Consider the following 144,179-nt stretch of genomic DNA (forward strand, 5'->3'; position numbering starts at 1 on the left):
TGCTATACAGTTCTGCAACAATTAGTCTTTTTCTCGAATAAAGCTTCAGCCAGTAATGGACTGCTGTACCAGTTGTCCATGTAAATTTTGTGGCCATTATTCCAATATGGCTCGGTCAGTGTTATAACGTTGTTTCCAAATATACCAAGATTCTCAGAATACCGTGTTATATCTGTATCCGCTCCGGTATATGTTATGAAATCTAATATATAACCGGTTTCACAATCAACGGCAACAAAAAACCTAATTAGAAATCGATACCTTTTTTTGGAAGATATTGGTGAAACAAGATACGTCCTTTGAATAACATAAGGCTTTCATGTATGGAAATATTTTCAAATGGATAGAAGTTTTTCTTGAAAATATTCCTAAAATAGTCACTTATGCTTCTAATTTTTACAAGACGGTCATTTAAGTTACAGTTATTGTTATCCGAAAAGTGGATATTTCTCAATAGCTGAAAATATCTATCTCGATGCATACACTGAGGAAATGTTGGTGTTTCTAGTAAAGCATCTTTTGTCTAATATTCACGCAGTCTCTGCTTTTTTAGTTGTGGCATGAGCAAAGATACGGCAATAAAAACATAAATTTCATCAATATTTGTGTTTTGCCAGTTTTTCATGTGAGAAGAGCCAGACATTCCAAAATTAGCATTATCACCGAATATATTGGTTTGTTCAACGACTTTTTCCATTATCTCTTGTGTTCTTGTGTAAAAAAGGCTTCAAACACTTGTAGGACAGATGGAGCATCCGACAATGCTTTAATACAACATTCAGAGGCATCGTTTGAAAAATTATGTATTGTAGGAGCAATATTTTTTTCTTGCCACTCGAAAGGATCCGATTCTTTTTGTTTTTTTTTTGTCTTTTGGGTTTTGGAATATCAGGAACAACGAGTTCGGTGTCACTTTCTGAACTGTCATGGTTTTTCTCTCGCAAATATTTTCCCACCCGTAGCTCTTCTCTGATTCAGCATCAAAGTCTTCGTCTAAATCACTGTAAAAAGCAAGTTCTAATAACTCTTCTTCAGATAAACCCTTTTTACGAAACTTATTGTGAAAAAACGTGAAAATACAATGCGTATGCCTACAAAGTTATGACTTCACTGACGCTAAATCAACGAGTAACGACCCGTATCAGAGCTAGTAAGAATCGATGCTTGAAATCCCTACTATTGATATTTTGCTGGTGCTCTGTTACGTGAATGATCACAGTCAAGTTATCCATGCGCTGATTAATACGTTTTCCGTCTCGAAGTGCATCCTCTATCCATGCGGACTTATACGTCTCCCGGGTATCGGACTCGTTATGATTTCGCGGATATATCAGTTTCCCGTTAAGAAAGGTTTAAAATTATCGACGCATATAATTGTGGCACCGGATTCCACAATTATTTTGTCATCAGAAAATGTGTGCAAAAGATGCCACAAATATATCCGTAACACATTTTCTGTGTTTCGGGGTTATGGAGTATGTGTATGTACATGGTATTGGTGTATATACAGTGTGTTTGAAAGCCATGTTGCCATATTTGTTATAGGAACAAGTTTGTGCTTTACCTTTTCTGTGATACGGATACTCTGCTGGTTACAGATTTTTGATAAATCGATTTTTTTTGTTCCCCTTCTCCCCCTTCTTCAAGGGGGCGTTTTAGGAAGAAGTCGGGGAACAAAAGTGATAAACTTTTTTAAGGTCCTAAAATTAACATTCTCAGCAAAATTCACTTTGTTTGTATGATCTTCAGAGGTTCTGCGGTATTTTCGACTCTGACGACTGGACTATATTAGTGCAATCGGACGTTTGCTTTTTTAAAAGTCGTTAAGAGACATCCCGTTATAAGGGGGTTAAAGTAGTATTAAGTCACATTTTTGCCTACTTGATTCAATATTTTAGGAATTAAGGTGTGTTTTAATAAATTTTGGTAGTTTTTTTTTCTGATTTCGTATCGTTCAATGACTAGTTAATGGATTCAGAAGGGATTCCATTGCTCGGCTAAGCTTTATTTTTAATTAGAGTGTGGTGTTCTTCACCTTTTGTAGCTTACGAGAAGTATTAGCACTTGCGCACTTATTTTGTCGACTGTGACTTCCTGCTTCACGAGTTGGAGGATTGGCACTGCCTGATTTCTTTAAAAGTCTACACTCTGATTTTTAAAGGCTATATCTCTTATGGTTTCCATATCTTTCTTGCGGCGCTCAATGTCTAACTTATTGAGAAGTTCATCTTTAATTTAAAAATCACCTCTTTCTTCAAATTCTTGGTAAAGCTGTAGGTTAAGATTCCATAGCGATATCTATCCCTTTTTATACTCAAGTGGTGCATTTTTTTGACAGTAACTATAATGTGATTGGTAATTCTGTGGTAATGGGGACTCTTAGAAGGTAGAATCTTAGGTAAAATCTATCTGACAATTTTATTTAGTTCATTAGTAAACTTGATTAAGTGAGCCATTTTAAAGTTCCGTTCTGGTATACTATGAAAACTATGGGGCAGTACTGACTAAGTGGTAAGTTATTTAGAACTCCTCTTAAAATTGGTATAGGACGATTATAGTCATTTTTATTAACAAAGCATAAATCTTGACTGATTTCGGTATTCCAATCTGCCAGCTTAGTCAGAACTAAAAACTCGGAACTCTTATCTTTGGCATCATGCATTAGGAGTTAAGTTATTAACCTTTATTTCCTTTATAACCTTGGGCATATCTTGTTTCTTGTTACGGCATATCTTTTGATTTCTTAATATATCTCATCTTACAATCTTGTTTTAGACCACAACCATACTTAAAAAGATAAAAGCGTTTAAATATTCATAGACCTGGTATGTGAAGAGTACCTTACCAGATAAAACATATATAAATAAAATTTTAAGTTAACAGAGACTGTCATTATTATAGTATCTTTAGTAAATAAGTTAACTCTTATAATGAGAAATATTTTAATAGTGTTGGTGATTGTAGTTGCAGCTACAGCATCTACAGATGTAGAAAAATGGACCAACTTCAAGGTATGCACAAAATTTTATACGTTTAATATATATATATATATATATATATATATATATATATATATATACATGATGTTAACTTGGTCAACTTGCTTTAACAAAATATTCATATTAAGAAAAATACAAGGTGTTTACACCTTCGCTGCATTATAGGACAAATAGACCTCGTATTACATTAGAGGTTAGTTGTGTCGACAATGTGTCAAAAATTATCCACTTTTGCAAAAGCTTTTTCTTATTATAGAATGTCTCGTAAGAGAAAATTAGTCGAACTGGCACAAGCTATGCCTGACTTAAATAATTCCGACAGTTTTGATGAAGATTTAGATAGAAATTTCGTGCCTCTCTTAGAGTCATCAGATCTGACCAATTCGCATATCTTTATAGAAGAAAATATTGATTTTCTACAGAATATAAAATAAAATAGAAAGCAATAAGAATACACACACAAATTCAACATCCTAAAGAATATTATAATATAATGAAAGAATAAAAGAAGTCCCCAAACACAAGCATTAATGGAAGAGAGGAGAAAAATGCATAGTAGTAGAAGAAAAGAACATCATAAACTTAAAAAAATAAATAGAAGAATACAAAAATTATTAAAATAGACAACCAAAAGAAGATAAAGTGAACAAACTCAACAAATGATTGAAAATAACAGGTCTCAAAGTTCTCCAAAAAAATGAAAAATGGTGAAAAAGAAATGAAATTAAAGGATAAAGATGGAAATATCATTACTAACAGAGATGAAATATTAAGGGTAGTAGAAGATTTCTATATAGAATTATACAGCAGTCAACAAAACCGTGTTGAGTAACAGAAAAGTTAGAAAAAAGATTATACAACCAAGGATCGAAATTGATGCCTGATATATCAACAGACAAAATAAGAAACGCACTAGAGAAAACAAAAACAAATAAAGCATCGGGAGAAGACAATATTGTTATAGAAGCCGTAAAGATTTCAGGAGATAGACTTCTAGAGAAAATATAGAAATTCTTCAACTTCTGCACCAAAGTAAAACACCTACAATTTCACAGTGTACTTACTATTTCATTATACAAAAAAGATGATCTAACAGATCTCGAGCATTACCGACCCATAAGCCTTTAAACGACCTCTACAGGTTATTCACAAGAATAATAGCAATAAACTGTAGGGAGAAAAGCCTAGATGTGGCTACCCCTACAGTTAGGTGGCATAACCACATTCACTAAAAACCGAAGGTGTCCTATTACCCAGGGCACCTTAAGTAAATTTCAGATCTTAAGCCTCCTCATGTAAGTCACACGATGAGGAGGGGTGGTGGAAAAGCCTGGGGGTCAGATAGGTACCACTTCGACTAGTGAAGTGTGAAAAAATGCGAAAAAATATTATAAAATTCGAAGAAAGCTTTTATAGCAAACCAACGAAATCCTATCAAGACATGTTTGTACTGAAGCACTGCGTGACAAATAATCCAAAAGACCTGGTACAAAAATTAAAGAAAACATTCTAAATAAACCAAAAATAGTCAGTGTAAAATACACCATCATCACTTCAAGATGATAAATTTCTGTTTTTAAAAAAAATATTCGTAGAGATACTGGGTACTGGAAAAAACCGAGTTGAAAGGATATTAAAGGAGTATCATAAAACAGGAGTTTTGCCAACAGAAAGAAGGAGAGATGCATGAAAAAGCAAACTATAACACATTTCATTGAATCTATTACTTGCTACGAAACTCATTACGCCAGGAATAAAACAGTTGTTAGACAATATTGGTCTTGTGAACTAAATATATCAAAACTGTAGAAGATGTACAATTCTACAATGAAGGAACATCTAAAAGTAAGACAGTGCTTCTTCAGAAATATTTTTGGCAATACAACATTGGTTTTGGATCACCAAAAGTTGACATGTTGAAGTTGTATGTTCACAATGTCTACAATGTTCAGAAAAATTTAAAAAAATCACAAACTCACAATAAAAAATAAAGATAATAACGGAACAGCGCGTACACAAACTGCGTGGTAAAGCGTTTAATGAGTTATTAAGAGAAGTCAATCGAATAGTAGCAATATTTTCCTTTGGTTGCCAAAAGAAGTCCCCACCTAACCTGAATCAGTAAAATTGTTTATACGGACAGAAAATGATCGCCAGAGGAGTTCAAATGAGAATGTTTTCGCTGTTTATTATACATTGACAAACTTTAATTTTGATGAAGGGGTAGAGAAAGTGCGTTTAGTGGCTGATGGCTATGAAGGCCAGAATAAGAATATCACAATGGTTGGAATAGTTCAATACTGGCTACAATTCTGTGCTTTACTTCATATAAAGTGTAGAGAACTCGTATATTCCATAGTCGGTCATTTTCTCCTCCCCCTGATCGAATGTTTTCTCAAATAGAAAGAAAAGTTAAAACATGTGCCACCATAATTGATCCAGAAACGTAAATAAATTTTATTAAAAAATATTCTACAGTGATGAAGATGGGAGAAGATTACACAGTTTTTGACTGGAAAGATAAGGTGTAAAAAGTTCTTAAAATTCCTGGATCCTGACATTTTCGTTTTCAACTGTCTAAACGATTATTATTTAAAAAAAAAACAAGAAAAGGTTTGTTTATGTCACAGGCAAACCGTTTTATAAAAATGTGCTTTCTAAGCCCAAGAGCATTTACAAAAAAGAAAAGAATGTTATTCAAATCCAGTTACAACCATTAAGTGTACGGAGACTTTTAAAACCAAATGAAATAAAAAGTATATCAATTTTGTTATCGAAACAATATGGGATGAATTGGGCGGATAATGAACGTCTTCATTTCTTCACAAAAGCTTTTAACTACATGAAGTAATATCCTGAAAGTGCAGAAGACGAAAGTATGATTTAATACATCTGACACTGAAGATTTAGTGAATGATTTAGTAATGAAGTTAATAATTTAGTTTTATATTTGGTTTATATATTCATTAAAGGCAATATTTTATCAAATTTATGTTTTTTTTAAGTTTTATTTTATTACGACCCTTTTTTGTTAGTATCACACACGAGGCTATCAATGTTATCTTCTTCTTAAAGTGCCTATCCGTTCCGGATGTTGGCGATCATCACGGCTATCTTTACTTTGTTTATTGCAGCGCGGAACAGTTCAGTGGTAGTCGTGTTATACCACTTTCGTAAATTTTGAAGCCAGGAAATGCGTCTTCTTCCCGGTCCTCTCCATCAATGTTCATCAATGTTCATCAATGTTATAAGAAATACAAAATCAGTTAGTAACTCCTTGTACCCATGGAATTCTCAACATTTGTCTGTATATGTACATCTCAAAGGCATCTATTCTTTTTTCTATTTCAGAGTTCATTGTTTAACTTTCACAGCCATACAGTAAGACAGAAAAAATGTAACATCTGATTATTCGGATTCTAATCTGTAGACTAAGGTCTGATCTTGTAAAAAATGTTTTTATGCTCATAAACGTTTTCCTTGCTTGTTTGATTCTTGATAGGATTTATTTTTTGGATTACACTGACTATTAATATTTGCTCTTAAATATTTTTTTGGAATTTACCTGTTCTATTATTTGACCCTTGGCATACACCTGTACGTTTATTGGTGTCTTTGAAAATACTAAAGTTTTAGTTTTGGAAACCTTTAGATGTAAACCGAACATTTCGCTGTGGTGAACTACCGCATTTATTAAATTTTGTAGTTCTTGTGCATTGCTTGCTATTAAGACAGTATCATCAGCATATCTGATGTTGCCTATGCTGATTCCGTTAATCTTAATTCGGTCTTGGACCTCGTCTAATGCTTCTCTGAATATCGACTCCGAATAAAAATTCAACAGTAGCAGTGATTAGATGCATCTCTGTCTCACTCCTCGTCGGTTTTGTATGTCTGCGGATGTTGTGTGCTCTATTTCAATTATTGCAATTTGGTGCCAGTATAGTTCTGAGATATTTCGCAAGTCTTGTTCGTCAACTCCAGTTGTTCTCAGAATTTCGATCATCTTTTGATGGTTAACGCAGTCAAATGCTTTTCGATAGTCAATAAAACATGCATATACATCTACATTCATGTCTCTGCATCGTTGCGTTAACATATTTAAAGCAAAAAGAACCTCTCGTGTTCCCAATCCGTTTCGAAATCCGAATTGAGTGTCACTCATTTGGAACTCGCACTTCTTGTAAATTCGTGTATGGATAATTCTGAGAGAAGTTTTAAGGACATGAGACATGAAGCTTAATATTCGATAATCATCGCATTGTGAGGAATTCGATTTTTTTGGTAATGCTACGAATGTTGATTTTAGCTATTATTATTAACGAATTTACTGTTATTATCTTACCTGTGTCATATATCTCACTGAATAGTGCTGTTATTAAATCAAGGCTTTTACTTTCATTATCCGCAATTAGTTTAAGTATTTCGACATTGATATTGTCTGTACCGGTGACTTTTCCATCTTTCTGAGATTTTACTGCGTGAATTACTTCTTCTTTGGTTATTTCTGAGCCTTTTTCATTTATTTGGTTATCTGTGGATGGTGGAGAACAAGGTCTATCATCGTCTATAGTGTCGCTATATCTGATTATCTAATTAATAATGTAGCCCCATTGAATATCTGCGCTATATTATATCTGATAAAAATATTTTTACAGATCAATCGATTTTTATAAAATGTATTTTTTTAGATTAACAATAACAAAGTATATAAAAACATTGAAGAGCATAATCATCGATTTGAAATATTTAAGAAAAACCTAATCCGCATTAAAGAACAAAACGAAAAATACGAAAAAGGAGAATCAACTTTTAAGTTCGGAATTACTCAATTTGCAGACCTTACCGAAGAAGAGTTCCTAAGTCGTTTTAAATCCGATGGTAATTCTAAGTTAACCGAAATAAAAAGAATTCTGTCTTCTTCTAAAAGCAAAAGTAAAATTTCTGATGGAGCAGATGATTTTCCAGAACAATATAACTGGGTCCAAACCGGAGCAGTGACACCGATAAGAGATGTTTTATATTGTGGTGATTGCGTAGCTGAAAGCGTGGTAAGTAGTATAATAGATCTTTAGAATATGCATTTTTCGTAAAGAATTATCCCTTATATTTTTTGAAAATATAGAATATAGAAAATATAACTTTTCTCTCATGACTACAAAGTGTGTCATTGGTTATTTTGTATTGGGATTTAAAAAAGGTTTCTTTTCAAAATTGGACAGTAAACTTATTATTTAAAAAAATTAAAAAAATTTTTCCCAAATCCCTAGGACTTAAGAATTGGATGCATTTGATAAAAATAAAAAAAAATTAGTTGTTATATTCACAAAAGTACATGCAAAAAGATGTAAAAAATATATTGAAAAACAGGATATAGCACGAGATGGGGAAGCATAGCTCTCTTATCGTCTAAGCAAGAAGCGATGGTTTAAATTTTAATACATTTTATTATATTTTTTTTTATTTCTATTCTGTTCGATTCGAGTCGATAATTGATTCGATTCGATTCGATAATTGATTCGATTTAATAATCGATCCGATTCGATAATCGATTTAATAATCGATTCTATAATTGATTTGATTTAATTCGATAATATGTTCGATAATCGCTTCAATTCAATATTTGATTCCATTCGATAATCGAGTCACAGAGCTATTTAGTGATCCCTTCAAACCACGATATCTTTTGCGCATACTCTTTTATGTCTTTTATAGTATGTGTTGAGTAAAGATGTTGCTACTATTCAAAATAAGCTTCATTGTCTATATAAAGAGACGCACGTAATTGGAAGGACTGCGCGCATCTTTTATCAAACATTAATGCAATGGGCATGATCATCTTTATTTTACAGAAAGATACAGTCTAGTTTAAAATTTTTATACGCTAATATCCAAACTCTTGCAAAAGGGCACTGGAAACAGAAGTGTAAAGGGATGGAGCTGTCTATTGGGGATGAAACGTTATACACGTTGCACTATGCAGATGACCAGGTAGGTATTACCCAAGACAAGGGAGACCCAGATTACATGGCTAAAAAACTAATACAAGAGTACAAAAAATGGGGCCTCGAAGTAAATTTACAAAAAACGCAATATCTTTGCATAGAAGGAGAAAATGCTGCCGATGACCCCGACTTAGAATACAAGAAAATTAAGAAATGCAATCAATGTATATATTTGGGGCTAAAACTAACAAAGACAGGAAGAACTGATAAAGTCATAAAAGACAGAATAATTAAAGAGAAACAAGTTATAGGTGCATTTAATTTTTAAAGGTTACACAAGAAGACTCGACAATATAAAATTATGACCCTCTATGCTGACTGATACATGCAGTAAAAATCATTACAAAGATTATTTCGTGGATATATTGTTCTTTGTATAGATAATATATTTTATTGTAGGTAGCAGCTGTAGAAGGTGCTGAGTTTATAAAAACTGGAAATCTAATACAGCGAAGTTCTCAACAAGTGGAAGACTGCGCTCCTTTTGACTCAGATGATACTTTAATAGGTTTGGAAGTGGTCCTCAATTACACCAGGGATGTCGGTCTTATGACAGAAAAGGATTATCCTTGGCAATTTGATAGTCAGGATTGTCAAATAGACAATATTACCCCCACCACGCCACTTATACAAATAACTGACTGGATAGCTGTTTCAGAGGGAAATGAGGTAGAGTTAGAACGTACAGTTTACCTTGAAGGCCCTGTAGTGGTTGCCATAGATACAAGCGTTAATTTTATGCTGTATGTAGATGGTGAGTAATTAAAAAATTCATTGGACAAGCAAATTACATTAAAATTTTATTTTCTCGTATTCAAAACGTTAAAATTAAATGTTTCGTCATTTTTTTTCTGGTTAAAATAAAACGAGTAATATTTGTATTATTACAGGTGTACTGGATGATCCACTATGTGAAAATACAAAGAATGATTTGGATACCACTCTTCTGCTTGTCGGTTATGGTGAGTCTAAAGAACAAGGTCAATACTGGATCCTTAAAAACTATTATGGCACGTTATGGGGAAATGATGGATACCTCTGGTTAAGAAGAAATAAGAATAATCAATGTGGTATTGCTACCTCAGCTGTTCTCCCAGTTCTCGGTTTTTTATAATAAATATAATATATAAGATTTATATTAAACAATATTTAAATTTAAAAAATAAAATTTTACAATTTTGAGTTTTTCATGTGTTCTTATTTGTGAATTATATTAAAGTATTTATTTTAGTTTCTTTGGTCATGATTTAAAATGAATAATTAAAAAATCATAACATAGCTACTTAAAACAAGAGAGACATGCTGTTGCTGGTGCAAAGATACAATATGTAGCATGAAATTTAAAAGCAGATTTTAATTTTTTTTAAGGAAATAATGTTACTGTTGGATAATTCCAGATGACAGGGTTTTTAATAATATGGGTACTATAACTTACTATTACTAAGGTTATTAGATTACTAAGGTTTATTAGTCCTTGGAACTTGTTTTTCAAAGTTATTATATGAAGTATAATCATATTAGTTTGGATGAATTGTCATCTGTATGACATGTAGTTATAGGAACTCTATTCGGACTGCCCATAATTTCATTGTATGAAACTTACTGGTTATATATTTTAATCTGGACTTTACTTTGGAGTAAACTTTAAGGACATAAAAGTTACTCATCGAAAGATAATTTTGATTTCTTGATTATAATGCGTACTGGACAAGTATACATTATACCTGCATTTGATATCCTGTTGTGTGCAGAGTCAAAAGACTTTTCTCCGTACTGAAATTTACCTATAAATTTACCTGTTGCTTCTTTTAATCTATATTCTTAAATCTTAATCTAGTTACTTTTAGTTTTATATTTTCCTAAGGTTTTACAAATCTGGAGAAATAATACCTAAAATTGACAAAGCTTTGCAAAAACTAATCATGACAAATGCTGTTGAAGGAACGAAAATTACACTAATTATTTAATTATTTTTCTAATTCAATTAATTACATAAGTAACAATAACACGCTTATCTTAAATAATATTACTACACGCCATACAATAACTTTAAAAGACAAATTATAAGGATAAATAAAACCTACTTACTCACTAAAGTAAAAACCGTGTCATCTTGAATTATCCAACAATGTCAATATCTTCCGCTAAAACAAACACTATCTTTCTGCTTTTTAAATTTTATGTTATAATTTTTGTTTTTTAAACTTTACGTTATCTGTTTCTTTAGTTGTATATTACAGAGGGATCTTACTCGGTGACACAAAGAGCTGAACATAATTTTTTTTTCCTACACTGGTGGGAACAAAACAAAAAGACCTGGCTGAGAAATAAATGGCTGTTTCAATTTTACAAATAATTATATGAATGGAATCAGCAAATATGAGACACCCATTTCTACTTTAAATTGGCATCATTGAGCTCAATAAGCATCTTATAGACGAATTTAATTTTAATAAAGTTCTCATTAAACGCCCTGGATATACCAGATAGTAACAGAAGGGGTCTATAAACAATAATCATTTTTACGAAAAGCTGATAAAAAATAAATAAAATTAATATGTTTTCCACTTAAGATACTATCAAATAAATTTTACAGAAATACTTGACATCAATGCTACATTAGTTTTTATGAAAACAGTTGATATTAATACGAGAACTTTGCATGTCATTTTTATAAAGATAAGTGAACTCAAGTATTTTTAAACTAAAAATACATGTTTGTTTAAACTTACGTTTTTGTGCACAAGCTATGATCATTTTAGAATTATTTTTTTGACTAAGTTCAAATAAACTAAAATGGACGCCTTTTTAAACATATGCTCCGTTTTGAGCATTAAGCGTTTTTTACAAAAAAGATTACCGGAACAAAGACCTAAAAAATATAAAAAAGTCTATGCTTTAACTGCCAATTTTTTTCCTGGTATTAGCCATTAGTTATATTTGTATTTATATTTGTATTGTAACTAGTTACCTTTAAGTCTTTTTTAAAATCAGCGTAATATTTCTTCCTGTATTAAGACCGTATTTGATTACTTTGGTGGTAGCAAACCATCCGATCGTGTGAACTACCAGACATAAAAAATCGAAGCTAAACAGCACAGTTACCAAAAAAGAGACTTGGTGAAATATTTTCGTAAAATCTTGCACTGTTTTTGCAGACAATAATTCAAAGTTTTTGGCTACCAAAAGAAATTTTTATATACATTTTTATTTATAATTAATAATTTTTCAAAGCTCCACTGGTGAAAATATTAATATATATTGGTTTATACGAAAAAACCGACAACAATCTGCATTGAACAGCAAACTACTATGCAAAACTTCTTCTGTTCGCAAAGATCCATTTTATCTTCTGAAGTAAGTTTGTAGATATTATAATATCAATTACAATAAAGAGGGCATACAAAAACTTTGTTCTTAATGACATAGTTAAGATAAAATTAGGAAAGTGAAACAATCGGAGAAAATTAAAACATAAGCAAATAATAATAAAAATGTCATTAAGATTAGAAAAGGAGGCAAAATATTTTGACCTAGAAATAAAACAGGAAATGTCAAAGTACATAGTACTCGGTAATACGTAGCAAAAAGAAGTGGGGCAGTTTACTTTCATATCCAATGAATCAAGGAAATATAATTTCGAGATAGTCCATTTTACTTAACTGGAGGCTATTATAGAAGAGAAAGATGAGGATTTTCTTTATGTCTTATTATCTCGCTAACTAATTATTGGCATTATCAGAAGAAAACTACAATATACTTTTAAAATAAATAATAAACGATGTTACAAATTATCGACTCACAGATTTAGAGTACTTTATACATTTCCATGTTGTTCAAAACGGTACTGACAATGTAGCTTGGACAGAATAGAACTAGTTAGTTTTATATGCATTTAAAATATACAGGATGGTTAAAATTTTATTGTTTACACAAAATAGTGAAATATTAAGAATACTGTAGTATATATTGCTTAATTGTCCCGTATCTGCTTTGTAATTTATTTCCAATTTTTCTTTATTAATGAGACATAATATTTTATAAACAATATATTTTTATTTCTTTCTTGCTTCAAAACTCCAACATTTAAGTAGTCAAAATACTGCCCAGGTTTGTGTTGTGATATTCTCTCTTGGAGCCATGTGAAGTTTGACCGACGTAACAACGTTGACAATCAGAACTCTGTCTTTTACTTGTGAAAACAGTTGTCTGTTTTCTAATACCTAATATCTAACCATTTTAATATTAGTAAATTGTTTAAATAAACTAGTTACAAAAGACGTTAAATGCTTTATTAAATTGGCTGTACTGGTCAGATATCAGTGTTACCGTCAAAAATGTTTGAGTTAAATATGAATTTCTTGAGAATATCTTTTAAGTAACCATTATTTTCATAAAGAAATAAGATAATTTTCATAAAATTTTTATCTTTTTATAAGATGTTCAATAGTAAAATAGTAAGCTTAAGTTAAAAAGAAAACAATGCTTGCAAACAATGGAATATAATCTTGGGCATATCGTGTTTCTTGTTTTGGCATATGTTTTGAATTCTAGTTATCTAGTTATCTAGTTCTTAGTATATCTAGTCTTATAATCTTGTATTAGACCACATCTATACTTGAAAAGATAAAATCTATCGTTTAAACTATTCATGCATCTGGTGTATGAAGTGTCCGTTATCAGTAAAAACTCTGTCCGTTATCAGTAAAAATATAAATATAATTCTGAGGGTACACAGTGCCATAATTGTAACTTAAGTGAAAAGTTAATATGAGAACTATTTTAGTAGTTTTTGCGCTTGTAGTTGCTGCTACAGCGTCTACAGACGAAGAAAAATGGACCAACTTCAAGGTATTTATAAAATTTTATACAATTAATAGGTTCTATATTAAATATATATAGTAGAGAGTAGTATATAAGTAGAGAACACGGACTTGATCTTAATACAAAGAAAACAAAGTACATGGTAGTCAGTAAGCGCGAAATATTAAATACACAGCTTTTGGTTAACCAACATCCAATTGACAGAGTGGACAGCTACACATACCTTGGTACCAACATTAACAGCCAATGGGATCACTCCAGTGAAATAAAACAACGCATAGGAAAAGCGAGATCGGCGTTTATAATGATAAAGTCTCTTTTCAGAAGTCACGATTTACCACTTGCTACCAAAATCTCTCTCATTAGATGCTATGTATTTTCTACGTTATTATACGGAATAGAGGCCTGGACACTTTCCGAAGCTTCTTTAAGAAAACTCAAGGCACTCGAGATGTGGTGTTACAGACGTATTTTAAGAATTTCATGGGTGGATCGTGTGACTAATTTTGAGGTCCTACATAGAATAGGCAAGGAATGCGAGATTATTAACACCATCAAAGAGCGCAAACTAGAATATCTTGGCCATGTTATGAGGAATTATGATGATTGTTAGAAGAATTATTTTATTTCATCTATTAAAGAGATAATTCTTTCTTGTAATTCAGTTTTTCAAAAGCAATATACAAATACCTGACCGTTCAAGGCGAAATGTTGAATCATTTCATTTTATTACTACTATTATTAGTATTTAAAATTAAAGCTAGAATTTTGATTAAAGTTTTTACTTTTTACAGTAGTTTTGTTGTATTTGTAAATTTGAAAACTAATAGAGGTCACATTAAAAAGCGAACCTTTAATCTTCTTCATTTTTTTATGTAGACATGTCTGTTTTTCAATGTGTCTCCTATAAGTTGTCGTTACATCGTTTTCGTGGTCTTTTCATTGTACCCTTCTATTTCTTACATAGTTCCAGTTCTGTACTTCCAGTTTGTCCCCTAGTGTTTTACGCTCAATTTTTTATCTCAGCTGTTTCTAACACCATTTTTGTGCTCTGTCAGGTCGTGTTTCTGCCGCGTATTATTGATCTAATGCAGTGAAGCACCCAGAATTTGTCTGAGGGGAGGGTTTTGAAATTTTTTTATGCTACCTCCATTTTGAGTCCCCAAAATTTGAGTTTAATTTAAAGTACTAAAGATAGCAATGCCAAAGATTCAGGTATCTGTTATTCTTCCTACTAACTAAAACCACCCTCTTTTACTTGTGCGCAGTTGACACGTACCGTACTAAGAAAGTGGAGTGGCCGCTGTAAGGATGACGACATTTTTGGAACACTCCCTTCTCTTATCTAGATCTTATCTATTGTTCTGAAGCTATTTTTTTGTGGCATTTTAAAGTAATTACTATTTTAATGGGAATAAGCCACAATTAAAGGTTAAGATAAGTTTTTTGACGTTTGACATTAATTTAACTTATAAATACAATACATTTTGGAGACGGCTATCGCCGTATTCGCGTTCTCCTCCCCGGGTCCACGGCATGCTTCTCCTCCAAACCCCTCGATTTTATCGCTCTTCTAATTACTTTAATCCATGAGCGTCAAGGTCTACCTCTTTTTTTTCTTCTAGGGGGCTTTCATTTGTAAAGTTTTTGGAGTCAACGTTCGTCAGGCATTCTCAATAGGAGTCCAAACCATTTTGAACCTGTTCTTTCTATTCTGTCAATGACCGTTTCTGTAGGATCCATGTCATTTCTTATATATTCGTTGGTCTTCCTTTCCTGTTTTGATGTTCTAGCACTTCTTCTCGACTAATCCATTTCAACTGCCAACATTCTTCTCTTCAGGTCTGCATTAATTGTCCGTACTTCAGAGCCATAACAAAGAACTGATTTAACCATGGCTTGTCCTATTCTTTTTATGTTTCTTTTGGAAATGTTGCGATCCCACCATAAGGAGTTCAGATATCCTACAATTTTACGTCCCTGATTAATTCGGTGTTTAATTTCGGTTTCTCCCAAGCCGTTCTTAGCAATGAGTGCACCTAAATGTTTAAACCATTGCCACTTGATTGATTTCCACGTCCTCCTTTATCAACACTTCAAACCATGCATCTGAATTGATAACTAAAAATTCTGTTTTCTTCGTGCTGACTTGTAACCTTCATTTTACATATTCTCTGTATAGACGCTTCATCATAAATTCTAGATTACAAAAATCTTGAGCTAAGACGACTTGGTTATCCGTAAAGTTCAGAGAGATGAGTACGTCATTTCCTATGGCGATTCCCGTTACCTGGCAGTGATTCTACCAAATATGTAGGTCTGCCTTGATAAATAAATTAAACAGTAAGATTGACATACTGCATCCTTGTTTTAGTCCTTTAATTAATTTTATTGGCTCTGATTTCTGGTCTATTTCCGATTTTTAGGTAAGTAGTGTTATTCCTGAATACTGTGATTATTCCTAAAAGGTATGGACTAATGTCGATAATGCCACAATTTTAGTCTTGGAACTATATCATACGCCTTTTCTAGGTCAATGAAGGCTAGATGTACTTCGGTACCAACCGCTATTCTTTTTTCTATTATTAGTTCGAGTATAAACAAGTTACAAGTGAAAGATCAAAGATCAAAGATTCAAACGTCAATAAACTTATTTTAACCTTCAATTGCAACTTATTTCCATTAAAATATTAATTAGATCTTATCTCTGTCGTTGGCCCGGTTGGTGTCTCTCTATTTCATTCTTTTGTACTTCCCGTCATCTTCACGATCATCTCTCTTACAGTCACAGGGTGCATACCTATTTCTTTATACATTCTGTTTCTCTCCACTGTAGATCTATTACACTCCAGCATTGTGTAAGTAATAATGTCGGAATATTTACAGCATAGTCATTTATCTGTATCTGTCTTTCTGAACCTATGAAGATACGCCCTAAAACAGACAATCTACCCAGTCCCTTACTCTCGGGATCAGCATCTTGGTCCACTGGGCAACATCTTCCTTGTTGGTCCACTCTTGCCATCTTTCCATTGATCTTTCCCTTTCATCTTTTTTTACACCTGTTGTCAAATGCTCTCTTATCTCATGGAGATGTCTCTTTCGACAAGAGACATGCGACAAGCCACATGCGACAAGGCCGCTGCAGATACAGTCCCGTAGGCGCATGCTACTCGCAACAGACTCGTTCTGTCTACTTTTGTCATAACCCTAATATTAGGTGTCTATATCTAAATATAATGAAAAATATTATTAATTATTGTGTATTTAGACAATAATTATTGTGTTCTACATATTTAAAATGGTAATTTAAGTATTCAATTAGCGTTTTGGATTTTTTGTATTGTGTGTGAAAGTTACATTTTCCTTCTACTCTTTATATATTTTTTACTTTATATGCCCAAGGAGGGGGGGAGGTTTTAACCCCCAAAACCCCCCCTGAGTGCGCCACAGATCTAATGATTGTCTTGTAAATTCTGCCTTTTATTTTTTTCCCGATATTTTCATTTTTTTATATTGTTTCATTAAGATAACTTGCGGCTTTGTTTGTGGTATTCACTTGACTCACTTCTGTTTCGAGCTTTTCAAAGCTAGATAAGATGATGCCTAGATATTTAAACTCCATTACCTATTTTATTATCTAACCTTCCAGCTTCAATTTACATCTTAGTTAATTTGCTGTTATAACCATGTATTTTGTGTTTTTTGAGGAAATTAACGTGTTAAATTTTCTGGCGGTTATATTAAATTTGTGCAGCATACGTTATAATTCATCTTCACTTTGAGAGAATAGCATTGCGTCGTCTGCATTGCCGAGTATTTTAAGCTGTTTTTTTCGTATTTGGTATCCTTTTTTACTTTTTACTTTTTTTTATTTATTTCACCAATAATAAGCTAAACAATAGAGGAATCAGGAAATCTTCTTGACTTATCCCATTGTTTCAATAGGAACAGTTAGTTTTTCTTCTACTTTTACTTTAATTGTTTTCGTAGATATTTTCGATCATTTAGATTATTCTTTAAAGTACCTCTCTTGCGTACAATAAGTGAATAACGTACTTTAGTTTGTCCCGCCCAAATGCTCTATTAAGGTTCACGAAACACAGATACCTTTGATATACATATGCATTAAAGATCCTTTAATATATCTATTAAATAAATATTGTTTTTAGATTACCCACAACAAAGTATATAAAGATATTGAAGAGCATAATCACAGACTTGGAATCTTTAAGAAAAATCTTATTCGTATTAAAGAACAAAACGAAAAGTACGAAAAAGGGGAATCAACCTTTAACTTTGGAATTACTCAATTTGCAGACCTTACCGAAGAAGAGTTCCTGAGTCGTTTTAAATCCACTGGTAGTTCTAAGTTAACCAAAATCAATAGCATTGTTTCTTCCTCTAAAATTAAAAGTAAAATCTCCGGTGTATCAGATGATTTGCCAGAACAATATGACTGGGTCCGCACTGGAGCAGTGACACCGGTAAGAGATGTTGGAGATTGTGGTGATTGCACAGCTGAAAGCGTGGTAAGTACTATAGAGCTTTAAATATGTGTATTTCGTATTATATATTTTCTACATTTACTCTAATAATATATTGGATTTTATGAAATGAAATTTTACAAAATATTACTTCCAATTTCCATTTTATTGCACGAGGTGCAGATGTAAATATAACCTTGTTACATATGACATCTAGGTATTGACAGAAATCAGAAACATTGTCATCAAAAAAGAAGAAAAATTCTTCTTTTCTACCTTAAACATGAAGATGCGGTTTTTGTTGGGTTTTAGATGTTTTTTGTGTTGTATTTGTAAAAATACAACACAAAAAAATTTTGTGTTATAATGTTTTTATTGAAAATTTTAAATATATTTATTAACAATTTTAACATATTTATGACAGTGTTCTTCACCAATAAGACCAACTGAACATTTTCAATGTAGGTTTTTAAATGTTAACTTCCACCATTTGTACTAAATAAGTTTTCCATTTAGGTGCTAATGACGGTGACAGCCTATCACCGAAAATTTCACATTTAGAATAAAGTTCTACACCAAACTGGCTTATACCATCTCTAGCCGATCCTTGATTCGCGCCAATAAATTTAAGAATGTTTCCAATAATCTGTGATTTTTGGTTTTCGTCTAAACCCATCCATAGCAGAAAACTCAAAAAACAATACATTTCTTCGTTAGTCACTTCGGTCCATTTACTTAGTCTAGAAGACGGCATGGGGGTCTTTTTCGTAATGGCTTTTATTATGGTTTGTTCCGCATACAAATGGGTTTCGGTTACTATAGTATTTATTAGCTTCTCATCAAGAAATAATTTTAAGTAAGCAAATATATCTTCACCTTGCATATCTTGTACTTCTTTGACCAAACCAATGTCCCTATGAAAATCGAAGTCTTTGGGATCTTCAAAAACTACGCCCCAATCCGTCACAACATCTTGCTCAATATTTGAAGAACCATTTGTTTCGGAATCCTCGGACTCTGAAACAAAAAAAAAATGGTTGGGAAAGTTTAGGAAAAGATTAGTTCATATTCCTAGTGTTATTGTTAGTCAGAAAAAAATTGCGGTAATCTTTGACGATTCATTCATACTAAAATCATTATAAGTTTTTTTATATTTTGTGATACTAAATTTTTATTACCTATTGAAAAACAATCCTGAGTTTCGTTTTGGTGTATTAACTTTGGTAAATAATAAAATTCCCTGGGTGATGATTTGAAACACTCGGTAAATAAAATCTTAAATTTTATAAAATATGCAAAAAAAACTACTATACAGCGTTCCACGTTAAGAAAATAACATTAGGCTTATGGAGATCAGTGTTGCCAAAGCTCTCAGGCATGCGGTTTACTAGATTGTCGATATATTTTTCGAATTTCCATTTTCAATTAACATTTAACTGTAAAGTCAGAATTACAACTGAAGAACCACAAAACCTTATTATCATTATGTAGTCTCAGAGAACGACATAAAATCGCTGACATACGTACACCGTATTATCTTAAGTTGCAATTAGTAATTAGATATACGCATTCCAAGCGGTCCGATTATTTGCTTTTAAAGCTTTAATAGCCGGCAAAGTGCATGATTTAACTAAGCAATATTTTCTACTAATTTCTATGATTCATGGTATATGATATTCTTACCGAAAAACAAATAAACTATCGTTACTATAATTAAAATAAGATAAAATAAAATTATCTTTTGTAAATACTATTTATTTAATTAAAATCATTTTCCTTACTTTTCATCTCTTGTTTCGAATGGGCAATTACGTTAAAAAACATTAATTTAATTCATGTCTGTAAAAACGAAAATACAAATTATATAACCCTGAATCGCGCTTGTGTTCATCGTGGCATCGCTGCGCTTTTATCGTCCATAAGAAATACATGGGCCTATCTCCGCAATGTTATTTTCTTAACGTGAAACGCTCTATAGAAGAAAAAAATTAATAACCTTCAAGGTCCAGCTCCTCAATCCTACGTCTTTTTACCCTGGGTTCACTGGAAATCCATACACTACTGCCAGCTCTCGAGCTATCTTGTTTGTACACAGGATCATTATCAGATTCATTGTGATATGGATCCTCGGTATCATCGCTCATATTTTCTTCCCATAAACTCGCGAATATTTCTTTACAACTGACCTTCTCAAGCTTACTGATCATCAATGTTTTTGTCAAGTCTAGACGTGATAACTTCCCTCTTAAATGTATATATAAAAATATACACGTGGCGCACAGATGCATTTTCCATTTTCTGGGCCGCGTGTATATTTTTGGCACATACACCAAACACACATGCGCACTAATATTTTTTACTTTGATAAAATAAAGGCAGATATCGAGCAGTTTTATTAATTAAATTTTCAACGGCATTTCGTTAATTTTGGGCTATCCAACAATTGCAGAATGTCATAAACATAAAATTAAACATAAAGTTAAACCTAACACTACGCTAAACAAGGACAAACAGTTTAAAATTATCTATAAATTCGAAGCTACATTCTGGTCGGCAACAAGAGAGAGAATGCAAAAAATAACCATGACACAGATTTCGTAAACGTATTATTGCTTTTTATAAATAAAATATTTTATTCTAGGTAGCAGCTGTAGAAGGAGCTGAGTTCATAAAAACTGGAAATTTAATACAGCGTAGCCCTGAACAACTGGAAGACTGCATTCCTTTTAACCCAGATGAGTGTTGGATATGTTTGGAAAAGGTCCTAAATTACACCAGAGATGTCGGAATTATGACAGAAAAGGATTATCCTTGGAAATTTGGAACTCAGGATTGTCAAATAGACAACATTACCGTCACCGAGCCACTTATACAGATAATTGACTGGATATATGTTTCAGAGGGAGTGGAGGCAGAGTTAGAACGTACAGTTTATCTTGAAGGACCTGTAGTGGTTGCCATAGATGCAAGCATAAATTTTCAGCTATATGCAGGCGGTGAGTAGTTGAAAAAATCATTCAATTACAATACGATATAAGTTTCTGGCATTTAAACCATTGAGGTCAGATCTAAATGTTCACTTTAAATATATAGTTAATGAAATAAACAATCAAGATATCATTATGTTACCGTATAACGAACCTTTATTTAAGTTACCTTGTTAAATATATCTTTTCTTGCCTTTAATATTAGTTTTTATTTATTTAAGTAATTTAACAATTTAAGTCAAACTTGGAAATACAATTAGTACTATTAAAAACAGGCCCATGACAAAATGTTCCTTTGTAAATTGTTCTGAAATGTTTTGTTTTATGTTATTTGTCAAGGGTCCACTACTATTCGTTAATTAAACAGAAGTCAAAAAATATAAGCAAATTTTTATTTCTTGTTGAGCAAAAACCAGTAATATTTGTTTTATTACAGGTGTACTGGATGATTCACTTTGTGGAAATACACAGGATGATTTGGATACCACCCTTGTGCTTGTTGGCTATGGTGAATCGAAAAAATTAGGTCAATACTGGATTCTTAAAAACTATTTTGGCACGTTTTGGGGAAATAACGGGTACCTCTGGTTAAGAAGAAATAAGAATAATCAATGTGGGATTGCTACGTCAGCTGTTATTCCAGTTCTTGATTTTTAATATTATTTAATGTATAATATTCATATTTGAATATTTGAATTTCTAAAAATAGAATTTTGAAAATGTTTCTTCTCTATGTGTTTTTATTTGTGAAAAAAATCCATAGTTTTGATTTCTGTTCTACTTTGGTGATTTACAATGAAAGCTACTTCAAACTAGGAGTAATCTGATGTTACAAAGATACAAGATGTAATCTGGATTTCACAAATATATACTGTAGTTTTTTTGAGAACTAATGCCACCGTTCGACAATTCTATATGACATGTTTTATTTTGTTTAATGTCGTCCGAACCACTGGGTAGTTACTACATATTAAAACAAAGAAAGTTTAGAATATTAATTGATATGAAGCTCGGCTACGTCGCTCGGTTGAGTTTACTTCTCGTTTCCTGGAAAATTTTACATTTGGTTAAAATATGTTTTACGGTACTTGTAACGGGATATAATTAAGCATCAGATCTATGTAATTTAAATTAAAATTTAAAATCCTTTTAAGAACAACTACACTATTATTTCTAAACGCAATTGTTTATTTATGACATTAAAAATATCGTTGTAACGAGGACGCAAGCTGACCTAGTGAAATTTGCAATGTAATCAAAAGCTTATTAAATAATGTGTACAAATTAAACAAGTTAAAACAATATTATATCAACAAACGCACGTGAGTTAAATAGTTGGAAATTACGGGAGTAAGATTATTATTAAGTATAAAGATTCATGAGAACTGTTTTGAGTTAGTGTTGTTATCCGTCAACTGAGTACTACCTGTTATTGTACTTAGATAACTAATCAACGGAATTATGAGTATCTAGTGTGTTCAAGTAATTAACCACCTGCAAGAGGTAAATTACCCTGGAGTTCCACTATCAGGGACTCTTGATAGAATTAATCCCATAAACATTACAGGAATATATCTACAGTATTATTATATACTGTTGGTTTGACACTGATTGCAGTATGGGTGGTTGGCTCCTGTGATATGGCAGGTGTGACCAAGTCGGAGTCGAGTAAAGATGACTTGTTTTTTTTTAGGTAACAAAAAGGCTTGTTTTTGTAAAGCATTGTCTTTAATTTGACTTAGTTTGTCGGAATAAGGCGAACATTTGTTTTGCCACGCACAAATAACTATGTTTTTTAAGCACAATTTAAGATCTTTTGGCACTATTTTATTTAGTTGAACTTGGCCATCCATTGTCGCCGCTTCGTGAGCTAGGCGGTCCACAACCTCGTTACCGTGTACTCAAATATGAGATGGAAGCCAGATTAATACCACATGTTTGTTTTCCTTGGCAGCATTTTAAAGTTGTTCGTAAATGTCTTGATGAAAAAGGATGCTGGAGTATATGTTTTGAATGTCACAAAGGGCATTTATTGAGTCAGTTATGATTGTGTTATTTCTCTGGTCCGTTTTGGTAATGACTTTTAAAGCTTCAAGGATTGTGTATAGTTTTTCATTGGGGATAGTCCAGTTGTTATGCAACTTAACTTTGGCATTATAAGTATTAGAAAAAATGGCTGCTTCCACTTCGTTTGTTGTTTTTGATCATATTTGTAGATCTGTCGGTAGTCGCTAAATCTATCCATAATATCTTTGAAGTGATTTATAAATATGGCTGATGAGGATTCATGTTTATTAAATTTTGGTAGATCAGTGATCACTGGTGGTTTATTTACAGTCCATGGAGAAGGAGGGTTTTCGGTAGGGTGGTATATTGTCGGGAATAGTATGCTATAATTATGAATTAAACGGTTAATTCGTTCATAGAAAGGAGGACTGCATTAAGGGTGAGATGAGAAGTAGTGGGAGAAACGATTGTTATAAAAGTGATGGTAAACTGGGTTATCTGGAGAGGATAGAACTTTACAAGCAAACGACAAACTTAAAAAATCTCTTCTAAATTCTAGAGTCACTGCATATACTTAGTATGAGGCTTGTTCGAAAGGCACTCAAAGCGACTGACAGTCTCGTATTTGGAGCTACATCTAGTTTTTAAGAGCAGATTTCTTAGCTGAGTTGTATACCACTATGTTGTCGTCAATTTTTGATCGAACTAAGGATGAAAAGATTCGTAGAAGATTTGCCGTATCGCTGCCAGGTGATGTTCGACAGTGTCTTCAAAATATTAATGCTTTGCTGGCAAGTAACTTTTAGATTTTTAAAAGAACCAATCTTTTGTCAAATGTTAGACCAAGGAATTTTATTTCTTTTACAAAGATCAGATTCTTACCATTCAATATTAAAATTGGATTATCCTCTTTTCGCTTTTTTTGAGAAGAGCAAGCATTTTGCTTTTTCATTAGAGAAGCTGTGTCCTGTTTTATCAGACCATTTCTGGAGATTATATAATGTGCTTTGAAGGATTTTTTGGGTGGATTCTAGATTTGTTCCTCTTGGTGGGAGAACCATATCGTCTGCGTACAGTCTTCTTTTAACTGGTTGTTGACATTGTTCCAAGATATCATTAATTGTAACAAGAAATAAAGTTACACTTAATACCGATCTTTGGGGGACTCCATTTTTCTGGATTCGAGTTGACAACAGTGTTTCATTTTCTCTACCTTGAATGCTCAGAGTCGATTGTCCACTAATACTTTGATTTTTTACGTCCTTTTTGATTTTTCCAGATAACATGGCTTTTAGTTTTATGTATAATTTCCCAAATTCGTGTAATTATAAAAACTTTTTTTAAATGCATATCGTTTCGGTGCATGAAACGTATTGGGTACGTATTCTATTCTGGAATTGAGTAATCTTCAAAGACTCATACGATTTGAGATTCTTCCAGATATTCGGCCGAGTAAAATAAAATTAAAGTCTCGCGCACTTAATATCAACTTCAGTTTACAAACAAACCACTTTACTCTGATCTGGAATTTATATTTAACTTTCTTCACTTCTTTCTCTTCCGTAATTAAATTTTTAAAATGTACAACTTTTCATTTTTATTATTTTCCGAGCATTCTACAAATCTTAAACAATAAAGTTATCTAAAATTAACACAACGTTGCAACAAATTATTGAAACAAATTACTAACTCTATTTAAGTAAAGAGTATTAACAGAATTTATCAATAAATCAATATTACCAAAAAAAAATCAATTATTTTTTAATCTAAAATAAGAGATAATAGTACATCGTTATTTATTTGTTTATTTAAATTATCGTGTATGTGACATGAATATGTGACACCTTAGTCTATTAATTTTAATAGACCGGACGATGTTGCATTTTTCATAGCATTGATACAACTCAAAATTGTAGCGCCTGCGACATATCCCGCTTTCTTGTACTCCTCCGTATATGTGCCTAAGTATTCTTCTTTAAAAGTGGCCTAACAGTATGCTTTTGTCACCAGATCTTTTGGTGCCGTTATTTGTGTGCTGTTCGTGACCTTTATGTATTTTGTTTTGGATACTTTGACCTGCAGTCCCATTGTCTTCGTGGCTTTTTTCAATGTTTCAAAAGTCTGTATCAGGTCTCTTTTTGTCCGTGTTACTATGTCAGTGTTATCTGCGTAGGCCAATATCTGTACACTTCTATTCATGATCGTACCTCTGGTTGTTATGCGTGATTTCTCTATGGCCCTTTCTAGCGGCATGTTAAACAATAGGCACGATAGACTGTCTTTCTGGCGTAATCCATTATATGTTTGAAAATACATTGACACTTTGTTTTTGTACTTAACTTTTGAAAGAGTTGCCTTTACCAATGTTATTAGATTCGACGAAATATCTAGTTCTGCCATGGCTTTGTAAAGTGAGCTTCTGTCTACACTGTCATAAGCGCTTTTAAAATTTAGGAAGAGGTGGTGGGTATCGATTCCATATTCATATGTCTTTTCTAAGGTTTGTCTGAGAAGGAAAATCTGATCAATTGTTGACCTTTCTTTTCAGAATCCACATTGTTATTTGCCTATTTTTTTCTCAGTATATACTAGTAAACGATCCAAAAGTATATAAGCCAGTACTTTGTAAGCCTTATTTAAGAGGGTAATGCCTCGATAGTTGTCACATATTAGTGGATCCCCTTTCTTGTGAATAGGTATTGTAATACATTCTAACTGTCTGGGAGTTTTCCTTTTCTCCAAATGGATGCAACAAGATTTATTATGTATTTTTTTACCGCGTTTGCCCCATACTTGAACAGCTCAGGGGGTATACCATCTTCTCCAAAGGATTTGTTGTTATTTAACCTTTTTATCGCCTTGGCAACTTTTTCTTCTATTGGTATATTATTTTTTCCCTCTCATTGTCTACGTCTTCACTGTGGTCATTTACTTCTCGGTTCCCTCTATTTAATTTCTCAGTAAAATTCTCCGCCCATCTCTTCACTATTTGATTCGGCTCATTGCTAATTTCGGCTTCCTTAGTTTTTATTATTGTTATTCTAGGTTTAAATTCTTTTCTGTTGTGGTTCACATTTTCATAACCTATTTGTAGTACCATGAATTTTCCTTGTAGTGAACTGTCAAAATTTTTATTAAACATTATACAACCATTTGCAAATAAAAATAATAAATGTATACAAAATACACAACATTTTTTAAATAAATTATCAAATATTGAATTTAATTCAAATAATATTTTAGTAAGTTTTGACATAAATAATTTATTTACAATTGTGCCATTAGATAAGATTTTTAAAATTGTTAAGACAAAATTAGAAAGTAATAGTTCATTTGCAACTGGAACAAGACTAAAATATATCAGATATAATGGAGTTATTGACATTATGTACTGATATTACATATTTTTAACTAAATAATGAACTCTATAAACAAAAGTTTGGTCTAGCAATGGGTTCTAGTGTATCTTCATTATTGGCCGATATATTTATATTGATAGATTGGAAGATTTTAAAGCAAATATAGTTTCTAAACAACATTTAAATACCACAGTATGGTGGAGATATGTAGATGATGTATTCTCAATATAGCCTCATGAATCAGAGTTTTTGGATATATTGCAAAATGATATAAACGATAAAGAAGAGATAATAACATTTACCATAGAAATGGAATAAATAACACACTGCCTTTCCTGGATGTTTATATCTCTAAGAACGATACTGGATATGATACTCAGGTGTATAGAAAACCAACACACACCAACAGATATTTAAATTACAAATCAAATCACAATTTCGGTAGATAAGCTAGAGCCAAAATTGCTTGTTCTAACAAAAATTCGTTTTTGGAAAAGAAATATTTGTTAACATCTATTTTATTAAAAAATGAATATCCTTTATCGTTTATAAAGGAGTAATTTTCAACAATCAACCAAATAGAACAGAACAACTTAGAACAAGATCCTACAGCATACACAAGGAATTATACGGGGAAAATAACAATACCATACATAAAACGATTATCAGAAAAACTTAAAAAGATAGAACATAAATTTAACATTTGAACAACATCTAAAACAACAAACACATTGATCTACTTTATCTAAAACTAAACCGAACAATGAACAAGAAAGAACAAACAATTGTCTTTATACAATAACTTGTGAATGCGATCAGTTCTATTTAGATAAAACTTCAAGGCCATTAAATGAATAAGTGAACATCAATCACTTATTCTAACATTACATCTAATATTAAAAAAAGAGAATTTAATAGATCTCAAATAAGTAAACACGCATGGGAAAATAAACATAGGGTTCAATGAAATAATTTAGTGTAGTCCTTAAAGAAATAGATTGTAAAAAGAGAAAAATTAAAGAAGCGGCTCTAATTATGCTAAATGAGACATATTGTGTTGCAAATTCCCTGGCATATTGCAGTAGGATCTGGTTACCCATATTAAAAGAGGAAGTTAATAAAAAGAAAATATTATAATAGTAAGTCAATAACATATCGAGGATACATCATATTTTTTAAATAACAAACATATAAAATCAGAGTTTGGTGTTTATTGAGAGTAAACTAAATGTAAGCTTTAATATGAGGTTTTTTCCTGGTTTTTTTTTTCATAATTTACTATAAAATCACTAACGGGAGAATTTTACTGTCATCATGGCATGTGGATGTCTTTTTGAAGACGAATTACGCGCTATGACTTTTTTCTGACGGGTATTCTCAAGTTAAAGTTGATTTCATGTAATCGAATGAACTATCTTACAATGAAGTCGTCCCAGAAACGCAACTTAGCAAAATTGGCAGTATCATTTTAAAGTTGTCTACTTATGCTTAAATTGTTAATATAAATGGGACAGATAAAATTAATTATTAAAAGAATTTTTTAACAAGCAACATAAAACAAAATTGGTTTGCTTTATTAATGTTTTTATTTTAAGAACAATGTGCGAAGTGAAAACTAAAACGTCAATAAACTTATTTTAACATTTTGGTGTGGCTTATTTTCATTAAAATAATATCTATCTTTAAGGCTGTTTTAGCAGTTGAAGCACACTGCAGTTTGAATTGGGCGTGTTACTTACTTTTCTACACTGCTTACGCCAGACAGCTTGTTTCGATCTTTACTCAGTGGCGCCGGCGGACGGGTAGTTTAATGACAACAAATGCAATATTCTTCATTTAAATTAGTTTTGTCGGGAATACCTTTTTAGATTAATTATCGCAGATAATTATTTAAAAAGAATTATCACATTTTTAATTTATATGTCTTAGCTAAATATAGTATTGAATAAAACTTTGTGAGACGTGACTGCAAAAAACATTATGGTGTTTATTTATAATAAATTTAAAATAATATAAAAATATTATTGTCAAAAAAATTACAATTTGTTGTCACAAAAAATAAACAATTAGTTAGAGAAAACTGATATTAGCCTAGTAAAAATTAAACAAAAAATATTATTATTTATCTTTTAAAAATTGGTACCTGCCAAGTCATCATAATAGTAAATGTATTTAGGTATCTGGCAAGTATTTCAAGGCGACTCACTGTGAGCAATCCAATCTAAATAAGAAGAGTATCCAATTGATGAATAAAACACAAATCGTGGATAGTAGTATAATTTTCTGTCTTATTTTAAAACAGTCTGTTTTGTATTTTATTCTGAAGAAAAAAGTAAACTGAAAATACTTTTGTTATTTATCTACTTAAGATATGTGGCAACATATTTGCAATATAAAATTTTTTCAATTTTGGCAATATTTGCTATCAAAATTCCGGCTCGGCTTCTATCTGTAATTAGAAAATATTTAAATTAGTTTGTGTAGTTTAGTATAAGCAGGTATCGGTATTAAGTATACGATAAATAATGATACATAAATAATAATAATAGTAATCACAAAAATAGTGTTTGGATATTCTAAAAATTCTGACATGAAAAAAAAGTTTCTAATACGTTTATAAACTAAGATAAATAAGTACCTTATCAACAATGACATCCATAGGTGTCCAAACAATAAAGTAAAAATATTTTTTCTGAGCTATTTCTAGCTGTCCTTACTGTAGTGCAATTTCTCTCCTTTTCCTTGACCTAGGACGTTTACTGGGACTCATTTCTTATCTTGTCACTTAAAACTTATATCACAAAACTAATGTAATACTTAAAAATACGCGTAAACTAAAGAAGTTGTAACTTATACCACTTAACTAATAATATGTTACTTAAACATGCCCGTAAACTAAAGAATTTCAATGTTTTCAAAATAATTAGGAATACTGTAAACTGTAAACAGTAAGCAAGTTGATGTAGAAAATACAAGAATATCTGAAAATGGATTCTGATTTAAGCGAACTAACTGACCGTACGTTCATGACATTTGTCGTCACGAAGGCGATAACGATGAAACTAAGCGTCAATCATGAGTAACAAGTTTCACTATTAGATTCCAGTATTTTTTAGCAATTTTCTTCAAAGTTGGAACACGCTTTTCTCGATTATTACTGGACATAGAAAGGTAAAAGAAAATCAACAATTACAGAAAAAAAACTCTTCCAAGTGATAGGCGTAAAAAGTTTGGTTATAATAGAGCGTTAAACAGTATAATGCAGTTTTTCAACAGAAGTTTTAAAAAAATAAAAAAAGTAAAACCATCAGTTTAAGGGCAACATAATTTCAAATAACGTGTCCAAATTTCAAGACATTTTCTCGGTAAATAACAGAGAAAACACTGTCCCTAGGTTTTGTTGCACTGATAAAACAGCCTTAAAAAATAGGATTTATGCCAAGTTGTTGGCGAATTTTGGTATAAAAAGGATGTTCGATAAACACAATGAGGTGTAGGGTTGTGTTATAGAGGTAGCACCTTTTATCGGAACGACCACATCGAGCGTCATAGACGGGAGATGGTTCTTGATAACTGGTCCTCATAAGACACCTAACTCTCACTTATGGCTCCACGCGCCACACCCCGGGCAACTGCATTGGTCTGCAGGCTAAACTAAGTGAGGGTAGACAGATATGTCGAAAATTTCACCGAATGACTACCGGTATAAGTAGTCCCCCACTTGTCGGTCAACAGCTTCGGGTGGAAGAATTGACAAGTGGTAGGGCAACCCGTTGTCCTAGAGGCGAGAAATTACCTCTAAAGGCGGAGGAATCAAGATTGATCAACGGCATGGAGATGCGGAAAGCAACGGGAAACTACCGCATTAAAGATCTATAAGATATCCCTAGTATAGTTAACATGGCAAGCGACAAAGTAGAAATGGCCCCAAGTCCCCGGCAGCCCTTAGATGGGCATAGGGTGCGAAGAATCCCCGGGAGGATAAAGATTGTTACATGGAATGTGCGAACCATGTATGAAAGCGGCAGAGCGCACAATATCGTCAAAGAGATGGAAAGACTAGACATTAATATACTAGGAGTCAGTGAAACTCGGTGGCCTAACTCTGGGCAATGTACAATTTGAAACCACACAATCTACTACTCCGGAAATGTCACTAAGACACACAGAAATGGAGTAGGCGTAATCGTGTCCCCATCTATAAAAAGTGCAGTAAAAGCATACACTCCCTTCTCAGACAGAATGTCACTCCTTCAGCTGAAAGCATATCCACTCGATCTAAATATCATACAAGTATACGCGCCAACAGCAGACAAAGATGACGAGATTGTGGAAGAATTTTACCAACAACTGGAGACCCTGATGAGAATGACCAAGAAAAGCGAAGTGACATTAATAATGGGCGACTTCAATGCAAAGGTCGGCAGAGGTAAGGTGTCAAACGTTGTGGGCGGTCACGGATTAGGAACTAGAAACGAGAGAGGGGAACGTCTCATACGCTTCTGTCAGGAACAAAAACTATTAATAACTAATACTTTTTTTAAACTGCCCCCTCGCAGACTTTACACCTGGAAGTCGCCAGCAGACTCGAAAGAAACAAATGTAAGAAACCAGATCGACTTCATTGCCATACCAAAAAGATTCAGAAACTCAATCACATCAGTGAAAACCTATCCCGGGGCTGACGCTCAATCGGATCACAACCCAGTGGTGGGAAAACTAGGAATCAAACTAAAACGTATAGAAGGGAAGCCTAACAAAACCAAGATAAACATTAGGAAATTAAAGGATCCCAACATTAAACAACAAGTACAGGAATCTTTAAGAAGAAACATTGGAAACTTGAGTGAACCCGCACAAGACGCAGTTGCTAAATGGGAAGAAATAAAAAGAGCTGTTGAAATGACAAACAAGACACTTCTGTTACAGAAGCGCGTAAAGAAAAAAGAATGGATGACGGATGAAATCCTTGATATGATGGAAGAAAGAAGACAACACAAATGCAAAAATCAAGTGAAGTATCAAGAAACAAGTCACAATATAAAAACAAAGATAAAGGAAGCGAAGGAGCGCTGGCTGAAGGAGAAATGCGATGAAATCGAAGAGTGCGACAGAAGATATGACTACCACAACATGCACAAAAAGATCAAAGAATTAACAACTAAAAAGAAAACCAATAATCCCCACCCGACACTAATAGACGCAGACGGTAACCTTATATCAGACGACTTGAAGCTCATTGACACATGGAAAGATTACGTAGAACGACTTTTTAACGATAAACGCAGAGCGACAGTGGACCAAGATGACGACATGACTGGACCCGAAATACTAAGGTCTGAAGTGAAAAAAGCCATTTCATCGCTTAAAAACGACAAAACACCAGGTCCCGACAACATACAGAGCGAGATCATAAAACTCCTATGCGAAACGGATGACCACTTCCTCGATTTTCTGACAGGCCTTTTTAACACCTTTTACGACAAAGGGGAGATTCCGGAGGAATGGCTTCGATCGACCTTTGTAGCCATACCTAAAACACCAAGTGCAAAACACTGTGATCAACACCGCTTAATAAGCTTGATAAATCACATTACCAAAGTTTTCACCAAAATCATACACAATAGAATATATAACAAATGCGAAGCAAATATATCGGAGTCACAGTTCGGATTCCGAAGCGCATTGGGCACAAGAGAGGCGATCTTCAGTCTGCAAGTTTTAATTCAAAGATGCAGAGACATGCACAAGGACGTCCACTTGTGCTTCATTGACTTCTCCAAGGCGTTTGACAAGGTCAAACATGATAAACTCATGGAAATGTTCAGGAAGATGCATATTGATGGCAAGGATCTGCGCATAATAACCAGTCTCTATTGGAACCAAAGTGCTGAGATAAAAATGGGCAACTTACACAGTGGGAAGATAGATATTAAAAAGGGTGTACGACAGGGATGCGTCCTCTCGCCGCTCCAGTTCAATATATACTCTGAACAAATCTTCAGAGAAGCACTGGGAGAAGTTTCGGAGGGTATCAAAGTAAACGGAGAGGTAATCAATAATATTAGATATGCTAACGACACAGTTATTATCGCAAATGACTGCAACGAGCTTCAAAGACTCATGCAAAGCATACACACAGCAAGTCAAGAATATGGTTTAGAACTCAATACAACCAAAACTAAATGCATGCTCATCAGCAGAACACAACAACCTCCGATGCAATTGACATTAAACAACCGAAAAATAGAACAAGTGGAGACATACACATACCTTGGAACCACAGTCAACACAAAATGGGACCAGTCAACAAAAATAATATCACGAATTGAAAAAGCGCGAAACGCGTTCAACAATATGAAAAAGTGGTTCACAATCAAAATCTCATTGGAACTAAAATTAAGACTGGTCAAGTGTTATGTCTTCCCGGTCTTGTTCTATGGAGCAGAGGCATGGACCACAACGGAAGCCACCCTGAAGAAACTAGAATCCTTTGAGCTGTGGATATATCGCCGTATTCTTCGGATATCCTGGACAGACCACATCACTAACGTGGAAGTAATGCAGAGAATAGGCAAAAGCAAAGAAATAATCTTCACCGTAAAGAAACGGAAGCTTGAGTACTTCGGACATGTCAGGAGGCATACTAAGTACCGGCTGCTACAGTTAATAGTCCAAGGAAGAATCGACAGTAGGAGGGAACCGGAAAGAAGACGACACTCATGGATGCATAACCTGCGACAATGGTTCGGACTAACATCGACCGAACTGTTCAGAGGTGCCGTAAACAAAGTTAAAATAGCCTTGTTAATAGCCAACGTCCGAAACGGATAGGGCAAAGGAAGAAGAAGAAGATAAACACAATATAAAATATATGTCAAAGGTTCGAAGAGTCCGTATTACAGTGCTGACATTTTGGTTCTGAACATGTCATCAGATAGCCATAAATCAGACGTGCATATCCTACATAAGATCTTTAATTGCCATATTTTTCAGAGATAAAGAGATAAACTTTTTCTCCTTCTTAGGATGCCTATCCGTTCCGGATGTTGGCGATCAGCATAGCTATCCTAACTTTACTTGCAACTATTCGAAATACTCTGGTTGTAAACGTATTGAACCACTTCCTTAGGTTTTGAAGCTAAGATTCTTCTCACTAATCGTCTCTTTCCACATACATTCCCCTGAAGAATGAGTTGCAATAAGCTATATCTCTGTTTATTTCTCATAACATGTCCAATATATTCTAATTTGCGCTATTTAATTGTGTTAGTGATCTTGAATTCTTGCGTGGGATCTCAATATTAGTCAAACGATCCTTCTATGAAATTCGTATAATTCACCTGTAACACCACATCTCGACAGTCTCGAGCTTTCCTAAAGAAGCTTCTGAGAGCGTCCATAGCTCTACTCCGTATAATAATGTAGATAATACATAGCATCTGATAATAGAGATTTTTGTACTAAGTGGTAAATCCTGATTTCTGAAAAGAGACTTCATGGGAATTTCATTGGAAAGGTCCCATTGACTTTCTATGTTAGTACCAAGATATGTGTAGCTATTTACCCTGTCAATAGGCTGTTGGTTTACTAAAATATGTGTATTTAATATTTCGCGCTTACTAACTACCATGCAAACTGTGCTTTTCATATTGCGATCCAGCCCATATTTTCGACTTATATCTGATATGCGCGACATTATTGTTTGTCAACCATCTGGGTTATCTGCAAAAACTACCGCGTCCTCTACTTGTCCCAGTGCTTGCTGGAAGATACGCTCCGAGTACATGTTAAATATCACTATTATATCTATTATATAATCTATATATCTATGAAGATTGTCTCTGTTAACTGGTCATCCACTTTAATCTTGGCAGTTTGGTTGTAATATAAATTATAGATAATTCGCAAGTCTCTATCATCCAAGCCGGCTTCTTTCAAGATGGGTATGAGACTGCCATGTTTTACTCCATCAAATGCCTTTTTTAATCGATAAAACAAATATATATATATATATATATATATATATATATATATATATATGTACATCACAATTGACGTCCCTGCACCTCTGGACCTCTGAACCTCAAATTGTGTCCTTGCCAAATTTAACTTAATTAATTGTTACAAGAGAGGCCTAGGAAGGAAAAGACTATCGTGGCTCAGAAACATCCGACAATGGACAGGGCTAAATTTTGAACAGCTAATAAGAACAGCTGAAGATAGAGAAGATTTTAAAATTGTAGTAGCCAACCTCCATTGTGGAGAGGGCACTTTAAGAAGCAAGAAATTGTTACAAATGTTCAATTGTTCACAAATTCTAATTAATTGTTACAATAATTGATTGTTACTAATGTTAAATTTAATATTATTACATATGTTACAGGAATGTCGCTCATAACCTTTGGGTGGATGCGACATTGTCTCTTTAAATAAAAAAAATGTACAAAAATGTTATTTTGTATAAATTTATTTAAACTATTCAAATATTGTTTAACATGTGTTATATTTTGTATTTATTAAAATTAATATTCAAGGATTAGAATTAGAGATGTGTAGTTCACCATCGAAATAGTTCAAATGAACGATTCTTTCAACTGAACTAATTGAACTAGTTCATTAATTTTCATAGAACTAGTTCGCTGCGAACGATTTGCATTATAAATTTGTCTCAACTTTTAAAGAAGAAAATAATGAATGAATGAGATCATATATTTATTATTTTGAGAATGGGATGGACTGACTAGTTTAAAAAAAGAAGTGTCGATTAGCCTCAGATAACAGATCATAATTCTTATGAATGTGACAATAACATAAACAGTCTTATCTTAATATCATAATGGTTCGGATCTTATGCCCATGCATTGGCTTGAACGTTGACATGCTGTGTTGTTTCTCGTATTGTAATTTTGAAATAACAATTTTAAGTTGTGGTTAAAGTGATTGATGCATCTACATAAAATATAATTTTATGTAAAAGTGAGAATGAATATGTGTTATTTAATGTTCCTAGAAAATTTACTGATTTTTTTTGTAAGGTTCTTTTAGAAATAACCTAATATAGATACCTATGAGTTTAAATATACGTAAATATAAAAATAAATCATACGTGAACCATATTTATATTTAAAACGGTTAATAAAAAACAAATCTTAATAATTTTTTGCAAATAAAAAAAAATGTTATTTGCAAAACATTTGAGAAATAAATTTAAAACATTTAAACCTAAACATACGATCGAAAGAAATGGTTCCGAACCCGAACTACTTGTACGGTAGTGAAAGAGTGAAAGACTGACTGAAAACCGAAGAAAACGCGCGGCCGGCGCCGAGCTTGTGTGATGATAAGACGAGACATCTGGCAACCAGTTATGTTAGGGTTGGATTTCGATTTCGGTCCTACAAATAGTTCTTTCGCGAACTAGTTCACTGAACTAGTTCATTTTTGTGAAATAGTTCTCTTGAACTAGTTCGTCTAAAAGAACTAATAAGCACACCTCTAATTAGAATAACAGCTGAAGTAGCAACGCCGCATAGATTATTCTTATTTCTCCTTAACCAAAGGTATCCGTAATTTCCCCAAAACGTGCCAAAGTAATTTTTAAGGATACAGTATTCACCTTGTCTTTTAGAGTCACCATAGCCAACTAGTACTAGGGTTATTACTAAATCATCCAATGTATTCTCACAAGTTGGATCATCCAGTACACCTGAAATAAAGCAAGAATTACTTGCCGTGTACATCTTTTAATAAAACTTAAAATCTACTTACATTTTTAAACCACTCTTCAATGACTACACTAACCCAACAATCCTATAAACACACATATTCACAACATCAAACATTAAACAGTGAACACCACACACACTCCTTAAGAGTCGAATTAAAATCACAAGACAGAGAAAGAGTGGTTTTCTGTGGTTTCCCAATCTCATTGCACAACGATACCTGATCCTAGGTAAGGACATAGCCACATCTATCCTCCACGCGTTTAAAACCAAACAAAACAAGAGGCCAACACTCTGACAAGGACCGTTTTCCCATTGAACTTGTACTTAGTAGCAGGCTTGGTCCATACGGCATCCAAAAAGGTGACACAATTCTTCTGACACTCCGGCCTTACAGCTACTACCACGCTCTGTCTTGGAGAGCGGCAACATGAAATTGAAGTTTTAAACCAACAAATTGGTCACATCCTTGAAGAGGCGCATAAGCCTAACCAAGGTAAAAAGTCTGGATCGAGATACTTCGGGAAACAAGTTTTATAAAATTGTAACATGTAGTGTGCTTGATTATTATTTTTTGTACGTATAAAATTGACTAAGGAAATTGCCCTTTGTCTTACCCAAATAAAGTGTCTGCGTGTACATTAAATTTTTTTGCCTTATTTTATATCTTGACTAAAATCATAAACGCCACTTATTTTTATTTATATCTATCATTCTAAAATTAACTTTATTTGGCTCTCCTGTAAAGTTTAAAAACTAGCGCTTCAAGTGTTGTGCTTTTCCACCGTCGATATTAGGTGTCGAATTAGATATTTACAAATATGGCGAATGCTACATCCACCATAAATTAAACTTACAATTTGATAGACAATAACTATTTTAATAGTTGCGACGTATATTTTGAAAAAATAAACAACAAGCAATTTAAAGTTGCTATAAAGACCTCATTAAGTCTTTTTAACAATTTGAAATGCATATTAAAATAGGCATTTGCCGGGAAATTTACATATTACGCTTGATAAACGGCGAAACTTTCGCAGCCGCGTTGCTTTTCTGTTAACGTGCAAAATGTGATGAGCTAAAATGGTTTGAAATTAACTTAGAAACTTGCTCGATGCCCTTTGTGACTTGACTTTCATTTGTAAATAATAGAGCGTATAATATTTTATGCATTACGGCTTCTTTAAGGGTGTCGTCTTGAGATCTTGCGTCTTATTTTGTTACATACGGCTTACTTTAGCCCATTTACGCCCATTTTTTTTAAATTTCTTTAACTGTCTTATTATTTTTGAGATATTATACCTACAGGGTGTGACGCAACAAGTTTTAATTAAAACTATAACTAAAATAACGGTATCTCCTTTAACAACAAGGTAAGTAATGCGAAATATTGTAACCAATAAACAACAACTACGTGCCCGTTAACCCAATGTGTCTCATTGATATTTCATACAGGGTGTTTTAAACTTAACTGAGAACATGCACAATTTAAATCATTTATAAGTTGCTTATTTTAAATAAAACACCCTGTATTTTATTACATTTTCCACTATATTCTAACCCTTTACAGGCAAGATCGTAAAAATTATCTGTTGAGGTTGATATATTTTTTTTTTCAAGTAAATATAGGCTAAAGTATCTTATAGGTATATCACACGAAGAGGTATATCACACGAAGACCACAGGGCCTCCCGGGTCGTCAACCAGCAAAATCCCTGTGAAGTACTAAATACCACTCCAAAAAAAAAATAGAAAAACACCCAAGAGAGTATTAAAAATTGGTACATGGAATGTTAGGAGTATGTATGATCCAGGCAAAATGCATAATATAATACAAGAAATGCAAAGATTAAATGTCGACATTCTAGGCATTAGTAAAGCAAGGTGGCCAAATTCTGGCAGTTTTTCGACAACAAATGGCATGGTATATTACTCCGGAAACAGTAGTACCCAACACAGACACGGCGTAGCAGTTTTCGTATCTAAGTCTATGATGCAATCGGTCATTAATTTTACTCCAGTATCAGATCGGCTCTTATTTCTTCAATTACAAACAAACACAAGTAAACTAAATATCATACAGATCTATGCACCTACTGCAGATAAATCCGAGGACGAAATTGAACAATTCTACGAAGAAATCAATCAAATATTAAAATCGACGAAACCACGAGACATTACCGTAATTCTAGGTGATTTTAACTCAAAAATTGGTAAAGGAAAAAGTGGAAAACATGTAGGAGAATACGGACTCGGTAAAAGAAATGAACAAGGTGACAGATTACTTCAATTCTGCCAGGAGAATAACATAATTGCATCTAATATATTCTTCAACTTACCAAAGAGAAGACTTTATACGTGGAAATCACCCCAGGATAATGGCGAAAGAATAATTCGAAACCAGATTGATTTTTTACTGATAAACGAACGATACAGAAACTCCTTAAAATTCGTTAAAGCTTACCCAGGCGCAGATGTCTTTTCAGACCATAACCCTCTAATAGCGCAAATGAGTATTCAACTAAAAAGATTGGAGCAGAAAAGAAGAGCAAATCAGATAGACGTCAGTCATTTATGTAACCTGGAGGTAAAGGAGAAATTGCAAAAATGTATTAATAATAATTTCAAAATACTTTATGAAAAGGAAACATCTCAGACAACGAACAACATAGATAAAAAATGGCAAAACGTAAAAATGGCGATAACAGGTCCTGTGAAGAAAATTCTGACTAAAGAAAAACCAAAAATAAAGCAAAGGTGGATGACTGATAAGATCCCTCTTCTCATGGACAATCGGAGAATAATGAAAGGAAAAAACGAACAAAGGTATAAACAAATACAGAAAGAAATCAAAATAGAACAGATTTTTTACACAGCTAACACCTCTTCTTGCCTTTTATATTTACCCAAACTGGAGAATGTTTATCACAATTAAAACATACATCAGCAACTAGATGAACCGCTCTTTTTCCAACATCAGATGAACTAGTTTTACTAGAAGAACCAGGTTTACCATTTTGAGCTGATAATGGTCGACCTATATTTTGTTTTTCTTTGAAAGAAACAAGGCCAGATGCTATCTCTTTACGAAATTGTGGAAGAGATAAAATCCTCTCCTCTTTGGAATGGTCACTAAAATTATTAGCCTTTTTGGCACATCATAATATTTCTGCTTTTAACTCATATGTGATATCGACCCATAACGCCATCCATCAAATTGACTCCAACCCTATGAGCATTATGTTCGCGTATAATTTGTAGACAATCTACTTCGATGTGTTTATTTTGCTTCCTGTCATACCAAGGTACTTTTGCTTTTTGTTGATTTGAAGTGGTTCTTATAAAAGGTTAAGTATATGTCGATGCCTGGCGGACACAATATTGTTATCCTTCCATAATAGCTTACGTCAATCCCATAACTTAAGGTCATGTATTCTATGGAAAACCCTTTACTTTATTTATTTACTTTACTCTCAGTCGGCAGTTTATACGCTGGTATACGATTAGAACAACAAAAAATTAAAGCATGCATGTGTCATTTTGAATAATAAAAACTACGGAAAATTTAATTACCTCTTGCTGTGCCCAAACTATAAGTTGCATGTAAATATACCAAAAAAGGAAGTGAAGTATAAAAGTTGTCAAAATACAAGATGCACGAAATTAGGAATCGTTTGTGATAAATAAACCACAACATTTGATGTTGTTTCTAGATCTGTTGTACCAAGCAGGACTAATAAAGACAAACAATGTTTCGTTTTTGTAAAGCACATCTGTTTATCAACACAAAGTCTAGCCGTTTTGGAAATGGAATCCAATCTATTATTCAGTTTGTTATCTAGCTTACAAATCCGAAATAATAAATCATATCCTGGTTCACCTTTCTTCTTTCGTTGTGATTAATGTTGAAATGATAGATACTTCTTGATGGAAATCAATCGTTTTGGTTGGAATTGCCGCAAAAGTATTATCCCCAATAACTATCTATGTCGGAATAGCGATATATAGACATGTATAACGTTATACCAATATAATGTCTTATTTCGTCTGCAATTGTGCTGCATGTTGTGTTTATATTTTTTTTGTAAATCACAACGGTTTGGCCCTTCAGCAATCAGTTTAATAATGTCGTCGTTAGAAAAATAAAGAAATAATTGCATCGGTGTTTGAAGCTATTTCATTGTCCTAGGAAGGGACGAATCGCTACGAAAAGCCACCTAATATACATGTAAACGCATTGAGCAATTACGTCACGTGAATTTGGATAGCTCTTTCGAGTTTTTTTATATTATATTCAAAGCTGTGATAAATAAGACAGTATAGCTAACTATGTTTTATATGTTTTATATGTTTTATATGTTTTATATGTTTTATATGTTTTATATGTTTTATATGTTTTATATGTTTTATATGTTTTATATAATCTTACCTACTTCAGTAAAGTCACTATCATTTGGTTGAATTAATGGCCCAGTAGTTTAAGAGTTGGCAATAAAGATCGAGCTCTTTTGGCTAGTTTAAAACATGCATGGTAGAAGTAAATGTAGATGGTTCTTGTACTTCAAATGTTTCGGTGGCTATATGATTCAATACTAATGTTAAAGAATGTGTTGGTTGATCAACTTTGCTAATATCCAGTGAAAAATTTATATCATTTACAAATGCATCAGCTTTAAGCATTATCGTTACCACTATAAATGATACCGTCCCTTTTAACAGAATCAATAAATTCGAATAATTGTTCATCTGACAATACTTCTAAATTAGTTTTATTCTTATGGTTGCTTTTTAGACGATACATCTATGAGACAAAAGAAAAGTATTAGAACAATAGGGAAATAAACGTGTTTCTGCGCACAAAAAGATAACAAAATTTCAAACTGAAGGGGATATTAAATTACTGAAATATGAAATATATTGTATTTAACATAAAATTATCAAGTTGATCATTTTGATCTAAATGTGTCTTTTGATGATTTAAAAATAATGTTTATAAAGAAACAACTTTTATTGTTACTGTATGGGATGATAGCACTTAAGACGATAAGATCGTAATCGCGATGCCAGAAAGCGTTTAGTTGTATAAAATAACGTTAAGTAATTTTTTTAAAGTTAAACGTCGCGTCGTTACTGTGGCAGCAAAAAACATTTAGTGTAAGTTTTATAAGCTAAAATGTAAAGACCATCTTAAGTCGGTCTGGCCTGTAAGCCAATTTATTTATATTCTGTATACATAAATTCAACCACTTTTGAGATATTCCATTATCTAAGTTAAATCATAACAACACAATTATTTCAATATTAGTAAAGGGTAGGCCATGGCTGTTAAAAATTTGATAGAACGTTAATTTAATATACAGTATTTCTCGGACAGTTTTCTTTATCAGCTTTTATATCATAGTAAATAATGTCAAATCTACTAATGGTAATTTTTTAAATCTTTTTATTAAACTTTAAAAGCAACTTTAAATGCAACTGGTGATATTGTAAGAAGATTGCTTAAAAAATTAGTTTGTCTAATTTAACACAAAAATTATAAAAAATAAAACACTAATGGACAATAACGTAAACGGAACTAATATTTTGGGTTGCATTACAGCTTCTCCAAATGCCTTTCTTTAGAGATTATGATATCGTACTTGGCAGACGAGAACAATTCATCGTATTTAAAAGAAAACCCAAATAGAAACTATTTTTATACCATTTGATGCAAAACTTACATCTATGTGATGTTCCTTGAAGGGTGTAATTGTGAATGGTTTTAATGAAGACCCAAGAGGATGAAAACTTCATAAGAAAATTTATATGATCTCATGATGCAAAATTTAGCAAAAATCGATTATTTATTTGAAATAATTATTCTAAAAATTCAGATGTTAGTAAGTAACGTTATTTACAATATGGTTGGAGTTTTTTGTACAGTAAGAGTAAATAAAATTTTCGCATTAAAATTTTACGATGGAAATTTTTATGGTAAAAGATATTGCCACCTTTAGAAGCAACCATACAACCGGCATTACACAATTTGAGAAATGAAGTGCTTCAGCTTGGTTTCAGTAAGATGAAGCCCCTTCCGTGCCTTTGGAAGTGTTTGTTAACATCTTTACACAACACGTTTGATAATAGATATATTACCAATCGAAGTACATTTCGTTGGCCAGGTCGCTGTCCTGACTTGGTTCCTTTAGATTTTGGCATTTGGAAGTCCAGTAAAAATCAGGTGTTTTTTAAACCTGTTACAACAAGGAAAGGTATAATGCAGAGAGTCTTACTTGCTTTTAGTTCTGTAATACCCGACTATATTTACAGAAATACAACACAAAAAGTAATAAAATGGATGCATACATATTATTAATTAAAAGTAGGCGGTGCTAATTTTGAACACTTAGGATAAAGCTTTATTTATTTGATATTAAATTTAGTTTTTCTAATTTGTTAGTTATCTAATTGAATAATACAAAATTTTAGCATTCCAAAAAAGATAAAAGAAAGTTTATCACTTTTATCCTTAGTTTTTCCCCTTAAACCCCAGTCGTTTTGGGGTAAAAACGCAAAATCGATTTCTTTTACAACAAATTCTTGCATTTATTTAGCAAAGCCGAAATTAAAGAAGATGCTTTGTTAATTACTATCGCTAGAGCAAATTAATGTTGATAGGCCAAGTCAATATAACAATTTCAATATTTTTACTTATTTTTCAATAATTTTATTTCAACAGACGCCTGTAACTGACGACATGTTAGATTATAATACACTTCTTAATCTTTGTCTACAAAATCTTTATTAGTATTAATATTTATGCCTATTTATTCCTAAAAATTCCTTACAGCAAAATACGTCAAAGAACTAAAGTGATATTCTGGAGACATCGAGAAACAAAAAGAAGCGTGGGAAGACCCAAAAAGAGATAAATAGACTATATAACAGCTGTAGATAGAAAGCAGTGGGTGAGAATTGCAAAAGATAGAAAAGCGTGGAAGCAATTGGAGAAGGCCTATGTCCAACAATAAATAAATGAAGGCTAGAGAAGAAAAAGATTAATATTTACTTTTAGCGGCTTAATAAACGCTTCATACACTTGATTTCTTTTGTTAGAGTGTCGTCTTCCTGCGGAGAATGGCAAACTTAATGGTTATTTTTGTTTTTGAACTTGTTGATATAAACAAATCAATGGATCTGCAATAATACTAACTTTGTAGACTTTTTAACCAAGAATTTAGGCTTTTACCAACAGATCTACTTCCTTGAAACTCTCCCTGTATTATGACTCTCAAAATATCATATTTTGGTCCCCTCATCACGTGGCTGAGGTATTCCAGTGTTCTTGTTTGCATAGTGGTCATTAGTTTTGTCTCTTTACAGTACTTTCTGGTACTTCTTAATTTGTCATCTAGTGTGGCTCAAATAAAAAAATCTGCGAGTTCAATAAATTGGTTCGTATTTCAATAGGACTTCCATGTTCTGCAAACCATTTATTTGCAATAGAACTGATACCGCACATCGCTAAATTATTGTTGTCGGTACTAAATTTAAAAGTAAACACCTTCGCTACCACTACGGCATCACAGCAAACTTTCTGGGAATGTGATGCCAGTCATGCACCTCGGACAGGCAGATACGTTACTGCTGTGTAAAGCCCCATATGCTTTTCAATGCCGTGAAATGCTTATGGAACATAATATGTACACTGGCTGTAAGAACAAAACATGCATTTGGCCTCTAGAATTGAGAGCTACATGTGGCTTCACATGGCTATTAAACAATATAAAAATAAAACAGCTTTGTTACGCATATTATTATTTATAGAAATAAAAACTTATGCAAAGAAACACACATTTATTATTTTTTATTAAAAATTGTACTACAAAGTTAAAAAAGGAATATTAATAATAAAAAATACAATAAATTTTAGCGAAATAATATACATTTATTTAGTACACTAATGAACTACAAAGAAACGAGATAAGCAATAACTTTTTTGACAAATATTGCATCTAAATCTTGTTAATGGCGAATTTTTTTGGGCTTCTGTTTGATCACCAGTTCCACTCAGTATGCATCTTTCATTTCAATCAATATCTTCTAACATATGCTGCGGCCATGGAGGTTTATTACGACGATAATGCTCCGTATTTTGTATTTAAAGTAATTCCAACGTAAAAAGTTCCTTTAACCCGTAACTGCTACCGACAAAAAGTTATCTCGCAGCTGCTATTGACGGGTTTAAAATTCTGAAATAAAGAAAAAACATTAGCTAATACATTTATTTTAAGTCATAAACACTTTTTTATATAACGGTAAACTAATTTAATGTAAAATAAATTCCTATTTACAATTTGGGCATATTTTTAGAGCACATTGTAAACATATAGGTAATTTGCACACAAAACAGTATGTATTTGTTTTCCGGTATTTTTTTCCGGGACAAATTGCGCATCTCTTTCTTTTAGATATATTCTGTATTGGCAATGGTGCAGGTGTGTCATCTATATCTACTCCAAGGATATTCGCTGCGAGACATCGAAGTTTTCGGGGTATATTTACGTTGTAAAGTCTTTTCTTCATATGTGGCGTGTACAGTGCAATGCCTAGTTCTTTTAAAAAACTGTAACGGGATATTTCTTTTCCTCGGGAAAACTGATATATTATTCGGCTGTTTACACCAGACACATTTAAAATACAGTGAAAAATTGCCATAGGCCATCGACAGGTCCTTCGAGAAGTGGAATATGTTGCACATTTTTCGTCCAAAGCATCTATACCTGCTTTGGATTGGTTATAAAACATAATTATTTCGGGTTTCCCAGTGCTCTGATCAACAGTACTGTCGTGATGCATTGATGATATTAAAACAACAGATTTTCCCTTTTTTGGGACATATGATACCAGAGTATTGTCTGATGTAAATCCGAACTCTGAAGAACTAGCAGGTCTCTTTCTGTTGGCCATAAATTCTGGAGGAATCATTCTTTTATTTTTCTTCACTGTACCTACATATGTAATTCCTCGTTTTCGTAACTCGTTGGTTAATTCCATTGATGTGTACCAGTTATCTCCAGTGTAATTACGGTTGGAATTTTCAATATATTTTATCATTCGAAGAACAACCTCAGTTGGATGTGAAAATAGCGATTTTTGTTTCTGTTGGAGAATTTTTCCTATATAGACCTCCGCGTTATACATGTAGTGTGTTCGGGAATCGGCTAAGATCTGCACTTTTATACCATATTTCGCAGGTTTATTAGGTATGTACATTCTAAATGCACACCTTCCCCTGAATGGTACCAGCATTTCATCTACTGTTACGTGAGGACCTGGAACATAGTTCTGTTGGGAGTTTTTTACAAAAGTTTTAAATAGGTTGGATATAGCTGCCAATTTATTAGTTTTCACTCTTTCAGACCTTGTAAGATGATTGTCGAATTTTAAACAGCTTATCAAAAATAAGAATCGAGCAAGTGACATCGAACATCTAAACAAATCCCTCCCTGTACCATCTGTTGCCCATAATGATTTTAAATCTTCATGGTTAGACTTAAATATACCTTGCATAAATAAAAGTCCAATAAAAGCTTCTATCTCAATTTTATCTGCTCTTTCAATGAAAGTTGGGGCAAATTTTGAGAGAGAGTTTTTACGTCGTTTGAATGTAGCGTAATTTGAGGATACTATGTCAATTCTTGTGTTGGTATGTTCAACAATATTTTCTAACATGTCATCAGTTATTAATAATTTCCAAGCTTCTTTAGGACACAGTGGTGGATTCTGACGGGTAGAACCTTTCAGTCCTGGTAAAACTCTTATAATGTTATGAGATTTTACTTTGGACCTTTTTGGCGATTGTTTTGCCCATTTTGTAGAATCTTTTCCATACCAAGCTAATCTTGAAATGTTCAAAGTAGCTGTTTTGTTACTTGAAGCGTTATTCGTGGCATCATCTCTGTCTAAGGTGTTTTCATGCAATAGTTCAACCTCAAATTCACTATCAGAGTCGTGTTCAGTGTAAATTTCATTGTCTATTTCATCGCTGTCACTTTCACTTGAATAGTTAAATAATTTGTGTGCAGCTTGCTCCTTATTTTCTACTTCTTGGAGAGTATCTGTCGTTTCATCGGCATCTTCCAAATCTTTCCAAAACTCTTCACTGTTTAGAATGTCTTCCATCTCAGACACAGTTAAATGCTTACTTGAAGAAGCCATTTTATCTAAAACAAAAAATGTGTATTAAGCAAATGATATAAATATTTAAATTATTCAAGCCGTTAACATAATAAGATATATATATATATATATATATATATATATATATATATATATATATATATATATATATATATATATATATATATATATATATAATAATACTAAAAATAGGTACATACCTTTATAACCAAAAAATATTATGTTACTTAAATACTATAGACGGGTCACCGTGACCCAACTACGTAATTATTTCGAATTTGACACTATCAACAAAACTGCTCACTTTGCCTTTTTGTAAAATACTAACTGGCTAGAGAATAGGTGGACAGACAGCTCCCCCACTATCAAACTTAAATGGGTAGGGCGGTTTAAAACTATTGATGGGTCACGCTGACCCTGTCGGTAGCAGTTACGGGTTAATCTAGTAATGGTCATCTTGTCATTTATAACCTGCTAATGTAGTATAAAAGCATTGACTAAAGATGTTCCAAAAAGAAGTTCGACAGCTAATTTCCTATACCACTTTACGCCTCGTCTTAAAGAAGTAGCTTAAGCTTTCATCTGATTAGATAGGTCAATAAAAGGTTTATGATTATTGTAATCAACAACAGTGGACGGTTTTTTCGTTTGCTTGCGCCCATAAGTAACTTGTAGAAGCTCTGAAGTATGTTTTAAAGTATGTCAAAACATCATGTTCGTCCTTCCATTTTTGAATTACTATTCTAGTATTACTTTTAGCAGCTACTGTCTCATCTTTTTTAAGTTGCTTTTGTATAATATCTTTTGGATTAAATTTTCGATTAGCTCTCAGTGTTCCCACCAGATGAGTTTCTTTTTCTAATAATGAATAAGCTAAAGAAATACTGGTGAAGTAATTGTCGGTATAAATAGTGCGTCCTTTGTTCAATAAATATTTTGCGAATGTAAGAACTGTATTTTTAGAAGGCGACTGAACTTCTACTTTGTGTTGTCCACAATAAACTGTTAAGTTGTATGTATAACTCTTTTCAACACAAACTTTATACAGTTTGATGCGGAACTTGTGTCTCTTATTTTTAATAAATTGCTTGAAATTTAAACTTCCTTTAAAAGTGACTATAAACAGTTTCGTCGATACACAAAGACTCTTTTGGAGTGTAATAGTTTTTGAAAATTTTTTAGAAGTTCATTCATGAGAGGTGATATTTTTTGGTCTAATGTATTTTGAGACTAATAACACTCCAGTGTAAAACACTAAACTAAACCCATCCAAAAGAGAATACCAATAATTTTTCTCATCTTGCCTGCGTCTCTATTATGCCAATTTAAAATTCTTACTTTTGGTGCGTTTTCCTTCTCTTTAGATTGGGAAGCATATATCTATTACTTTTAATGACCATTAAATTTATAATTTCGTTCAAGAAGAATAAAGTGTAAAAATCATATGGGGTTTTGTTGTAATAATCCCCATATAAATGAATATCAATACCCTACGTTGGCTCTGTAAAAACAAACTGTTTCAAATTTCGACCTGCCACAATATCAAAAACCAGATATCAAACAGGCCCCTTATTTTCTCGTCTTCGATTTCTAAATCATTTCTGTCCAACTTTTAGCCGATTTATTTCTAGAAATTTCTTTCTCTGATGATTCACTACTGCCATCGGAAATATATTCATCAGAAGAACAATTATCTTCAAATATTTCATGCTCATTTTCATCAGAGAGGACCTCCTATAATACAACAATATTAGAATACTTTTCCCACTTATACAATATTGTGAATTTATTACCTGCCATAAAGCTTCCAATCGGTTTAGCTCCTTCTCGTAGCTCATATTTACTTGATACAGTAAACCAACGATATTGCACTGATAAGAATATATTTACTACTGACAAATTTATTGCAACTAACGAAGTATACAGTTGTCCCTCCGATTTCGTTTACATGTCTAATTATTCGACCTTGTACCGTTAAAACATTAAGTAGCCGTATTGGCTTCACGCGGCCATTAGCACTACATCTTTGTTTTATGGCTGCGAGCAGCACATGTGTCGTCTCTTCAAAGTATGTAAAAAACGTACGATTTACTGAATAATATTACCAAAACTTAAAAGTGTTTATAATTTATATCGAATTGTGCACAATAGACGTAATTGCCAGAGGGATCATTTTTTTAAATACTATTGTGGCAGCCAAAGTGTTAAAACGTTTAGTGGTGAGCAAATTATATAGAAATACATGAATAAAAAATGAAAACATAAACTGATATGGCTAAAGTATTTTAATCATTTATTATTTTTTTAAGATAAGTCTGTACATCTAATTTTAATAAAATAATTTATAATGGGTGTCCCGATTTTTCGAGAGTCAATTAGTATATTTTTGTAGAAAATTACAGAAATATACTGTCAAAAAATCAAAAAATTCTCAAAACTACAAACAAATAAACAATATTAAATTAAAGATTACTCTATTATTACAATCTCGAAAAGTAAATTAATGTATAGATATTTTTTATCGTATCAGTTTATCTAAACTTACATTGGCACGTGTATTTAGTCGGTAGCGTAATTTACAATAACAAACCTCTTGAAATTTAATCCTAATTATTAGTTACTTTATTCTATTTAAAATGTATAAAATCTTTATTTAAGGATTTAGTGATAAACACTATTTTATGTGATAAAGTAGTGATAATAATTAAGATAAAACTTAATAAGATTAAGGGAATAAAAGATATTTTTATAATTTGTTTAAAAATTGTTATAAATAAATAGGTGGCCATGGAAAATTTTTGGTAAACTTTTAAACATAGCATATAAGCATCGACCATTTTCGACAAAAGCCACCTGACTAATAACAGAAAGACTAAAACTCGTTTTCTACACCCCTTGGTCGAATATTTCGCGAAATGAACATCAGATCAAAAAACTGAAAACCTTATGACCAGATTTTAATTGCTTCTGCAAAACCAAGTAACTTTTATTCGATATATTTTTTTGAATTAATCGCAATAATCGAAAAATATCGATTCATCCTTATACCCTAAGAAAATTATTATGGAAATAGTTTATTCTTGAGAAATGCAATTCTAAATGAAAAACTGAAAAAACCGTGTGAATTTGTTTTAATCTATTAAATAACAACACACATGACCCCCACGATACACCCTGGGATTGGGGACGATGGCAACTTCTTTAATAAATACCCCATTATTTATTTCAGATTCCGATTTTACTCAACATTCTTAAAAAATTCTTTTCAGTAACAGAAAAATTACTTTGCAAACTTATGATCTGTATATGACTGTCTGTGATTACAGCGCCATTTATTGTAAATCGGAAAAATGATTCAGATAAAACTTTACGTAGAATCTGCAATAAAAAAATGTTGTTTGGCGTTTAACATTTTAAAGTTGTCCTCCGATCCACCCCCGGTGGGTGGGAGTGTAGGACCGGGTTTCGTACCATTCGACATAATTTTGAAAAATATTAAAAACGTGTTTTTCGTTTATTATTTAAAAGTGTATTTCCCAAGACGTGTCTATAATTTTCCTGACGTATCAGGATAAATCATTTTTCCAATTTTAGCGCCTTTTAACAAAAGTTACCAATTTTTTTTAAACGAATTCAAGTCTGCAATAAAAAATGAGAATTCTTATTAAAGATTTTAAAGTTGGCTATTCGCGCTCTGAGGAGTGTGGTTGGGGGGTCGAGTTTGGTGTCATTCGTTAGATTTAAAAAAAAAATTAAAGACCTATTTTCCAGTTTTTCGATACGATGTTCACTTCGCAAAATATTCTACCGCCCCGCTTCTTCTTGTATAAATATTATATAAGAAGAGTATATAAATATTACATCCTTTTTATTTACCTTTAATAGAAACATATTTAATATTCTTACTGAATATAAAATAGAGGAAATTAAATTATTTACTTTTCAAGTGATTGAAATTAAATTTTAAAGCCACTGTTTGAACTCCACTGATCATCATTTAATTACTTATCGGTCTTCATATATGGTTTCACCTTTATTAAAATTATAGTTGGCAACGCTGTAGCGGTTATATTTGCCTACCACATTGGGTATCGTTTATAGGATGGTGAAACTGGGGACAGAAATTACTGGGCTGTAGATATGGTAAGCAAACAAACCGGAAGGTTTGCGAACGGCTACTCTTGGTTTAATTGGAGAGTTGGGTCGTAAGTAAGTGAATAAACAGGGGGAATACATGAAAGGGGAAACTACAAAGAAATGAATCAAAAATGACTTACATAGATTTCCTGGGCAACGCAATACAAGAAGGTTTCTAAACTATTGAAAAAGGACGCCGTTTACAAAAATCTTCCTGTTGGATAGAAAGATAGGCTTTTCTTTCCTAAAAAGTATAAAAGGGTGAGAATATTTCTAAAGGAAATAATACTTCACATGGTTTAGGGAGAAACATCACATATTTATTATTACTTCACCATAAACAGTTTACAACTATTTACAAGAAAAAAAATTTCTACAAAAAGGTTAAATTCATTAAAACTGGGTACCAGGGAAAAGTAAATAAATAAATGAAAACGTAAATATAAGTTAGGAAACCTGATAGTAGACGAAGGCCAAATATGCCAAAGACAGAAAGAATATTTATAAAATTTTTATTATAATTATAACATAAATTATAATAAATTATAATGTTTCTGAACTACAAATAGTAGTAGAAGAAATATCAAATCCCACAGAAATATCGAATCCCAAACAGAAGATATAAAAAGTCAAAAAAGCCCCGGGGAGAGCGGCATTTTAACAGAGAACTTAAAATATGGAGAAGAGGCTTTACGAAAACAACTTCTAGAGTTAATAGTAGAAGTTTGGGATGCGGAAGAAATGTCCCAAGACTCCAACAAGACCATTTTAATGCCTTTTCACAAAAAGGGACACAACTGCATGCTCAGAGAGAAAATTAATTATAGAGGAATATCCTTATCAAAACCGACTGGAAATATATGTGAGAAAAATTTTAACAAAAACCAGGCAGTATTTTTCAACATAAGGTCAACAACAGTTTAATTTTTGTTTTAAAACAAATTCTGATTAATTGCTATAAATATAACATTTCAGCACAAGTACTTTTCATTGATTACAAGGCCGCCTTTCGATACAATAAACAAAACAAATTAATAGAAACTCAAAAAAATTTCAAGCACTAGAAAAAAACGTATTCGCCAAGGAGACCCATTGTCTACCTTGCTATTCAAGTGGAATAAATAGTTCGGGTGTTTTTTTTCTTCAAAACGCAACAATAGCTTAGTGTAGGCCAATGATTAGGTTCTCATTGCAAGAAATGAAAAAAAATGGCAAGTATAGTAAAAAGTCTGATTCGGGAAAGATTTTAAATCCAAGTAAATGGAAACTTTTGGCTTAAACGGAATACACACCAGGTACTTCTTTAAATTAGAGGTGGTAGAGAATCAGTTGTAGACATCGAGAAGGTCGATAAATATATGTATGTAATTAGATACCCTTATTAACCATATAAGCCAGGAAGAGACTAAAATCAACCTATGATTATGATTAACCAAGAGCGATAAGTGTGCTGTGGCCATAAACAAAATAATTAAGGCCAAAGATGTATCTCATAATACAAAAATTACAATATACAAAACTATAATTCAACCACCAATGCTGTACGCTGCCGAGACATGGACTATGAACAAAACCCTACAGAACATATTGGAAGAAAAGATACTTAGCGAAATGTTTAACGGAAAATTAGTAGAGGAAAAATAGAGAAGACGAGCAAATATAGAAGTGAATCGATTTTGTGCTAACTCTTAAATAACGAAAGAAGTAGAAAAACGTAGACTAGAATAGCTGGGACATCTCTAATGAATGCAAGGTAATAGACAAGTCAAGAATATTGGTTGGAGATTACCTAAGGGCAAAAAATAAAGAGGAAGACTAAGAAAGAAATAAAGAGATAAAGTAATAAAAGATGCCAGAGAGATGGAAATCAGAAATTATAAGCTGATAGCTAAGGGCAGAAAACGATGGAAATTATCCATCCAGCAATGTCCCTAAAAGGCCTATTACCGCTATACATATATATTTATACAAACAATTTTTTTAATAAATCATCCCAGTATTCGTAGTTGATTTAAGAGTATTTAAAATTTCTCTAAATTAACTATGTTACTACTTACTCTTCTTCTAAAAAATTATGTAGTAATAAAATAAGCAATAATATAATCTTTTTATATTTATTTACAGGTATAACCATTTGGATGATAGTTACACGAACTATGTTTTTTATTTCCAGTAATAGACACCTCATTCCAGTTAAAATTTGAGCATGAACCAGACCCACAGAGGATATATACCGGCATTGAACTTGACCCAGTCATCGTACCTTGCACATTATGCAAATTTAAGTTTTTAATCTGAATATTATTTCCGGCATGACCAGTGCTACCTCCGTCTTGGTAATCTTGTTGAACATTTACACCATAGTAAGAGATACTCGATAAATGGATGTTATTGTAGGTGACATCGGAAATATATCCAGTTGTTCCATCACGATGAGTTTTGACATGGATGCCGTTTCTCGAATGTGTCACTGAACAATCGGTAAATGTAACGTTGCTGACAACGTTTACTGACGGATCTATTTTATTCATCCCCACTGATAAGCTTAACCCGTGACCTCCTGAGCAGTTGAGATTGGATATGTGAAGGTTTTTGCCGTAGTTAACAGCAACGCAGTCATCTTGGTTTTTTACTACACTGTTTTCAATTATAATGTTTTCAACACTTGACATATCGAAACCGTCGGTGTTGTGGCCTAAGGCGTTTTTGTCGCCTGCTGAGCAATCTATGTTCCAGCCTCTTATCGTCATATCTTTAGAACCTATAACACAAATAAACATAACATATTTTAAGAACGAAGCGTTTAGTCAGTATGTTAAAATTTATGTATAGAGCATTAAACAATAGATTTTAGTAAAGAATTGATCTTTTAACATGGATATCTTTATTTTTCTAACTTCTATTTAAATTGGTTTGGTTTTAGTCTTTTACAACCATTTGTCTATAGAAAAGAGGACTAGAAAGAAGTTCTTTAGTCTGTCTGGTCCTCTTTTCTATTTTGCTTTAAACAACAAGCTGTAACAAGTCTTTTTTGTTAGCTTCTTCTTCAAGTGCCCTGTCCGTTGCGAACGTTGGCTATCAACGTAGCAATTCTGATCTTGTTTGCGGCGCGTCTGAATAGTTTGACCGATGTGAGCCCGAACCACTTCCGCAGATTTTGGAACCACGAGTGTCTTCTCCTGCCTGGCCCTCGCTTACTGTCTACTTTCCCCTGGACAACTAGTTGCAGTAAACAGTACTTATCGTAATCCACAAGGAAAATAATTCCTGCAGCTGGCTGTATACCACGTATAACAAAAAGAGGTTAGTCTTTGTATGTGGGTATATTTTATTTTATAAAAACCCTTAAAAGGGCAACATTAAAAGCACGAACGTTTTCGGAACAACTGTTCCATCATCAGGTTAAAATACAGGTTACCATGCCTGAGCCACCAAAATATTTGGGTAAAAACCCTTTAAAATGTAATGTGTTACCAAAGATTGTACATTATGTTAATAATATTATATGATGTTTAATATTTTTAAAATATTTTTTTTCTTTTTTTTTTTTTTTTTTTCTTTTAGTACTTATCGTGTCTCAATATGTGGCCTGGATATTCAAGATTTCTTTGTTTGATTGTGCTCACGATTTCTTTCTCCTTTCCGATTCTTCGGAGTACCTCTATGTTGGTGACATATTCAGTCCAGGATATACGAAGAATTCGTCGGTACACCCACATTTCGAATGCTTCTAGTTTTCTCGTGAGCGTCTCTGTCAGCGTCCAGGCCTCAATACCATATAGTAAGATCGGAAAAATGTAGCATTTAACTAGACGTAGTTTTAGAGGAAGAGACGAACCCTTGCTTATTAGGAGCTTTTTCATATTGTTAAATGCTGCTCTAGCTCGTTCTATTCTCACCTTAATTTCTGTGGCCTGTTCCCATTTTGTATTTACGTTGGTGCCAAGGTACACATAAGATTCTACATGGTCAATTAGTATGTTACTTATCCGTAATTGTCGAGCAGGTTGTTGCTTTTTGCTTATCACCATCCACTTTGTCTTCTTGAAGTTGAGCCTCAGGCCGTATTCCTCACTAACTGAATAAACTCTTTCCATTACCTGTTGTATTTCGTCTATGGCACTGGTTTATTTTTATGCCCTCATTTGCATTTTTCATACATTTGTTAAATGTTTTCTCGGAATAAATATTGAATATGAGTGGGGATAAGATACACCCCTAACGGACACCTCTTTTGATCTGCACCCTTCGTTGCCAATTTTTGCTCTTGCTGTTTGACCCCAGTATAGGTTTGCCCCAATTCGAATGTCCTTGTCGTCAATACCTGTCTTTCGCAGAATATCCATCAATTGTTCATGATTGACATTGTCAAATGCTTTTCTAAAATCCACAAAGCACAAATATACATCCTTATCAACGTCTCTACACCGCTGTATAAGCACCTGAAGAGCGAAAACTGCTTCTCTAGTTTTGTTAGCCCTTCTCTCTATTCGGATTGCCGAATATAGGCCTCTCCTAATTCTCTCCATTCATCTCTGTTGTTTGTAAGACGTTTCCACATTGGTCCTGCAGTTCTTGTAATATCGTCTCTCCAGCGCATTTGCGGTCTCCTTCGTGGTCTTTTGGCTTCATATCGTCGCCAATTCCCGATTTCTTTATTCCACCGGCCAGCATAACATGACACGACACAAGTCATAACTTTGCTTATTTTTTATAATACGGCCGAGTTTTTCTAATTTGCGCTCTTTGATTCTACGAACTATCTTAAATTTCTTCTAGCTAATACATTAATATTACTCTCTTGTTTACCCATAAAACTCTTAATATGTGATTGTAACAGCTCATTTCAAAGGCTTAAAAAGGGCTTTTAAGATTTTTAAAGAAGCGTGAGAAAGCGTTTAAGAATCTATACCGCACAACAGGGTAAACACACAACATTCGAGGGTAGATATTTTGATTCTGATTGGTAAATTATGGCTTCTGTGGATATATTATATCTTTACACATTATGATCTTGCCTTTCCCATGAAGAATTTAATAAGGTTAGTTTACCAAATTTAAAGCATTTGGTATTTCACACTTGCTGAATACATTCTGTTTTGCTTTCTTTGTGTTTAGATCTAGTCCATACTAGTGCGAAATGATACAGAGAAGATATACCTAAAACACTAAAGAAAATTAAAAACAACGAAGTAACAGGATCAGAAAAGATAAAAATGGAACTGCTGATATATGAAGGCGCAAGGATTGTATCTTTTATTTAGAGGAGAGGAGATTACAGATGAGTGGAATTTATCGTACCTGTTTTCCATTTTTAAAAAAGATGACAAAAGTTTACCAAATAAAGATAGAGGGATCATTGTAATGACTTCAGTAACAAGGATCTTTTCCACAGTTAAGGAAGAAAAAATAGAACAACACATGAATCATTATTGCAAAGAACAAGTTAAATTTCAAAAAGCTAGATCATGTCTAGTCAATATATTATACATCATCAGACAAGTCATAGATGGGAACAAAGAGAAAAATATTGAAGATACGATAGATGAAGATTGATGCAATAGCATGAGAAGAACACCACTATAAAAAGCAAAGAGATAAATGCGCACTCAAGAGAAAAGGGTAAATACAACACAACTATATATAACTTTAAAAAGATGATATAGAATATTCAACAATAGAAGACATATAGAAACAATAGACATACCAGTACAAGAGAAAATATTAGATTGACTACTTTTTGCAGATGACCAAGTCATTTTTGCACAAGATAGGAAGGACATCAAATATATAATAAGGAAATATTTTATCCTGTGGTAATGGTAATGTTATAATAAAATATTATAACAAACAATAATTTGTATAGTAAAATAGTTTGTATAATAAAATATTAAAAGTAAATATTATAGAAACCATCGAAAATATCGAAATGTATGACAACATTTAAATATCCACTATGATTTAAATCGAAATTGATGGAAAAATAATAAAGCAGGAAGCAAGGTTTAGATATCTGGGAATATATATATATATATATATATATATATATATATATATATATATATATATATATATAACCAGTTACAAAGATTTTGAAAAAGAAGTACGACACCAAGGCTTAAAAGCAAGTAAAGCGGCAGGATCTCTTAATTACACTATCTGGAAGAACAAACACAAGACAATACACAAAAACAAAAATCTATAAAACAGCAACTAGACCTATATTAACATACACGGCGGACAAGACCTGACACATCTAAAACGAGACAACTACTAGAAACAACAGAGCTGAAAATACTTCGACGAATATCAGGAAAAAGTCTGTTGGATACGGAGAGAAGGGAAAACATAAGAAGAGCATGCAATATAGAAGACATAAATGGATGGGTAACAAAACGGAAACAGGAGTTGAACGAACACATTAGTAGAATGGCAGAGGATAGGATAGTACGAATAGCATGAGATAAGTGACCAAATGGAGCAAAAAGTATTCGCAGACCAAGAAAAAAATGGTGCGATAATTTAAATAATTTAGGAAACTAATATTAAAAAATAAACAGGCTTTAAAGCCTACATACAAAAGGGAAGAAGAAGAAGAAAAATAATGGTAATGAACTATGAACTTTGGTGACTCAAGATAAATATACGTAAGATCCAATATTGTTATATTGGATCGGAGGTTGCAGATTAACAGTTAAGTTTAGAAGAAGAGACTATTAAGGGACGTAGTCACTTAGACACTTTTAAGTCTTTAGGGTCAATGATAAGACGAGATAGTACTTACATAAAATATATACAAATAAAAATAGCCACGAGGGCACTCCATGAAATGATATAAAACAACTATTACTACTATCGGTTCACAGCGTTCTCCGACGCCTTTCGACTCCTAACCGCCATTCTTCTCTATTTAACCATAGGCCTGGAAAAATTTCTTTTTCCTCTAGTTCTTTTTCAATTCCCTCCCTTCAGCTTCTTCTTGGCCTTCCTCTTTTTCTTCTTCCTTGTGGTGTCCACGTCAAAATCTCTTTCGGAATCCTGTCATCTGGCATTCTCTGTTCATGGCCAACAACCAATATAAAATATAAAACAACACTTTAAGCAAATAAAACAAAAAAGGATCTTTCAGGGCATATTGATAAATATTACCATATATGAAGCGGAATTATGGCCAATGAAAACATAAAATCAGAATAACTAAACTTTATGAAAAGATGTCTACATATCACCAGTGAGGATAGAATAAGAAAAGAGGAAATATGGAACAGAATGAAAGCATAAAGCTCAACTGGAAAAATGTTGAAAAACAGAGCCAAATGTTAAAGACAGAAGAAGAAAAAGAAGAAGTAATACCAAAAATATGTTTTGATTGGTTTTACTGTTATTTTCTGTAGATATTCGAAGTTCTTATGTATTTTTTATTGAACTTTTCTATTTTGAATTATTTCTGATTATATTTATTCACTGCTTGCCTCAACATTTCTTATTAATCTGTAATAGAATTATATTTGATCGTGATATAAGAATAACTATTATGTTTTTTATTTACTCGTAAAGCTCCGGTTGTTCTAATATTTTTAGCTTTAATTACCTTTCTTAGTCTTTTTTCATTGCAAGCAAAATATAAATATACATTTTTTATTAAAAGTATATTAATAATTCCATACATACCAGATAGTGAGACACAGTTAATTGGGCAATTTAACAAATGGATTCCTTGAAAGGTGGAGCCCCCGTTAGCATTGATTTTAATAAATCTGGGTTTGCGTGTACCAGAACCTCCTTTACCGTCCCAATAATGAGGACCTTGTCCGTCGAGTACCGATCCCGATGCACCATATACGTGAATACCTTGACCACTTATTGATATTAAAGGACCATCCCATTGTACGCCAGATCCAAATGTAGTTTTACCTTTAAAGGTTAAAGTACTACCTACGATAAATTAGTAACCATTAATTAGTAGAATGCTTTAAAAATCTAAAAAGAATCAGAAAAAATCGCACACAAAACGACGAAAGTTTAAAGTTTAAACAATAAAGTTTTACAATACATTTTGAACGTTCTCCTCCACCAATCATCCCGGTCCAAGGCATGCTCCTCCTCCAAACCTCTCGATTCTATCGCTTCCAATTCCTTCATTCCATGAGTTTCGAGGTCTACTTTTTTTTCTTTTTCAATGGGACTTTCATCTGTGAAGTTTTTCTGGCCAACATTCGTCAAGCATTCTCAATAGGTGTCCCAAACATTTTAAACCTCTTCTTTCTATTCTATCAATGACCGTTTCTGAATTACTTGCAATCCATTGGGGAATCAACCATTTCAAATGTTATTTATATGGAGCACCAACCAGCTAAAAGATTTATACATAGACAACAATCATATATTAGCTATAACCAAAACCCAATCAAAGAAGAAAGCGGAAAGAGCAGAGCACAGGGAGACAGAAGAGAAAATTATATTACAACATAAAACCCACAACCAAACAGTAAGAAAGGTACTAAATAATATGGAGGCGTATAGACTACCAATTTTGTCTTTTGGAGCAAACCGGGTCTCACCAAGACTGAGCATTCGGGTCAAAAACAAAATCAAATGCAGTAAGAGCATGACCACAGGATTTAATCACTTTGATTTAGGTCAATTGTTGGTACAGCTTGATTAGCTAGCGGTAGAGAATGCAATAAGTAAAGCAAAAATATATGTAAATGATATTATTTTTAAATTATGCACAATTGATGAATTTATAAACTAAGGAAATAAGATATTGAAAAATATAGAAATATACATATACGAAGTACCAGAAATCATAGAAGATGACCAATAAAAACTGAGAATAATAGAAGAATACCATAATCACCCGATGTTTGGAGGTCACGTGGGAAATAATAGACTTGTAAAGAAAATAAAAGCGAGATTCAGATGGAAGAACATGGAAAAGGACATACGTAAATATATTAAACATTGCCATACATGCCAAATTAATAAACCAAAAAGATTACATGTCGAAGAATTTGCGATATCGGACACTTCGTCAAAACCATGGGACATAGTGTATATAGACACGATAGGTCCATTCCCTAAAAGTAATGAAGGCAATCGATACTGTATTACAATGCTTTGCGAACTGACGAAATACGCAGTAAGTATCCCAGTACGTAATAAAGAAGCCGAAACCATAGCTCGTGGAATTTTTGATAATTTCATACCAACATACGGACTCATGAAACAGATTAGAACGGATCAAGGCACGGAATAAAAAAATGAAATATTGAATGAATTACCTAAAATGCTAAAGATCACACACAATTTTTCAACGGCATACCACCCTCAGTCAATAGGGAGTTGTGAGAAGCTACATAGGACACTAAATGAATACGTAATATCATTCATAGACGAAAACAAGGAAAATTGGGACGAGTGTTGCAGAATGTTCACATACTGCTACAACACTACCCCTAATGCTTATCACGGCTACACACCTTTTGAATTGTTGTATGGTCGGAAAGTAAATTTACCAGAAGATCTCACAAAGGAAGTTCAACCATGTTATAACATAGATGCCTATTATAATGAGCTCCGATATAAACTACAAATTGCACATAACAGAGCTAAAACATTCTTAATAAAGCACAAAAAGGGAAGACAAGACGCAAGCAAGCAAATCGCAGCACCTCAACATTTTAAAATAGGAGATATAGTCCTGCTCAAAAGAGAAGAAAATAATAAGTTTGATAGTCTTTATGTAGGTCCTTTTGTCATAACAGGAGTAATATCCTGCAATCATAACAGACATTACCTATACTAAAGAGACCAAGAGGACAAGCTGCAGTTCGAAATACAGTCCTCCATGCAAGCGAAATATTATGTGCTAAACTAAACACAAGAAGAAAAAATTCATATGTGGGTAAGGAAATTATTGAGAAGAATTTTTGGAGGTATTAAAGAGAAAAAGGTATATGGAAGAAGAACCAATATTGATGTCATAAGTCTTTTTAAAGAGCCTGCCATATCGGGTTGTAAAATCTTTAAAATTAAGTTGGTTGGGACATTTAAGACAATGAAAGAGGAAAGAATACAAAAAATGTTAATAATTACAAAGATGGGTGACAAACGAATAGTAAGTCGACCAATAAAAAGATGGTTAGATAAAGCACAAAAGGTCCTCAAAGAGAAAGGTATTAAAAATTGGAAAGAACAAACTAAGGTCCGTAAACAATAAAAAGCATTTGTCAAGCTATGAGCCTAAAGAGCCTGCATTAGCACTATATATATTTAAAAATAAATTTTATAATATAAAATATATACATTGGAGTAATATATAGTTAAAATAACTTTAAAATATAGAATGTTTCACCTGTTTGCAAATGGAGATTTAAAGTGTTTCCAGCTGGAACCGACAGGTTCTCCACCACTATATTCTTACAACTCTTGACTATTTTATCGACTTGACTAAACTCATTGATAGTACAGCTTTCGGTTAAATTATATCCGTATCCTACGGATACAAAACATAGTATCACAAACACTATAATTAAAATTTGTTGTTGCATTTTCCTGTAGTTACGTTTGACTGGTATACCTAAGCTTTTATTGTAATGCATTTTCAAAACAAAGTACTTGAACTTTTAGAATGTGTTATTTGAATAAACTTAATATGATATAAATTTTTCTTTGAAGTGTTTACAATACAGGTGTGTGTAAAATGTATTCGCACGAATATTAAACAAATTATTTCTTAAATTAGATGAAACTAATCAGATATTTTGTTTAATTTGTATTTTGAGAACGGTTTTCAAAGTTGTAATTGTTTCCACAATTAGTTTTATTAACAGGTAAAGATACTCTCAGAACTCTAACGATTAAAACAACAACAATTAATATTGATAAAAATATAGAGTAAGCGATACAGTTGTTGGCCTCCATACAGTAATTGGCCGTTTCACATTTAATATGTATTATTAAGCATTCCCACTATACCGCAGATCTGGCAACCCCTATTTCAACTTCGGCAATTTTCCTTGCAACCGTCGCCGAAAGAACAGTTCTCAGTTTATTGATAACATTTACAGGAACGTGTTCTATGTCGAAGGCTGTTTTGTATCAGTGAAATTTGTGCAATTTTTAGTGAATCAGGTAAGCAAGGAACATTTAATGTCATCCTTTTAACGTCATATGTAAGGTAGTACACTTGAAATAATTGTTAATTTTAAGAAACATTATAATAAACTATTAGGGGAGCTCTTATTATTATGTAAAATTTGGCGCGAAATTATTTATTTATGGGGCCAATAACTAATCCGTAATAAGAAAACAAAATGCAATAATTGGCCACCCGGTCAACAACTGTATTTTTACTTTTCAGTTTAACAGTACGTGCGGATAATAATTAAGCATTAAATGCACATTTTAAAAAGTTTTTTTGCATTATTTTTGTTCAGAAATTTATTTAAACAGTAGTTGGCCGGGGCCAATAACTATAATATAACAGGGGCCAATCACTATATATGCTTTGTTTTCTATTAGCTACCTATTCACATTTACAAAATCAATGTTTTGAACAAATATATCTTTTCAATCAACGCTTTAAGTTCGTGTATACAGACGTTTACTAAATGTTTTATTTTCGTTTCAGAATGCCTAAAACATCTGAAAACGAGAATTATTTTAAAAAATATACAGAACAAAGTTTACAAAAAGCGATCGAAAATGTAAGAAAAGGATTGCCAAAAATAGAGGCGTGCAGACGATATAAAGTACCAAGAGCCACTTTGCAGTTTCGACTAAGTGAAAAATTTGTAAAAAAATCACACGGTCCTCTTCCTGTCTTATTGTTTGAAGAAGAAAAACGATTAGTGGAGTGGATACACTATTGCCACCGCAAAGGATTTCCAAGAAGATCCGAAGATATCCAAGTATCAGTAAAACAGTTCCTAGATGAATCATCTCGTGAAAATCCTTTTATAGACAACTACCCTGGAACTGGTTGGTATAAAGCATTTATGCGATGACATCCTGAAATATCTCTAAGAAAATCAGAAGCCGTAACAAATGCATCGTCTAAAGTCAGCCAAGCTGATATTAGGAACTGGTTTAAACACATTTATTCATACTTACAAGAAAAGATGTACAAAGACATTTTAAATGATCAGCAAAGAATATTTAATGGCGACGAGACTAATTTTCAACTTTGCCGCCAAAAACGTGTACGAGGTGGACTGTGAAAAATCTAAAACTAACCTTACGGTTCTATTTACATTTAATGCTTCTGGATTAACTACTCCACCGCTAGTCATATATCCGTACAAGCGACTACCAAGTGAAATAGCAGACTCTATTCCAGAAGGATTTACTATTACCTGCAGTGATTCAGGCTGGATGAAGACTTAAATCTTTTTTGGATACATAGCTAATTGTTTTTCCCCTTTTGTCAAGAAACAAAATATAAAATTTCCAATTATTTTATACGTTGATGGGCATAAAACCCCTTTGGACAAAAAATTAAGCGATCTTTGTGCAAAACTTAAAAATAATTCTAATTGCACTTTATCCAAATGCTACTCGTATTTTTCAACCAGCTGATGTCAACATTTAAGCCCCTAAAAGATGGTTGGAGAAGAGGAGTCATAGCCTGGCGTAGAAATCATCCCGACGCAGACCTAACCAAAAAGGAATTTGCGCCTTTGCTCAAGTGTGTTCTGGATGAAACAATAAAGCCTGAGATAATTGTTAATGGTTTCAGAGCTTGTGGACTTTACCCCTGGGATCCTAATTTAATTGACTTTTCAAAGTGTTTAGGAAAAAATAAGGGTGAGGAAAATATCAACAGTAAAACTGATGAAATAAACAGTACAGGAACTTTTGACAGGAAGAAGTTTGAAGAAATAGTGGGCAAACAAATAATAGATTCATTTAATTTGGGACCTATTTTGGATCCGGATAGTGATCGTTTTATTATTTACAAACTGTGGAAGCAATTTAATTTAGAAGTTTCTCGGACACATCCTCCTGAAAACAATGACGATGTTTTATATGATGAGATGTGGAGTATACGGGATAATGCTGTGATTGCTAATAACAACAGTCAACTTATGCCAAATTCCGACAAAATATTAATAGAAGTGATAGAGCAACAAGAAATTCCACAAGACGATAACATCATAGATATAATGAATATTCCTATTATATTTAATACTGATGAACTAGAAACCACTAATACAGTACCTGAACCAGATGGTACAATTGCTAATTATTTACAATATTTTAATACACCAGAAAGAAAAGGTGTGAAACAGTGTGAAACAGTTTTTCTGGACAGTGGGGACAACATGAAGAATCTAAGATACCAATCCTAAACAGGAAAGTTTAGAGCGTGTTGGAAAGCGACCATGATTAAGTTTTAAACGTGATATAATTGATGACTTATATCTTTTATAATCTCACGAATTGATGTTAGGAATATTCGTAGGTAAAACTGGTTGAAGTTTAACATAGAGGCTCTCTGATGTAGTTGAAAATTTACTGTACTAAGCTTCCCATCTAAACCTAACATCAGCCTTATATAAATTAATAAGATCTGATAAGTTGCACATGTTTACTCTCAATTCTGAGTCAAGTACTTTTTTAGCTAAGAATTCAACGTTTACTTCTGGAGGTTCTGTGTATATGGCATCTAACTCTAATCACCGTCAGCGATTTGAAGTGCTTCTTCTAGGCTAAAAACGCGTCTAAAAAGGAGAAAACCGTAAATGCTAAGAAATACACTACCATATAATATATGCGTTTATGTATTACAAAATAATATTAACCTTGCATTTTACAGTTCTCTTAACTTCTCTATTGGTAAATCCCCAGATGTCATCTAATAATCGCTGTTCTTCAAATTGCCCAGAATATCATAATATTTATTACATAATCACCTTTGGCGACAGCGACCATGCAATTGATATATTATGATATCTGGGATGATTTCATGAATGACATGAATGTAGATGTATATGCATGTTTTATTGACTATCGAAAAGCATTTGACCATCAAAAGATGATCAAAATTCTGAGAACAACTGGAGTTGACGAACAAGACTTGCGAATTATCTCAGAACTATACTGGCACCAAACGGCAACAATTGAAATAGAGCACACAACATGCGAAGACATACAAATCCGACGAGGAGTGAGACAGGGTTGCGTCTTATCACCGCTACTCTTTAATTTGTATTCGGATTCTATATTCAGAGAAGCATTAGACGAGGTCCAAGGCGGAATTAAGATTAACGGAATCAGCATAGACAACATCAGATATGCTGATGATACCGTCTTAATAACAAGCAACGCACAAGAACTACAAAATATAATGTTCACCACAGCGAAATGTTCGGTTTACATCTAAACGTTTCCAAAACTAAAACTTTAGTATTTTCAAAGACACCAATAAACTTACAGGTGTATGCCAATGGTCAATTAATAGAACAGGTAAATTTCATAAAATATTTGGGAGCAAATATCAATAGTCAGTGTAATCCAAAAAAAGAAATCCTATCAAGAATCGAACAAGCAAGGAAAACATTCATGAGCATTAAAACATTTTTTACAAGATCAGACCTTAGTCTACAGCTTAGAATCCGAATGATCAGATGTTACGTTTTTTCTGTCTTACTGTATGGCTGTGAAAGTTGGACAATGGACTCTGAAATAGAAAAAAGAATAGATGCCTTTGAGATGTATATATACAGACGAATGTTAAGGATTCCATGGGTACAAAGAGTTACTAATGTTGAGGTACTTCGTCGCATGTGTAAACAAAAAGAATTACTAAGAATAATCAAAGAGAGGAAAATGCAATACTTGGGTCATGTGCTGAGAGGCGAAAGATATTAATTACTTCAAGTTATACTGGAAGGAAAAGTACAGGGCAAAAGATCAGTAGAAAGACGCCAGAACTCGTGGCTGAGAGACCTGAGGAGATGGTTCGACCGCTTATCCACAGAGATCTTTCGGGCAGCAGTTTCCAAAACTACAATTGCCATTTGGATCGCCAACCTTCGAAAGGAGACAGCGCAATGAAAAGTAGAAGGGATGATTTATAAATTACGATGAATAAATCACTGGTAGTCAAATCACGTCCCATTACTAATGCGTTTATTTTTGCAAAAATACGGTAGTATTTTATTCTATCGTTGCATTCTGGCAATACTGAACTTTGGTACAGTGTGTATTACACCGAACTAAGTAGTAACGAAATATTTAAATAACATTTGAAAGATTTAGTGTATGTACCTTCATGTAAGTTTTGAACTTACTTTTGAAGCTAAAAAAATTCCAAGATAAAACATACATTACAGGAACTGTCAAATTTCACTATACTTACACCATCTATGCAATCCTATCACAAGTTTACTTGCAGCACGCTGTTTAAATTTCATAATATCATAATATTACGTAGCTTATATGTAACACTAAGATATTAAAGGTTAATCTCCCTTAAAACGATATCTCATTAATTTATCTTCCCCCAAGTTTCACATGGTCACCTTTTCCACTTAAAAACTAGTCACTAGTATGTAGTACGAGGATATTGGGTTTTTTATATTTAAACAAAAAAATTGTGTTGCTACTAGAAAATATTCACTGTTTTTCCCACAAGTAACTGGCAAAACAGGCAGCGACACTTGGTCCAACTTTCTAAAAACTTGTTTGAAAAAGTTTCTAGTAACTATTCTTTTTCAAAGGTATATCTAATTATCCTGTTTATTCAATACTACTTGTTCATTCATCGCACATATCTCACAGTCTTTATATGCTTACCAGAAACATATTTTGTTCTCAGTGCTCAATCAAAACTAGCTGTTTTTCCAAGCTTGATAAAAACTAGATGAAGGTTATTGTTAATATTTGTATTTTAAATGAGTTGCTTTATAACTAAATTTTGTCTGTTTTAATGTGATTTGCATAAACATTTTTTGATTAAGTATTTTACCAACAATTTATCAATTTAAGGAAAGTGTATAAATATGCAATATTAAAAAGTTTTCATTGAAAGTTTATTCTGATGCCTAAAGAGCAATTGTTTTGCTTCCAGATAAAAATCATTTTAAATGATTTTACTTTAATGTGATAGGTCAAATGGTAATCATATATGATTGCTTAAATATAATTTGTATTTGATGCAGCAAACTAATAACAGGAATAATCCCTTAAGTCAAATAAGTCAAATTTGGAAAAGAAGAACTAAAAAACACAATAAATATTTTATTAGAGTAAGTCTAACAAAAAAACTTTGAAATTTTAACAAGAATAACCATTAGGTTTAAAGCTACAAGAACTTTGTTTCTTAGCACCATTTATGGAAACTCCAGACCAATTGAAATTGGAGCAACCCTTTGATCCACATAGAATATAAACCGCCATGGCATTGTTAGATGTCATGCTTCCAGTTATTTTGTTCATTTTTAAACCAGATATCGGGATATTGTTTCCAGCATGACCAGTACTACCACCATTTGCATAATCTTCTTGAACGTTAATTCCATAATTAGTAATACCTGAGATTTGAATATTGCTGTAGGTTACGTCTTTGATGTATCCTGTGGCGGCATCGGTATGTGTTTTGATGTGAATGGCATTTCTTGAGTTTTTAACAATGGAATTTTCAAATGTTATATTCTGTGCGTAGTTTTTGGAAGAGTCAGTTTTACTCATGCCAATGGATAAGCTAAGACCATGTCCACCAGAGCATGTCATGTGATTAAAGTGAAGGTTCTTACCAGAATTAACCGCTACACAGTCATCTTGATTCTGTACATTGCAATATTCAAAATTAACTGTGTCAGATCCCGATATGTCAAAACCATCTGTGTTATGTCCAAGCTTGTTTTTGTCACCAGCTGATACGTCAATGTTCCAGTTGCTGATTGTAAGCTGCTTTGAATTTTGGATGGACACACACTGATGAGGGCAATTAAGAAGATTGATATTTTTAAATGTGGATCCACCAGTAGCTTGTATTTTGAAAAATTTAGGTTTCTTATTACCTTTGTCACCTTTTCCATCCCAATAGTGAGCACCCTGACCATCCAATTTGGATCCAGAGTTTCCTGCAACGTGAATATTATTACCTTTAATCACAATCAAAGGTCCTTCCCAATAGGTTCCATAACCAAAGCTGGTGGTTCCGGAAAACGTCAATGATGTGCCTGATTTAAGGTCCAGCTCCAGAGTTTTTCCTGCAGGTACTGCCAAATTTTGAACAACGATTTTGGTACAACTTTTCACTACATTACTAACGTCTGCCCATTTTGAGATTGTGCAGCTGTCACCAAGATTTGTCTGGTTTAAAAATGGAGAAGCTGTAGCGGTAGCTACAAAAACTATCAGCAAAACCGAAGTAACGGTATTCATTTTAGATTACTTTCTACTGCAAAACTACTTTGGTTTAGTTTTTATACCTAAAAATAATTTGCAAGTACCATTTTTTTTTTATCTAAAGTGATAGTTTAAACTATTAAAGAATTTTCCATTACTAAAGATTACTTTAATTGATGTGACGCAAGAGCTTTTAATAAAGAAAATTTTATCATAAAAGTTTTTAAAATTATAAATATGTTCAAGGGTTAGGTATAAAATTTAGGTACCATTCAGATAATCTCGAAATTTAATAAATAAAAAAAATATGAGTATATGAATAGAATAAATTGAAAAGGGAATGAGTTGCATATCTATGAAAATTTTAAGTTTGTATAACATTATTAAATTTGAAACATAAAATGCCTTTTTTATTTAAGCTTTTTTCTACTCCTGGTAGAAGAAGGCGACGAAGTTACATATAACTATTCTTTTATCAGTTTCTTAAATTGTTTTTCTGGTCTCTTGACAAATATTTCTTTACTTTCATCGATTTTTTTTCCACATTTTTTTTTGCTTTGTCCAAATTTTCTTTGGTCTACTTTTTCTGCTTTTTGTTAGCCTTCTTGGCTAATAAATTCTTTTGACTAACCTGTTTTTATCCATACTGCATTTATAGCTAAACCGCCCTTAAACGTTTTATTTCTATAACTATTATTATTATGAGTTCTTGGAGTTAGTAATTTCTTATTCTGTCGTGTTTTGTTTTTCCATCGCCTGTATCATCAAAATTTCTCCTATATATGTTGATATTGGCTTATATAGACTTATCAATATGTAATTTTATTTTGCTTAATTTTATTTTTCTATGAAAATAGTTTTTTAGTTGTATTTGTTACCTTAGTGTATCTTATTACTTTTACCTGCTTTATTCGCTATTTTCATTTTAAATATTTTCTGTTATGTTCGATTCCAAGTATTCATATGCTGTCTCCTGTTCCAAGTTGGTTTTGTTTGCAATATATTTTGATATTTAAATATGGTAGTGATGCGCAAAATATGACTTTGTATCCTGTTAGCGTCGCTAGCTTTTCTTGTTCAACTACCTCTACATGATAAATCCCGGTAACCTGATCCACTCTTTGGAAAATTGTGGTAACTAACTCCAGTGAAAAGTAGAGTCAAAGCAAACGAGGACAGGAGAACTGGTTCTTTGAAGATTAGGGGTTGGAAACAAGGTTAACGATCTCTTCCCGTAAAAAACTTATTTTTATGAAAGCACAAAGAAGAAATGCCGGACCGTTTAATTTACAACGACCTTATTAAAGACAAAGAAATCATGATTTACGGATCTGCACATGGAACGTACGAAGCCTTTATGCCCCTGGCGCTCTTAAATTGCTAACACACGAACTGGATAAAATGAAAGCCAATATAATAGCGATTTAAGAGATGGGATATATTGGTTCAGGAATTATCGAGATAAAGGACTACAGTAAATACTATAGCGGACCTAACAGCCAACACGACTGTGGCGTGGTTTTCTAGTCAGTAAAAAAGCAAGGCAATTATTCCTTAACTTTAAACCTATAAACAGCAGAATATATTATCTAAGTCTTAAAGAAAAAATCTTTAACTATAGCTTATTTAGTATACATGCACCTACGGAAGCAAAAAAAGTCAAAGAATACAACACCTTCGACAAAGAATATAATCGATGTCCATGTCATGACGTGAAAATATTTGCTGAGGACCTTAATGCAGAAACTGGCAAAAAGCAATGTTTCCAGCCAACACTATAGGATATAAGAGCTTACATGAACAGCCAAATAATAACACGTTAAGACTAATAAACTTTGCTAGCATCAAAAACGTAATATTGGAAGAACCAAGATATCCGCAAAAAAATGATACACCAAGGAATATGGAAATCACCTGACAACAAAACCGTTAAACAAATAGATCACATTCTAATAGATGCAAGGCCTTATGGATGTCATAAGATACCAAGGTATAAACATAGATAGTAACAACTTTCTTGTAATGACAAAAATCAGCGAAAGAATATCAAATCTAAACAAGGATAAACCTATAAAACAAGACATAATTAATATTAATAATATGCGCATTGAAACCGTTGCAAAAGAGTATAGTAGACAAACGGATGAGAATGTAGAGAGCCTGAAAGTGGGAGAAGATGTGAAAGAACTATGGACAGAATATAAAAACAAATTACCTGAGAAGGCATAGCAAATATTGGGGAAACCAAACCAGTTTAACAAAACGAGTGGTTTAACAAGGAATGCTAAGAAGCAACAATCAATAAAAATAGAGCCTACCTAAAGAATCAAGCAGATATACAAGAAGAGCAAAGTTAAAGAAAAGCAGTTAGAATAGAGTTAAAATTAGTAGAAAATAGGGAGCTCTAAGAATGGAGAAGGAAATATCATAAGTAATACGGCCTCACTCTTGAACCAATGGGTTAAGTTTTTTGACGCAAAATTTAACGGTTACCACTAGAAAGATTGCTTAGGCCATTTAAAAATCTTAAAAATAATAAAGCACCAGAAACTGATCAAATTTGTGGTGAGCTCTGTAAGAATGGTGGCTACGAACACCGCATTAACTTTAACTTCTTGTCTGGCAAAATAAGACCATGCCCTGTGAATGGTCTTTACCCTGCGGTACCGTTCAAGTCAACTATGCAAATGTACTGTTCGGGTTAATATGACCCAACTATGGTTTACGGTCCTTGATCGAAATAAAATAAGCTAATGGTGCTAAACAAAACTTTATTAACAAAAAATTATAGTTAAAAAAAAAATTATGTTGCTAATGTAAATTAAACCTTATTAACAAAAATAAAAGGCATTTTTTTCTTTCCTAGAAAAGAATAAGAACAAATACCTACAAAATTTAATTAAGTTTACAACTGGGCCAGTATTAAAAAGAATGGTTTAATAAATATGTTTGTGACATATACAACACAAAATATTAGTCTTGTTATCGTTTTTAGAGCAAAGTTTATAGCGTGCTCGTTTAGCAGGCGGAGTTAGATTGTCCATAGACAGTTCACTAGAATTTCCATCTTCTTTACTCGCTTCTGTTCGTATTCTTTTTAGCAGTTCCTGTAGGTCTTTAGTTCTTGGTAAATTTTTCCTGGAAATGATAAGTGGTTTCACCAGTGTTTTTCCCAATTCCTCAAGAAAAATCCGCCGTTTTGTAAGTTTGTTAGTATTCCATTGGGGATTGATTGATGTCCGTAAAACGAACGCGTTGTAGGCAGAACTGTCCAGCATATTAATAAAAATTTGGCATATTATAAAAAATCGCTAGTCCAGCGATTTGTCTTCCTCTTACATGTATATGTACCAACAAGCTCATCTAGAGTATCCACTACTCCCTTACTGGAATTGTAATCTAAAATAATTTGGGGCTTTTGTCATGTCTGTCACTAATAGCCTTATCACAATGCAAAGTACTAATAAAAATAACATTTTTATTCTTTTTAGGAATATAGCTAACGACAGTGGTATCTTGGGTGAAGTAAAATGGCTTATTTTTTCTTATAGTACCTAGCAATTTATTTTTTCTTTTTAGAAAAAGTTTTCCTAAATTTTATGATGTAAAAAAATTATCACAACTAATATTGTGGCATTTCAAAACACTACACAAGTCGCACACCATACGCATTCCCTGAGTACAGGGAATAGCCATTCCCAGTATAGATCTGCAATTTTAAAGCATACGAACTTTAACTGTTACATAAAGCCCAAATTTGTATGCAATACTTCGCTGGTTTGCTTGAAATGTACTGTTTGAAGGGACAGCTGCCTCTAACGGCAACAAATTGCTCATCGATGGTAACATTTTCATCAGGGTTAAAAAAATTTTGGTAGATTTTTTACCAATTTTTCCCAAATTTTACGTATTGCGACAAGTTTATCACTATATCTTTTATCCTGTCTAGTAGTCTTGTTATCAAAACGTATTACTTGCGAAATTTTTGTAAATACCTCCAGGGACATTGTTGCTCGAAATACACTACGATCCGTTTCTTCATTCCACAAACTTTTAGTTGATATGCCATGGGTCTTAAAAACTCAGCTATCTACCATGGCCCACGGAAGTCAGTCTGTTTTTTAATAAATGTTTGCATTTACTAAGCTTACATGTGCTAAAACATAGTTAAAACATAAAAAAAAAACAAATTAATGACATCAGCATGCCTGTACTTCAAAGAAAATTATCTGGCTAGAAAGATATTGATAGACATGATGGGCAAAAACTCCACATACATGTATCAAGGGCACAGATTTTTTAGGTGAAAAGATAACAAGCTATAATCCATGCAAAATAAATGTTTTTACCAATCTTATCTCTACTTTTATAATATAAAAAACAAACTTGAAAAAATAAAGAATAGGTAAAAAAGCAATAATAATCAAAAAAGTTATTTTAAATTAAAGAGATACCTACTTAATAAATACATTAATTTACCAAAATAAAGTAGGTACATAATATTTGTAATTGCTAATAGGATAATAAGTATATTTTTTACATATTCACTTTTTCCAGAGGTTATTAAAAAGCTTTGTGATATCTCCACCGAGTTTTGGTTTTTCAGAAAGCAATATTTGTAATTCCTTTTTGTGAAAAGATATTAGATGCTTCCTTAAACCCGACGTGTTTCTGTTGTTAATTTTTATTTCAACCTTTCTATGTAGGCACAATTTACATAAAGCAATTTGTGATGCATGAATTATTTCGCAAAACTTATCAAATTTTCTTTTAGGTCTTTTACATATAACTCCAACGCTCACTACTTCGACTAGAACTATTTGAATCTTTGTCCCTCATGTTAAATTGTAAACTTGTCACTCCGAGAACAACAAGGATTAGATAAAAAACAATTATAACATTAGACTCAAAGGAAAGCTCAGTTGGGAATGAAGTTAAGTGATGTCGAAAAAGTAACGACTATACTACTAGTTACTTTATGTTCGTTACTATCCAATACCCTAAGTATCCAATAAACCGAGAATTATATATCATTACTTCGTTATTCTAAATACTTCGGTATTTTGTTTATACGGTAGGCGACATTATCTGTTAATTTGTCTTGTTACTTTTAAATATTAGTCGCGCTCTTTTAGCTAATTTTGTTTAACCGAATGATCTCATTGCACACTCAGCTGAAACAATTTATAGTCTTAATGGGAAATTATAATGGGAAAAAATTTAATTATTAAGTGGGTGTCCGTAACAAATATATTTTTTATTAGCTAGGGTGACATATTTAAAAAAATATCGATACGATATTAATGTCGGCGTCGCAATGCAAGAAGATTATTTTTATGATTAGAGGGCAGCCATTCTCAAAATATGGACAATAAATTTCAGAGCGAAGAAGTCGTCTGCTGAAAAAGAATACAAACTATTTTATTTTTACATTGTAATTATGACCTCTGAGCACGTGTCAAATGTGTTTTTTTTTTAATGAATATTTTGATTCGGTATTGTTTGCAATGCGCATAAGTCCAGTTTTTTAAATTTTTACTACACATTTTTTGCGTCTTATAGAGTCTTTAAGCATATACCCGAACTACTATACTCGCTAAAACCTCACTCAGTCCTAACTGCAAACGGTCAGTCTTGGTCTTGGTCTTGCTGAAATTAGGCAGTCTTGGTCTTGCAAAAGCGCAAGAACAAGACCAAGACCGATTTTGGGCAACACTAATCGCTGGTATGGCTGTATAATCCGCAAAGGTGGGAATAGCGATTTGTTCTAGCTCTAGAATGTCGCTCGTTTACAATATGTACAGGATTGGACCAAAGACATTCTCTTGTGACACGCCAGCTTTGATCTCCCTTAAGTCGGTGTACACTTCTTTTTGTTTTACTCTAAAATATCTACTGGCAATGTATGATTCTAAGATTTGTGAATACTGTTTAGGCGTGAACGTTCTTAGTTTATAGTTTATTTCCTCGTGTCAGACTTTATTAAGTGCCTGTGCCACGTTCAAGAAGATTGTAGGCAGACTTTCTTTTCTTCTAATGTTTTTTCTATTATATTCGTTATTCTGTGAACTTAATCTATAGTGGTTAGTTATTTTCTGAAACCAAAATGATGATTTGGTGTAACATTTTTTCTTTTTATTATTGGTTTTAATCTTTTTAATAGAAGTTTTTCAAATAGTTTTGACATCACTGGAAGAAGTGATATTGGTCGATAGCATGTCACTTTATTAAAATTTACCTGGTTTGGCAATCATAAAGACTTCGGCTACTTTTCAGAGTCTGAGAACATATCAATTTAAAAAAAGCATTTATTCGGTGTGTCAGATTAACTATGGCCTTTCTTGATAGATTTTTTAATGTTCTCCATTTATGAGATCATATGTTGGAGCTTTCTTAGGATTTATATTTTTTTTTATCTCTGTTGATACTTCTCTAAATGATGTCAAAGTTATTCTTTCTTTAGTTATAAATGGTTTCTCCCCTCTCAGTTCTTGATCATCATTGTCGTTGGGTTTGAACGTGCTTTCCAAATAATCTACAAATCGTTCTGCTTTCTGTTCGTTACTTCTAGCCTAGTTGCCGTTTTCCAACTTGATAGAAGGAGAATTAATAATTGGTCTCTACATTCTTTTTGTTAACTTTCATAATAAATTATCTCTGTTCTGGTCAGCTGTTAAATTACTTAAAAAAGAACTAATTCTTGAAGTTTTTATATTCTGTATCTCTTTTTTAGTTTTTTGTGTAGCATTATTTAGACTAGTTTTGTCTCGTGGAGCTCTGTATTGCTGCCATTTTTTTCTTAACTTTCTTTTTTCTTCTATAAGTTATCTGACTTCTTCTGGATAGTTGTTCCCTTTCGTTCTAAAAATTATTGTGGGAGTGTTTTCTCAAGCTACCTGTTGGATATTTTTTATAAAAACTTCTAATTCGTCATCAGTCATCAAGTTGCCTCGTATTTCTCAATATTTTAAATCCTCCAAAAGTAGTTTTAGTGTTCAAATATTCTAAATGTGGTTCAAATAATAAAACAAATAATTTGCATCATCTGCATATAATAAACATTATTTGCATATTTTAGGCACATTCTTGCATGTTTTACAAAAATATGTGCATTAAAGTATGCATTATATTGGGCGTAAGGTAAACCTGAAAAAAGGCATTTCATTTATCAATAACGTGAATATTATATAAAATTTTAATAAAAATTTTCATATAAGTGCAACTCATTCCGTTTTCTATATATTCTATTTACGTACTCACATTTTTTAATTTTTTAAGTAATCTTTAGTGACGGAAAGTTCTTTAATAGTTTATACTATCAATTCAGATAAAAAAAATGGTACTTACATACTTTAAGTATAAAATCGGAACCAAGCTAGTTTATTCAGTAGAAAGTCATCTAAAATGAATACCTATACTTCGGTTTTGGTGATAGTTTTTGTAGCTACAGCTACAGCTTCTCCATTTTTAAACCAGACAAATCTTGGTGATAGTTGCACAATCTCAAAATGGGCAGACGTTAGTAATGTAGTGAAAAGTTGTACAAAAATCGTTGTTCAAAACTTGGCAGTACCTGCAGGAAAAACTCTGGAGCTGGATCTTAAATCAGGCACATCATTGACGTTTTCCGGAACCACCAGCTTTGGTTATGGAACCTATTGGGAAGGACCTTTGATTGTGATTAAAGGTAACAATATTCACGTTGCAGGAAACTCTGGATCCAAATTGGATGGTCAGGGTGCTCACTATTGGGATGGAAAAGGTGACAAAGGTAATAAGAAACCTAAATTCTTCAAAATACAAGCTACTGGTGGATCCACATTTAAAAATATCAATCTTCTTAATTGCCCTCATCAGTGTGTGTCCATTCAAAATTCAAAGCAGCTCACAATCAGCAACTGGAACATTGACGTATCAGCTGGTGACAAAAACAAGCTTGGACATAACACAGATGGTTTTGACATATCGGGATCTGACACAGTTAATTTTGAATATTGCAATGTACAGAATCAAGATGACTGTGTAGCAGTTAATTCTGGTAAGAACCTTCACTTTAATCACATGACATGCTCTGGTGGACATGGTCTTAGCTTATCCATTGGCATGAGTAAAACTGACTCTTCCAAAAACTATGCACAGAATATAACTTTTGAGAATTCCATTGTTAAAAACTCCAGAAATGCCATTCACATTAAAACACATACCGATGCCGCCACAGGATACATCAAAGACGTAACATACAGCAATATTCAAATCTCAGGTATTACTAATTATGGAATTAACGTTCAAGAAGATTATGCAAATGGTGGTAGTACTGGTCATGCTGGAAACAATATCCCGATATCTGGATTGAAAATGAACAAAATAACTGGCAGCATGACATCTAACAATGCCATGGCGGTTTATATCCTGTGTGGATCAAAGGGTTGCTCTAATTTTAACTGGTCTGGAGTTTCCATAAATGGAGCTAAGAAACAGAGTTCCTGCAGCTTTAAACCTAATGGTTATTCCTGTTAAAATGTTAGAGATAATTTGTTAGACTTATTCTAATAAAATATTTACTGTGTTTGTCAGTTTTTCTGTTCCAACTTTGATTAAAAATATAATTAGGAAGCCATAAGTAAGAAAAATATAATAGACAAAAGACTTTTAGGTAAACCTAATAAGTTTAAAATTATACTTAAGAAAATATTGTTCGTATTTAACTTCCCATGGCTGGCGCTTATAATCAGGACATTGCGGCTGGCGCGCGGAGTATTTGTCCGCATATATTTTTGTCAAACCTTTTGGCTAAAGTTAATTCTACTATTTTTGAAAATGATTTAGATAGATGTTAATTAACTATTTGAAAATGATAAAATACAGCTTGAGCATTTATTCTGAGTAAAATGTTATAAAATCTCAAAATATCTAATATCGGGTATACATTCTGAAAAAAAAAATTATTAAAAATTAAAACCACTTATTAAAATATAAAAGCTTTAATGTTTATTAAGAAAATACATATATATATATGTTTTAAATCCAATTAAGAAAATTATCCTCAAATAAATCTGGACAAGTATAAACAGTGTGTTCACCACACATAAATTTCCCATATTGTTTGCATTTGCGGCTGGTAGGTCTGTTTTTTATTCTGTCGCAAAAGTCACATCTGCCTCTACTACCTTCTGGAATTATGTCGAGGGTGATTTACAGGACCTACCTTAGTGATTTCTTTTATTCTCGCTGACACGATACGTGGTTTATTGGCTTGACAAGCACAAACGTTAAGCTACGGTTGAACCAGAGCGAATGCTAAATTGTGCAAAACCTGTCTTCGTTTTAAATTAATATCGGTATTATTACAATAGAAAAGGACCATGGAGTTTATACCAGCTATATTAAGCATGGAATAAAAACCTACTATTGGCCATCGTCAAGTATTTTTAGCGCAGTCATAGGCAGAACATAACTTGTCTACTGGGTCAACTCCTCCGTTTGTAGAATTGTAGACAAGAATCATTTCGGATTTCATTGAATCCTCATTAATTGTCTCGTCATGATGTAAACAAGACAGGAGGAGTACGTTTTTATTTTTTTTTGTATATAGGACACCAAAGTAATATCATCATACAAAGCAAACATGCTGGATCAAATAATAGGTCTGCTTATGGGTTTAGAAAATTCATGGGTAATTCCTTCTACACACTTACTTCCTTCTACTCTTACAATAAAAGTACGCAAGACTGCATACCTTGGACACATACTGAGAAATGGTGAATATAGTCTTCTGCAGGTCATCATGCAGGGTAGAGTCGATGGCAAAAATGGAATAGGTAGAAAGAGGAAGTCATGGCTGCGAAATATTCGAGACTGGACAAACATGACTGTAAACGAATTATTCCACGTTGCAAAAGAGAGAGAAACTTTTAAAAATGTGATCGTCAACCTCCGTTAATGGGGACGGCATAGGAAGAAGAAGAATTCCTTCTTATTCTTGTGTCACGTTTGTAATCACAAAGCAAGGTTTAAATTATTGGTATGCTTGAAAACCAATTGTCCGTAGTAATGTCCTGTTTTGTTCCTCTTAGAGGCGCACATAATCACTTTACCCCTTCCGATGAAGAATTACTCACAAGAACAGGACCTGGTGGTTGTTGCCTCAAATATGGCTTTAAATTTCAGATATAAAAGGTCTTGGAATCTGCTAGCGCAAAAATATTTTTAATCCATATTTATTTGGTTTGTTAGGTATATACTGTTTAAAACTACATCGACCTCTAAATGTCTCCAATTTTTAATCTATTGTGACGTATTCAAACGGCGTATAACCATTTTTGCAATTTACGTTTCGTTACTCGCACACGGTTTGTCAGACCGGTCCCATAAATAATTTCCAGTAACCCTGATTGTAGTGTTGATTTGGAATTGCTGCTCCATATACCCCTTCAGTTGTCGCTCAACTGTGGGTAAAGTATATGGCCAGTGTAAAAAAGAGTATTGTATTTTTTTATTAGGCAACATGGTCCGGTACACCGGGTGCGAAAATTGTGCACACATTTTTGTGCTTTGGTTCAGACATCGAAAGTTTTACCCAGTAAGGTGATATAAGTTCTTTTTATTATTTTTAATGTTTATATATTTGTATGTTTATAGGTATACAAATTGAGCATGTAAAAGAACAATCTGAATGTAGTGATACTGAACAAGAATTTGAAGACGATCAAACAGACGAAGAAGATGTTAGTTTCAGAAGGGAGCCGTAGTTTATAGGTAAAGATAAATTAACAAAGTTGAAAAAATATTGTCTATCCAAGAATTTAAGAACATGCAGTACCAATACATTTGAACGATTTCCAGCTATAAAAAAAATTGTTAGAACTCAATGAACACCTATTGACATCTGGACTTGCATTTTTGACGAAGAAATACTAAATCCAGTTGTTGACTGTACAAATATAAAAATTGAGAGAGAAATTATAGATGATTACAACAGACAAAGAGATGAGAAACTTATCGACATTGCCGAAATTAAAGTCCTAATTGGTCTTCTTTATCTTACTAAGATATTAGAAAAGCAAACCACATTAATTTAAAGGATTTTTGAAAAACAGATAGTACTGGCAATAAAACTTTTCTGCTTGTAATGAGTAAGCCTAGATTTTAATTTTTTTGCAGTGTTTGCGATTGGATAACATCCACACAAGGAATGAAAGAATACAAATATATAAGCTGGTTCCAATACGAACATTGCTAAAAAATGTAACTCAACATTAAATAATGCTATTATTATTCTGCTTATGTTACCATTGAAGAGAAACTAGAAGCTTTTAGAGGAAAATGCAGTTTCAGGCAGTACATTCCTATTCTCCGTTCATAAATTGTTGAGAGCACGAAATGTGCCTCAAACTCATAAAACGGTCGTAAACCATAGGCGTTCCTGAGGTGTTTATTCATTAAATAATATTATAATATTTTTTAATACTGTTATATATATATATATATATATATATATATATATATATATATATATATATATATATATATATATATATATATATATATATAATATTAATAATATTTTAATACTAATATATTTAGCAAAAAACAATTAAAACTTTCACGGCTAATGTTATGTAATTATATTATATTATTAAAAATAAGAATTTACCCATTAACAATTTTGTAAATAAGAATACCTTATCTCTTTGGATATTTCAATACTAATCTTCGCGTTTAATCACTTTACTAGAAAACCTGGAATTCATATCCGAAGGTACTATTCGTTGCAAGATAATTAGGGAATTCCCCAGATTTTTAATAATATAATGGGTATGCTTTGGCCACGTGCCTCGTTTGTTCAGTTTATATTCGAAACTTAACGTAAAAGGGTGAAGTTATTAGGAACGAAAAAAGTACGTTTTTGATCTCATGTAATTTACGGCTCGTTGGTGTGTCCGCGTCTACGGCAGTAATTAGCGTCTCGAATATTTCTTTTGCGAATTATATGCTGTGCGTGAGTGATTTTTTATTCCATATACCTACGAACATATACGTACCTTTCGCTTGTGCTCGTTTTGTTGGATTGTTTGTGATGGCTTCATCATCATCAAGTTTTACACCGGTACTGTTGCGTACAGTCAGTAAGTCTGTCTATTCACCAAGAGAGAAGACTATTGTGCTGAATGTTCACGATCCTCTGGTTTCTTAGAATCCCACAAACACTGTTCGCAACATAGTCGAAAGTTGTGCCAACATGACTGGAGTAGGAGAGTCAACTATATATAGGTTCCTATCAGAAAGAAAAAAACACGGTATAGCTAACCCAAACACAAACAAACACTTAAAGAGAGGGAAAAAGCCTATTAAAATTGATGAATTTGCCAAAAATGGTATTCGAAGGAAAATTCATGGATTTTTTTTTTTCAAAAAAGAAATACCAAACCTAAACAAAATTTTACAAGAAGTTAGAGACGACCCGGATTTGCCTCATATCGAACGAACTTAATTGTGGCAAGTTTTAAAAGAATTAAATTTCCGGTGGGAGAAATCAGACCGAAAATCACTTCTGATTGACCGGGAGGAGATAATATGTTGGAGAAGAAATTATCTAAGATCCATACGAAAATTTCGGGCTGAAGGAAGGCCCATCTTCTGGGTAAACTCAGGTCATACTCTAAAAAAAATTTGGTCAGATAAAAATATATTAAGCTCCAGGCAAGCCTTTATGGAAGGTTGGTCTACTGGTATCTCCCCACCTTCTGGTAAAGGCAGTAGATTAATAATTTCTCACATTGGCAGTGAAAAAGGATTTGTTAAGCATGGTTTGTTGGAATTTCAGTCCAAAAGCAGAAAAGACTATCACGAGGAGATGACAGCTGATGTTTTCGAAGAGTATTTTGAGCAGATGATTGAACACATACCACCAAATTCAATTATAGTATTAGATAATGCACCTTATCATTCACGACTAGTAGAAAAACTTCCAACGACTGCTTGGAAGAAACAGGATATTCTTGACTGGCTGCGGAATAAGTATCTGCCTTACGAAGATGGAATGGTAAAAGCAGAACTTCTAAAAATTGCCCGGCAGCACAAATCTAAGTTCAAGAAATATGTAGTTGACAAAATGGCGGAAAGGCGAAACATTACAGTCCTTAGACTTCCACCCTACCACTGCGAAATAAATCCAATTGAACTCATTTGGGCACAAATGAAAAGTTATATGGCTAGAAAAAATAATTTATATAAAATACAAGCTGTACGTGAATTGTTATACGAGTCTTTACAACATATTACAGAACAAAACTGGAAAGATGCAGTAAGGCATGTAATAGAAGAAGAACAAAAAATGTAGGATCTTGATAACATAATTGATGCGACCGTAGAGACACAACCACTAATTATTAACCCTCAAGATGACTCGGATTCCGAAGTTGATCCTATTTATTTTGAATTTGAATAGTTTTCTAATCGTAATTATATAAGGTAAGTAATAATAGTTGTAATCGTAAGGTATTAAAGGGGAAAGGCGCAAAATGTCGCCTGTCAAAATGTTCAATGTGTTTTATATGTATATATAAGTATATATTTATATGTATTTACATATATTAAAATTTAAAGGCAGAATGAAATATTTTTTAGAATAAATAAAAAGTTTCTTTTGCATGCAATATTTTCAATTAAAAATTATACTATATTTTCTCTTTTATTTTCATCCCTGTTACATAATATAGTAAAATAAACATTGTAGAAGTTTTCAGCGACTTTCTGCCCTGAGTAATAATGTAATCTTTCATTCTGCGCTTAAATTTTTCAAAAATATTTATTAGTTTTCTCCAGATTCGAAAATATTGGATACATTTAAAACACATTGGAAATTTTGCCAGGCGACATTTGGCGCCTTTTTCCTTAATTAAATAAATGTATCTTTTACAAATGGCAAGAAACTTTTTATTTTTGAATAAAATAAATAGGTTTTATTAAAAAATACAATTTACATAAGTACAATTTAAAAAATATATTTATTTAGTTAAAATAAATGTTTCAATCATATACTCTACGACACTGGTCGTTCATCTCTAACCATTCAAAATACCCCCGTAATAGGATTATAAGGTATTGTATTCCTTCAGATTTAAGGTGGGTTAGTCGAAAACGTCTTAAACCGTCAGTTTTAGGTTGGTTTTTACTATTAAATCGTATTACCTATCCTCTCTGTATTTCAGTTTTCTAATTAGGGTTAAACTTGTAGTGAGCTATCAACAAATTGTGAACCGACTGTAGCAAGCCGAATGATATGGCATAAATTTTTTTTAAAACTTCCATTTCCAAGCAGTTCTATACTAGCCACTTAGAAGTGTACGTGACAAAACAACCAAATGGCCCTTTTCAAGTTAGTAAAGCGACTTAAGACGTAGTAGAAAGACTTTATGAACATATTTATAAACATAATTGGAATGTTTGTTGTGTATTGAATTAATCTCTTTAATTAATGGATCACTATGAAAACTAGTTAACTTTTCATTAAAGTAATATAATGTTGGAACAAACGCATATCTAGAAATTGTTAGGATTAGATATGCAGTAAGTAAGATAATTGTACACAATTTTCAAAAAAAAAACACAATTAAAAAATATTACTAACCCATATTTTTGAACCCGGTCTTGTACACCGAGCGCGAGTATTAAGTCACAGAAAATTGGCGCGAGTAACGGAAGATTAAAAGTAAACACTTAAAAAATCTCTCGTATTAGACCAAATGTATCTGATAGCTTTCTTTCCTCACGTGAATCTATAGCATCAAACCTTAGGTGTTGTAGTTAAAATTTAAATCGGTACCTGGACATTGTTAGTCGAAACTTCTCATTTCCTGTACCGTCTTTATTCCAAAGTTCATTTGTGCTTAACCTGTCACTTTTCGAAACACCTGCCAAATAGAGTAAACCAATAAAAACACGAACTTCTAAAGCATCTGTTTCCTCTGCATTTCTCTCTCGATTATAGTTTTCTTGGGAGTGTCTAATATGTTTGTTTGTACATTCAACAATAATGCACCTTTAGCTCCTGGTAAACGCATAAATTGTCCAATATATGTCCTAGGAGGACAAGGAATTTGTCCTCCTAGGCCATATATTTGGCCATTTAATTAAACAAAGCGATAGCAGCTTTGGTAATAGATTTAATATTGCAAAATCCAGGCTATAAATATTTTTCGGTCAGCCTGTATGTTAATCTTTATATTACTGAATGAAGAATTAATCAACTTTTGAAATAAGTTTGAAATAAGCTATCACGCAATCCTTTTCTCAATGAAACAAAATAAACGATTACGTGATCAGGTCCAAATGGATAACCTCAGCCATTTACGCGAAAAAAATCTTAATGTAAAAATAAATGTAGACCTACTTTGGAATTTGTCTCCAAGTTCGCCTATTCTCTGAAAAATAAATGAATTCCATAATTTTACCCCTCACTGTATATATCTAAATGCATTACCGGCTTACATGATAAATCGATAAGTCAAAATATCTTAGTGTCTATTAGTAGGGGTAGTTAAGTAGTAAATATTAACATTTGAAACTCAAAATATTTCTAAACAAAAATTGGAAAACAAACACCGTTAAATAAAATCAATTTTTATTTAAATAATATTAAAGACACCATAAATTATTAACAAGAATAACCGTTAGGCTTGAAACTACAGGAACTTTGCTTCTTAGCTCCACTTATTGAAACTCCAGACCAGTTAAAATTGGAACAGCCCTTTGATCCACAAAGAATATAAACAGCCATGGCATTGTTAGATGTCATGCTTCCAGTTATTTTGTTCATTTTTAATCCAGATATCGGGATATTGTTTCCAGCATGACCAGTACTACCACCATTTGCATAATCTTCTTGAACGTTAATGCCATAATTAGTGATACCTGAGATTTGAATGTTACTATAGGTTACGTCTTTTATGTATCCTGTGGCGGCATCAGTATGTGTTTTGATGTGAATGGCATTTCTGGAGTTTTTAACAATGGAATTTTCAAAAGTTATATTCTGTGCGTAGTTTTTGGAAGAATCAGTTTTACTCATACCAATGGACAAGCTAAGACCATGGCCACCAGAACAAGTCATGTGATTAAAATGAAGATTCTTACCAGAATTAACAGCTACGCAATCATCTTGATTTTGTACAGTACAATATTCAAAATTAACTGTGTCAGATCCCGATATATCAAAACCATCTGTGTTATGTCCAAGACTGTTTTTGTCTCCAGCCGATACGTCAATGTTCCAGTTGCTAATCGTAAGTTGTTTTGAATTTTGAATGGATACACACTGATGAGGGCAATTTAATAGATTGATATTTTTGAAAGTGGATCCGCCAGTAGCTTGTATTTTGAAGAACTTAGGTTTCTTATTACCTTTATCACCTTTTCCATCCCAATAGTGGGCACCCTGACCATCAAGTTTGGATCCAGAGTTTCCTGCGACATGAATATTGTCACCTTTAATTATAATTAAAGGTCCCTCCCAATACGTTCCATATCCAAAGCTGGTGGTTCCGGAAAACGTCAACGATGTGCCTGATTTAAGGTCCAGTTCCAGAGTTTTTCCTGCAGGTACTGCCAAGTTTTGAACAACGATTTTGGTACAACTTTTTACTACATTACTAACGTCTGCCCATTTAGAGATTGTGCAGCTGTCACCAAGATTTGTCTGGTTTAAAAATGGAGAAGCTGTAGCTACAGCTACAAAAACTGTCACTAAAATTGAAATATATGTATTCATTTTAGATAACTTTCTACTGAAAAATCTAGTTCGGGTACTATTTTATACCTTCAAATTTTTCAAGTACACCATTTTTTTATTCGCTATCATAGTATAAACTAAGTTTTTCTCCGTAACTTAAAATTAACAATTGCTTGTGACGTAATAGGTTTGACTTAAATAGTTTTATCATAAAAAGATTTAAAAATAGTACCTTCCAATGATAAGTACAAAACAGACTATCTAGATAAGATTTTTAATTAAAGTTCATAATAGATGTAACTTATTAATGTAAAAAATATCATGATATTCTAAAAAATAAAAAGATGGTACAGTTTTCGGTTCAGTAAGATTTATGCTAATGTTCTCTGTATTATTAAAATTTAAATAATATTTTTGAAATTGAATATAGTAATTTTATTATTTTTTTATTATTTGTATTTTAAACAAATTATATTATATTACAATAATTTAATAAATTAACATTTTTGCTCCTAACGCCCCTTTTAACAAAGGATACGTTGTTTTCCTTTGACAAACTTGTCAATTTCAGAAGAAATTAGTCTGCCACCTGCAAAACTTTGTATTTACCGTATAAGACAAACTGAGTTAAATCCGTAAAATAGTTTCGAAACACAATTCAGATCTATTTTTCACGTTGAGAACGCCTATGAATAACTGTTCTGATGAGCTTTGTTAAAGCGAGGTACGTGTGGGCAGATGCATGGACGATTTGTGCGTGAAATGGGGTCTTTGCTGTCTTTTTCATTTAATTCGGATCTGCTCTGTGTGAGTGCGGGGGGCCAGTTCGCTGGCGATTTCTGCTTAGTTGAAACAGATACATAGACGATTTGTACGTGAAATGGAATCTTTACTGTCTTTTTCATTTTATTCGGATCTACTCTGTATGAGTACAAGAAACCAATTCGCTAACGATTTCTGCTTAGTTGAGGAGACATGTCGTGGAGTGCAAATTTTGGGTTCCCCATGTCTCTATTAACATCTTTATCAACGTCTGTTATACCTTGCATTTATAGAAGGTTCAGATTAAAGCAGAAATCTGAATTGTGTTTCGAAACTATTTTACGGATTTAGTATCAGATGTCGCTATTGCGTCCGTTTCGAAGCCATTTTATCGTTGCTTCCCAAAGACAGGGAAGATCTATTTTTCACGTTGAGAACGCCTATGAATAACTGTTCTGATGAGCTTTATTAAAGCGAAATACGTATAAACAGATACATAGACGATTTGTACGTGAAATGGAATCTTTACTGTCTTTTTCATTTTACAAACTGAGTTATTTCCAAAACACCTCAGATTTAATAAATGGCACTTTTTTTGTGATAGATAAATGCTTTATTAGGTAAAATATTATAATTTTTTTTCTAGAAAGTTATTGTTTTTGCTAGTAAAGGAAAAAAAAATTGAAAATACCGAGTTTTGCAAGTGAATTATGTAAATACAGATTTAGGCAACTAATATTTTTTGAAAATACATGATATAATGATACATGTTTTAATAATAAATATAATAATAACCATTAACGATATTAGTGGTTCTTGGATTAGTCTGTTTTCCAAACCAAGTGTGTTAAGAATAAGGAAGAAAGCATGTGGAAGTAAACTTTTAGTCAACAGTTTATTTTTATCCCAAGTACGAAAGCTCTAACAAATTATCTGTATATATTTATAATAATTCCTAAACTCTAAGTTCCTCTGGGTTCTCATCATTAATATGATCATTTTCTGCAGCACTCTCGTTATTATTTGTCAGTACGACAGTAGCCATTATTTTATAAAATGTGAGATCCGGCTGGTCTCTCCAATTTTCACCAAAATGTTTTCCTAGGGAGAGTGTCTATGAACGATTTATCTCCTTTTACTAAACATTTCAACTGTTGTAATTTAGGTTTTAATGAAGAAATCTTTTTCCATTTTCGTATTATAGACTTGCTGAACCCTATGCTAGAAAGATAAAAGATATTTCGTCTCATCGTGACCATAATATGATCTTTATCCTTAGATAGTATAAATCTTTTCGATGCATTACATTTTTTTAAAATGCTGCTGGGAAAGTTTTTGAAAAACAACTTTACTTGTCTTTTTACAGTCTGATATCGGCCAGTCTCTTTACCAAGTTTTTTACCATCAAATTTGAATATTTTCCAATTATCTCTTCATATTCTTTTCTGTTTATTACAAGATCCATCTTTTTATCGTCCTTTTTACCATACCGAAAATCCTTTCTAGTGGCAAAAAGAAATGACCAATAACAGGAAAGGTAAATTCCACTGCCTTGATGTAAACAGATGCTTCATTAACAAATCAGTAGATTATCATAGACATTATAATGCTCTTTTGGTTCTGTCCACCACATCTATCTGCAAATAGAACTTTTTCGATTTGATTTTAAAAGTTAAATTTTATGAGAGTATCATGTATAGCAAAGGCAACAGCATTTAAATCTTTTGGATGTTCATACTCCAGCCAAACATATGACGTCACATTTGCAGAAGAAAGATGGGTGTTTTGTGTTTAAATACAAAATATCAACAAACATAAAAACAAGGGTTGAAATTTCACAAAAAAAATAAAACTATTCAACAGATGTCCAACATAAACTGAAACTATTGTCCGTTTGCTTCCTTATTTTCTTCTACACTACACACAACGCATAATCCGGTTAAATGTTTCAAACACATATATTTGCAACAGCCTACAAAGAAACCGAGTTTTGCGGTTTTTTTCACTACTGCAGAACGCATCTTCCATACACATGATTCTGGATATGTTGATTTCTTGTCGGCATGCCACAAATTTCCACTAACCTTATACGAATTGTCTTTGAAATATTTTGTTCTCGGGCTCGTCTGCGAATATTTTCGTCAATGACTTGAAAACCTAAGTCTTCCAAAAATTTTCGTCTGGGAATGCGTGTGTCTGTATTCGATTTGTATATAATGTAGAAATTTATTCCAGCGACATTCAAACAACTGTAAAATTGACCATTTGCCAGCGACAAGTTGCTCTAGCGCAATTGTATGCCGCACAAAGTTTGTCCATGACATCCACGCCTCCTTTAGTCTTATTATAATTTATGATTATTTCTGGTTTACCTCTTGCATTATCATTGTTGTCTTTGTATTCAAAATAATATGCGCATTTGAGTTTTAGCGCACAAAATCTACTACGTCGGTGTCCGGGACCGTACGTTATCACTCAAAGGTTAATAGAAGACGTATTGGATCGGTTACAAGGCGCAGATTGTTTAAGCACAATAGACCTCAAGAATGGATTTTTTCATATACCCATAGAGGTATTCTTCTTCTTCTTCTTCTAATGGCGCTATAACCCTTTGTGAGTCTTGGCCTGCTTAACAATGTTCTTCCATTCTGCCCTGTCGGATACTTTCCTTCGCCACTGCCTGATGTTCATGGTTTTAAGATCCCTCTCTACGTCGTCTATCCATCTTTTACGGGGCCTTCCTCTTGTTCTGTTTCCTTGGGGCTTCCATCTCTGGACTACTTTTACAGCTCGATTATCTGGCATTATTTCTAGATGACCAAGCCAGTTTAGTCTTTGTGATTTTACAAATCTGACAATATCTGCGCTCTGCATTAGTTCATCCAGCTCGTGGTTCATTTTAATTCTCCACGAACTATCGCTGCATTGGGTTGGTCCAAATATCTTCCTTAGTATTTTGCGCTCAAATATTCTTAGTTGATTTTCATCAGTGGTTGAGAGGGTCCACGTTTCACATCCATATGTGACCACTGGTCTAATTACTGTTTTATAGATTCTCAGCTTAGACTCACGATTCAGTAACTTACTTTTCATTAAGTCTTTGTATGCATAAAAGCACTTATTACCGCTAAGAATCAGTGGTTTTATTTCTTGACTAATGTTGTTGTTGTCATTTATTATTGAGCCTAGGTAGGGAAAAGCGGAGGCATATTTGTAGGTATGGTTGTCTACCTTCAGATTCTCATGTTCATTCGATTTTGTGCACTCCATATATTTTGTTTTGCTTTCATTTATATATAGACCAAACGTAGCAGCTTCTCGTTTCAGTTCTATGACTTTTTCGCTCAATACCCTTTTGTTGCGGCTTATTATGGCAACATCATCCGCATATGCGCATATTTGCATATATCTTGTATTAATACAGCCGTTTACATCCAGTTTTCTAACAACAGCTTCTAAAGTTAGATTAAAAAGTGTTGTTGATAAGGCATCCCCTTGTCTAACTCCATTTTCAATATCAAAGGCCTGCGTCATATCTCCATCTATTCTCACCATAGCTTTGGAACCCTCCAGAGTCATTCGTATAAGTTTAACCAACTTATTGGGTATCCCTAACATAGATAGTTGATTTAACATCTTTTGTCGATCTACTCCATCAAACGCCTGTTTGAAATCGATATACAAGTTGTAAATAGGTATGTTATATTCAACACATTTTTCATGTATACCTCTTAACATATGTATTTGGTCTATAGTTGACCTCTTTGGTCTGAAGCCACATTGGTAATAGAGGTATTACATATACTGGATTTGTCAACTCAGCCGTTTGGATTGTGTAGTGGTCCTTCGGTATTCTAAAGATTTATTAGCTACATATTTAGAGAGCTGACTTTCAAGAATATAGTAAAGGAGTCGTACGTTTAAAGCAAGTACTCGAAGCAGCTACTACGGCTTAGAGATAAAAAAGAAGTGAAGAACTATAAGCAGATTCATACCAGAGTTGCGAGGTGGGCTTTGTTACTGAAAGATTATCAATACAACTTAAATACAGAAAGGGAACAAGGATGACTCATGTAGACGCTTTCAGTCAATAGCCTATAGTAAAGATAATAAATAAGACATCAGTATTACAAGAACCAGGTTTTATCGAAAGGATAATGCATGCCTAAGAAGTTGATGATCACATTTAAGCAATACAGAAAGTACGTGCTACGGAAGCTTACGAGAGGTTTCTCTTAAAAGACAATTTTCTATTTAAATGCGACGAAGGTAAGGAATTTTCATTCAAAAAAGAATGCAAATAGAAGTAATCAAACTTTTACCCGACGTAGGACATTTTGCTATAACAAAAACACAGGACTTAATTCGAAGAGAATGTTTTATTCCTAACCTCAAAGAAAAAGTCCAGAATTGTATGAGAAATTGTATTAAATGTATACTTGGAAGTAGAGAAGAAGATCTAAGGATGAAAGAAATCATAAACAGGAAATAATCAAACAATATGATAAAGATAGAGGGATGTTAATGAACGAGAGTAGACAGCAGTTAATCAAAATTCAGGAGGATTGGATAAATTTCTGTAAGAAATGTATCCAAATGTTGCTACGCCACTGGTAGTAAATAACTTACACGTCTTAAATACTACTGAGGTAAATTCTCCAGCAAATTCTCATGGAAGCTGATAATGTATTTAAAAGATATTTTTACCCACAGATTAATTTTCTCCGACCAATTCCCAAAATTTCCCTGTTAGAAAGAATGCAAAAGGTGGGTTTTAACTACCTCTCTATAAAAATAATAAAGTTGTTTCTCGAAACCCTTGGCAACAGTCAAATATTAAAAATCAGAATTTTCAGTAGTCAGTATAAAATTGTATCCCAGCTTAGCTGGTTGCTTTTGGTTAGAGGTTTAACTCTCGCATATTAGTTAGTATTAATTTCGTATTGGATCAAATTCGACGCATTGTCTGGTTTAAGAGTTTGGACTTTCGCGTATTGAGTATACCTAGTTATTGGTACATAGCTTATAGTTAAAAGCTAAACGGTCATTCTTAATAAAGTATACTAATATTGAAGAAAACATCCTTAGTTGAAGTGATAATTATTAGTAACATTTTAATCTATATTAGTGCTCGTGTAGTGTATCGCTAGTGTAAGGTGGACAGTGATCGGCGGTTTCAATAAATGAACTTGCGCTAAAACTTTGGTTAGATATTAAATTAGTTGTAGTAACATTCAATTATTAAATTACGTATTGTTTAAACTGCTTGTGTTCTTATTTCCCACGCCAGTGGGTGGTCCTTCAAGTCAGAAGTAATTACATGACTTAGTACGCTCTATATAGTAGGAAGGACAACAAGCGCAGGTATGACTTACGAAGAAAAAAACCGAGAATTTATAGAAAAGGACACTTAGTGCCAATTAAGAAAATACTTAGTTTTGGACTCAAGCTGATGAAGAAATATCTAGCACCATATGTGGTCGTAGATATTAAGCCAAATGACAGATATGATGTGAAAAAATCAGGATGTCATGAAGGCCCACTGAGCACATCAACGTGCGCTAAATATATAAAGCTATGGATAGAGAACCAGTCAAAGTCCGAGTCGGACACCAGACGCCCTTGAGGGAAAAAAGAAAGTATGTAAGACGTAAAATGATATAGATGTTGGCCGGCAAGATTAGAGAGACTCGGTATTTTTTGGAATGCGTAACGTTTGCGATTCGATGATGAGCACTTTTAACTTTTGGTCAGTCGATATTGTAGCTTTCGCCTGAAAAAAATATACGTAATATTGTCTCACCCATAAATATTGCCGATTCATAGCTATTAAAAAACGAAAGAGTTAACAACGTTCTGGGGAGTGTGTTTAATTTTAATTCGTAAACAATTCTCTGTAATTTTTATGTATCAATATCAATCTTATACCTGTAAATAACACCACTCCAGTTTGTTTTTGTGTAATAAAGACTTCCAGTATAAATCGCGGGCTTTAATTCTAATGTTGCCTTTTAAAATAATAAAGAACTACTACATAAGGTAAAAATTAAACTCTGGCAACTTTATGCGGCAACTTTATTTGAACGTACATGTTTCATAAAGGCAGTCAAGTATATCTACTATAATAGGTTTAATCAGAGTTTGAACAGTAATGTGTGATTTTTTTAAATCAAGTGATTATGTCGCTTAAAACGAGTGGCGCTAATTCTCGGAGTACCAATAAGCCTTTCTTGGAAGTTCAAGGTTTATGTGAAACAACTTCTCTGAATTTCTTAGCTAGACTAGACCATTTCCAATACGGATTACTTTATATGACAAGGTCGACTTTTTAAATAAATTAATAATTCTTGTTTACCTGAAAGTTTCTTTCTACATAAAAAAAATCGGTTATATTTTTATAGCTAAATAGCTAAGTTAATACATCAATTTTAAACGGAAAGCTGAAACGTATACCATCCAAAATATAGTTATTTTACAATCTCCGCCGATATCGGCCCAACTTCGTATCGTTTCCAACCACTTTCTGTTATTATAGGAAATTGAAGGCTCCTGTACATTCTTATAATAATAAATATTCCAGAATGTCTCTGTGATAGACCAAAGTTCGTAAAATATTTATCCGGTTCGGAATTTTCCATTCTACAACAGCCTCTGGTGAATCAGAAAGCATCTTATATTTTATTTTATGGGATACTGGTATTTATTATATCGTTTTTTTAAAGTAGTGTATTTGATTATACTATGCAATGGCTTTTATACCTTGTGACGGAGAATTTAAAATTGAGAAACTTTCGGAGTAAAATTTCGAATTAGTTATCGAGTATTGTGTTAATAAATGTAATACTTTCTAAATTATTTTTACTAAAATTTAGTTTAATTTTATTAAAATATATGTAAGGTTATTCCTAACGGATTTACTATATATGCTTGCACTGGCGTAACTATACATGAAAATAACATAATTAACGCAGCAACAGAATCAGTTGGAGAGAGAAAAGTAACAAACTTTGACATATCAAAAAACAAAACCTTACGGCTTAGAGAGCAAGTGAAGACAAAATGTGAAGATAATAAGAAAGCCATTTTACAATACAGAACACAACAAAAACACCAGTCAACAGTCATATAACCATTATAAACAAAGAAAAAATGAAACGAATACTTTAGTTTGACAAATAAAATGGGAATACTGGCAGAGATTCTCAAATCAGATGGAATACGTCTTCTACATATAACAGAAAGAAATATGCAAAATGCATATTTCTTTCAGAAGGGCAAAGACGAGAAATAAACGAACTAATAAAAACGAAACTCATTTCGAAGGAAACGTAGGCAGACTACTGTTCTGCTGTCCTAAAAGTTAAAAAAATGACAAAGATATTTAAATAATTCGAAAGTATTTACCTTAAAAGGGTCTAATACCATACTAAATGCTCACAATGTAACAGGTTGGTGTTCTTCATCGTCAGAGATACTGTTCCAGCTATCATTTTCATCTAATGAATCGTAGGTAGGTACTCCGACCCCGAGACTTGGAATGGTTCATCAGCACTTGAAGTATCACTCATCTTTGTCTATTTCTGGTCGACTCACGTTTACGAACCCGAAAACTTCGTGCAACCGCCGAAAACAACAGCAAAATCTCAACTTTTAGATCGTTTGTTAAGTGACTCGAGCATTTTTAACGGAAGTAGGGGTACTGTTTTACATTTTGCCTACTTTTTAAACCACACCAGATAATAAAATAATATCTAGTACGTAATACCAGATTCTCAACATAAAATAAATTTTGTATCCACATATGGATACACTGGTATGTGAAAGAGCTACTCGCATGTATCCACATCTGGATGCATGATAGCGAAGGGGTTAAGACTCATTATCCACGGTTCAACATACGTTTTTTGTCTTACCAATAAAAGGTTCATCATCATCTTTATTTAATAAACTACTTTTATTCTGGTATGTTTTTGTTTTCATATTTTATTTTCAATTTAATTAACAAGTCATACACTTTCAATTTTATATTCAACATTGTTGTTGGATTTAAATGTCAAAAGCAAATTTGGTTTTCAACTAGGATATAATATATTTAACCCAAAAATATAAAATGAGCCCGCCACTGAATTCACTAAAAATTTGCAATTACCCTAGTTAATTATTCGTTGGAATATTTAGATAGAAAGGGAAATTTCTCAGCTTTGGCAGTAAACAATTTTCGACCCATTTCACATTTGATTTGTGATCTGCGATCAAACGGCCCTAAAGCGTTCTGGACTATCATCAAACAAAGGTTGCTTTCCGTATTACCGGTGGGCAGTTCTATTAACGAAGATGATTAATTCTCATTAACCTTACACCGATAGAGTAGATATAATCACCAGTATGGGATACAGAGTGATGTAGTGTTATTGTGTATGGAATGAAGGTTTGAGATAAAATTGTTAAGCCTTACATATTTATAGCCTATTTTAAAACCTAAATAAAATAGAAACTTGACTAAAAAAATAGCGATTTGAGCAAATGAGAACAAGTCAAACATTCTACCTTCACAATGAAACAAGGTGAATGTCCTTTAGTTACACTTAATGGCAAACAATTAAGTAAGGCAAACGACACAAAATATTTATGTTTTTGACACACAACTAACCTTTAAAAACCATATCTTTACCAAAAGAAAACAATTTGGCATTAAATTTAGACGTCTATACAGGTTGATTGGTCGAAACTCTACATTAACAATATATATGTTATATGAGAGAATATTAACCTTGAACTAGCTTAAGTTCACCGACATCAGATTTCATCATCCCATTCCCATAGAAACCGCTGAGCACGCAGTAGAAGAACTTTGTACGAACCGTTGGCCAATATCCATGGGAACAGCGATTCAGCACTTCATACCAAACAAATAAATTACCATTTTCAGATGCCGGAGACACCTTTAGATGCAACTTCGACCAGTGCAGTTATTGTAGGCATTTTAAATTAATTTAATTTTGTACTATTGTTTAATATTTAATTAATAAATATAGTCTTCTGCAGGTCATCATGCAGGGTAGAGTCGATGGCAAAAAGGGAATAGGTAGAAAGAGGAAGTCATGGCTGCGAAATATTCGAGACTGGACAAACATGACTGTAGACGAATTATTCCACGTTGCAAAAGATAGAGAAGCCTTTAAAAATGTGGTCGCCAACCTCCGTTAATGGGGACGGCATAGGAAGAAGAAGAAAAAGTTTAATATTTAATGTGTAACAAATAAAGTTCCTTTTTAAAAAGTCAAATACGTGATTAGTGATCTAACATATATACAGATCGGTTTACAACGTTCTCCTACGTCATCTGATACCCAGTTGGCACTTCTCTCGATTCATCCATAAGTTTTCTTCTATGTCTCTGTCTCTCATTTCTCTATTGATGCTTTCTCTCCAACTAAAGCGGAATCTTCCTCTTTTTTTTCTACCGTAAGATGTCCACATTAAGACTTGTTATGGAAGACGTTCTTCAGACATTCTCTGTAGATCACCGTACCATCTGAGTTGTTGGGTACCAATATCATCTACTATTGTATGTTCTGCTTTCATAATTTCTCTTATTATGTTGTTCGTTACTCTTTCTAGTCTAGATTTTCCAGTTGAACGTCTCCAGAAATCCATTTTCGTTGCTTTAAGTTTTTTCTTGTATGTTTCCTTTATTTGCCATACTTTACTACTGTAGGTAATTATACTTTTAATGATTGTGTTATATATCTTGTGCTTGTTATTATTAGAGATTGATTGATCCCAAAGGATACTATTGAGAATTGAAATTGTTTTCTTGCTTGCTTGGTTTTCTCCTCAATTGTGTCATCTACGATGCCTTTTTTTTGTAATGATCATACCTAAATATTTATATGTGTTGCAATGTTTAATAACTTGTCCATCTTCCAATATGAGGTCCTGTTGTTTCCCGCCGATACACATAAACTCGGTTTTTTGGATATGGATTTCAAGTCCCCATTTTTTATACTCCTCGATTAATTTTTGAGTCCTATACTCAATATCTTCATAATCTTGTGCTATCACTAGTTGATCATCTGCAAATGACAAAGTGTATTGTTGTTAATCAGCATTCCCATATTTCTACATTTGCCCTTCAACAGTTTTATAGCTTGTTCTAGATAAATTTCAAATAATGTCGGGGAGAGACAGCAGCCCAAGACCAGCTGCTTAAGGCCTTTATTCATTTGAAATTCACTTGACAGATTATGTCCAACCTTTACCTTTGAGTTAACATTAGCATACAGTTCCTTCGTCGCATTTATTAAATTCTTATGTTTGTTTTCTCTAACTCTTACCATAATTTATAATGTCGTACGCTATCATAAGCCTTTTGTAGGTCTACATACAATAAATGTACTTCTTGATTAACGGCTATTTTCTTTTCAATAATCTGAGTAATGCAAAACAAATGGTCAACAATAGATCTACTTGCCCTAAATCCTGCCTGTTCCTCAGCCTCTAAGTCTTTATATTCGCTTTCTATTCTGGTTTAATTACATTTCCGTATATTCTACTGATCGAGTTTGTCACGGCAATCCCTCTGTAATTGTCACATTCATCCCTTCTGCCTTTTTTTGTGTAGTGGATATGAATGATGTCTTCCACTTCCAATAATGCAGTTTTGAAACAGTTTGGCTAAACTGGTATATAGTTTCGTTTTACCGTAAATTTGGTTGTAAATTGTATTTGATTGTAAATTAACAATTCGATAACAAATTACTTATATACAATGCGATCCACAAACCCATCTTTCTTTTTAAGTATTTATAGAGAGGGGTCTGGAATCTTCAAAAGACATCTTAGTACAGAGCGTCGCCTGACTGACCTTAGTGCAGAATTTGTTTTTAGTACTCCCGGCGATAGTTTCTGAGGTACTTTAAAATGACTCCCTGTCTTGTTCCAGATAGCGCGTGGAAGACCCTCATTGCTCCTAGTATGGCATCACTCCCAAACGGGCATTTCTTCCTTCCCCACAGTCTGACTCACACATTTTACCTCACGCAATCTATCTTATACAATCTGACTCACTTTTCTACTTTCAACTTCCAGCATTATTCCCTCTTACCTTTACCGTTGGTCCAAATGTCTTTCTTTCTCTTCTTTTTTCTAGTTTACTGCACAGATATATTTGTATACACTAGTCAAACCTGCTTTATTTTCAATCATTTTCTCATTCATGTCTCTCACTGTAACAAAATTCACACCTTCTCTCTTTTCATTTTTTTCATTTCTACTGCCCATCTGTTGCATTCTTACACCGTATGTGTCACAGTGTCCAAGTGTCACAGTATAGGCATTCATCTGTGTCTGCCTTTTCGAACCTAGAGAGGTAGGCCCTAAAACACCCTTGTCTTGTGAGCACCTGCGTTGGGAAATAATCCAGTCCTCTGTGGCCTCAGTCAACCCAATCTCTTATGTTCAGGAACAGCATCTTTGTCCGCTGTGCCACATCCTCTATGTTGTTCCATTCTTTTTGTCAGCTTTTATTCGACCTTTCCCTTTCGTGTCTTCTCTCGGCCATAGTAAGGTTTGGGTCTCTTCCCTTATAGAGCTCATTTCTTTTCACCGTCAACTACTAACAAATTAAATAAAAACTACATACTATTTGTACAATGTACACAAACTATCTCTGATTTTGCATGTTCTAGACATACAAAATTGTTACATTTTATACATATTTTACAAGTTTTTCTGTCTTTGTCTCTAAAACACACTTAGTACCGCCCCCTTGTATTTTTTGTTTGTTCTACTCTGGGCTCAATAATATTCAAAAGTTCTGGGAATGTATCTGCCATAAGACGCTTTTTATTCTTTTTGTTGTGCTTACTGTTATAACATCTGAAAACATATTCCTTTATAAGTTCCTTGCCCAGTGCCAAAATATACATTTTACGCTTACACATATTGTGCTTTTTCCAATCAGGATATTTTAATAGCCACAATTTATAGCAATTAATATCTGCGACATCAATAAAATGAGAGAATATAGCCATCGGCCAGCGGTTTGTAGTTGTTTGTACTGTATATTCTTTAGCTAACTTATTGGTTGTATCAACGGCTCCTTTCGCTTTTTTTAATGTAGAATAATTTTAGGTTTATAGGAGTGTTCTTCACCAGCCACTTTGTCGTCAACATGCTCACTTGAAAGTAAGATGACTGCAGTTCTTGGTTTTTGGAACATAAGATACTAACGTACAATGTTTTCTTAAAGCAAACATACTTAGATATTCTGTTTTATATTATGCTGGTAGAAGTTCCCCTGGAATAAATGTTTTATTTTTTTAAAGAGTTCCACATAGAGTTATATTTTTCTCCCATAACTTATCCACAAGTTGTAAACTCGTAAAAAAATTGTCAGTTGTTATTCAAAACCCTCCTTCCAAATGGTCTAGGACAACTCTTTGGCTTTGAGGACATTGTTTTCCTTAAAATTAATAGATTTAAAAATTTGCTTGTTTTCTTATTGGCAATTCAAAAACTTACCCAAATAAATTTGCATGTTCACAGTAAAAGAAATAGTACCGTCCACAAAGGCCCATATCTTTAATCCGTACTTGTCAGATTTGCTCTTCATATAAACTCGGAATGGTGCTTTACCTCTAAAAGGCAGGAGTTGCTTATCTAAACACAGATGGTCGCCTGGATTAAGTGATTCTTTATACTGATTTTCGTTCTTGTCTGGTTTTAAAATTGTCAAAACCTATAAATGAAGTTATTAGTTTGAACTTATCTCTAGACATAGCAGCTGGTATTATAGGACGGCAGAGTAAGCAATATTGTCACACCAAAGCATATCGATCGCTTCTTTCGATCCATTAAAAGATGCAAGTATAAGCAATACTCCAATATAGGCTTAAATCTCTACAGAATCAACGCAAACATACATTTTAGTTTTATTTGGGCTTTCACTATTCCATTTATCGTAATACGCTTGAGCCTTTAGATTAGTTTCCATGACAATTATGTTTAAAATTTCATCTGAAAAAAACAGGATGAAAGCGTTTTTGATACTTAATACATCATCACTGTAATTTGTAAGTCCTAGAGCATCTTTACGAATATTGGCCTTTGCTCGTTTAACTTTTGTGTTTTTTGGCAATATTGACCACTCATTTCCATCTTTAGATACATATACCGGTAAGCCTTTGGATTCAGTACCAGTTTTTTCATTTTGCTCAATTCATTGATCAATAATAAGGTCATTTTCTTCTTCTACCTCTGTTACATTGTCTTCATCTTCTAAATCACTTGCTGTATCCTCATTGATATCAAGCTCTGGATCAGCACTATTTCAAGTAAACGTAAAAGTTCATCTTCACTCAGTTGCTTTTGCCTAGATATAAATAAAACGTAACTCATGTTCAAAATTTTATACACTATTTACAAATACGGCAAGAAAAAAACTGACCCTGCCACACAAAATTTTATATCTGTTAATATTTGATTAGATAAAGTTTTTTCTTGCTGCGTTTAATACCAATCTGTGAAATAGTTCAAAACAAAATATTTACTGCCTTCTCTATTATTTACGTAATTATACAGAATAAATAAACCAAACAAAGCAATTCCTGGCGTTATTAATTCTCTAGATGTTTTGGGTACCTTATAACATGCTCGTTCTAATTACTGCATATATATGTTCAACTATTGAATGCAAGTAACACTCTCCGATTATATAACATCCTTGTTTACTTATCCACGCTCTTTATTTCAATTAAAACTGTATTCGCTATATAGCAAAAGCAAATAGAGCCATAACACAAGAACGTGTTTTACGTATCTCCACATCTGATGATCTATATCTGCAAATATGGCGTATAAATAGCATGACACGAGGTTAATTTGCTAATTCACTCGTTCAGCGGATGAAGTGAATTTCCCAAAACTGGAAAGTTAAATAACATACAGCTAGGACGAGACGTGGGGAAAATACGTAGACGCACCCTCTGCCGTAGGGTTAAGGTCCAATTGAGAATGTAAATTTGAGTAGCTGTCGTTAAATTGTGCCTAGTGATCCCGCGCCATCAATTTTAGGGGAAGACGTACGTAAAACACGCAGGTAGTTCGGCGAGGGTCGGGATGTTTGAGAGGCGTAATTCGTTTGTGGAAAGCCGTTCAGGAATACACTTGAATAATGCCCCAAACTCTAAAGAATTGTTGACCTAAACGAAGTTCTGATCAAACAGTTTGTGTTTGTATATTGAGTTGTAACCAGGAAGCCGTGTTTCATGATATACACAAGCGATGTAGGTAATTTTTAAACTTTACACTAAAATCAGACAGAAACTATTGGAATAAAAAGCAAAATAAATGTATCTAAAGCCAAATAACTGAACTGAAAACGCTTCTTAGAATAATATCAAAGACACAATAGACAAAGGAAGAAGTGAAAAAGTGGTAGAGTAGATGGTACTGTAGACTGGCGCGAAGCTTCATGCTATGTTTTCTGTATTTTTAAATTTTAAATAATATTTTTAAAATTAAATAAAGTAATTTTATTATTTATTTATTGCTTAAATCACACTTCTAATTTCATTAAACACGTAGTAAATCTAAAGATGATTAAATATAAACAGATGATTCAAATAAACAAAAATAATAATATTTAAGAATTAAACCTCTGTTAGTTAATATCCTTGTAACAGATTATAATAAAATTGAAACAGTTTACGTTATCAAACGGACTCTCCTCGTCTCGTAAACGGACTCTCCCGATTGTTTACAGCGCCTTACGAAGGCGCTTCTGTAAATTCGCTATTTTGTGGCGTTACACTCTGATGTTGTGTAGTGACGCTACTTCCGTGACACTAGCCTCAGCATTTTACTATAGGGAAAAAGTAATACAACGCCAGTGTAGAAGTTTTGCTTTAAAAACGTAAGCCACAAATAATATCCAAGATCATAGATAATGAAAAAAATATAATTGTATTAACCCTTTAACAGGCAACTTTTTTGGCGAAACGAAATTAAGGTTATATATAGAATTTTAGTTGAAATTAACTAAGTAGATGTACTGAACGTCGTTACTTCTATATGCCAAACTGTCAAAAAACAGTGGTAAACCATATTACCAGTGTTTGTTTGCAACAAAAAAAAATCTTACAATTCACTGGTCTTACAAGTTTACCACTACAAATAAAATACAATATATATATATATATATATATATATATATATATATATATATATATATATATATATATATATATATATATATATATATATATATATATATATATATAAACTAAGGTACACTCGAAGAGTGGTGGGTTTTTCGGTCAAAGTGGAGAAATAAAAGACAAAGAAGGTGGCTACTTCATCTATTTATTGAAGACGTTTCGCTTTCTGCTCAGAAAGCATCATCAGTTCATCTAAAAAGAACAATATGAAACCAAACATCCATAGAGTACATACATACATAGAGTACATACAACATGTATGTTTATCACATATTCTTTTGCTGTGCTAATTTTGTTAAATTGTAAACTATACCAAGTTTCAATTAATTGTTTTATACAACGTTAACTCTGAATGTCCAGTTTCGTAAGCTTTTTCATATTTTTAACATCATTGACTGCTACATGTCTTTGTAAGGTAACACACTTTTATTGTAACTTCTCTATAGATGTTTGGTTTCATATTGTTCTTTTTAGATGAACTGATGATGCTTTCTGAGCAGAAAGCGAAACGTCTTCAATAAATAGATGAAGTAGCCACCTTCTTTGTCTTTTATTTCTCCACTTTGACCAAAAAACCCACCACTCTTCGAGTGTACCTTAGTTTATTTTGGATTGACGGTCGTACTCCTTTTCTCGATATATATATATATATATATATATATATATTTATTTATTTATTTTTAGAAATTTACAGTTCCTGATAATATGGTATAAAGCATTCAATGAACAATGCCACTTCACATTTTGAACATTTGACTGAAGTTCTTTTCTGCCGTCCCACTTAGCTACACTGAGCACAACGCCTTAAAGTAGTTTTCGTTGCCAAATGTCCTATATTGTCCGTTGCTTCCATGGACGTCCCATTTTTTTCCTGGCAGAAAACTCTTCTATCAATTGGTCGTCTAACTTGCTTCGAAGTTGAAAGTGGCTGAGGGGCTCTTTCTTCATTCCCAATGTATAAAGGATGTAGGAATTAACCACACTTGTCTCAATCATGTAATAAAAGAGTTTTATCCACCACCTATGGCTCTTTCAACCTATGCTGTAGACCGCCATCCTTTGATCAAATATATCTACACTATACATATTTTTGTTATAGTCAACTACCGACATCGGGCAAACAACATTCTTTTTTATACCTTTTGTATTGGTTTGAAGAACGTGTCCTTTATCGCCACCTTTTTGAAAGTTGCTACATACTACTGATAACAGGTTTACTACCTCTGTCTTTCCATTTCACGACAGATACGTCACCACATATTGCGAAATCAGACTCACTCATCGCTAATTTTTTTGTCTTCAAGAAATATTCGCCTTTCTAAAAGTGTTTTCTGTTCTGCGTCATCGTTCCGCATCCAAACAGACCTCTGTCCAGGAGTTTTTTATACGGGGAATTGTCGTAAAAAAATTATCGAAGTATTAGCAGAAGCCTCTATTCTGTAGTGCCTCTGATAATTCAATTACAACTCTCTCTCCTAATATATGCTCCAAGGTATACTATCATACTTATATAGGGAAAATGTTGCAAATAAGAGGGTTGTTGAAATTTGGGTCTTTTGACCAATATTTAGGGATAGCCGGCAAAGAGTTAAATCCCATAATTATTAATACCCCCAGAAAAGCCATAAGCTGCGCCACTGTAATGTTCAGAAGTACTCCTCTCTGACTAGCATACAAATTATATTGATCTACAATCAACTGCAATGTTTCTATAGACAACAGCAAATTCAAAAAGTCCATTGGCCTTTCCAAACCAACCTGCAATAATTCAATAATTATTTAATAATAAATCGATTAAAATAAGTTTTTAACTGCACGGTTGGACCCATACTATCTACATACTGGAAGTTTGTATACGTTTGGGGGAATGGAGGTACTTTTGACCAATTTAAAAAGTCTTTTTGATCTTCCTGTGGCTGGTCAGCTCTCTCATCACCGTCCGAATCCAAAAGAGAACGTTTTAGTGGTCTAGGTGTTTCCGGCTGATAGGCCACATCTGTCACAGAGCCAACGAAGTCATGAGGATCATCCGCCAATTCCTCTTCCGACACTGACGGCCCAGCAGATTTCTGGGATATAGATGGCTGAGGTTGATTGGTTGGTGATACCATTCTTAGAAACCTTATACAGAAGTAAAAAACTTTAAAATTTGTATATTGGTATAAAAACATTAAATTTAAAACTTGTTGAAAGTGTCGTCCAAAATTTATAGACGCATAACGTTTTCGATCTGTCTCAGATCATCCTCAGCGCCTTCTTTTGGTACTTGAAGCTAACACTAAAATAGCAGCGGAGACATCAATGTATGGTTTTACATATTTAATTTTAAATTATAATGCGACCCTAGGTCGATGACAATGGTTGAAGATTTTAATACTTAAAGAGCAACATGTTTCTTTGCTCGACTTGAACACGTTGTTCTTGTCAGTTAAAAAGACACAGACCAACTGACTGAGGTGACAGAAATTAAAATTCAGAAAGACAGCATTAACATGACGAGGTATGGGTATAATCAGAAACTAATGTAGTTTTTTATAAATATAACATTTTTGTAATAGTACCTAATATCTTATTCGTAAACGCCTTTATGTGAAATTAAATTTATTTAAATAATAGTATTTATTGTTTTAAATCTGCAAATCTCTAATATTGAAAAAACAAGTAAGTCATTAAATTAGCGGAAATAATATTTGCGGTTGAATCTATGACATCATAAATAGTATGAAAATTAATTTTCACCTCAGCCAGTTGATTTCTGTTGTTTTAACTGACAACAACTACGTGTTCAAGTCGAGCAAAGAAACATGTTGCTCTTTAAGTATTAAAATCTTCAACCATTGTCATCGACCTAGAGTCGCATTATAATTTAAATTTAAATATGTAAAACCATTATATTCATGTCTCCGCTGCAATTTTAGTGTTAGCTTCAAGTACCCAAAGAAGGCACTGAGGATGATCTGAGCTAGATCGAAAACGTTATGCATCTATAAATTTTGGACGACACAAGTTTTAAATTCAATGTTTTTATACCAGTAAACAAATTTTGAAGTTTTTTACTTCTGTATAAGTTTTTTAAATATGGTGTACAGCCAACAACTGGGATTTTCCCAATAATTTTTTTCTTTTTTATTAGACCTTTTGGAGAAAACAATTGAGCCGCAGGCGTATGGAAAGAAGAATCGACACTTACAGCTGGTGACGAAATAGAAGAGGGCGTTTGCGGGGTTCTTGTTGATGAAGAGTCAACTCGCTCAAAATCATCTGCATCAGAGTCTCCACCAACATCGAAATTTTCCGCCTGCTCTTCTGTGACCTCCAGTAACTCGCATAATAGTTCTTCTTCCGAGAGCGGCTTTTTTCTATAGCAATATTCTCGGTAGATCATCTATAAATAAGTTCTGTATGTAGTTATTATTGGCATGTGATGTAGCAAAAACCAAGTATAATTTATCCATTAAAATTTTGCATAAATTATTCAAGCATGTGCCGCCACTGAAAAAATAAGTAATTGTTAGAAAAAGATTAACGAAAATCAAGTTAGTTCAAAAGGATATCGCGGTAATATTATTGTATTGTAATTCTTACTATTTGTAAATCTAATTAAGGATTTTGTATTCACACAAAAACATTTAATTTTCAAGGTACGCACAGAATTTGCAACCTTTGATAGAGGAACTTAAAGAAGAAAAAGACAGCTGCTTCGGCAGAGTACCTTTCTTAAGTTAATTGAAAAAGACACTAAGCCAAAACAGCTGTAGTGATAAACAATTATAATACAATTTGTGGAAGTGTTCAAAACAAAATTTTATTGCTTGAATTTATGATAGGTACTTTGAGTATTATTAATTCACAAATTATTTTCTTATGCTTTTAAGTGCGATGTAAACGATTCACGAATCAAACATAAGATAAAAGCAATTTTACTTCAATAATTTTTTGAATTTTCAGCAAAATTTAAAATTTGTAGGTGAACAGCTGCTATTTAGCTGTTAAGGAGTACTATGCTATACATATATCTGAGATATGTGTACGTACTGCGTACTGATAGCAGTTTTCAATCAGCATAATTCAATTTTATTTGTTAATTTTGTCTTAAAATTCTATACTAAGTCTCTCTGCAATGGTAATACAGCCCAAAGATCTTAAGGTTCTCACGTCTAGCAAATATTACGCGACCGCTGCCACTTTACCCTTTCATCTTGTTCGTGGCCTTCCTTTTGGTCTTGCGGCCTGCATTTTAGTATCTAGGCCACTTTTCGGCAATCCTTCGACATCCATTCTCACTACCTGACTAGTCAATTGAAGTTTATGAAGTTTAACAAATTCTCAGATTGGCGATTGGGAGTTTATATTTGTACCTGGAGATACCGCCATACTCTGTTTTCATACACAAAAATTTCATACTAAAGCAGTACTCTATAACTTTAAAAACATTTTTGATTTTTTGTCGATGAGACACTATTGTCAAATTATTATTATATTATGTCAATGTCATACATGACATTCAAAATTGCCGGTCGCTTCAAGTGTTGCTTCTTAGGGAACGGTTTATTGTACACAAAAAGTGCCAATAAATATTTTTGTCCAAAATTATCTCAGCCACAATTTTTGTTTAAAACAAACTTTTCAACGGTATACAGATTCTTGATGAATATATTTTTTTCTGTTTCCCCCCTTTAGGAGCGGGTTTTGTAAGGGGAAGCCGTAGATAGGACTAATAAACATTTTTGAATATTTTTGGGGTGGGTACCAAAATTAATTCTCTTTTTAAAATTCAGCTTATTAATATCATTTTTTGGGGTTCAATCTCATTTTCATCTCTGACAACTGGTGTACATGGAAAACAAAAACAGCACTTCACTTTCTTGCTGAAACACCTGCAATAGACATATTTTAATTCTGTCAGATTGCCTTTCAGTTGTGCAGAGCACAAAAAATATTAAATTGAAATATATATTTGAAATAAAAGATCGATTGTATCATTTATCATCGTCTGGAGTCAACATAAAATTTATTTGGGTCAAAGCACATATAATTGGTCTCAAACATAATGAACATGTAGATCATTTAGCTAAAATGAGTGTAACTGGCTCTACGTTGAAATATATGCTTAATACATCAGATGTTACTACGATTTTCAAAATAAATCAGCAACTTAGATGGAAAGAGCAATGGAAACATTACTGTTCTACAAACCATAAAAGGTATACCTCTTTACAACCAACTATACGTCAAACAACCTGGTTTCAGAATTTTAAATCTCCTTGTAAATATATTACTACTATAAATCGAATACGCTTTGGACATGCATGCTACCCATGCCATTTATTTAAAATAAAAGTGATCAATGATGATAGTTGCAAACATTGCGGTAAGCTAGGTGACCTTGATCACATCTTCTTTGAATGTCCTAAATTTATTCAGTATTCAAACTCCCTGTATACAAAATTAACTAAATGCAATACATACGCTCCATATAATATACAGTACTTGTTAGCCATAGGTTCTGTAACAATATATAATTTAATTATAGAATTTTTGTCAGACACATGCATAGCCTTATAAATCTGGTACTCGTTCATGAAAACTTTCATGAGAGTGTATAGGGTTAGACTTGTACCCTTTGTTTATCCTATATGTAACAATACCTTATCCATGGCCCAGTATTGTTTGTCTGTTAAAATAAATATCTTGACGGACCCCTAGACGAGAAGCGAGTGTCCTTGTATTTTCCTTCGATGTGTTCTTCTATTAATTATTCGTCTATTTCGTTTTAGGGATATCGCTGTGCATTTGTCTGAGAGAAATTATCTGTACTTATGTGTATATACTTTCTTAATGAATATATTATAACCTTTCGAGACTGGCTGAATGACGAAAGTCTATGTCACAAAAAAAACTTTCTTGCTGGATGTGCTAATCAGAAAAGTGAATACAAGATAGGCAATCAAAGTTTAAAAAAAATCAACTCACACCAACCAATATTTAAACTAAAAAGACACGAAAAAGAGCAAAATCAAACAGCCCTCATTCTACCCAAAGAAGAAAAAGTTGTGACAAAACCATCAGTAGAATGTAGCAGTCTTTGGTTGCCAATAATAAAATAAAAAGTCTACACCAAGAATAGCGGGTTAAGTAACTATAAGATACATTGTCTTCAATCGTATAGAATACACATGCAACACATTAATAGAATAGAGGAACGATCACCCACATACATACGTTAAAGCACATACTAATAATGCAGAAATACACAGAATAATCAGAATTTTAAGTTCGATAGGGCATAAAATCCACTCTTACATATTTACAGCATGGCTGTATTAATTAATTATTATTTAACTGTCATAACTATCATTCTATCATAACTGTTACAAATAGTAAGTCTGAGTAAAAACCATCATTTCTAAGTCATTATAATTAACGCAAACGAAATTCATTAGAGTGATTTCAAAGCGAAGCTGATAACTCTCAATTGCAACTCAAGCCTGTGCTTCTATCTATCCCAGAGTGAAATTTTATATCCGATAAATATTCCATAAATTGACTGTGTAATAACCGCTAAATATTCCCGAGTGTAAAGTATCACATTACCAAGCAAAAACCAATTAAATTAAAGATAACAGACCCTCCGTTATATTATCTTCTTAAACTCAAGTTTAACATCGGGAAGGCCTATAACTATTGAGCGCTATTTCCATCAAAGTTCGCGAAGTTGAATTTGCAATTGGCCCCTAATGAAAGGGAACGAACAGAAATAAGGGAAACATTTCAATCCAATAATTTGCTGCGCCTCGCACTTCCAACGGCCTTCGGAACTGCTTTAAATTTAGTTGAAGTAAATTTAAAATTCGAAGGGGAGAGCGCCCTTGGGATAGTCTCTGATATTAGCTTTTTCAATATTAATCTGCTCAAGCGGTGTTTTGTATCATAAGTTAAGTTCATTTTCGGGAATTGAGAAATGGCTTTTAAGTGATAGCTTTTTCTATCAAAGATAATCGAATATAATTTTTTATACTACACTTTTTTTTAATTATTTGTATTAGTTCAATCCCAAATTAAGATTAAAATGGACCTCAGTGTGTTGGTTGTTTTGAATATTGTTGTGATGTAGTAGAAAAGATCGGGGTTTGATGACTTATTTTTTCAATAATTAATTTTTATTGATTTATTTTTTGCATACTGTTAAATTCAAGTATAGTCGGTTCGCTATATTTACGCGGGTTTCGGATTAACAAAATTATGCTAATGACTCATTGATACCCAGTTGCAGTAAACGACTTCCCAGAAAATTAGGTAAAAACTGCATTACTGGTCATATTTTAACATACATTAAAATAACATTAGGGTAGGTATAAATTTGTTACAATATTGCAGTTGAATTGATTCTTTGCCAGTGTTGACATTGTATGTTTGGTGGAAATATTTAAAAATGCCTAGACGTGTGTTAGATGTAGATAGTGTAATTTGTAGTTTACATAAGTATTTTTGCCAGATGGACAAAACGGATACTAGAATGGAGACCAAGAGATGATGCCTACCGAAGCAGAGGTCGTCCACCAACACGTTGGACTGACGATCTAAAACGTTGTCATAGGAATTGGATGCAAGAGGCACAAGATTGAAATAGATGGAAAATTATGAGGGAGATCTATGTCCAGCAGTGGATAAGCGAAGATTGAATGATGATGATGATGATAAGTATTTTACGGATGAAAAAGAAAATGGCGGTCCTTTAAAATCGGTAATGTCTGTTCAACAATATGTGATGCTCTAGGAATTAGTGAAACCAAACTAAGAGGAGTATTACAAAATCGCAATAATGAACGGCCGAAAGAAGATCACCGAAAAACTCGCCCATCATTGAAAACGAAAGATATTCCAGATGGAAAAAAAATTTGAAATTCGTGATACCATTTATCGAATGCGAGCCAACAAGGAACATATGACCTTAAATACAATTCTCTCGGAATTAAAAGATAGAAAATTTGACGAAATTAACAGAACAAGTCTATGGCAAGTGATACATAATTTGGGTTTCAAATTTCAAAAGGACGATAAAAGAAAAGCCCTTTGTGAAAGAAGTTCTGTTGTGCATAAAAGAATTAACTTTCTAAGAAAATATTCCAAATTAAAAGAAGAAAGGGCAAATTTTATATATTTAGACAAAACATGGATATTTTCTAGGGGTGCAACCAAGAGAATATGGCAAGATGATAACGTAAAGTCTATCAAACATACTGATGGAGAAGGGAAGCGACACATAATTTTACATGCAGGAGGGAAATCGGGTTTTATAGAAGGTGCTGATTTAATATTTTCGTCTAAATCAAAATCAAGTGACTATCACGATAATATGAACACAGAAATGTTTTTAAAATGGTTACATGAAAAACTTCTCCCAGGTTTAAGTGAGCCCAGCGTAATTATTTTAGACAATGTACCTTACCATTCTGAAGTATTAAACAAAAGTCCAACGAATTCTTGGACTGTTAATAAAATGAAAGAATGGTTGACAAAGGAACATATACCATTTACAAAACATATTTAAAAATCAGAATTATTACGCTTGGCAAATATCCACGCAAAACCAAAACCTTTGTTGTGGATCAGATTATTGAAAGTTACGGTCATCAAGTTTTACGTCTGCCACCGTATCATTGCCAGTTTAATCCCATCGAATATATATGGGGAATAGCAAAACAATATTATGACAACCATATTGGGCCCGCGGTTAGCCTAACGACGACGCAGTTAGGGAAACTTGGCGAAAGGCACTTTCAATTGTAACTCCAGGAGTGTGGTGCAACTGTATATTCAAGTGCGAGAAACTAATAGAAGATTGGTGGACTCGTGAAACTAAAATAAACGAAATAAGTCCAATCATAATAACAATTAATGGTGATGACTGTGATGATGATGACGATTATGATATTTTTGATGATAATGACTTATTTTCATTTTTGTTGCCAAGTTAAATTTTTTTATTTTTTATTAGAAATTCTCTCCATGGAACAAATATACATAGACCATATTTTCTGTGTGAAGTGTAATATAAAATTATTATTGGGTTTATATTAGCCACATTAGACTCCAATAATGAAGTAATTCTCCTTATTATACTGTCAATTATATAAAAGATTTTCCATTATTATTAAATTAAAAAAAGTTATGGATTATTTTTGATTTCATTTGACCAGTTGATATTTCCCCAAAGAGCAGGTAATTAAAACTGGGTACTTACAATAAAATTTTTAATCCGAAACCCGCGTAAATATAGCGAACCGACTATATGTCAGCTGGTTCTATACTCCTTCATGTATTGTCCATACATTTTCAATTTATACGAATTCTCTCTAGAAAAAAGTGTCAAGCAAATTTTTACTGCTTTGCAAAATAAGTCAACTAGCCCCGGGTAAGGCTGCAGTTGACTAACGGCGTTGACGCCATATTTTCTTAGTGATATCATAACGATTATAATAGCAACACAATCCAAACACAAATTCAGATTCAATTTTTCACGTTTATTTTGGACAGTGACATTAAGAAAATCTTCTTCTTCTTCTTCCTACTTTATAAATAGGCTTAATGCCTGTTTTACTTCAGTTTTTAGCCTTAATTGACGTTGTCTGACTGTCTTTTCCTCGGTCGTCCCAATGATCTTCTTCCATTTGGCGATTTGTCTCTTGCCATTCATACTATTCTATTTTCTGTCATTCTTTAGATGTGTTGATTCCATTCCACTTTTCTTCTTTTGGTCCACGCGTTTATTTCCTCTATACCACATCTTGCTCGTATTTCCTCACGTCTTACTCTGTCTCTTAGAGTTTGGTTTGTTATTTTTCGTAAGACTTTCATTTCTGTTGTTTCCAGTAGTCTTTGTGTTTTCGCCGTATCTGCTCTTGTTTCCGTTGTGTACGACATTATCCGTCTTATTGTTGATTTATATATCCTGGTTTTCGTTTCCGTTGCTAGGTATTAGTTTCTCCAGATTGTGTTGTTGAGACATCCTGGTGTTCTGTTTGCCATGTTTACTTATTTCTTTATTATATCAATGATATGCCGAAATATATGAGTACGGAAAATATTTTTTTGTATGCCGATGACACGACTTTGGTGGCATCTGCAGAAAATGCTGAGGAATTGAGGTTAAAACTCAATACCTTAGCCCATGAGTTTACATCTTGGTGCGAAAAAAACTCCTTATTAGTAAATTCGAGTAAAACAGTATGTATGCAATTTTATATAAAAACTCCAATAAAAGAAAATTTCTCTGTCAATGTCGACAATGATTTTATCACTTTATCTGACACTACAACGTTTTTAGGACTACATCTAAACAGTAATATGAGCTGGGAGGTACATATTAATCATGTATGTTCGAAAATTAATTCGGGATACTATGCTCTTTTGCAACTCAAATACTTATTTACAACGGAACAGATACTTAATGTTTATTACGCTATCATCTATTCACATTTGTCATATAATATTGTTCTATGGGGCAGTGCAACAAATGTCTCGAAAGTTGTTATAGCCCAAAAGCGCATAATTCGCTTGATTTTTAATTTACCATATAGACATACGTGTAGAGAGCATTTTAGAAAATATCAAATACTCACTGTTCCCTCAATTTTTATATACAGAAGTATTCTGTATACAAAAGCTAATATCAATAGATTGAAATCAAATTCAGATGTACACAATTATCGTACCAGAAAAAAGATTTCTTTAGGACTCGTAAACATTACACTTCTATGTTTGAAAAAAACCCTGATTATAGCGGCATAAGGTTTTTTAATCAGCTCCTATCCAAATTAAAAAGTGAAGCAGATGATGAAAAGGCATTTAAGAATAAATTGAAGACTTATCTCATCGAGTCATGTTTTTATAGTATCTCGGAATTTATATCTTAGATATGTTGTATGTTGTTTCTATATTTAGGTCTATGTTTATATTGTATAGGTAGTCTTTAACGTTTCTTTTTACTTTGACATGTCCTATATTATGTAAATAATCTGCAAGGATGAATAAAGTTTTATTATTATTATTATTATTATTACTTGTTTTTGTACTTCTTCTTCCACTTTTCCGTAGCTTGACAGTTTTATTCCCAAGCATTCAGTTTCCATCACTTGTTCTATTATTTTGTTATCTACGACTAGTTTACATCGTCTCCCTTCCGCTGATATCACTATCGTTTTAGTTTTCTCTGTTAAAATCTTCTTGTTGTGTATGAGCGCCATATCTTCGAATTCTTTAATTAATCTTTGTAGGTCATCTTCATTTACGCTGTTATTATGGCGTCGTCGGCGTAGCATATTATCCTTATTTCCTTTTCTCCCATTCTATATCCTCTTCTTTTTTTAACTCTCTTTACGATTTTATCCATTATCAGAATAAATATTAATGGACTCAGCGAATCTCCTTGTAATGCCAGTTTCATATTTGATAGGTTGCGATAGTTTTCCTTTACATCTTACTATAGCTATGTTATCTTTATATATATTCTCAATGGTTTTTACTAAATCCAGTGATATTCCATTTTCATATAATAAATGTATCGCGTCCCGAATTCTCACTCTATTAAACGCTTTCTTCAAATCTATCAGATATATATATGTTGGTTTGTTGTATTCCAGCGACTTTTCTTTTATTTGCCTTATTACAAAAACTGCATCCGTGCATGATCTTTTTGTCCGAAATCCTTGCTGTTCCTCTTGCAGAGATATTCGTTTATTTATTTTTGCCGCTATTATTTTTGCTGTCAATTTGAGTGTTATATTTAATAGATTTATTGCTCGATAATTATAGGGATCTTTCTTATCTCCTTTTTTGAAGAACATCACCATGATCGCTCTCCTCCATTCATCTGGTATTTTGTTCGTGGTGGATTAAGAAAATCTAACAATTAAAAATGAAACTCACAAATCATCATTTGAATCATAATTGCTGCACATAGAAAATGTAATATTACTTTTGTTTGTGCATTTGATGTGAGCCCATCTGCTGTAATCCCAGTCGTCACCTCTAGTTTTATTTCGATAAGGTTATTTATATACTAAGCACTCAGTTTCACCCTGAATATAGATGGAATCGGGGTTTTTTCCAGGAAAATAGAACTTTGTCTCTTCTTCCGTGATTTTCTCGAATTTTGTAGAAGACCTTCTCTTTTAACCACGGCTTTACTTCTTCAGTGGAAAGCAATGTCTATTTTTGTCTATGAAAATGTATTTGCAGACAAATTGTCGCTGACATCTGGGAAATGTTCTAGAATTTACTATGGATTCTCCATGATTTAAGCTTGCTCCACTGTTAAAATATTTCTGTTGTTTTCGGTAGCGTTTCCTTCTTCATTTGCTGCTGTAGGATTGTCTGTCACATATGATGGCAAGAAGTCACTCTCTGTGAAGATACCCTCATTCAGAGGATATGCTTGTTTTACTGAACCCAGCCATTATATTGATTGGCGTAGCAGCTAGAGACAGACTCAATTTAACAATGTCAGTAACATCATATATTAAAAATGTCGAATGATATCGGGTGCTATCTTACCACTTACCACTGTTCCTTTTGAACGTTCTTATAGTTCTGCTGTTACAAAAATAAATACGAATAATGCTGCAGATAGATTTGAATGATTTTGATGCTTTAGACATTTGTAGAAACATGTGCAATATAACAGTTGCGAATAGTTTCCAAATGCCTCGATATCACTATCAATTCATTCATTGTAAAATGCCAACTTGGTTCACAAGTTCCGAAATTTGAGTACATGATGTGGTTTGTCGACTAAGTCAACAGACCCCGCCATGGATTAGTCGACAAGACCCATGCGTCACCCTGTCATCAGAGGGTATTATGATAGACATGCGTTAACGTAGATATGTATAAATCACGTCAAATCACGGTCAATGTATGTTACTTCGCAAAAATATTCAGTGAAATTAGTGACGAACGATTTTATAGATAACGATACGAAAATGTTGAGAACCAAAGTAATTACTTACCAAGGATGATTCCAAATTTTACGTTATCACCGACACAAAACTCAAGCGACCATAACAGCGATATTGTAAAATGGAGGAGCAAGAGTAGGCAGTTCAGATATCCTATCTATAGGCGACATCTGTTACACATTAAAGGAACTAAAGGCAATTAGTCAACTAACCCCTTTAGTGAACTAGCCCTGTTTTCTCCTACTTGTTTCCTATCCTTTTCAGTTTTGCTGATAAGCTCTTAACATGGTGTTGTCATCTTTGAGTCCCTTCTTGTGTGTGTTTCTGGTTTGTTGTATTGTTTTCTTTATTCAATCTTGTGGAGTTTCCTGTTTATAAATGACAATAGGTAGTCATTTTTAATTAGAATCTTTGTTAGTAGGTTATTTTATTAAAATGCATTTTCATTAAAGCAGGTGTTTCGAACTCTATCATATAGTGATTTGATAATTACTATTTTGATATTTACGTTGTGGTTAGAGTGATATTTTAAGTATCTCTTGGTGCAGATTGGTTTTCTGTAGACTTTTGTTGCATATCCTTTGTGTTTTTTTTTATGATTAGCACGTCCAGAAAAGAAAGTAAGTTATTCTTTTCTTGTTCGATGGTGAATTTGATTGATTTTTCTTTATTGTTGATGTCCATTTGTCCAGAATATCCAGAAATTTATTGATTGCTTCTGGTCGATAAGGCCAAATGAAAAACTCAATATCTACAGATCTCAACCATACTGTGAATTGTTTGTCTTCTCTGTGTTAAATATTTAAAATCTTCCATGAATAGATTTGCTAATAAAGGAGATAGGGATAAGCCCATGTTTATTCCAAAATTTTGCTAATAGAAAACACTATCTAGTTGAAAATAGGTGTTATCTATGCATAATGTCGATAGCTCCATGAGAGCTGATACATTTAGTTTGGTTTTGGTTGTAAGTGTATCATTCCTCTCTGGTTTGTCTTTGAATATTTTTTAAATTTTTTCTAGTAGTATATTGGTAAAGAGACTGGAAATATTAAAACTGACTAGCGTATTGTTAGAAATGTAATTTATTTCTGCTAGTTCAACAAAAATGTTGAGAGTGATTGATGAAAGGTATTGTATTGTATGCCAGAGGCTGTATTATACAGGGTGTCTCAGAGTAGATTTTAGTTTTTAAATTAATAAAACTCGGTTTCAGAACCTGTTAGAAAAACATTTATTGGGAAAATAGACACACAGAACATGCGGATTTTATTTCTTAAATAACACGTCGGTTAGATGTTGACCATCTCGTTCGTAGCACTCTTGCAATCTGGAGCGCAAATTGAGAAAGGTGCGCTCACACATATCCACTGGAATGTTGTTTATAGCGTTGTGAATATTTTGCTTCAGCTCTTCGATGGTGGCTGGTGGGTTAGCGTAGACGATGTTCTTTAAATACCCCCACAGAAAAAAATCTAAAGGGGTAAGGTCAAGAGATCTTGGAGGAAAACGAATATCACCATTTTGTGAAATCAGTGTGCCTGAAAACATTTCTGTTAGGGCGTTTATTGAAATGTTCTCTGTGTGTGGCGTAGCACCGTCTTGCTGGAACCATGTATTGCCTGGATTATACCCTGGAAAATTATTCAATTCTGGACGTAGCTAATTCCGCAACATGGCAGTGTATCTTGCACTATTAACAGTTAGCGTGCGTCCCCTAGCATCTTCAAAAAAATAACTGTGAAAACTTAAATCCTGCTTTAAAATACGCTGGATAGTAGCACGAGGCAAATTTAGCGCTTGTGCATGTTTGCGAAGTGAACGCCGAGGATTACCATTCACAGCACGTCGAACTCTTTCAATATTGACAGGAGTTCGAATAGTTTTTGGTTTGCCTGGATGTTTCACATTTGTGACAACTCCTTCTTCTCTAAATTTCTTTATCCATGTAAGCACGCTGCATCTTCGTCCACTGTTCCATGGTAACTGAAATCCGCACGTGTCGGCTACAGGGCTGATGCATCGTTTCCATGGAATTTCGAACAGGGTCGGCGTAAGGTAAGTTTAAATACTAAAATCTACTCTGAGACACCCTGTATATAGGAAGAACTCTGACAGTTTAGTTTGCTGCAAAGAAAAACCCCATGCTGCAGCAAATGTTAATTTTGAAATGACATAAACAATAACAAAAACTTTGTATTTTGTATTCAAAATTTGTATAATAATTTTTTTGAAAACAATTACCTGTGTGGAAATTAAAACTTCAAACAATATTTAGAAAAAAATAACTTAACTTATTTAAACCAATCGTTGTGTTTTAATCCCATATTAACATAATATTTAGAAAACGAAAGATGTGTATTGAAGATGATTCCTATAAAAAAGACCAAAATTGTATCAATAATAAAACTGATATAAAAGATTCCTCCAATATATATATATATATATATATATATATATATATATATATATATATATATATATATATATATATATATATATATATATATATATATATATAGTAATTTTGTCAATAGCTATCAACTACCAAATAATTATATAATAGTAAGCTTTGACGTTATATCTTTATTTACTAATTTACCACTACATATTATTAATGATAGTATAAACAGACATTGAGATGAAATCAAAATAAATTGCAAAATTAACAAAAAAACGTTCTTAAGCACTCTAGAATTCATTTTTGATTCTAATGTATTGATTTTTGATAATGCATTCTATAAACAAATTTTTGGCACACCTATGGGCTCAAGTATATCGTGTATATTATGTAATTATGTACTAGACGATTTAATAAGAGATTCTTTAAATAAATTGCCTTTTCATATCCCATTTATCAAACGATTTGTGGATGACTTAATACTTACTTTACCTGCAGACAAAATAAATGAAACTTTACAAAGTTTTAATAATTATAGTGAACATTTACAATTTACATGTGAAAAAGAGATAGAAAATAGCATCCCATATCTTGACATAAAAATTAAACGTAATGCACAAAATGTATTAAGCACTGAATGGTACAGAAAACCTATATTTAGTAACAGATTTATTAATTATCATTCACAACATCCACCTCATATGAAAAATTTGATATTGGCTTTAAAAAACAGAATAGTCAAATTATCACACATCAATAACATCAACAAAGGGTTATTAGAACTTAAAGACATTTTATTAGAGAATTCATATCCAATTAAAATAATTAACAAATTTTTATTTAACAATCCTAATAATAGAATGATTGACATGAATCAAACAATAGAACCAAATCAACAAATCGTGCAATCTCAATTTACTTTCACATCACTACCTTACATACCAACATTAACACCCAAACTAACTAAAGTCTTTGCTAACTATTCTGATATTAAAATTGCAACTAAAAATATTAAAACATTAGCATCATTGTATACAAAAACTAAATCACCTATTAGCATTATGGAAAGCTCAAATGTAGTTTATATAATACCATGCGAAAATTGTGATAAGTCATACATCGGACACACATCTAGAAATCTAATAGGCAGATTACCATCACATAAAAGTGACCTTAGAAATAATAAAAATACGTGTGCATTAATAGATCATGCAATTAATAAAAATCATTCATTTAATTTCAATGAAACTAATATACTAAGACGTGAAAACCAATTAAATAAAAGAGAATTCTTAGAAATGGTATGCATAAATAAATATCAATGCGGTAATAAAAAAACTGATATTGATAAACTAAGCAATATCTATAATTACATTATGTCTTACAAAAATTAATATTATAATTTTCTAATATTAGATTTTCTGACTATAAATACTATTTCAAAAAATTTAAATATTCATATTTGGCGCCACTTTGTACGTAACCATAATAACAATCAAGAGCTAGTTATCAACAACAAAAAATATAATAAACAGAAACGAGTGTCTTTCTGACATAAATCAAACATCAACATAATCAATGTCATAATGAATTTGTACAAATAAAATTAAAATATTGTACTTATATAACTCGATAATTTTAATAAGTTAAGTTTTAATGTTTTGTAAATTTGAAAATTTAATTGATTAACCTCATGTTGTAAGTTTTTATACTAGTTTTATATAATGCTATTTAATTCTAATTTCATTGTATTTACTGATACCATATTTTAGCATATCCTGAAGAAGCAAATAAATTTTGCGAAAGCTCGATAAAGAACAAAGAGTTTCACTTTCCTGTCCTATTAATGACTGCAACCTCAAAATAAAACTTTATTATATATATATATATATATATATATATATATATATATATATATATATATATATATATATATATATATATATTAAATATTTATAAAAGTTAATGGCCACTTAATCCTCTAATTATTTCTAAAATATGCATATACTTATAAATTTGAAAAGATAGCAATAAAACATATTTCACCTAAATTTCGCTTTAGTTACATTAATATAAGATGAAAAATTTATCGCTGTCGTCAATACGCTCACTTAATAATATAGCCATTTTTTTTTTCATTTATCTATGATTAAGATTCGAAATAGCTCAGTAGAAAGATAGTGAACTTATTTTGTTTAAAATTGTATCATATTTATCAAAACCTTCTTTAAAATACTTATTTAAAACATGGCGAAATGCAAATAAATTTAGAATTTTATTTATAAAATCCATCCAAATCCACTTTTGCTACGCCAATGGTTTAGATGTTTTTTGTGCCATATTGTCATTCTTTTTTTTATTAAATCAGTTGTTTTTGCGTTTTTTGTCCAAATTTAGTCCATAAATTATATAACATAAACAAATCAAACGCTTCCATGATCCCTAAAACTTCTCTACAAAGAAATCGTTTGTTAAGTTTTGACTGTCTACCGACATTAGTCATTGTTCATTGATATTACTTTCCTTTACGGAGCTGTAGAAGAAGGCAATAAATATCTGTAGATAAAATCTCTGCTACCAATGTCATGAAAAATGTTGCTTCAAATTGCTATTCCCGGAAATGGAATCATAAATAAGGAGTCCACATTCTAAATCACCCATTTTCAGTTTTTATAGGTTGTACAGTGTTCGCCACGATATCCGTTACGTCTGTGACACATTTTACCGCTAATTTGTTTCAAATGAAATAAAATAACAGAAAATGAACGAAAATCTATTCAAAAATCTTTAGTTATTTTTGTTTATAACTTTTTTATTTTCCATTTTAAGATTAAAAGTAATAAAAATAAAGTTATAGACAATTTAATGTGCTACAAATTATGTCAAATAAATTTTTTTGTAGGGTTGCTAGTTAAAGAGATTGAGCGCAAAAAATTTTCCCCCCTTTTTTAATATGGCGGCTGGGGGACAAATTTGGCAACTTCACAAACTTAAACTTAAGCTTGTACTTCTCTCTTATACCCTCTCGCCTATACCCTCTCAACAAATAAAAAAAATAAATTTTGCATTCTCTAAGAAATGCACGATAAGGCATGTAACAATGTTACATGTTTCAATGAACTAAGGACGTTTTTAACCTACTCATATTATGTAAGTGTGTAACGATATATTTTTTTGCCTACCACATGGGGTATTATTATAAGGGGTAGAAGATTGGGGATAGAAATTACTGGAGGTGGAGATAGGGCAAGCAAAATAATCGTTATTTATGCGAACGGCACTCAGGGTTTGTTAGGAGAGCTGGGGTCGTGGGTAAGTAAATGACAAAGGGGTCGGATTGGGGCAACTACAAAAATATGAAACAGAAGGTCATGAATGTCTTGGGACAAACAAAACAAAAAGAAACAGGAAACGCCTCTTATAATTTTAAAAAGGGCGCCACTTCGAGGTGCCTAATTTTAACCATTACAACAGCTAGTTGTAACTATCGAAATAATTATTAGAAATGCAAAACATTTCTTTTTCAAATGAAACTCAAAAATGGGTTAGTTAAAAAAATAAACATAATGTTAAGAAAAAAATTTAACATTTATTGTGTCTTACCACAAACAGTTACAAAATAGACAAACAAATTTACTATATGAATAGTTACCAAGTACAAAAATATAAAGAAAAACTTACATATGTCCTATCTGTTTACAATCTCTGTTGCTACAAAACTTAGAAAATTGCATGGAGGTTAACCTTCTTTAACAACAAAACAAATGAATATCAAAAATAATAAAACGAGCTGTCACAAGTTAACATTAAATTTAAAAAAAACTAAACAAATAAATTGACAGCTAAAGTCAAAACCTAAAATTTACAGCTTTAAATATTACAATTTTTTAAATTTTAATGAAAGCAAATTATTAATATTAAAAAAAATGTCTGTCTTTACTTTAAAATTTGAAAGTTACCTGAATTTCACTTGATCACACATTAAATTTCTGAGGTTGGAAACTGGAGTTGAACTCTGGACACGAACACATGAACAAAAGGACTGCATCTCACACTGCGAATTGGACCGACCATTTGAGGCCGAAGCCGGCACTAAACACAAAAGATGACTTTGCCTCTTAAAAAACAGGAACAGGTATAATTAGACGGCATACACATTAATTTTCTACGATTAATTGCTACTAAAATTGTTTTCCATAACGTAAGACGAAGATTTCCCTGAAAAGGAATAGAAAAAGAAAACTACAAATTCGACGTGAATTTAGACATAACGCTGGAGCCTATCACTCTTGACTTGACCGCAGCTCCAGCGAGAGTGATCTAATAATCTTTTAAATTCATTAGCTTAACTTAGCATAAACAAAACATATAAACTAGAATATTTATTTGAAACGCAAAATCGGGCGGTTTGAACAAAGAAATATCGAGGAACATACGCAGCTGCGAAATATATAAACAACTCTAAGATGGTTTATATTAACTCGAGCCGACCTAAGAAGGAATTGAAATATATTTCGGGTATTTTAACTTAAAAGATACGAACTAAGAAACATGGAAAAAATTCTTCGGTATTAGAATGCATATATGAGGGGATTTCAATTTAATACGTATACGAGGGGATTTCAAGAAATTTACTAATGCTACAAGTGTCACAATCGAAGACATGAGTGGATAAAAGTGTCATATCGCATTTTCAAAGCTTTGGCTCAATTAACAAAACGCGTTTTGTATTGGAACTTTTTAATTTTGTTTTTGACTTTAACGGGTGTTACCTTAAAAAATTTATTATTTTAAGCTATTTTTTTCGTTAGTTATGATATTAAAAGGAAGCAGCAAGATTTTGGGAAACTAGACTTTTGTGAACATAACATCTTCATCGACTAACTTTAAACTAAAAATGTATATGTTTCTTCATGGATAAAGAAGTGAAGTAGCTTTAAATTCAAATTTATTTTACTACAGAGGCAACATAAACGTCAAATTTATTTTTTTGTTTAAACTTAATTAAGTATCTTTTCAATTTTTCTGTTACAGATTTTTAAGATTTCGTTTTAAAACCTCGTTTTAGAACCATCTGTAGTCGAGGTCGACAGATTCTATCTGCTCTTTTAAGTTGGACATTTTTTCGACCGTCAAAAACCCACATTTGGGTAGTACACTTGGTGCAAATTGCTTAGATACCACTTCTCTAGTATACTTTTTATGTATAAATCGACTAAAGTACTAAAAGAATAAAATCCATAGTTATCTACTCTTATCGATGTGACGTTATCTTGTAAATTAATTCTTATTATAATATAAGTAATTAAATCTTGCATTAAAGATATTACTGACCTTCTTGTAAAAATTAAATTTAGTGGGAAGCTCTTCAAATTTGTAAAAGATATGTTCCTTATTGCAACATACATTTTTGTATTAATTTTTTTTGTACTCCACTGGCACATTACTATTTTGATGTTTTCAAAATACTTTCTACTCTTAACAACAATTATTCTGTTGGAATCAAGAAAGTGAATCCAACCAAGGAAAACTTATGCTCGATTGCAGTAAAAATAAAAATTCTTATTTTGCCCTGCATATGAGTCGAACCAAATTACTATTCTTCTTCTTCTTCCTCTTTATAAGCAATTCTGCTTGTTTATTGACAGATTAATACCTCTATAATAGAAGGTTGTTACTCCATCTTTTGCGCGGACTTCTGATACTTTTTTTGCCGATTGCTGACTTATCTCTTCCTATTTTGACGACACGGGTCTCCTTTATTTCTGCTTATGTGCTTATTCCATTATGTTTTTCTATTTTGTGTCCATTTATTTATACATTGCACGTAACATTTTTTTTCGTCTTCACTTCTCTTTCTATCTCTCAGCTTATTTCCTGTAATTCTTCTTAGTACTCTTATCTTTGCCGTTTCCAGTAGCCTTTTCATTGTGGCTGTGTCAGATCTTGATTCTGAGGCATATGTCATTATTGGTCTCATACTGGCTTTATGTATTCTTGACTTCATCTTAGTGTTAATGTGTCTGTTTCGCCATATAGTGTTATTAAGGCATCCTGCCAGTCTATTTGCTTTTTGTACTTAATCTCTCACTTTTTTGTCCAGGTCTCTATAGCTGGACAGTGTAATTCCCAAGTATTTTATTTCTATTACTTGTTTAATACCATATACCATACCTTGATGCCAACAAGTTCAATTTTACATCTAGTTGGTTCTTTGCTAACTACTATTGTTTTAGTTTTCTGATATGAGATTGTCATATTATATGAGATTAGATTGTTATATCAATAACCAAATCATTAAATGGTTAATTTTAGGATTCCCTTTTTTAAGTAATTTGAAAAATCGTAACAGATAGTTGACGATTTTATTACTGCCTCTATTAGTAATATTTTCTGACCCATTAAAAAAATATGAGTTGTGGAGTGAATGTGTGGCACAGTGGATACCAATGCTGTAAAACTGCATATGTCCTAAATAAAAGGCTTTACGTGTGGATATGGTAATGATATGATCCATTATAGATCCATTGTCACATAACATGTTTTTCTATTAATCAAGAATTTTTTTGTATTTACTCTTTGAGAATAAAAAAAAATCCAATTTTCTTTATGCTCTTACGAATGATCCTTAGCATCGCAAACCACCACTTTGTAAGGTAATAAAGTACAAATTAAACTTTGTTTCGAAAAGATATCTCTAGTAGCAGACCTTAACAATGTATTGGTCATCCAGTTTTTCTTCTTTATATTGCTTTATATATAAAGTCGGTTAAGTATATTTACATCAAATAATGGAGATACCTACTTTGTATTATGACTTTTGTTTCTTGAATTGTGCGATGTTTCCACATGAAATTAATGGATGTGGCTCACAATGTAGTCGATAACGCCATTACTTATCTTACGTGGACTATTCTTGTGTCGTCCTTGCATATTAACTAATAGGAGTGACTGTTGTTGTTTATTTGGGTTTATATATAGAAATGACTGACAGAGTTTTCATAATTTTTGGGTTTCTTTCACTTTCTTTCGACCAATTCCATATAGATAGCAAAACGTTTCTCTATACACCGGTATCTTTTGTTTATCATATATGTGGTTGCATATTTAAATGTGTAGTTTCTTGACGATCTCCTAATAGATCAATGCCGACAAACTTTAAGAATTTTAGCATTACATCTAATTCATAAAATTTCTTTAAGAGTGTTTGTTTTCCAACGGTATCAAACTTACGGTATACCGACAAAAGGACGCGGAAAAAAGGACGCATAAAAAAGGACGCGCGAAAAAGGAACGCGTGGAAAAAAGGACGCATATTATTAATGAAATACTATAAATAGTTTATTTTAATTGACAATAGCAATTACCCCCGTTTATCCCCTATATATAATTACAGAAAATGATTCTACCTAACCTAAAATCGGTTACGGTAAAAGTAAAAAGTGAAAAATATTTATATGAGAAAAACTTGCCTTCACACTTTATCCAGGCTTAGGACTGGCAGCAGAAGCTGGCGTGTTTACAAGTTTTTTTTTATTTTTTTTTAATTTTTTGCTTTTTTTGGAACTTTTTGGCATTTTATTTTTTTTTTGTTTTATTTTTGATATTAATTTTTTTTGTATTTTTTTTATGTTTGCAACTGAAAATTGTGAGCAATGCCTCTCAAATACTCTAAAGGTGGCCTGTCAGCATAATCGGCAACAATAGCCCTTATCCTGTTTGCTGTATCTTGATATTTTCTTTTGCGTGGAGGTACATTGCCCGAAATGTACTGCTCTATTTTCAAAACATTTAAATCATATTCTTTTTTTAGAGAATTAATAAATTTCCAAATATTCGGATGTGCACTATTGAGAAGAGAAGAAAAGCTGTTGTGCCATCCTTCGACAGCATTATTTGTTCGAGGTATATCTTGGTCTGCCAAATCGTAACAATTCCATACATTTGCTGGAAAAAGGGGTTGTCTTCGATTTCCTCTTCTAGCTAATCTCCCTATCCAAGAGTCTTCAAAGTAATTAATCAGCGGCACTAGTAGTTCTTCATTTTGTGTATAAAAATCGATATTGAGCAACTCCTCGTACACTCTGACTACATGGTTGTCTGGAACAAACGCAAGAGCTGTCAATTGTCTTAGGTGAAGGACGAAGTCAGGATTCTCAATATATCTACGTTGCAATCCGGCACTTTGAATATGGCGCCACATACACTGCGAGAAATGAAAAAAAACATCCGCGGATTCATACATTTGGGAACTCAGTTTGTGCAGCATTCATTGCCGCTCTTTCAAAGTCCATCATTATTGTTAGAGGGCGCAAGGCCGGATTCAACACCTTTAGTTGCTGAAAAACACGTGTATAAGTCTCTTGCGTTTTGTTCGTTAGAAGTGCAAATACAGTCGGGATTACATTACTGTATCGCACTCCATTAATTGTGTATATTTGAGAAAACAATGGTGGTGCTGAGTTAAATGTTCCATCGGCATACCAATGATCGCATTGTTCCATAAATCTTAAATTTCTTTGTGTTGAAAATAACAAAATACGTTCTTCTTCTGGCCCGCTATCAAATAATAGAAATAGCTTACCGCCTGTAGTTGTTTTATATTCTTCAGGAAGCACAAGTTCTTCTAAATTTCTCGGATTTGCGGGCGTACTTCCTAGCTCGTTCCAAACTCTTTGCACAGTTTTTTTTAACGACGACACTGATGGAAGTTGTGCCGTAGCAGCTAAGGAAAGTCCTTGAGAAATTTCACTTACTACACTTTGGGTGGAGTGTTCCAGTTGTTGTGCAACTTCTTTCATCCGGTTACAAGCTTCTTTTGCTTCAATCTTTGCCGTGTCTGCAACGTGATTATGTTCTGTGGATTTTGTAATTTCATCCACAATGGTATGCACTCTTCCTGTACATTTGCACTTATTATAAGTAGCACACTTCCAAATTGTCTTTTCACCAATCACTCGCTCTTTTTTATGGAGAAATCCATTATAAACTAACAAGTTGTTGCCTTTTTGGCTTTTCACAAACGCTAACACCATCTTAACAGACTGATATCAATTTGTAAAATGTTTTCTTGTTAAGAACAGAATAAATTACCTACCGCGACAAGTTTCCCCTATATAAACAATTTGGTTAATGATGTTTTGTTATATCGGACCTTTTGTAATATTCATTTCTTAAAAACAATTATCAAACAATTAGAAAGTTTTATTTTCTTACTAATCGTTTCTATTTACATTCTTAACATTACCTGCGGAATTTATCAACCTTCCGGTTCGCGTTAAACCCTCATTAGACCCCCTACTGGGCTGGTACTTGGGTTTTTCTAATCCCATACATAATTCTGATAATATAGAATCTAACCTGTTTCAATACCAGAAATCTTGAATCAACATTATATTAGTATTTATTATTTTACTTAAGATATTTTAGTCCTAAGCCTCGATAAAATGCGAGGGCAAGTTTTTTTCATATAATTATTTTTCACTTTTTACTCTTACCGTAACCGATTTTAGGTTAGGTAGAATCATTTTCTGTAATAACATATGGGGATAAAAAGGGGGTAATGGCTAATGTCAATTAAAATAAACTATTTATAGTAATTCATCAATAATATGCGTCCTTTTTTCCACGCGCCATTTTTTCGCGTGTCCTTTTTTCGCGCGTCCTTTTTTCCGCGTCCTTTGGTCTCGCGTCCTGTTTTCCGCGTCTTTTTGTCGTAGATTCCAAACTTACATGTACACTTTTTCTGACAATTATTCTTGCAGAGCACTGCAGTCTTTATTACTTTATTTTTTATGACATGTCTTTATAACTTTTCCCGTTTGTGATATATACGTAACTACTGCAGGTTTTTTACGTTTTCGCTTACCTGGATTTCGTGTTTATAAAAGTACAGCCAGGATATACCAGGAACCTAATATCGTAAAACATATTAAGATAGGACGTCTGAGGTGAACTAAGGCGAATAGGACATGTAATGCGGATGAAACAAAATAACCCAGCTAGAAAAACGCTCCTTGATAGACCCATTGGTCAAAGAAGAAGAGGAAGATCCAGAACAAGGTTCCTTGATAATATCGATGAAGACATGAGAAAGATGGGAATGCGTGCTTGGCGGAGAAAGGCGATGGATATGGACGACTGAAGAGAAATTCTTGAGGAGGCTAGGAGCCATGAGAGTTGTGAAGCCATAATGATGATGAAAAGTACAGCCTTGCTTTTCTTTGCAACATAAGACACAATATTTGTAGTATTTTTAGTAAAACCATAGATACAACTACCTAATTCACTCTACCGGTTGGGCAAAAATTACGTAGGAATTTATTTATTATTCTTCTTAAGCGTACCTACATACGTTAATCATCTTACCAGTGTTGATCTTGGTATAAGCTGGAAGGAAAATGGTTTAACTCTCTTGGGAACAATAAAAGTAAATAGAAGAGAAAGTCTTGCTTATTTTTTTAACAATCATGGATGACCTATTGGCTCTAGTACATTTAGGACCAGTTCAAGAGGAACACTTATGTCATATAAACCAAAAAAAGAACAAAAATGTTTTGTTATATTCCACTATGCACCATAGGGACGACGTTGATCCTTTAACTGGAAAAACGGAAATCATATTAGTATCTTTCTCCTTCTCTATATTTTCTCCTTCGTAAGGATGTAGTGGCATCATGTAATTTGTTTGACTATTTCTGTCCAATAATCTCTCCCGTGTGAGTTTTATTTTGCTTCGGAGAATGAGTAACCAGTCATCTCCTTTATTTGGTCCGACCATCATTCTGGATATCTTCCTCTGGATCTTTTACCCGCTAAGTTACCTTTAACTATCATTCGCTCCATGCCTTCTTTTCTTCTAGTTATATGTCCAAAATATCTCAGTATATTTTCGTTGATAGTTGTGATGAGTCTGGTTTTTATGTTAAGTTCTGCTAGAATTGAGTTATTTGTGAAAATGGCGGTCCAAAATATGAGCAACATTCTACGGTAGACCCACATTTCAAATGCCATTATACGCTTTAAATCGGCTTTTTTTATTGTCCAAATTTCTGAAGCATAGGTAACGATAGGAAATATCAATGCTCGATAAAAGGCGTAATTTTGTGATGTTTTTGACGTCATTATTCTTCCAAATTTTTTTGAGTTTGGCTGTTGCTGATCTGGCCATTGTGATGCGTCGACAGATTTTATCTTCGCATCCTCCACTGTTAGTAATAACGGAGCCTAAGTAATTAAATTGTCTGACTACTTCGTAACTTGCCATGCTTTTGCCTGGTTATTTCTGATTCTATCGATGATCATCACTTTATAGACCGTGCCTAGTCTATTCATAATTTGTTCCAGTTCTTCTGGTGATGACGCCAATATAACAGTGCCATAAGCATAACGTAGGTTTTTGATTTTTCTTCCTCCTGTCGTTGCTCCACCTTGACATTTCTAAAAAACTTGACGCATATGTTCACTATATAATATATTGAATAGGATATTATGCATTTCTGTCGAACTTCAGATTTTAATTTGAAGTTTTTCAAAACCATATTATTAACTCTTACATTAGCAATATTATTTACATATAGTTTTTGTAATAAATAGGTTAGTTGTTCTGTCGTACCTATTTCTCTACGTATGTGCCAAATTTCATCCTATTTTACTACATCAAAGGCCTTGAAATAGTCAACAAAGCATAAATATGTTTCTATGTTAAACTCTCGATATTTTTCGATAATTTGACGAATATTAAGAATATGTGCTCTTGTTTCTCTACGTAGGACGAATCCGCATTGTTCTTGGGGAATTTGTGGTAAGAGAATTGATTTTAGTCTTTCAATAATAATGGTTAGAACTATTTTGCTTGCCTGTGATATCAATGCTTCTTCTTCTTTAAGTTCCATCTTCTATCGAAGGTTGGAAATCATCATGGTTATGCGGACTCTGTTGACTGCCGCTCTAAAAAGTTCTGCACTACTGCATTCAAACCATTCCCTTAAGTTCTTAAGCCAGGATATTCTTCGTTTTCCCACATTTCGCTTTCCTCGGATTTTGCCTTGCATAATAAATTGTATTTGTATTTTTGCCCTCTCATATCTCATGTCAATGCTACTGTACGGTAATTATTGCAGTCTGTCGGTAAACCTTATATATATATATATATATATATATATATATATATATATATATATATATATATATATATATATATATATATATATGGGAATAAACGTGAGTTTACCCCAGTCATTTGGCCACTTTCCGGTATTCCAGATCTCATTGCTAATTCTTAACATTACTTTCGTCCCTAATTCTCCCATTTCTTTGAGTGGTTCACCTGTTATTCCATCTCCTCCTTCTGCTTTTCTAAATTTTAGATTTTTAATTGCCGCCTCAATTTCTGATTTCAATATTTGAGGTTCTTTTTCATAACTTCTTTTTTCTGTATTATTGTCTAGATACTTGACTTTTGAGAAAAGTTCTCTAGATTCTTGGCGGTCAGCATGTACCTCTGGTTGTACACATATATATGATTTTAATATAATTACTATTGTCCCTTCTGCACAAGTATTTTATAGTTGTATTTATGGTGCATATCTCTATTTCTTTTTGTTTGTATTTGATGGGCCGCTTTTGATGTGAACTTTTTGTTTTTCTACTGCAAGATATAGAGTGTCTTCGGTCATCCAATGTTTTTTCCTAGCTGGTTTGTCTTTAAGATTAGTATTGTTGATGGCTTCAGTGATCTATTTCTTTGTGTACTCCCACGTTTTGTCAGGGTCTTCGGTAGTCACTGGTAGGTCAGCTTCTGCTAATGCTTCTTTAAACTTTTCCGGGTGTTTTGGAATCAGTTTTTGTCTTTTTTGTATTTTTTTTACTGTGTAATTTAATGCAAAATTCTGTTTGTAATATTTTTTGGTCAGAACCATAGTCTGCAGCTTGTTTTGCTTTCACGTTGATTATTGAGCTGCTCCATCGTTTATTGACAAGAATATAATCTATTTATTTCTTGTATCGTCCTCCAGGCGAAGACAATGTTAATAATCTCCGCGAATGATGTTTAAACATGGTGTTTACTATAGTAAGATCCATATTGATGGCAAATTGAAGGAGCCGTTCACCTCGTTCATTTCGCTTGCCTAAGTCATGCTCACCTATCGTTCCTTTTAAATAGTCATCTATTAATTTTTTTTATATTTTTGCATTCCAATCTCTTATTATCATCATTGGTTCTTTTTTGGGAATGTTAAAGATGGTTTCATGTATTAGGTGGTATGTTTCTTCTACTATATCTTATGCCATTTTGGATGTTGACAAATATACCTATATAATATGAATTTTGACTGGTTTAGCATTTAGACTTATTATGATTATTCGATCAATAATTGGAAGGTATTCATATACATATTTTGCTCAACATTTTTGAATTATTATTGCTACGCCTTTTTGTCCTAATTTGTTAGCTCCTGACATGAAAACTGTATAGTGAGTGGCCTCCCAATATCCTTAACTTTCCCAGTGTTACAGATATCCCAAAGGTATCTATCTTCTCCTTAATCAGTTCATTTTCTAATATATACAATTTACCTGGCTGTAGCAGCCCCCTAACGTTCCATGTTGCGATGCGGTTTTATTAAGTAATGTTGAGTTTGATCTTCCAGTATTCCATTTGGCAGATATTGCCTGGTCGTCCACAATCATCTGCTCAGTCGCCCATTTCACACCATTCGACCCGGAATTTTTATGGCACCGGTTGCTAGCCGGATTGCAGAGCACATAATTTTCTTGCTTAGTCGTCATTTCACAACGCTCAGGGCAACACCTGATTATCTTCCCAGATTTCCTATTGAATAATCCCGTTGCCTGTCTGATCGCAGTCTCCAACCGGTTGAACTAAGGTGTAGTTGCTATCATTATCATCATCATGCAACCTCTTCTGTCCACTGCTGGACATAGGTCTCTCCCATTTTTCGCCACTCTTCAGGGTTCTGTGCTTCTTGTTGCAATTTCTTGGATATTCGTCTAATGTCGTCCATCCAGCGTGTTGGTGGTTGTCCTCTGCTGCGTTTGTCTTCTCGTGGGCGCCAGTCAATTAGTTTTCTGGTCCATCTTGTGTTTTTCAGTCTCGCTATGTGACCTGCCCAATTCCATTTCAGCTTGGCTATACGTTCGACGACATCACTGATACCTGGTCTTTTCCTTAAGTCTTGATTCCTTATTTTGTCAAGCCGAGAATTGATCTTTCCATGCGCCTTTGTGCCACACGCATTTTTAGTGCTGTTGTTTTTGTGAGCGTGAGAGTTTCTGCTCCGTATGTCATAATAGAAAGAACACATTGGTTAAATGTCTTCCGTTTCATAGCTATCGGGATGTTGCTCTTAAAGATGTCTTTTAGTGAACCATACGCCGCCCAAGCAAGGTGTAGTTGCCGCCTGTGAGTAATTTACACTAGACCTGTATGGATCATATGGCCCCAGTGCATTAATGGCATAGCTGCTGCCCTATGTCATGCCCTCAGTTAATCCGCGGGTATTTATTTGGTTGGACCTTATTCGCACCTACCCTGCATATCTACAAGAACGTTCCCTATCAGCCATTGGGACTCCCCATATCGGGGTTAAGGACTTCCCCTGCCCAGTTTGCCTTCCGTGAAGTGCTGAAAAGCCCCTACTCAGTTCAAAGCTCCCCCACACAAGCTAGAACCAGCACAGATATATAACAGCACAAAAAGCGTTGATGATGCCGTAGATGAATTATGCGTACAATATGATGTGGCATGTTGTACAGCCTTTGAAATATTACAGCATTAAATTCCTTTGCTATTTACAATTGTAACGTTCCAAATTCCACGAAGACCTGATAAAAAGTTTTATCAAATTTAGCATTTAGCCTTATGTACAACCACCAAAAAAATCGAAGCTAAAATGTATATATACTCTAGATAATATGGATTCGGCTAGAGGAGATCTGTCATTTGGATGAAGATGTCGTGCCGGTTCAAAGATATCCAGGAGCAATTGAGAGTTGTGGTGACTGTGGATGGAAAAAGAATCTAAAAACGAAATACTTTGTTTAATTTGTAAAAAGTATCTTGCAATGACTGTAACAATATTCCGGCTTAATTTTATTATATTTTTTGCCGTCTCTTATATTTTTTTATGATAAGTCTTAGTAAATATTGTTTTATTTTTGTTTAGGATAGTTCTTGAAGACTGATATATTATGTTCTAATTTTAAATTAATTATAATTTGTTTAGCAAAAAAGAGAATAAACCAAACTATTACAAACATTGTTGACTATTTTTTGTGCTACGTAAATAAACATTTAAAATAAACAAAATATGTCAATATTAATAATAATGTTTTATGACCGGTGTAGTAGATCATGTGCGACTACTCATAAACAAAATTAAACTGCGTCTACTAAAAGGTTAAGTTTTTTTTCCGTGTTTTATGATATACGGGGTAATACGAAAATGCTACAGTAGAAACAAAACTTCCAAAGCATCCTTGCGTCAACAAAACCTTGTAAATTGCTTAATGGATAACGGTGATATGTATCGAAAATATAATATAACACCTTTATTCACTAAAAATATACACTGTTGATGTTAATGGTGAAATAAAATTCTTTATAACATCATAAATCTAGGATATATTACTATTGGGAGGATTAATCTATATTAGGAAAGTTCAAAAATGTCAAAAAGTTATTTTTTCAAAAAATGTAAGATGACTTCTTTATCCACTCTCTTCAATTGTTGCATGCTAAATATTACTATGATATCAAAATATATACCATGAAATTATTAATCGAATAATTTTAGAACAATAAAAAATACCGTTAATACCGTTAGTCTTTTATTTAAGTATAATTAGATTATTAGCGATTTCTGAATATACTTCGCATATTCAATACTACCACACGTTTCGTCGACATAATGGCCTCGATCCCCGATTGGTAACCGAATTTCATAATTAAACTGGAACTCATGCATCGGATAATGACAAGTAAGCAAGGTGATTGTTGGCGTGGGGCTTTCTAAATACGGTCGGACTATCCAGAATATGCTATCCAGGATATTTAGCTAGATCCAGGCGAGCAGCTCGGACCGTTGCCGACAGCATTTCGTGCATCAACTAAGCTCATTATTAATTAAGTGACATATTAGGTCCGGCGGTTGTTAATCTTCTTATAGGGGATGATTGTCGAAGTTTATATTATCGTAGGGTAGTATATGGATTCTAGTGTAAGTATATTAGTTTTAGTATTTTTTTTATTATGATTTGCAAAAAATGCCGCAAAATAATTATAAAATTCTTTACTATTAACGTTTGGTCTACAAAAAACAAATAAAGGACTACAGAAAAATATGAAATTATTAATTATATCGTCGGTAAACGAGGTATAACGCGATTAAACCTTAAAAGTTTTAAATATACTTATACAGAAATAAATTTTTTTATGATTTGGTTATACAGAGTGAGTTACAACTATTGGAACAAAAACTAGGGTTGGATTATTTAGATCAAAATATGAGAAGGCCTCTGAGGGCGGAATTAATTTTTTTAAGAAAAACAAAGGTTTAATGATTTTTTTGTATTTATTAGCGTTCTTTGAACTTACAAAAACACATTTTAATGTTTTTAGGATAACGGATATCCCTACAGGATGTGGTTACCACAGGTAACCACTAGGCACTAAATCCAAAAAGAAAAAAAAAACAAAAAGTGGATTTAACCCGTCATTGTTCGCGTGGTGAGCGCAGCGCTCAGTTGGAATTATTTTTGAGGCTACAAAAGTATTCAGAAAACAACCGTCATTCAGACTCATTGTAATCTCTAATGGTAGTATGTAGGAGGCACTTACGTGTAAGAACATTGCCGGCAAGCAAAAATTGCCCAACACTAAATATTTATTTCTTGTTCGCTTATAAGCTGAGCGGCGTGCTCAGTACGCGAACAACCGTGGAAAGAATTTGTTGTGTTTGAGTCGTGCTGTTTTAACGTCACCGCGGAGATATAATTGTACTACTTGCGATTTTTATTATGGATTCAGCCCGAAAGAGACAACTTTTGGCGTGGTTAGATGAAATTGAAGCAGAGGAGAATGAAAATAAACCTGGTTTACAAGATGAAGAAGACAGTGATATCGACCAGTGTGAAAATTTAGGCCATAATACAGACTCCGAATTGTCAGCAGAGTCTGATGACAATGATGTGGCTTCTGTTTGTCGTAAAGGTGATCCAGTTTATCTTGGAAAAGATGGTATAACAAAATGGGCTGTTCATTCACAGCGAAAAACCAGTCGCACACATAGGCACAACATAGTTACTCGTCTACCAGGTGTAAAACAAATAGCAAAAAATATGTTAACACCAATTGAATGCTGGAAATTATTTTTCTCTGATGAAATGATAAACGAAATTGTGCAACATACCAATACGTATTTAGTAAAAATGCGCAACCAGTTTTCTCGTGAAAGGGATGCAGTATGTACCAATAGTGATGAAATTAGAGCACTATTTGGCTTGTTGTACTTAGCTGGTACTTTCAAAGCTTCTCATGTAAATCTGGACGATCTTTGAGCTACAGATGGAACAGCTCCTGAATGTTTTCGGTCAGTTATGTCAAAGAAGCGATTCTATATCCTCCTTCGTGCACTACGCTTTGACGATATCCAGTCCAGAGCAGAACGACGAAAGTATGACAAACTTACACCCATTAGAAAAGTTTTCGACTCGTTTTTCGAGAAAGCGTTTTTAGAAAAGTGCATGGCTTGCTATATAGTTGGAATGTATTTCTACATTGACGAGATGCCTGAAGGTCTTCGGGGAAAATGTAGCTTTTGTCAATATAGACCCAGTATTCCGGCAAAATATGGGATAAAAATGTTCGCACTTGTTGATTCGCGAACTTTTTATATAGCAAAGTTGGAAATATATGCTGGAAGGCAGCCAAAAGGCCCCTTTGAGATAGATAATAACCCTAGTAATGTGGTTAAACGTATGATAGAACCAATTGCCCATACTGAACACATTACTTGCGACAACTGATTTACGTCTATTCCACTGGCTACTGACAAGCTACATAATTACAGGATAACTCTAGTAGGAACCCTGAGAAAGAATAAAACACAAATTCCTCCTCTCTTTTTGTAGCTAAAAAAGGAAGACCACTAAACAGCAGCATTTTTGGTTATGGTCAAGACTGTCTTTTACTATCATACGTTCCAAAAACAAAAATGTTCTGATGTTATCTACGTTTCATGATGATGACACAATTGATGAATAAACGAGTGAAAACTGAAGCCGCAGGTTATAACCTTATACAAATACGACAAAGGGAGCAGTGGATGTTGCGGACAAGATGAAATGTAATTACTCCGTTTCTCGAATAAGTTGCCGATGGCCACTTACAGTCTATTTTTCATTGATGAATATTGCAGGAATAAATAGTCAGGTAATTTATTATAGCAATACTAATACTAAATTAGAACAAATCTCATAAGACCCCACCTGATAAGTCGTGCATCAATAACAACATTGCCATTGCCAATATTATTACGACTTCAAATAAGGCGCCAAGCAAATTTTCCTGATGAAGAAACTTCAGTAGCAAGTGCAGAAACTAAAGATAAAGTCAAATGTTTTCACTGTCCTCGAAGTAAAAATAGAAAAACCACTTTAAGGTGTGCAGATTGTTCAAAACCTATTTGTGGTGAACATATAATTCCAATATGTCAAATATGTCGCAATAAATGCTATGAGTGTGATTAAAGTGTTCACATTTCTTTTATGTTATACAATTTTTTTATATGTATTATTTCATTAAAAAAAGTTCATACATTCATGTTATTTACCACTAATAAAATTTTTAAAGAACCAGCAACCGACTAAGTTTCATTAATAATTATTGAATATCTTAATAAAATATAATTAAATGAGAAGAAAATGGCGACTGAGCGCAGCGATCATAGGCGAACAATCGCATCATTTTTTGATACGCGAGCAATGACGGGTTAATAAAATAAAATTACTTAACCCTTTATAGGGCAGAAATATTTTTTGGTAATATAAACAAATTCTTTGCAGATTATAGATAAGGAATGATCCGTTATTGAACTTTCATTCGTATTTTCATTTTATTTTCACTCCTTGTTGTTTTTTTTAGGTGGTTGAAATTTCGACCACAGCCTGATTAGGTATGTTGACTTTGGTAAATGTAGTTGTGGTTCCATAATCGACCACAGAAAAAAACACATTAATTAAACATTTTTATTATGAAATAATGGAAAACATTGAATACATAATGCAACCTGGCAATCTGAGCATTTAATACTTGAACGTTTTGGCTTTGCTCTCGTTGAACAGAGTGCACAACGTCTTGATGTTCCTTTTTCTGGCATGTGATTGCCAACATCGCTTAGTCTCACCGTGCTTTCAACGCTAACAGAATTAGTGGTTGCTCCCATTTTCTTCAGTTTAGTTCTTCCTATTGTTACCTTAGGTCCTGGTCTCTTTCTGTTATAGAAATCACCTATGAGCTCGTTGGCCAATACACTTCTAAAATACAGGTGACTCATTGGTTACGATTTAATGGACCTCATTTTCATTGTAGTCTTATAAGTTATATATGAATTTACCACTGCTGCATCAATCAAATAGTAACTAATCTTCATATACCATCTTCGGGATTTCCATGAAATTGGATAACAAGCATGACGTTGATCGAATAGATCTACTCCACCCATATAGCGATTGTAATCACTTATGGCTTTTGGACACTTAACACTTTTTTGTTCACCATTCGGTTTTCTTCGCAAAACTGAAGTAATCTCAAGTGGATTATGCATAATACTGCCGACTAAAACGCATTTGCGCCCCCGATCTTTCCATTTAACAACAGACATATCATTGGACATGAAATAATCGTGTTCTCCCATTTTCATTGTTTTGTCCTTTCTCATTTGTTTTGGAAAGCCTTTACGATTTATTCTAAAAGTTCCACAGCAGAACAAATCATAGGTTAACATTTTCTTAAGAAGAGGAAAACTCGAGAAAAAATTATCGACATAAATGCAGTAGTTTGCGCCTCTAAGAGACTCGGTAATGTCTAATACCATTTTAGCGCCTAAACCATATTCAGCATGTTGTGATTGAGATTTGCCTTCATATATGCTAAATTTGTGCACGAATCCAGTTTCGGAGCATGCAACGACCCAAATTTTAAAGCCTCTTTTTATGGGCTTTTGCGGCATATATTGTTTGAGAGAACTTCGCCCCTTGAAAGCAACCATACTTTCATCTACCGCAACATTTCTACTTGTATAAAAGTTCTCTTGAAAGCGTTGCTGCAGTTCTGTTATCAAAGGCCTTACTTTGAACAGTTTGTCAAAATTGGGGTTACTTTGATTTCTTTCCATGTTTTCGTTATTGTTTAGATGGAGAAAACGAAGAATTTTTAAGAATCGTTTTTGCGTAAAAATTTGCGAAACTCTTGGCACGTGCATGTTAATATCAGTTGACCAATAATGTCTCAAACTAGGTAGTTTATGAAACCCCATGATTATAAGAACCCCTAGAAATGCTTTCAGTTCTTCCTCAGTTAGGTCGAGATTATTATGATTTTGTTGTTGAGCATAGAGATTTGACTGTGTAATTATATTAGCTATAATATCTTTGCTCATGAACAAAGAAAACACGTCGAATGGTGAATTTATATTGACCGGTTTTGCTGGGCCAAATGGTCTGGTAAACGGCGCATTCGAATATTTTTGTGCATCAGAAGCGTTCTTTCTCCATTTATATGTATCATCGCACTTTACTGTGTTCTCTTGGTTCTCTTCTATTTCGTCTTCGCCTGAGGAAGTATCGACGTGGTCAAAAATGCGATTTGTTCTTACCTGAGTGTGGAAAGCTATATCATCCATTGAGTCATCTGAATCAACATCAAGAAATTCAACCTTGTCATCATTAGATAATAAAGTAATAGTCGCGTTGAATGCAACCGACGTTCGGTTGGAAATAGGAAGATTATCTTCTGCATCAGAATCACCCTCAAAATCTGAATTTATGGCTTGTTGATATGGAATACCATCTATGTAATCAAATAAATCATCCTGAGTCATATTTTGTAAATTTTCAAGTATATTGCGGTGTTCCATTTTACTGCAAAAGATACGTACATTGTTGTATACAAATACTTGAAAAATTTGATTACTTGATCTACCGCACAGCAATTTAATTCTTGGAAATATTATTCAAGTAAGTCAGATTTACGTAAAAAAAGAATATAATTGTATAGATTTAAAATAAACAAGAGTGAAAATACATTTCAATAGAACAATTGTAAAATCAGCATGTGTTACTTTGAGGTCATGTTTAGTAAATCAAGATATATCATCTTAGCGTCAATAAAATCTGAATAGATAATAAAAGACCATAATACTGTGATGTGTTACCTTGAGTTTGATGTATAAATCTTTTGTAAATTATTTTTCTAACTTTTACAAACGGCAAAATCCTGTGATGACGTTCAACGGTAACTTACAGAGTATGATGGGTTGTGGTTGGCGAATCGACCACATTGCTGCCACGTTGCCGTATTTTGTTCTGTGGTGTTCATTTTGGGTACAATTCATTTACAAACACTGAATTTGCACTTCGGTAACTTTTCATGTCAATTACTAGCTCATAAGTATTAATAAGAGCAGTGGTCGAAATATCGACCACAGACCTATAAAGGGTTAAATCTAAGCCTATTTTGTATGATATGAAAAAAAGCATTTTCTTTCTTTGTTTAGGCATAACCCAACGTTACACGCTACACATTTCCAAATGGTGTGATGAACACCGTTTTTGTTGCTACAAAATGCACAACGTAAAGAGCTACAGCGTTGTGGCAGATGCGTAGCTTTAATATAACGTATATCTTGATAATTAATCCTTTTAAACTTATTTCTTTTCGAAATGAGTTTACTTGGTGAAGTTGCACCAATCAAGCCTCTAGCGACACACATCCTAAATTCCTTTAGACAGATGGATTTTGACGATTTGCTTTTTTTACATACAAAATATGGGCATTAGTAAGGCAGGCATCCACAAAAAAAAAAGAATATTCGATGCCACCACTTGTGTGACTTACGGGGAATTTTGTAAAGGCCTTTCAGCATATCAAACTTATCGACATAACCCATATGGTCATTGTTATTATTCACCATTCTTGGACAGCTCACTTCTTCTATAGACCCATCTTTTCTTTTGCGAAAAGCAACTTCTTTGATTGCAGGATTTTCAAAATTTGACAAAAAAAGAACACTTCGACGGTCCATCCATTTTAGCACTGCAAGTCCTTCATTTGATCCTCTCCAGTCAGAGTCACCTCTTTGCATATTTTTATCAGTTTGGCGATCAGAAAAATTTTGTGTGCCCTTGCGGATCGTCCTGGAGATATAAATGTCATTATATAACAAAGATTTTTGTAATTCAATAGAATTAAAATAATTGTCAAATAAAACTTTATGATTTTTGCCAACTAACTCTTTTGTCAGATCTTTTACAACTCACTTACCTAATTTTTTTCTGTATTATTGTCTATTTTCCCGGTGTATATTTGAAACTCGTTCATGTAACCAGTAGATTCTGCTCTTACCCAAACTTTATATCCTCCTTTTGTAGGCTTGTTTGGCATATATTGTCGAATACCACTTCGTTCTGCAAAAAATATCGTTTACGTTATCTATATCTAAACTCACGGATTGATATTTACTTGGTTTTATTGAAGAAATGAATGTTTCTGCAAGCTCATCCAAGAGTGGTCGAATTTTGTAAAATTTATCGTAGTTTGGCTTAGTTTTCTTTGGTTGAACGAAATTATCATTGAGATGAATGTTACTAAGAAGCCACGAAAATCGGTATTGGAAATATCACTGCTGATAAAGAAATCTCTCATTTCTTCTATGGACGACCAATAGTTTCTGAAACTTGGCGTTTTTTCAGACTCATGAACAAATTGACCCCAAAGAATATTTTTATTTCTTCACAGGTTGTTAAAACAAAATTATTAATATCACAATTTTTTTTGTATACAACAAACATGTATGTATAACATACGACAAATTAGTTTGGAAAACAATGTGTTTAATGAGCTCCTCAGGAAATAAGTGTAGGAACATATCTGTAGGACTTTCAATGGTCTCGGGTACATTGTGTCCAGTTTCTTCCTGGAACTCCTTGATTTGATTCACGTGTTAAACGTCAAGTGTCTATTTTATGATCTCATTTTGGAATCTACTTTGACTTTGAGTCAGAGGCAAGTCGTCATCACTTTTCCCATCTTTGTTTTGCTGAGGAACAATATATATTTTTTGTGCCCGTATTAACACCAGCTTTCAGAACAAATAACAACCTAGGCAAATATATTAAAAACAACAAGAGCCAACATAAAAAACACTTACACAGTGGTGTGTACAAACTTAAATGTGGCGACTGCCCAAAAACTTACATTGGTCAAACGGGTAGAAATTTTAATAAACGAATAGCAGAACATAAAAGGGCTTTCAATAATAGAAAACCAGATTCTACATACGGACTTCACCTTCTAAATCATAATCATTCTTTTATTGACGAATGTAAAATTCTCCACTTTCAAAATAAAGGCCTTAAGCTATCTTTGTTAGAATCTATGGAAATCAACAAATTAAAAAACACAGATATAATTCTGAATGACCAGCTTGAGACAAACAGTTCTCCCCTCCTCAACCTATTTCATTAGAGACTATAAAGTGTAAACCCATACCAAAAACAGATCACTTGAGAAAGGCAATCATCCGAAACAGCTGTAGTGATAAGAATTTAAAATAAATTTTGTAGAAGTTTTGAAAACAAAGTTTTCAGTGTTTTATTGTGACATGAAAGCTGAATATGGCAAAGTGTAAATGTTTAATATTGAGCAAAGACGAAACACCCGATTTAGACGTAGAAAATTAATAAAATCAAGACTGTAAAAGGCTGCAAATATTTGCAAATAATTTTCAATAAAAATGGGAATGGAGAAGATGAAATTAAAACAAGAATAAATAAGTACAGAGCAAGGCTACAAGCGTTAAACTCTTTTCTTTGCCAGAAACCTATCAAAAAGGAACAAAAAACATATTTATAGAAGTATTGTGCAAAGCGTTACATTATACAGTTTAGGGGTTTGAGATGTTACCAAAGCTAACAAAAAATAAACTTCTGACGGCAGAGATGAACTATTAAAGACAAAGTTGTGGATTAAAACGAGCAATGGTAAACAACGAACAAATACAACATGACATGAAGCTAAATCTTAATATAGGCTAAGACATAGTTCACATGTTTACTTAAAGACGATGTCAGAAAATAGATGGAGAAAATACTAAAATTAGTTTTCTTAGAACAAAAAAAGAGAACTACCTTTAAGACATCGATAAAGTAAGTCTAATCAAATAGAATTAAGTCTAATTTTTATTACTTAAAAATTCTTTTATCATCGATACTGGCTATTAGCCGATGGTTACATAAATAAAAAAAGTCTTCCTTATTTTTATCTGAAATAGAAATATAACTAGGATTTTAAGATTAAAGCTTAACAAAAGTCTAGTTCCTTTTGCAGCTGTTATAAATGCTTTTTCTTTGTAAAGTCGCTACCAGTTTAAAAGCCAATACCACAAGAGCTGGGATGATTAAATAAATAGTACCAGGTCTTACAATAACAGGAAGAAAAGGAAGAGGAAAAAACGATCAGAGTTGAATTAATAAATAAACTGATATGCAACAGGTGTCATCAATATGCAACAGCAGCTAGCAGCTTAAGTCAATATGCATCTCTCTTTTTTTTTAATTATATCCATGTCATGTTTTATGTTATAGAATATTAAAATTTTCAACAAGTTCTAACATCAATATAGAATGCGTTTTTAGATAAACATTGAAGTGGATCGTTCCGTTGGCTTGCGTCAATAAAATGTAAATGGTGTGTTAACTGACGTCACGTACTCATATCTAAATTTATTTGTGTATAAGAAAGTATATTGAAAAATTTCAATCTACGTGTATTTAAAATATGAATTTTGTTTACAAAAATAGTCAACAACAAAAGTACTTAAAACTGATTGTAAAATGGATATGACTGCTTTAATGATTGTTGCTGAGCAGGCAAAATATCAACGTTATTTTAACCTAGCATTTACTTAGCTTATATGCCTGCTTCAGCTATCCAGTACTTTCAATCTTATGCTATGTGAAACCCATCTGTTGTAACGTTATGTATATTGTCTTTTCATTTTGTCAAATATCTTTCTCTACCTATGTTATGTATGCCTAAAATCTAGAAAGTCAATCCATTATCCGCATAGTCCACTTAGTGCAATTCATTTTCGCTACGTGTCTGCTCAGTCTAACTTTATATAATATGATATGCTTTTCAGAGCATGTCTAATCTCTATTTTGGATTTCCGTTGGAATCAACTTAGTCCTACGCTTTAGCATTTGATGCTTAATTTATTAGTCCTTTAACTTCGCAGATTTAAGAGAGAATTATTCCAGCTAAAGAGAGTTATAATTATTTTTAGGATACAAATTTAATAAATTTAATAGAAACGATTGAGGTCAAGAGTCTACTAGGCACACGTGGGAGAATTTCGTCCACGAGCATGATATGCTTGCACGCGCCGTAAGCGTTATTGTGTTTATTTTGTATCATATTTATTCAAAAGAGTGCATAGCAAAGTATATTGAGGTAGACGTACCTCATAAGACTAGTTAAATTGACATCAGTGTTTTTAATTTCATTATTATAATTACTGGCTCCAAAATCCTTTTTGGGTCTTGTCCTTTTCATAATTATTCTTCATTCTGATCTGTTTTATGCTCTTTACCTCCACTTTTATTTTTAAGGCATCATTTCATATTATATCATGTTATACTTGTTAGAGGTATCTTAGCTTCGGTATTCCTCTTGGTCTTTTTTCTACTGGCATTTTTCTGCGTATTTTGTTTAATATTTTTCTTCTTTAATTATTTTAATATGTCTTGTTCCTGATATCTGGATCCTGGTATATTTTTTATAGTTCAAAGTTGTATTCACCAAATTCTATTTTTTTTGTGCCTTTTTTTGCTGCGTCTGCTGTAGAAACACAGTAGTTTCCAAATTCTAACTGGTCTCTTTTTTTATGTGTAATAATTTAATAGTACCGCTATTTCACTCCGCTGGTAACTGCCCATTTAATCATATCTTAATTATTAGCTCATTTTTTGTTCGTAGTAATGCGTTTTCTCCTTTCTTCAGTAGCTCCAATGTTATTTAATCTGATCTTGGTAATTCGTTATTCAGCCATGTCATTATAACTCAAAATTTTGGAACAAATTTAAAACCCTAATAAAGCAAAAATCAAGGCCTAACTCTCATTTTATTGTAAATAACGTCATTGTATCGAATCCAGAAGATAAAGTAGAAGCCTTTAAAAATACACTCCAGGAAAGTTTTAACACCTCTGAAAATCCAAAGTTCAAAAACTGGTTTTAACGTAATACTGTTATTTGATGAATAAGAAATAGACGATGGGATCGTCTATTATTGGTTAGCAGCGTCATTTACTACAGAATAGACGCCACAGTACGATCCAAAGATCCAAATACGGGGAATTATCCTATATTTTAAGTAATGGGAGAGTTTATATTTATTATTTTTATTTATTAATATATAATAATTTATCTACCTATATAATGTCAATTTTTTCAGTTTTTTTTGTAAACACACACTTTTTGAATATTAGTATATAATATATAAGTATATACGTAGATTAAAATATACGATAGAGAATTCACACAATTTATATCTATATGTAATTAGGCGCATGTATGTAATGTACCATTTTTATATATTTTATTGACGCAAGCTAGCAGCTGCGCTCACTTCACAAGTTACTTACAAACGCTAAGTTTATTATTATTATCAAAATTTACTTAACTAAATATTATTATCAGTTTTTAATTTCGAGTGCTTTCCAAAATATAATTTTTCTATATTAAATATATTATATACTATATTATTATAATAATTATTTTAATCATTTATTACAAAGTTTAACAGTCCTTAGAGACTTAGGGCCAAAATACAATTAAAATAATACTTATATATTACAAATACATACTACTTGTATTAAGTGTGGTGAGTTTTAGTCCAATCATGCTCCTTTACTACTAAATTGACACTTTCCTTCTCTATTGATCCCTATTTGATACTCTATCGTCCCAGAAATCAATTCCCTCTTTTCTGAGATCTTCCTGTACGCTATCAAACTATCTTTGTCTAGGTTGTTTTTTCATCGCCCGTACTTTACTACCACACGTCACTGTGAGTCTTATTACTAGACTTCGGCAAATATGCATATTGCATATTTTGCTTATTGTGCCTATTTTATGCAAATATTTCATATTTTGGCATATTTGTATAAAAGTTTGCATAAAGTGCATAAAAGTTCAGATTTTTATACTGTATTTGAAAATTTTTAAACATACCAATTTATTTCAATTCTTGTATAAAATTTTGTAGTCATTTTAATCAAGAAATGATCTAAGTACGTAATCTCTACAGGTACAAAACATTTACAATTTCAAAGAAGATCAATTTAAGTAGCCCTCAACATTCTTAGAAAGTCTCGGTCACTGAGGCATTCAGTTATTGGATAATCGCTAAGGGTTCGCTCATTTGCATTTTATGATCTAATCCCCAAATCTATCTACAATTTATTGTATCTTAACAGCAGGTAAACGGCTAATAGTTTTGTTCCTAATTTAGGGATTTCCAAAATCTCCCAGTTTATTGAATTAGGTACCTAAACATTTCTAATTTGATGCTCAGATTTGTAAATCATTTTTGTTTTGATATTCAAAGCGTAAACAAAAAGGAAGATTGTGATTTTATAATGCCTAAAACAACCAGTGCTTCAACTTGGATTAAACCTTATAAAGAGCTGTCTATGGATATGGGAAAAATCTACTGTTCAGTCTGTGGC

General features: G+C 32.9%; 6 protein-coding genes across 7 annotated transcripts; 3 read left to right on the forward strand and 3 right to left on the reverse strand.

Moving 5' to 3' along the window:
- Nucleotides 1-2,855: 2,855 nt before the first annotated feature.
- Nucleotides 2,856-10,190, forward strand: LOC140438366 (crustapain-like). Its single transcript, XM_072528046.1, has 4 exons — nt 2,856-3,011; nt 7,691-8,050; nt 9,404-9,758; nt 9,895-10,190. Exons 1-4 carry the CDS (start codon nt 2,931-2,933, stop codon nt 10,116-10,118), a joined length of 1,020 nt encoding a protein of 339 aa, XP_072384147.1. The 5' UTR covers nt 2,856-2,930; the 3' UTR covers nt 10,119-10,190.
- Nucleotides 10,191-13,644: 3,454 nt separating this feature from the next.
- LOC140438375 (digestive cysteine proteinase 1-like) lies at nt 13,645-22,035 on the forward strand. The gene is made up of 4 exons (XM_072528057.1): nt 13,645-13,855; nt 18,001-18,360; nt 20,957-21,311; nt 21,739-22,035. The coding sequence occupies exons 1-4, from the start codon at nt 13,775-13,777 to the stop codon at nt 21,957-21,959; spliced, it is 1,017 nt and encodes a 338-aa protein (XP_072384158.1). The 5' UTR covers nt 13,645-13,774; the 3' UTR covers nt 21,960-22,035.
- Nucleotides 22,036-48,325: 26,290 nt separating this feature from the next.
- On the reverse strand, nt 48,326-61,309 carry LOC140447472 (polygalacturonase-like). 2 transcript variants are annotated; one of them, XM_072540141.1, is made up of 3 exons: nt 61,073-61,309; nt 58,387-58,650; nt 48,326-53,476 (listed from the first exon to the last, which is right to left on the reverse strand). In XM_072540141.1, the coding sequence occupies exons 1-3, from the start codon at nt 61,266-61,268 to the stop codon at nt 52,830-52,832; spliced, it is 1,107 nt and encodes a 368-aa protein (XP_072396242.1). In that variant the 5' UTR covers nt 61,269-61,309; the 3' UTR covers nt 48,326-52,829. The 2 variants fall into 2 exon arrangements, with proteins under 2 accessions (XP_072396242.1, XP_072396250.1); XM_072540149.1 differs by lacking the exon at nt 61,073-61,309 and adding an exon at nt 58,769-58,993.
- A 5,641-nt stretch (nt 61,310-66,950) lies between these two features.
- LOC140438383 (polygalacturonase-like) lies at nt 66,951-68,142 on the reverse strand. Its single transcript, XM_072528067.1, has one exon. It carries the CDS (start codon nt 68,110-68,112, stop codon nt 67,000-67,002), a length of 1,113 nt encoding a protein of 370 aa, XP_072384168.1. The 5' UTR covers nt 68,113-68,142; the 3' UTR covers nt 66,951-66,999.
- Nucleotides 68,143-75,459: 7,317 nt separating this feature from the next.
- Nucleotides 75,460-76,642, forward strand: LOC140438394 (polygalacturonase-like). Its single transcript, XM_072528078.1, has one exon. It carries the CDS (start codon nt 75,481-75,483, stop codon nt 76,591-76,593), a length of 1,113 nt encoding a protein of 370 aa, XP_072384179.1. The 5' UTR covers nt 75,460-75,480; the 3' UTR covers nt 76,594-76,642.
- A 7,039-nt stretch (nt 76,643-83,681) lies between these two features.
- LOC140438404 (polygalacturonase-like) lies at nt 83,682-84,870 on the reverse strand. The gene has a single exon (XM_072528087.1). It carries the CDS (start codon nt 84,842-84,844, stop codon nt 83,732-83,734), a length of 1,113 nt encoding a protein of 370 aa, XP_072384188.1. The 5' UTR covers nt 84,845-84,870; the 3' UTR covers nt 83,682-83,731.
- Nucleotides 84,871-144,179: the final 59,309 nt, after the last annotated feature.

The sequence above is a fragment of the Diabrotica undecimpunctata genome, chromosome 1 (genome assembly GCF_040954645.1).
Source record: "Diabrotica undecimpunctata isolate CICGRU chromosome 1, icDiaUnde3, whole genome shotgun sequence".
Classification (NCBI taxonomy): Eukaryota; Metazoa; Arthropoda; class Insecta; order Coleoptera; family Chrysomelidae; genus Diabrotica; species Diabrotica undecimpunctata.

Excerpts from the sequence above, each read along its gene's own strand:
- LOC140438366 (XM_072528046.1), top strand. The coding sequence starts at position 2,931 with ATGAGAAATATTTTAATAGTGTTGGTGATTGTAGTTGCAGCTACAGCA. Across the intron at positions 8,051-9,403 it reads ATTGCGTAGCTGAAAGCGTG|GTAGCAGCTGTAGAAGGTGC; the intron begins GTAAGTAGTATA and ends ATTTTATTGTAG. Across the intron at positions 9,759-9,894 it reads TTTTATGCTGTATGTAGATG|GTGTACTGGATGATCCACTA; the intron begins GTGAGTAATTAA and ends GTATTATTACAG.
- LOC140438375 (XM_072528057.1), top strand. The coding sequence starts at position 13,775 with ATGAGAACTATTTTAGTAGTTTTTGCGCTTGTAGTTGCTGCTACAGCG. Across the intron at positions 13,856-18,000 it reads AAAAATGGACCAACTTCAAG|ATTACCCACAACAAAGTATA; the intron begins GTATTTATAAAA and ends TATTGTTTTTAG. Across the intron at positions 21,312-21,738 it reads TTTTCAGCTATATGCAGGCG|GTGTACTGGATGATTCACTT; the intron begins GTGAGTAGTTGA and ends GTTTTATTACAG.
- LOC140447472 (XM_072540141.1), bottom strand. The coding sequence starts at position 61,268 with ATGCAACAACAAATTTTAATTATAGTGTTTGTGATACTATGTTTTGTA. Across the intron at positions 58,651-61,072 it reads AAATCTCCATTTGCAAACAG|GTAGTACTTTAACCTTTAAA; the intron begins GTGAAACATTCT and ends AATTTATCGTAG. Across the intron at positions 53,477-58,386 it reads TAACTGTGTCTCACTATCTG|GTTCTAAAGATATGACGATA; the intron begins GTATGTATGGAA and ends TTTGTGTTATAG.
- LOC140438383 (XM_072528067.1), bottom strand. The coding sequence starts at position 68,112 with ATGAATACCGTTACTTCGGTTTTGCTGATAGTTTTTGTAGCTACCGCT.
- LOC140438394 (XM_072528078.1), top strand. The coding sequence starts at position 75,481 with ATGAATACCTATACTTCGGTTTTGGTGATAGTTTTTGTAGCTACAGCT.
- LOC140438404 (XM_072528087.1), bottom strand. The coding sequence starts at position 84,844 with ATGAATACATATATTTCAATTTTAGTGACAGTTTTTGTAGCTGTAGCT.